Below are 144,179 nucleotides of genomic sequence, written 5' to 3' on the forward strand. Positions count from 1 at the left end.
GTCTCAAAACATGTCTCCTATATTGTCATTGTCAACCTTGTTTCAGCAGCTTCTTTCAGCATAAAGCATTCAGCATTTCCTAGAACAACGTCTGATGTTTACGTTTTACATGGCGTGAGAAAGTTACATAAACCACGCGAAATCCGATCAGGGCTGCGTTTCCCAAAAGCATCGTAGATCATAGAACCATTTCCACCTTTGGTCTCTACGATCAACTTATATCTCACAATGCTTTTGAGAAACGCAGCCCAGAGCAGTCAGACTGAAACAGATTTCCATTTGAATAGGATTTCAAACAACGTTTGAATGTAGCTCAAAATGGATTTGTAAAATAACATGTATTTCATGTGAATTATTATTATTATTATTTTTTTTATTTTTTTTTGCTGTTCACACATGCTAAATCTGATCGGATTTCAATTGGTATAGGCACAAAATTGATTCTGACTGACATGTAGCCTTAGAGTGATCACAAACCAACTTGTTGAATAGCTGTTAACAAGCTCCCACTGGAGGTTAGGAAGTAAAACAGCAACTGAGGACAGAGGTCAAAGTTAAATGGATAGTTCACCCAAAACTGAAAATTTTGTCATTTATTCAACCTCATGTTGTTCCAAACCCATATGAGTTTCTTTCTTCTGTTGAACACAAAAGATGATATTTTAAAGAATGTTGGTAAGCAGAGAGTTGCTGGTAGCCATTGACTTCCATAGTATTTTTTTTCCTACTATGGAAGTCAATGGGTGCTGTCAATATATATTATTGTAAACTATATATATATTAGATTATACTCATCTCACACATCGTTGATCTGCATTCAGAGGTGTTTTTTTTTTGTGTCTGTGTGTGTGTGTGTGTGTGTGTGTGTGTGTGTGTGTGTGTGTGTGTGTGTGTGTGTGTGTGTGTGTGTGTTTGTTTGTTTTGTTTTTTTGCAACAGGACATTTTCTATGGCAAGGCAAGGCAAGTTTATTTATATAGCACATTTCATACACAATGGCAATTCAAAGTGCTTTACATAGAAGAAATTAAAATAATAAAAAGAAATAAGAATAATTAAAACAGTTTAGAAAAATAAAATAAAATACAGTACAAACTATGCTATAATGTATTTCTATAATATTAAAAAACATGATTTGTCGTACCTTTCAAGCAATGTGGAAGCAAAATGACTAAACATAAAAAAATTAAAACAATAAAAAAACGTATACAGCCATGTTATCTTTGCAAGCACAGACTGTTATTTAGTTTAATCAGTCTTAACAATTCAGTTCTTATTTACAGTGATTAAAGATTATTAAACGATTATTGAAACATGATTGCACAACCACCAAATAGGTGGCGATATGCACTATGAAAGTATGTAAATCGCTATTGAACAAAAGAATATATTATAGTATATATATATATATAGTATAGAGTGCTTTTCTTATGTGCGTTTCCATGGTGACTCGTCGACTGTTGAGAATGTCTTGTGTGTTAACCGTTAACATACTCTGAGTTGGATGAACTTACTCCTGGACGCGGTTTTGGAACCAGCACGAGGTGAGTAATCAAGGTTTGGTTTAATCAACCGGGAGTTCAGGGTATGTTTGACGGTAAGATAACCTTGCTTTCTGGAATACAGCTGAACTCTGCAGGAAGGTAATAAATCTCCAAGAACAGGACTGGGCACCACTATATACTAAAAAATAAAGAGAAGCATTAACACTCACCTTTATTGATCTTGTTTAAAATATGTTTATATGTTAAACTAGGTTAACTCTGACTGAGTGCAGTCTTGACTCTATATGAGATTTTTCAGTGTCTGTTTGTGATGGGATGTGCTCGCGGCTCCTGCTGATATGCAGTGTGACCTTCAGGTAAACACCGCGGCTGTCCATGCCAGCACTTCCATAGGAATCTGGCACTCATCCACACTGCTCCTCTGCCTTTCCTTCCCTCTCTCTCTCTCTCTCTAAAACACACATGTAGATCCACATTCAAGCAAAGAGCAGATGTGGCCATATAAATTATATATTCAGTGTGCAATTTGTTGTGTGAACCTTTCCAGATCTGCTTAAATGCACATCCAGAACATAGTTGTTACACCCAGACCAAAGAGAAGATCCGGGCAATTTTTTTAATGCACAACATCAGTTAACTCAACATTATAACGCATTACAAATAATGTAAGATAGATAATCAGATTGCTTTTTTCAAGTAACTAGTAAAGTTGTGCATTACTTTTAGATTTACAACCAAATTATCGGAGTTACTTTTTCAAATAAGTAACGCAAGTTGTTTTCCCATGACTGACAGCTCTCTTGTCCCCATGTTGAGGGAAATCGTGAGTAAGTACAGAGGTGTTGTGTGTAAACATGATGATTAGTTCTGGACTTAATGTGAACGTGCATTTACTCATCTCACTTGCACTAAAACAGATTCAGTACTCCTCAAGATGAATAATGTAAACTGAGAATATTACGCAAACCTCCAATAATTAAATATGTTAAAGAATAAAAAATATACTATTCCCCGGTTTCACAGACAAGGCTTAAGTCTAGTAGAGTCTGTTTTAACTTGCACAGACATATCTTAAAATATGTCACTGCCATTTGTTTTGTTGAACTTTAATCGAACTAAGGCCTAATCCTGGCTTAATCTAAGCCCTGTCTGTGAAACCAGGCCTTTATGTATTTAATCTCACTTTATTACCCAATGTCTTTGCTGCTGACTTTCGATTATCCAGTTCAGCCATATTAATAAGCAAAAAATGTTTTAGATAAACTTCACATTTGTGTTTCAGTTTTTGTTTTTATTGCTTGAAATAAGTGTTGAACTTTCTTCTTCTGTGTCCTATTCTTCTGTGATCCAGAACTGAAAGGTTTGTTTGAGCGGCGCCCTCTACTGTACAGATTTCGTTTTGCATTTCCTTCAGCCTGAGGCTTATTCATTTCACTTTTGGTGTGAAAAAGGCAGCCTTTACATTTGCCAAAAATATAATTTGTATTCTTTTTTGTTAAAAAACAACCAAGCAAGCTCTGCCCAGGTATGAAAAAAGTAACTCAAAAGTAACTTAACATTTTTAGGGAGTAATTCAATATTGTAACGAGTTACTTTTAAAAGTAACTTTCCCCAACACTGGTTTTAAATGACAGTATAATATAATATAGTGCAGTGGTTTGATAGATAAATATATTTTTTTAGTGAATTATATCATATTTTTCATTTATTGTTAAATTATTCCTTTAAAGACATGAAAATGTAATTGCAATCGTCTTTTCTTTTGTGATTATTGTCCCGACCAATTGCTCCAGTGCACACGTCGTCAGAGAAGAGATGTTATTGTGTAGAGGAGTTCATTTATAACAGATAATTCATTTATAATTAACACTGCATTAATCCATTAAAAAATATGAATAGTCCATTTTGATTTCATAGTGACTTTAATCCTGATCAAAATCATCAATTAAGTTGATGAAACTTAAAAACTTAAAACACACGTTGAATGTAAACGAGATTAATTTGATGTAACCAAAATTAAGCTTTAGTTCAGCCATTTATATGAAACTATTTACAAATTGCGCATCAAACAAAAGCTCAAACAGCTCTGGTGCTCGGCTTCCAATCCCTTTGATTTGATGTTTTCTTACACAGATATTGTGAAGTATTACTCCATTAATTCAAGAAAGTGTACACACATACACACACATACGCTCGCTCTCTCAGAGAAAGCAGTGAGTTCTCTCATACGGCTGCCTGTCTCACAGCAATTACATGATGTGTGGTAATTGCCGGTCTTTCATGCATCCTCTTCAGACATACTTCAAAGAGATCTGAACACATCCATAGCCGCAATTAGCGAGCGCAGCGCAAGCCCCAGAGAAGCAGCTCGGTCGCCGCAACCATCCCATTGTTCTCCATCTCCCCTCTTAATACACACTCACGGTCTGCAGGGGGACACCTGCGCTCCTGCAGTGCTGGGGACAAACATCCTGGTCAGGCACAGTTAAAATCATCTCAACTTAATCTTCTCTCAACTAGCATGGGGACGTTACGTGTAACATGGTAGCCTACAAATTGTAACATATTTTAGAACATGTAATGCATGTGTGGTTGAAATTCCCCATACCTGACTTAAGCTAAACGTCGTGGCATCTCCACTTCGACACCCTAGACGTCTCCTCTTTGACAACTACAAATTTATACTCTACGGCGTCTCCACTTCGACACCTGCTTCGAGTCGGACGACGTCTCGCCCCTTATGAACACAATCACTTGGGAATGAGGTCTCTAGTGCTCGACTAAACCTGTTGTGCAGCCGACAGACAGACTCCAGACTATGCCTTTCAATATGTTTTAATCACGGCCGGGAGGATCTCGGCCAAATATAGAGAAAATTTCCCTGACAGTTTTTATAGAATAGGAGCATGGCAAAGGTGACACGATTCATTACATAATTTTTCTCCAATATGATGGTTCTCATTATGTATAATTCTCTGTTACTAGGTAATAGCACATTTTGATTCCTTGATACTTCAGCTTGTTGCTAGGGTCATGAGGTTATATATATATCACAGCTAGACAGCTGCCGGCATGCATGTTCAGTTTACCTAAGAAATGCAGCGTTGTTTTAACCACTGCACATGCAGAACTTCCAAGTTGTTCAATTTCCATTTCGCATAAAGGCTCATCCTGATAAGCGAACAAAATTCACTGAATGAGCGCCAGCGTGCGCATGTGCGTCAAACAGACGGAGTGCAAAAGTATGGTAGCGCTATAATTCTGACTCAAAATGTTTTGCATCCAAAAGTGGAAGCACTTAAAATTTCAGCACCATAAAGAGTGTTACAGCCAGTGTCAGCAGGATTGACAGACATTTGTATTCAAAGACAGAGTCATTGTTTGTTAATTAAGCTACTTTTTAATTCAAAAAGAAACTTGGTTTTGTTTTTCCCTCTGCTGTACACGAAAACACACCATTACTTCAAAACCGAGTTACGTACCAATTCCGAACCGTCATTTTGTGTACCATTACACCCCTAGTAACAAGTAAAGTCACGTTATAAAGTCATGTTAAATTCACACACAATTTTATTTTGTTACTTCAAATATGCGATGCATGTTACTTTTCTATTTAGTTGATTTATTTACTGACAAAACCAACTGAAAGCCCAATGCTATCTCACGACCAATTCGTACAAATTCGTGCGAGTGATTAAATGGTGGCTAATTCGTACGAATTTGTACGAGTGATTAAAAGGTGACTAATTCGTACGAATTCGTACGGCCTCACTCGTACGAATTCGTACGATTTGTCTAAACCCACGTGGTGGTTATAGGGGTGGGGTCAGGGGTCAAATTGGCCAGCTCGTAAAATATGTATGATTTAGCAAAAATCTTACTAATTCGTACGAGTGAGGTCGTATGAATTTGTACGAATTCGTACGAATTAGCCACCTCGTAAAATGCGTACGAATTGCCGTGAGATCAGGTTGGAAAACCTCTCCCTTTACCCTGATGGCAGAAATAGTGTTCGTTGACAGTAAGAAAAAGTATTTTTATGTAATTTTTTTTACAAACATAAAAAAGTAACATAATTAAATAAATGTATAGTGCATAAGGCACTTTCCTAGAAGTAATGTTGTGGAACGTTCCTGGAGTGGAGTTTGCGTGCTAGAGGTTTTGTATACTTTCATGTCTAGGTTGTCCAATTCACAGTTTAGCTTTATTCAAGGAGTGCAACAGTCAACACTATGAGAAGAACGCTTTAAAATAACTTCAAGGTTCTTTATAAAAGCTGAAACATTCAAGAAAACCTTCCTGCCTTTATCCCATTTGTACAGGTTCAAAATGGCACAGCTGAAGGTTAAACAAAGATGGTGTTTGTTGAGCGGTGTTTGTGTATTGCTACAAACACAATGAATCATCACAGACGGAAAGCACAAAAGTCTCCACAGCAACTCATATGAAGCTTTCAGCTGGTATGACTGATAGTTCTGCGTAATAGTTGCACAGCATATCATCTCTGCCCTGATATTCTACACCAAACAAACATACACAGTACATCCACAGATGTCCAAATGACTGACAGCTGATGATGGCCCCAGAAAACGACCCGGCTGTCATGACCACATCTGGCTCGAAGCATCGCCGCACCATCCAGACAGACCACATGGTAACACACGGCTCTGCTGACACCTACAGTAAATGTTAGGGTGAACCTTCAATTCTTCATTCACTGAGATGCCGCAGTCCTGCTTGAAAAATAATGTGTAAGTCTGGACTGGGATATAACTGAGCTGGATAATGTGATTCATTTGGTCTTTTTATTAGTGGCGTTTGCGAAGGAAATCATTAATCTCACTGTTGTTCAAACTGAAAATTAGTGATTTGAACAAACCAATGAGCATTAAACTTTGACGCATCTCAGAGTTCGTACCAAACCGTCATTTTTCGTGTACCGTTACACCCCTAGTAACAAGCAAAGTCAGGTGTTACATGCTAAATTTACATTCTCTTTTTTCATTAAACTTTGATGCATGACTAAATCAGGTTCAGCTCCACTTGACTTTGGCACAACCCAAGGAAAGGGAAAATGCAAATCCACTTCATGGGAATAATGAAATTAATACATTTGAAATTGGTAGAAATAATAACATTAAGATGCTATTCAGTATTATTATTTAAAATATTTTAACAACCACATATCGACACCCTATGATGAGGAAAGTAGCACTTACATAAAAAAATTATACTTCTATAATAACATAGATTTGCATAGAACAAAGTGAAATGTTGCCTGAAATGATGTTTGAGTAACAGAAAAATGAGAACTGAACAGACCGTGAAAGAAATGTGAGCAATTTCAAATGTTTTCACTCTTCATACCCACTAAAAACTCATGCACTCTAATAATAACACATCCAAAGTGTCAAGCGTCTCACTGCAATTTAAAAGAACAACTCTGAACAGAACGTCTATCCTTATTGAGACAGAATCTTGATTTTGTCAGAAAACATCATGAACTACGTGAATCGTTTGTCAGGAAAGAAAGGAATGACTTTGAGGAGAGCAGCAGCGACACAGCAGAGCAGTCAGTGGGTTTGCACTTTAATCTGAAAATCACTATACAGATAAACAGTCGGAGAAATGGACTTTGAGAAGAAGCGCTGCTGTACTCACACCCGATGCAGCCTCTTAACACACACTCAGTACAAAGTACATGCTCAAACGACCACAATCATGATAGCAAATGTAATGAGCGCTGTGGACGGCTTTAAAACACAAGCTGATAGTACAGCAGGTAACGGCACTTAAAAAGCAGCACCGGGCGAGTGTGTTGTGTGCTATTATAAACCTTTCAATGAGAGTGTGTTATATAAGCCGTGAAGCAGCCATGAACAGTAGCCTTCAGAGAACATCAGAAATGGAGTGTGTAGAGAAACAGACAGAAACGCCTGGCCCCTGTCTATCTGACCACAGTCTAAGCCCAGCCTAAACCAGCGGGCTCCAGGGAGAAGTGAGACAGGAAGTGTAAAATAACAAGAGGCTCTTGTAAAGACCCCGGTCCAAAGGGCTGCACCACAGTTTTGGAATATATATAGATGTATTATTTAAATTAAGCCGGTTAGTAGTAAAGTGGGATCATTCTCTTGTAGAAGAGGCAGCTTGGAAACACTTCACTTTAAACTTGCCAGAACAGTATGAGTTGGTTACATATTTTAGATGTACAGATTGAATGTGCACTTGTGTAATACACTGTCCTTGTTACACGTTACATGTAGTTGAACTATACATTTGTATAATTACATGCAACTAACCCTAAATCAAACACCAATCCTAATCTTAATCCTATAGCAAGTACATGTAGTTCATTAGCATTGTATAATAACATTGTACTAAGGATACCTTAAAAAGTGTAACCAATATTTTTAAACAATACTTACAGATAAAATCTAATTAATGAAATAAAAGTCCACTTAAGTGTACTTACAGAGACACTTTGTCTTTGTTACAGTGTAATTTTATAAATGTAAGTACTAAGTAATATTAATTAACGACATGTACTTGTAGGGGGTTAGTTGCATGTAATTATGCATCATTTATAGTTATTACAACAGTAATAGTACAATAGGTCTTTATTTTAAATAATTGTTTTAATAATCTTTTGTTGTGCTTAGAAGTACACTTATTTTGATGTGTTGACTAACGTACTTGATTATAATTTTACCTGTATTTGTGTTATTCAATATTACATTTAGTTAATATAGTATTTTAAATGTACTAAATTGCAACTTCATCATTACAAATGTGTAAATACATGACATGCAAGTTTCAATAGAAATTACATTAAAGTATATTTTAGTTAATCATAAATGCTTGTCAGTACATTTGGCAGTACACTTTAACCAGAAAATATAAGAAATTATAAAAATGACATGTACCTACTTAAGTGGGTCAAAAAAGGACTCTTATGTTCAACTAATTGCATTTAACATAAATTTAAACATTTAATTTATTTGTAAATAACATTCAATTAAGTTTCCGAAAACATGATGTTCGGTTCGCACTTAAGTGTATTCTTTAAAAGTATACTATTTCATAATAAGTAGGCTACTCTTTTTAAAAGTTTGCTGAAGTGTACTTTTTTCACATGGCAGTGGGGCAAGTTGTCACACATTCTGTCCTTCAAAGGTATACAATATTGTCATGTTTTTGTAGAAGCTGTTGGGTAAACAAGTAAACAATAAAATCACTCAAATATTTTGAATAATGGGTAATTAATTATTTAATTATTATGTTATATTATTAAATAGAATTTTTGGGCTTACTCTCACAAAAGGTCAACGTGTTCAATAATCTGTTGCAGTAATGGTAGAAATGTTGAAAAAATTAAATTGTCAAGAATTTAAGTAACATTCCTATACAGAAATAGATTTTTTTAACTATAGGCCTACTCTCAAATTATTTAAAAAAAATGGAGATAGAGTTTGTCGAAACTTTGACTAATGGCTAATTATATGTTTTGTTTATGAGATAATGATACAGACATTTCTAAGAAACCAAATTCCAAATGATTATAATATAACCAGGCATGTTGTACAATTTTTTTTCCAAGAATTCCATGAATTCCCTTCCAAAAATAAGGCCTATGTTTCCAGACGGATCCTGTCTTATGATTATATGATATTCCAATGAGAGTTACTGGTCATGTGTTTATTTGTCTTCTTCTGTCTCTCTCTCTCTCTCTCTCTCTCTCTTTACAATCACACACAATTCATCGACAAAGTAGGGCAGAAGTTTATATGTAACATTTAAAATGATAGATGTACTGTAAAACACACACTGTCTGCTGTCCAAAAGCAATAAATGAGCACTAGAGTCAAAGAAGTCACTCAGAGCGCCATAAATATACTGAGATAATCAACTTGCAGAAAACCAAAATCAATGGATCCAATTCTGGAAATCTTGGCTCAGCGAATCTGACGTTATTAAGTCTGTCTGTCTGAAGAAAAAAAACATGATTTGCAAAAAAGGCTATAGCCTGTAAACTTGTGCAACCGAAAAACAAGTTGTTTTCAAAAGAGACGGCGTTATGTAACACGTTTTAACGCGTCTTTTTATTGTTCTAGACAAGTGTTGTGAAAATGGAGTGTTTACATCCTCGATGGAGTGTGTTCATGTGTGTGCGGGGCAGCAGGCAGATAGTTTAGCTGAGCCAGAGTTTAAGAGGCTGGTAATTATGGTTAACCACACACACCCCTCACACTCATATTTATAGAGCGCCATCAGCACGGCCCTGTTTTTTACCGCAAGGGGAATTTTCACCAGATTCCTTCAGTTTTTCTCCTCAAAGTGAAACCAAAGTTATTTCAAAAGCTATGTTTGGTGGATTCCATCTGTATGTAGGGCAGCACAGTCAAAGAAAAGTGCGTTGGTATGGCTTTGTGTGTGATCCATGATAGCACACATTCAAGATTTGATGCGCTTGTTTACATATGCAAGATGTCATTTTCAAACGTCAGATGTTAGAACGACAGATCATTCCGTGACATTCTATTATTTAGAATGTATGTGAACTGCCTTGTTGGGCTCCGACATATTTCGCAGACATTCTTCAGTTGACTTTAGTTTGAGTCCTGATTTAAGGTTCTCTCTTTCTTTTTTTTCTTTTCTTTTGTGGAATCAAGATTTTTTTTAAAGAAATTAATACTTAATGCCAGTCAAGACATTAACAATGTTACAAGAGATTAGTTTGTTTTTAAATGAATCCTGTCCTTTTGAACTTTCTATTCATCAAAGAATCCTGAAAAGAATGCATCACAGTTTCCATAAAAATATGAAGCAGCACAAAGTTTGATTGATAATAATCAGAAATGCTTCATGAGCAGCAAATCAGCATATTAGAATGATTTCTGAAGGATCATGTGACTCATCAGGACGCATCAGTATTTGAACACATGCGATTCTCACTACTTCTGAAAGTGGCTTGAGTGAACAAATCACAAAACGTTTAGCACACTGTTTCCCCCTTTTTTAGCACTGACCACTTGCATTCATACGTGCAAGTGGGACCTTTAAGATGTTTATCAGATGTTTGTAGACGAATATGAAAAATAGAACATGATGCTTTCCAGATGATGCATTCTTTCACAGATGCCTTGGCAACGAATGTCTGCTTACTGGGAAAGACAAATTAAAGTCAAAGAACAGCAATGAGTGGGTCCAAGTCAAAACTTCACCAAGTGACTCAGGTCATCTTCTGCTCCTTCCCTCATGGCCCCGTTAAAGATTGCGGTTCACATCCTCATTCCTGCCCCCAGTCCGAGAAACCAAGTCAGTTCACAGCGTAAACAGCTGGGTGACTGAAAGCACGTTGAGGACCAGGGACGTGCCTGAGGACAGGATCAATTGTCAAGAAGAGTTGGCTTGAGCTAAACCGTACCGACAGGCCTCATCAAAGAAACATGGCCGTCAGAGTGGCTCTAAATCAAAGTGTGGGCCAAGCTGAAAAGTGCCAAGACTGTCCACCCGATCCCCAACCTGCCCTCGACACATTCAGTGGAGTGAAAAACCCTCAAAGACCCTTTTTTTACTTCTTTCTCATTCGCCATTTCCAGAAAACAGGTGGAACTGTAAAGGAAGAGGACCAACATTTGCTTTTTAATGAGGCACTAGAGCTTGTAAAGGCTTCTTAATGGAAGAAAGCTGAATATCAGAAACTGCAACATGTGCGGCACAAATGAGGGAAGTGTAAAACATAACGGCAGGATATCCGGATTTGATTGTCATGAGGGGGTGTGGTGGAAGGGGTCCACCTTTAGATGTGGTCCTTCACTGAGCCATTCAAGTGACATATGCTGCAACTATTGGCAGCAGATATTATTATCACATATGGCATTAGATATAGTACGGGTCTTTTGTTGGCGAAGTGCCCGTACCACTCCAGGAAATCTGGTGGTCTTGGTACTGAGACCACTAAAAACCACATAAACGTGGCCTTGGCTTTGGTTTGCAAACTTAAAGGGTCTCATCCACTAAAAATTTCATACAAATGTTTCTTACTTATGTGCACAGAAAATAATTCACATTAGCAGTGTATGCACATACATTTGTTATTAATCTCCTTCTAATGTTGATAAATCCAGATTCTAAATGACAGTGTTCACACAGTTTGTAATTACCATAACACACACCCAAGCATGTCCATATAAGGGTTTTCCTTTTCCTCTCTTGAACAGTCATCAGTCTTGAACTCTGTTCAAATGTATGCATTATACCAGGGGTTTTCAATTATAACTCCAAGAGTTCCGGCCTCTGTTTTTCCTTCCCAGCGGAGGTCCGACCAAAACTTTTTTTGGAACAGTTATACATTTCCATCGGGGCAGTATGGAAGCTTTTTTCCGTGAGATGAAAACAATTGTAAACAATCGCAATTGTGAGATAAAAAGTCACAATTACCTTTTTATTGTCTAATGGTGTGTACCGCTACATTGTTTTGACACGCTGCTCACTTAAAACTGTAGAAACAGTAAAATGGCGCAGTTATATGTCCCGCGGTCCAGATGGAACCAAGCCGGGGTTCGGAAACGGAACGAGGTTGTGAACGCAAGTATACTGACCTTCATGCGTATCCATTTTTGTATTTTCCACCTTGGTCTTCTGTTGTCTACACTGAAATTTTACATCTTTTCCTTAGTTCTTAAAATCAGTAACCCAACTGTGCCGTCAATTTCAGGCATTTGCACGTGTAATGTAGGCCAGGTAACCCTCAATCCCCCTGCTACAACACTGTAAAAGATCAATAAGTTATGACAACATATATTTTTCATATATATTTATATGTTCTCATCAAAATGAGTTAAGCAACTTTATACAAGATTCAACTGATTTAAGTCAGTTTAATGTAATTGAAGTTTAAATGACTTAAACATCCAAGTTGATTGTACTTAAAGGAATAGGTTCACTTAAAGATGAAACAATGTGTTCAAACAATAGGTTTGAAACAACTTGAGGGTGAATAAATGATGACAGAATTTAACTTTTTAACTTTTTAAGTTTACTATTCCTTTAAAAACGTAAGGCAGTGACTTTTTTTTTACAGTGAAGAGACACTAGAGACTGACACCAGAGCCTGTGTGCTCCCATGCTGATTGACGCTGGTTTTTAAATCAAAAGCAGTGACCCAACTGTGAGTGTTGCCACTAAGTGGACCAAACAATTAGTGCAGTCAGTTTCTAGCATATGCACGTGTAACGGACGCCAGGTAAATTCCCCCTGCCCCTGCAAGTACAGCCAGTTACATTGGTGCCGTGACCCGGATGAAATGAGGGTTAGGGGGTGAGTGTCAGCTGGTAGGAGCTGTGAAGGTAAACTTCACCCCTGGTATCAAGAGACACACTAGTGACTGGCATTAGAGGTTGCATCCTTGTTAGGGTCCTCAACTCCCTTACTGGTTGACTTGGTCAACTTCAGAGCGTTGTGAGTAGGACCAGTCGGGAGTGAAGTTTAGAGGGTGAGTGTAATAGAGGCCAGCTTGTAACTTCACAAGAGGCACATTAGAGCAGTGTTTCTGAACTCAAGTCTTCGGGACCCACCTCCCAGAATGTTTTAGATGTCTCCCTATTCTAGGAAGCTAATGAGCTGAACCAGATGTTTTAATTATTGAAACACCTAAAACATTATGGAAGGTGGGTCCTCAAGACTGGAGTTAAGAAACACTGACTAGAGCATGTCCGCCTCCCATGCCAGTTGATTCTGGCTTGAATCCCATTCATATACTTTTGGCTTGGTATTTATCTGGATATTGAAAGTCTGGACAACTAGTACTAGTGGCTTTCTTATGCAATAATGCAGAGAACCTACTTTTGAAAAGTGACACAGTTTGATATACACTAGTGCCATGACCTCTTCCTCACCTGCAACTGCCATTAAGTATACCATATATATATAAGATGGACTTTCCCCTCTCTAACCACCAGCACAAACACAAAACCAATTTACAAAAAGCTACTTGCCACTGATGGAAAATTTCCAGCGACAAGCTTGAAAATGTCAACCAGATGTAGTTTCTCTGTCCTGATACACCTCTGGAACTCCCAGAAGATTGATTTCGGGGACTGACCGCCACATAACCACACGACCACCCGTCTCTCATCGACTACACCAGTGCCCGCAGAAAGAGAAAAGTCTCTCGCTCTTCCTGATACGACTGCAGCTGAGAGAGGTTTATAGCACTGTCCAATGAAATACTTGAGGTTAGAAGAGTAAGCACAGATACCACTAACAACAAACAGACAAGAGGCAGTCTGTCTGTGTCAATACAGTGGACACCACACTTCTGAAAGTAAAGGAGAGAGAGTTCAAACCATGAAAACTATGGTTAGATGGGACGAAAGGAAAAACAGAGGGAAAATAGTCCTGAGAAGCACTGATGGAGCGAATTATAAGAATCTGCTGAATCTGCGTGTATTTTTGTTGTTGTTGTATTATATTCGTTTTTTTAATTGGCAAAAAGATAGAAAAGACTCAAATATACAAAGATTTATAAATTCTGTTTAATTTAATTTAATTTACACTAATTTAATGACCTTTTCGGGATATTCATTCACAGAGATAGAAAAAACAGGAAAGAAAGTAAAGAACTAGATTGATCAATGATGATATGAGAAAAACTTGAACGTTACATATGTTGCAAGCAATAACCAGTACGCCACAGGTCCAACAGTGGCGACAGTCATTTAAGGTGTTATATTTACATTTTATATTTAGTTATTTGTTTAAGTGGTCAAATATTTCATGGTATCATCTCCAGAGTGACAAAAATGTCTGGCTTTTCATCAGATCAAACCATCCTAAGTTTGTCCTTCTTGTGTCCATTTCACAACTGAGGCAAATATTGACTGAGCTGTCCTCTTGGCTTGCCATAAGCGATCGTGGGTTTTCAATTCTCCTCTTGTTGTTTATTGCAGAAAGCGTGAGGTGAAATGGAGCCTGCGGCCGGGCCATGGCTCACGTCCATACGGAGGTCCATACGTGTGATGACAGGCCCCGTGGATACAGTCTGTGTGGGGGCCAGAGAGGAGGTTCAGCCTGGGTCCCTTGTGTTTGTTGTTCAGGTCTTGGCTCCACGAAGACTGGCGGTCAGACAGAACTCTGGGTCATACCTGGGCTGTTCTCTGCCAATGACCGGAGCCGTCTGCCCCAGCACAGAAGCCCCCGAGGGGCTCTTCTTAAGACAGACCTGAAACCACACACATGACTAATAGCTTTGAGCTTTAGGAGGCTCTGTGGAACCTTGGTGTGAAGAGCAGTTGACCTCAGGGAGACGGTGAGAGCTGTAGACGCTTTCTCAATCATTTATTTTCAAAAAAATCAGACTGTCCCCAAGCAAGGCTCCAAAATGGGCCTCATACACTCTCATTATCTGACAAACCTGACGCTGAAATCCTTATAGAACGCAGTGGATACCACAAGGACACCGCGAGACTACGGCTTCTTTTTTGTTCAACTCTGTTGGTTTAAAGGGTCTCTGTGTTTGAAAAAAAAGCAAAACATGGAAACAAGACAGTTGAAAAGGTCTGTGTTCCTCTTTTGATCCTCCTGCTCTGCGAGAAGAAAAAGAAAGCGACCACCAGTCAGCCTCGTTTCCAATCCTCACAGATTAGAGTTCCCTGTTTTAAACGTCTTATTATTCCAGTCTCTTTGTCCCAGTCCCCCTTCCCTAATTAGCGCCTGTTCTCTTTCATTCCCAGTCATGTCTTGTTTCCACCTGTGACATAAAGAGAAAGTGTAAAAAAAAGAGGGAAGAATGGTGGAATGAAGATGAGAAAGGCAAAGCGCTTGGCCCCACAACGCTAGAGCGGAGGGGAGGATGAAGGAGCTTGTCATGTCTCATCTGCGCTTGGATCCAGAGACACGCAGCATGGAAACACACACAGACTTGCGCTTCTGTGCAATGCGGATGCCTTTGAAAGAAGAAAGCGATGTGGAGAAATGAAACGGGGAGGGAGAGAGAAGCACAGGTTTCAGTGCAGTGCTGGATATTTCACTGTGACCCATATTTGTCCCTGCGTATAATTCAAACACAGAGGTGTCCTAATGAGTCTCAACTTTCTGTGAGGGCATCTGAAATATTTAAAGCACTGCAGCTTTAAAGTCAACATAAAATCGAAATAATTTACTGTTTACTTCCTTAATAAGTTTCTTTTGTTACTGTGCACAATTCATGATAGCATTTTATTATCTATTATTATATCTACTGTGTATAGCAATTATGCTGTGGGTATTTTCATTGGCTGAGCAAAACTATAGAAAGTATCTGTCAATATTGTGTTGTGTTTTCAATGTGAATTTTTAGTTTATTGAGCTGTTGTATAAAAGCAATCTTACAGTTATGTTTACAGTTTTGGACTGATAAGGTATCCTATTAAATTGTGCAATATAAATTTAGCTTTATTGGGGCAATCCAGAATCATAATCCATAAAACAGGCAATAGATCAAAATCCAGGGCAGATAAACCAAAGAGACCACAGGGCTGAAAAATACATGGAAATGTGGGAAACTGGGCAGAAAGTCAAAACCAAAACACAGGCAACCAGAGGGAGAGCACTCAGAAATGCAGTGCGATACTTATAAGACACAGGGCTTAAATAGGCAGGCATTAACAAGTAATCAAACATAACAAGTCCAGGCAATGGGTTATGGGAAATGCAGTTCATGATAAGATACCCCAGGAGTCGGGAGGATGTGACATTGACATAATGTGTGACCTCCAAGTGGCTGTCCGTAGCTTTTTGAACTTTATAAAAAAGCAGACGGGACAGCCACATTAAAAAATAATCTCACAGTCTGTACCAAGTAACAGGTCTGGAAGCTGCATAATGAATTCACTGCGGTTTCATAAACTGTTATTCCAACTCAAATGTTGCTGACTCACAGCATTTATAAATGTTTGTACTATTCATAAGCATGTTGTATAAGCAGATCACAACCTCCTTGTGTCATGCCTTTAAATAAAGTGATTCTGTTTAACACTGACTGGTTTGTGGGGCCTTGTGGCAGTGGGCCAGTGTAACTGGGTGTAAAAATCCAGAATAAGGGAGTTGGGCCGTGGCACTGACATTCCTGGCTGTTTTTTGCCAGCCGCTGGCCTGGGGCTAGTGCGTGCGGTCAGGCCATGTTTACATCTGTCTGGGCTTCAAGCAGCCACAGGTCTCAGAACAGCGCAGTGGATCGAGACAGGGCAGGGAACGACAGCCAGACAGTAAACATCAACCATACGCTGATGAACGTGTTGAAATCCAGCGGCCATGGACGTTGCTCCTCAACCCTTCTAGTTTATTTTTCCTCTGGTTTATTGATTATTTTTTCTGGTTTGAGCTTGCAAACGGATGCAGAACGAATGTGTAAGATTTGTGTTGATGCATGTCATGCGTTAATACCTGGAATTCAGTTCTCTGTGTGTTCGTTAAACAATGGAAGGGGTGTGACCGGGGAAAAAAAGAGGAAAGAGAGAGACAGAAGGAAGGATAATGTGTTATTTGAGTGTTAAAGCAACAGTTCACCAAAAAAAAAGACAATTCTAAAATTACTTACTCACCCTCATGTGTTTCCAAATCCATATGGAACTCAAAAAGAGGAATTTGAAGAATCTTCCCACAGCTCTTTTATATGTTTTTATGTCTGTCAACATTTTAAAAAGCACCATAAATTAGTCCATATGACTATTATTCACATCAAATATGGTGCCTTTTCACATCAATGACACCAATAATCACCACTGGTTCTTGCATGTTTTGTAACCTTAGCACTAGATTTCGGGGAAAGACTTTCAGATTTTTGTTTCTTCACAGATTTCAGAATACTTGGAATGTAGCACATGAGTCATATGTCATGATTCTTTTTGGAGCTTGACGGATCTGGAAAAAAGCTGCATGAAGATTCTTCCAAAATTCTCTTTTTTTGTTTTACAACAGCATTCGGTTTGCTATGAGACTCTCGGGGTTTAGGATAAAAGGGAAAGGCAGATATAAAATAAAATTAGAATTATTGGAGGTTGAAAATGATTTTAAAAAAAAGAGTTTGTTCATCTTATTTCCATAGAGACCTGAGGGAAAGCGCAAGAGGAAACGGAGGGGGGGGGGGGGGGGGGGGGGGGGGGGGCAGATGACTAAGATGAGGCGAGGCATCATTTCTTTAGTTTTCTGTGATTCATCTGGGGAAATGATACCACAGCGGATCAGAAGCCAGAGAATGATAGAAGAGCGGCATGAAGGAAAAAATAAACGATTAGAACAAAGCCGCAAAAACAAAAGCGAGACTGTCCAAGATTGTGATTCTCTCTCACACCTTTTAACTTTTATTTCTCACTCCATGTTTTTCATTTCTCACTTCTGTATCACTTGGACTTATTTCTTGCACTTTGTTCACTCAGTGTTTTTTGAAACAAGAAAAATATATATATATTAACACTTTGTGCAGAAAATTTGAGTGGTACTTATCCATACAAGAGTTGCCAACATGATGCTTGGCATGATGTGTCACAGTATTTTATATATGTCTATTCTGCTGTTAACAGTAGCAAGTGTGTTAAATCTAAAGAACCTTTTCCCGCTGTAGACCGGCAGAGTATCAAGCGCGCGGCCATCTTTAGAACTTTGTCTTTGAACTTCCGTTTTTGCAGTAGCTCTGGCATCGTTGTCGAAGAGTAATTAGCTGGTGAAGTGGATTTACTTATTGTAGAGTTAACAAAAGTAATCACAAGCATTATAATATTTGAAGAGGATGTCATAAATGTTAGTAGACCATGAAGATTTTAAAATGAGTGGTTTATTCATAAATCTGTAACATCTTACCTTCATGCCGTGGAAATAAAAACCGGAACACAACGAGTGCATCGCTGAAAAGGGGCGGAGCTAAGTTCTATAAACAATGGAAAGGTTCCAGAAATGTTAAAGGTTCTTCGTGGAACCATAGGTGCAAATAAGTAAAGTTAACAACGTAAAAGAGTGAACCCATCTAATCTTTCAATTAACTGCCAGAGCACATAAGCAGCCGCTCGCCTTGCTCTGGCATCAGCTGTTCTGGCATCCCTCCACCTCCCCAACTCCACCAACATAATGTAGGCATCTTGCTACCATACTCATCATCCAAGCATTAGTAGTCCCACTGGGGGGTGTATCTAAGCTCGAGTTGAAGCTGCTTCCTCGAGCTCCTCCATTGCGGACAGCAAGCCAAATACGCTTAACCTTATTAGCTTAAAGATTATATGGGCAAAGGAACTTGTGAAAGAACCTTTATTTTTTAAAGTGTATTTAGAAAAGAAGGAAATCACTTTTTACTTCAAGAATTTGCACAATTTGACGAACAGTATAATTTAACCCTCTGGAGTCTAAGGGGTTTTGGGGGTCCTTGAGATGTTCTGACATGCCCTGACATTTGTGCTTTTTTCAGTTGCTTATAAACATATTAATGGCAAAGGTGTAATTACACTCTATTTAGCACAAACAGGGCTACCATAATATGTGAGCAACATGCATGTACATGTTTGTATTTTTGAGAGAATAATGGTTATGCATGGTTATTGAAAAAACTAAAAACTAAAGTTTCTGAAATAAGGCCACAAAACACATACTAAATATGTGTCAATAAGACTTTTGACTAATGGATGTCGTTGCCTAGGGTTTTTTCTTCAAAATGATGTGAAAATCATCCTGCCTAGTCATTCACATAAAACAATACATTGATTTAAATCTTGTAAAACACTTTTTGTTTGGAAAGGCAATATGAGATTGGGTAATTGAGAATGAATGTGGGAAAGTCACATGAGAGGAGGCAATGCCTCCATCGCGCTATGATTGGAAGTGATTGGTAATGAATGATGATTGGATATATGATTCAATAAATCCTGCCTTTTGTTTTCATGCGTGTTCTGCATTCGCGGATCAGTCTGAATGAACAAAAATAAATGGGTTAAGGGGAAGACTAGACTAAAAACAGCTCAGCCATTAAGATATCACCGCTTTATATCACATCAAAATCAAACTTGATGAAACCTGAAAACATGATGACTGTGGGGTTTTTTAGTGAGTAATTAGCTTGGGGAAATTAAAGATACATCTCTGTGTCTGTGACCAGTGTTTACTGAGCTTGATGACTGAGGATCCGAAAATAAGTTAACTATTAAAAAGAACAGATGAACATCAGTTCACAAATAAATATTGTTTAAATTGTTACTGCCTTTAGTTATTATTTTGGAATAAATGTAAAAATGCTTAAAACACTAACTTGAAGAGTTTTATACTCGTTTTTAATAAATAGAACATTAATAACATTGTTAATGTAAAAATACAAAATAGTAAAATGTATCTGGTTTCTTTTTTGATGTAATGTTTATTTAGGCAGGAAAATGTGACAACTTTAAGTGTAGGCTAACTGAGACATGATCTTACATTTGTTTTGTTTTTTTAAATAAATAAAGAACAAAGGACTTCTCAGTTACATTTGTTTAACGTTAAAATCTTTATTTTTGGCAGATTATTCTTTATACAGTCTGGCAGATCAGCCCAAAACATCTGACATGCATGTAAACTAGCACTAGAGGGCAATATAATACAGTACTGGAGAAAAAGGTACCCTAGCATGCACAACAAAATCAGTGTACAGTATTTTCAACAGCTTTAATTGGTCAACATTAAATAGCATTTTGTAACAATGATTTTGAGGTGAGTTAAAATGTTGATCTTAATGTTTGGGTGCGGATCACAAACAGTGATCAACATTACGGCACAGAGATGATGTCTGTTAAACGTGAAACGTTGAGATATTAGCCTATATATAAGCAATTTCACTTCCAACACCAGAGGGCAGTCTGTGTCATAGTCCACCAATGCCCCAGTAAGAAAATCACAACTGTCACTTCTTCTGAATGTTTGAGAGGTAATGAAGAAAAAGAAAGGCTCTTCAAATAAAAAATAACATTCAACATTCCCCTTCTCTCTGTGACCCATTCTGCATTTCTGCACCATCTGTGGGTGAAGAGCGCCTCCTCTGGTGACTTCACTCCATTGACAGCTGCACACTGTCCGACTGTGACTGCTGCTGCTGATCATATTTACGAGCTGGGAAAACAACATACAACAGGGGTTTGAACATATACCGATTATAACCTTGCAAAACTATGATGATAAACTATTCTCTTCAAGACTGAGTTCATCCTCACATAAGGATGCTGAAGACTAATCTATTAAAAATCTGGATTTTTCAACAGTTTGTTTTGCAGATCGACTTTCTGGCATAGTTCTGCACAATTTTTGATGGAGATTGAGGAACTTTTAAATTGTTCTTAAAACATGGTGGAGTTGGAGATGTGCTCACAGAAGCCTAAGAAAGGCTTGAGAGGTGTTTGTGTTGTTACATGGAAATGTAAATGCACGTCTGCAGTTAAAGGCACAATATGTAAGATTTTTGGACTCAAATATCCAAAAAACACGAAAACAATATTTTGTTGACTTCTGTAGACTACTTACATTAACAATGTTTAAATCCAGAGAAATCAGCTATTCTAACCAGTGTAACGGCCTGTGTCGTTGCGTCGCCTGTCAATGATGTCATATCCGCGTTACCAAAGACGCTTTAATATATTATGCATTTTATTAGACAAATGAGCAACTATTAGGATACTTTTATTGACCGAAAACTAATATTATTATTATTATATAGTTCAACACAGAAGTCTTATGTTTGAATCTCTTGTTTTATTGATTTTTCCGCGAGTAGCATGTTTGTACCAATGCTACTCTGTCAAGTGGCTAACATAACACAATCAGAAAGAGCTTTATTTGTAGTAAAAATAATATAGCATTTTCTCCACCATACAATATATTTTAAAATGAATTGCATTCCATTTAGAAATAGAAGTCATCCAGCTTTTATTAAAGGATTAGTTCACCCCAAAATGAAAATTTCCTAATAATTTACTCACCCCAATGCCATCCAAGATATCCATGTCTTTCTTTCCTCAGTGGGAGAGAAATTATGTTTTTTGAGGAAAACATTTCTGAATTTTTCTTCTAACAATGGACTTCATTGGTTACCATCGTTTTTAAGTCCAAATCAATGCAGTTTCAAAAGTCTTTGAAGTGTTTAAATGGGCTGTACGTGATCACAGCTGAAGAAGAGGTTGTTATCTATCGTAACGATAGGTCATTTAAAAAAAAAAAAATTATAATTTATAGACTTTTTACCTTCAATAGTTCGGATTGAGCTGATCAACAAACGGACAGGGAACTACGTCATCACGTTGAAAGGTCACGCCGGCGCCGGCAATACTATTTGAACTACTATTCATATTCATCAGAATGTTATTCATATACTATTCATATTCATATTCACTGAATATTATTACTATATATATATAATAGCAAACAATACTATTTGAATTATCCTCCTACGTACGGTCGCATTGTAAACAGTGGGGCGGTACTTCTGCCGGCGCCGGCGTGACCTTTCAACGTGATTACGTAGTTCCCGTTTGTTGATCAGCTCAATCCGAACTATTGCAGGTAAAAAGTCTATAAATTATTATTTATTTTTTTAAATGACCTATCGTTTCGCTAGATAACAACCTCTTCTTCAGCTGTGATCGCGTACAGCCCGTTTAAACACTTCAAAGACTTTTGAAACTGCATTGATTTGGACTTAAAAACGATGGTAACCAATGAAGTCCATTGTTAGAAGAAAAATCCAGAAATGTTTTCCTCAAAAAACATAATTTCTCTCCCACTGAGGAAAGAAAGACATGGATATCTTGGATGGCATTGGGGTGAGTAAATTATAAGGAAATTTTCATTTGGGGGTGAGCTAATCCTTTAATATGATATTTTAATATCAATCAGTTTATTGCAGTTTGCAACAAGTGTCTCATACCAGCCACCGAGCGAACGCACAGAGTAACATTATAACATAACTTTCACACACTCAAATGTATTTTAGGAGGAGGTGGATATTAAACTTTAACTTTTATGGTAATTTTAATCATAAAATATGTGAAAACAACAAAGCGAAAGGAGTGGCAGCGGCCGACTGCGGCATATAAGCATAATAAAACAGCAATGTTAATGTCCAAGGCTCTCGACTCCGCCTTGCTTCATAGCACAGTAATGTTAATAAGACTTTAATACATTAGCTCACCAATGAACACGATTTCTGCCTGAGTCCCATCGGACTGCTTTCCATCGGCTGTGGAGGTGACGAAATCCATCAAACTACGCCTTTGTTATTGTTTTGAAAAAGCAACCTCTAGCAGCAAAACTTACATACTGTGCCTTTAAAATGTAATACAAATAATGATAATGAAAAAAAACAACATGTAGCCTACTACATGATGATAAACAAATGAAAAATGTAGTGAGAACACAGTTGGGTAGGGAAGCAATTTAATGCAGCATTAGCTGAACTGTGAGAGTGCTAGACTTTTTTTATTAGTCCTATTAAAGTGATGACTAATGCATAATATCTGTATTTTAAGAAAATATAATAGAATTAAAGCTGCAAGCAGCATTTATCGGGGTTCAAGCAGTTAAGGCCGTTAAGGACTTTAAGCACAAAAGCATCAAAAGTTATAAAGTTTTATTTAGCAAGCATGACATCATAGATGGAAAAGACCATGTTCTAGCATGATTTACCATGATATGCCACATTCTAGCATGATTTACCATAGTTTATCATGATTTACCATGGTTTACCATGATTTACCTTGTTCTAGCATAGTTTACCATGAATTTATCTCAGTTTACCTTGATTTACCATGTTCTAGCATGATTTACCATGATATACCACATTCTAGCAAGATTTACCATAGTTTATCATGATTTACCCTGTTCTAGCATAGTTTACCATGAATTTATCTTAGTTTACCTTAATTTACCATGTTCTAGCATGATTTACCATGATATACCACATTCTAGCATGATTTACCATAGTTTATCATGATTTACCATGGTTTACCATGATTTACCCTGTTCTAGCATGATTTACCATGATATATCACGTTCTAGAATGATTTACCAGGATTCTAGCATGATTTACCTTGATACACCACATTCTAGTATGATTTACTATGATTTACCATGTTTCTAGCGTGATTTACCATGATTTACCACATTACTAGCAATTATGTGAAGTGTCAGTGCAAATGAAGTGATAAACACTGTCAAAATATGATTTTGTTATAATAGTTATTGTTATATAAGTGATTTGCACAAAGCACATGTGAAAAGACTTCATAAGTAGAATGGCCAGCAGAGGGCACTAGAAGACCACTTATTGGCTCAGTTTCACTTTAAATTTCATTATTTTTACCAGTTTTCTGCACTAAATCAAATCAGTTTTTCCATGTTAACTCAATAATGCATGCTTACACACACACACACACACACACACACACACACACACACACACACACACACAAAGACAAATGTTGTTGTTGTTTTTTCAATGCTATTGGGATATGTCATAATGAAAATATATTTGAATGGTCTATAAACATTTCACAAAGTCTTTGTAAGCTATTAATCAGAAGATTCAGAATTTATTCAGAAACCTAAGACTACACAAACACATTATGTTGTAGATACAGACATTTGAACTATATGATGTGATCAAACTGTCAATACTAATACTTTAACGGATGGATTTTGACTAAATGTAATTGTAATTGTAAATGTTAAAATAGTGATTTTATAAATTTTAAACAGCAGGGGGCAGTAAAATACAACTTATTGGCTTAATATGCCATTATATTCATATAATTTTCACCTTTTTAACTGTTATAGAGGCAAATTTTGTCCGATCGGTCTGAAAATTTTCATGCATGTTCAGAGTGATATTTCACTGGCTTTTTAAGAAGGTCTGAGTCATTCATTAAAGAGATATAGGCTTTCGGGGACACTTGGTAAAGGCTACATTTTGAAGTGAACCTATTATAACTATCCAAATGAAGTAGTTCAACTTTTTCTGACAATTATTGACCTAGTGAGTCCAGAGAATTGTATTGCACTAGTTTTGAACATTATGATATGAAAATTATATGATCAGAGATGGAAAAGACCTTTTACAGCCAATACAGGCAGTTTACCATAGGAAATATATGGTTTTAAAACTTTTTAACAGTTATAGCGCCACCTATGGTCCGATCTCCATAAAATTTGGCATGCTTGTTAATGATGTTATGTCACATATGCTCACCGATTTTTGTGAAGTTCTGAGTTTTTATTTAGGATTTATAGGCTTCTGAGTGCATTTTGCCACGCCCATTTTATAAATGACCCAATTATACCCATGCGAAAAATGCAAAATTTCAACTTTTTTTTGATAGTTTTTGATCTAGAGAGTCCAGAGAATTGTCCTAGACTGGTCTGGTTCTGATCGGGCGAAAAACCAGGGACTAGTTCGCAAAAGTAGGTTTTTAACATATTCATGAATATTTAATGAACAGTTTGATTGACAGTGATGGTTCTTGAGGCAAAGTTGTTCAGCATGAGCAGATCTATCAGATGATATGCATTTTGTGATGATAAGTGTAACACCACGTGATTACAGAGCCTTAAAACTCGTTAGCGCCAACTAGTGGCCGATTTCTTTCAAAATTCTTACAGACCTCTAGGGGCTTGAGCCGAACATGCCCATCGAGTTTCGCTCCGATCGGACGTCGTTAACGGTGCTCAAACCTCATTGGCCAATGGCGGCCATGTTTTTTGAGATACGCCAATATCCTTTTAGACATACATGGCCCCTTGGGCCAAGACACTGCATACCAAATTTCAAGTCATTCGGAAAAACGGTCAGTTGTCTATATGTTTTTATTTGTTTTATAGCGCCACCATGTGGCCAATCGACGCAATTTTTTTACTGTGACCTCAGATTGACCTCTTACACATGTGTACCAAGTTTGGTGAAGTTTACTTAATTACTTCTTGAGTTATAGCCATTTTAGTAAAATAGGCTCCTCCCACAACGTTAATTTTGCACCCCCTAGCGACCATTAATCGAAATTTCAACTTTTTTTCGATAATTATTGATCTTCAGACTCCAGAGAACAATTCCGCACTGGTTTGGTTCCGATCGGGCGAAAAACCAGGGACTAGTTCGCAAAAGTAGGTTTTTGACAAAATTCAAAATGGCGAAAAATCTATCATGGCGGAAATGAAATCGGAGATATACGTTTTTTTCTTCAGAAGCTCTGGATTTCAATGATATAAGACACTTGAAGCTACGCCTTACGGTCTGGGAGTTCTGAGCAGTTTTGCGCTTTTGATTGCTATAGCGCCACCTATGGGCCGATTGGGCTGAGTCCGTGTATCTGAGTAGCGAGCAATACTACTACCATTTGACCAAGTATCACGTCTCTAGGCCTTACGGTTTTGGCTGCACGATGCGTTTTATGGCGGAAAAATAATAATAATAAAAATCAGGACGATTACAATAGGGTTTCAGCACTTCGTGCTTGAACCCCTAAAAATCAGAGCAATTACAATAGGGTTTCAGCACTTCGTGCTTGAACCCCTAATCAGTACAATTACAATAGGGTTTCAGCACTTCGTGCTTGAACCCCTAATAACTAGAGTAACTGCATGTTGCCAGAAACTATAGCTATTACCTACCATGGCAACCTTTTGAAAGGACAAGAAACATAATTATACAAAGAAAATGAGCCCAACCCACCCAGTGAATACATTTCCAGTTGTTGTCTCAGCCTGACTTTCTGCAGACTGTCGTAGAAGTTTGGCTCTGGTGAACTGCCGACGACTGCTGGTGGAAGCGTAAATATACGCATGATCTTCCTCTTATTTCTTAAAAAAAAAAAAAAAAAATGAGAGAGATTCTTATTTAAGAGACGTATCATATGCGCTTTGTGTAAAATATTTAATCGAGACAGCTTTTACTTCAAGGTCAATATATTTACATGATCGTGCGATAATGAATATGAAATTAAATGGAGACTTACTTTCTGGCGTACATTAGCAGGGCGAAACTGACCAAAATAACCAGCAGGTAAACATTAGTGGCCTCATTCCAGGCTTCATGTACTGAATAATCCAGAGATTCCTCATCTGCCATCACCCCGTACCCAGCCATAATCACGCGTTTATTAAAATGCAAAATAATATATATATTTATGATGTAAAATGGATTGTATCTTATCAGAAAACAGCGACTCCAACAATAACATTTATTTCCGGATAAGCAGAGAGTGGTGCAGAGTAAAGTTCAAAATAAAAGTCCCTGTGCAACTGTTTGACAGGATTTCGACTGAGGATATCTTTATAAATGATCACAGAACATGTTATCAGGACTTCAGTGGTAGTTGAAGAATTAGTTGCTACTGGCCACATAAATGATAGAGCCTGGATCACACTATCATTCTAATTTAATAATAATAACTCTGTTGCTCTTCACGCGCACACAAATACACTTTTACTTTGACACTGTTTTATGTACTCGGTCATTACTATGCTTTGCTTCATTTGCTTACGTGAAGCAGGAAGTAAAATGTAAGTCCATATAATGTTTTCATTGGTCGTTCGGCAATGAGGCGTGTCAGAACAAGACTCGCTGATTGGCTGCCCATTAGAACACGTGACTGCCCTTCCCCAAAATAAACACAGAGAGCACCATTGCATGATAAAGTTTAACAATGTCGTTACGAGGCGCTTTTAAGCTTATTCACCGCTCTAATTTTGGGATAATGGTAAGGTTTTTATAAATTAATGAGTTTTCTGAACTGTGATATAAGCATATATTGTTTTAAAGCTTCAATAATTGTAAGCAAAACATACCTGCACCTGTATGTCTTTCTGTAATGCTTGTAATCATAAACACATTTATCACTCTGTAATTGCTGAGCTTGAAAAATGACTTTTTCAAGTTGTTTATTAGTATGAATTAATGAATGCAACTATATTAACCAAGCCATGTCCTTTGCAGTGCTCAGTTTCCCCAGCAAGCAGAGTTTGTGTGAAAATAGCAGCTCCTCACACACGACACAGCAGTTCAGAGGACATCAGTCGCTATCCAGTGCCAAACAAGAAGAACCTGCCATTTGATATTGTGGAACTGATGGAGGAGGTTGAACAGAAGGTTTGGCATCACATTCACGTTTAAAGGGAGAGTTCATCATCATTTACTCGCCCTAATGACATTCCAAACCCATATTGCTCCCCATGAAGCACAAAATATGATGAATTTTGTGTTTCTTGTGTTCATCTACAGGGAGGATTTTTGCCCAATGTCTTCAAGGTTCTTGCCCATCGTCCTGATGAATTTCGGGCTTTCTTCTCTTATTATAATGCCCTCATGAACAAGGAAAGTGGTACGACCTGTTATTATTATTAATGCTTCATAGTAGCAAGTAGCTCCTTTTTTATTGAATTAATCCACATCTATACAGCATATACATTTTTTTGTAAATTAGGTTTCAACCTGCGCAAGATTGAGATTTACTTGAATAATTAGTGTTACATATAGGAAATTAATTCTGGAAAGTTGTCATGCATCATCCATCTAAAAAAAAAAGTTTCTAAAAGATTTTGGTAGTACTTTCATCAATATATCTGGAAACCACATGGAATAATTGTATGATAAAACATTTGTCACAGGCACAGTAAAAAATCAGGATGTGTTTTATTGTACTTTTGTAACAGGTGGTCTGTCGAAAGCGGATCGGGAACTGATCGTTGTTGCGACCAGTGCTCACAATCACTGCTTGTATTGTGTGATATCCCACAGTGCATTGCACCGCATCTATTCCAAAAAACCCATGCTGGCTGATCAGGTACCTAAAATTTTAACAAAACCATGTAAAACTGACCAACAGTGTCCGTTTTCCAAGAATCCTATGAGTAATATGAAATGATGATGAAAACTGAAAAGTGAGAATTGATTTTACTGGTACTGTCTTGACCCACAGGTTGCAGTTAATTACAGGGTTGCCGATCTGACCGCCCGTGAGAAAGCCATGCTGGACTTTGCTCTGACCATCTGCAGGAGTGAAACAATAACTGAAGAACATTTCAGCACCCTGGAGGCTCACGGTTTTGACCGAGAGGATATTTGGGACATTTCTGCCATTGCTGCCTTCTTCGCCCTGTCCAACCGCATGGCCCATCTGACTGACATGAGACCTAACACAGAGTTTTACAACATGGGTAGAGTGCCGAGAGACAAAGCAAAAGCCTCTGATGGGCAGGTCAAGGGCGAATAGACTCATATCAGACTTTGAATCAAAGGTATAATATTGTACAACACCCCAAAAAACTGTCAAATAATCATTAAGCTGATTGTTAAAATCAGGAAAGAAAACATGTTCTGCAAAATGTCACCCTAAGTGGCTTCTCTTACACTTTCACTGATGTATGCACATGTAAATTTTGAGTTTTATTAGTTAGCCTACATTTGTTTCAGTGTTAGTCCTCACAATGATATGGAAACTCATTTCCGACACGTAAATAAAAAAGGTAAATGCTCGCAATTCTTGCAATTGCATGTTTATATCTCACAATTCAGACTTTATTTCTCACAATTGATATAAACTCGCAGTTTTGAGGAAAAAAATCTGAAATCTCGCCAAAAAAAAGTCACACGATGGCAGAAACAAGCTTCTATACTGTACAATAAAGAAGTCCTTGTTTATTTAAATTGGTTAGGCTTTGCTTGATAATTTATTAAAATGAGAGAGAAGATCTGAATATCCAGTTCCACAAATGCATTCATAAAACATACAGTTGTGAGGACAACGTTTGGAATGAATTAGTGTGAATGGCTGTCTTATACAGCCAGATGATCATCTAATCTATAATGTGGTTCTGTGACCATTTTTACTGCCTTTATTATCTGGGTTACTCTTTATTTCGATAATCCACTTTAAACATTCTACTAAATAAACTAAAGTTGTATAAGTAACTTTGCAAAGTTACTTATAGTCAGTAGAATGTTTACAGTGGACCATCGAAATAATGTATAATGTGAATATCCAGTGCTGTTTTTTCTCTGAACTTTACACTTTTCTCCTGTAGGCGCCAACAGGAGGAAGCAAATTTAAAAACGCAGGACACGGGAAACAAATTAAAATATAAAATGTGAATCCTGTTAGTCTGTTCTTAAGATAATTCTAGAAGTTAATAAATAATCCATTTATACCTTGATTGTTCCAACCATTTGCTTGAGTAATACAGACTTGAATATTTGTCTTTTCTCTAAAGTACTGAAAACTGTTTGATAGGCTTTTAACTCACAGTCTGTACTCACACACGACTGAGGGTTTGTTGACATTTTAAAAAAGAAAACTGCACATAATTTTTTAATTTGTCTATGTACATATGTTAAAATAAAATAAAAATATCTAAACATAATGAAAGCACAAGACTCGTGCATGTTTCTCATCCATGTGTCATTTATGAGGCGCGTGCGTGTGTGTGTGTGTGTGACATATTTTAGTTTTTGTTTTGTTTTTTATCAATGACTTGGTTTCATTACTGATCATTTTTGTATGACAAAATGCAGTTAAAGCATGCATTCACAGTTTTGTTTTTCATAAATAATTTATTTACATTGTAATATTACAATTATTTACAAATGATTTACAAACTTCGGTTTTCCATTCGCCAAATTTCAATGCCATAAATAGTGTAAACATTAAATTTCCCCATTTGTGTCTGAGTTCATCTTCTGGCCTGTAAATCTTCATACTGTAATTGTAAAACACACTGTATCAAAACCGTGCAGTACAGCAATTACAATAGAGTTGCAAGCAAATATGATTAAAGGTGAAGTTTATTCATATGATTTTAATATGTATAATCCATTATAAATTCATTTTCTGATTATCTACAGTTAAGGCCCATTCAGACCAAGGACGATAACTATAACAATAACAAAGTTATAGTATAAAAGTATTCTAAGTATAAAAGTATATAAGTATTTTTTCCAGCTGTTGAACGATAAAAACATTGACAGCCAATCAGAATCCATCCTGCTTTAAAGAGCTCGGGCATTTGAAGCGGCAGACGACAAACCCGCAGCGTGCTTATTGTGGTGTTGGTGTGGACACTTATATAGTTATCATTCTTGGTGTGAACGGGCCTTTACTCAAAAATGCTCATAATTACCTCGTATGCTGGTGGAGGTGCCCTTGGGACTGGACTGTTGTTTAGTAGAAGTGCAGCTGAGACTTGGTCGTAGGTTGGTGGAGGTGTAGTTGGTACTTGACTGTAGTTTGGTGGAGGTGCATTGGAAAACGGAGCCCACATTGGCAGAAGTGCAGGTGAGACTTGGCCATCTGATGTTGGCATCATGTACAGGACTGAACTAACAGGCTGTCCCATTGCAGAAGAGTCCGGCTGGCCCATTAGCACAATATGGTTGACAGGCAAATCTGTATTCATATAACTGACCGTGACAGATCTTGACTGAGAGAGAACCAACATCACATTTATTATACATCTATTTCATCTTATTCGGTTTTTCTCAAGATTAATGTTTTAAGCTCTTGATGATATTTACCTTTGGTTTGCAACAACAGGGACAGAAGGTTGCGGCAACAGCAAGAGAGAAGATAGAGATCAGAATATCACATGCCATTAGGAGAAAGCAGGACACACCCTGATTGAATAAGAAAGATACAGTGATTATAAACTAAAATATGAATACAGTATGAATCAAAAACCGGTTGTCATATCCAAACAGTACAAAGGGTGGATTAGTTTACTGCTATGTTACACTGTTGTAGACTATATCAGAGTCATAATATATAAGCACTTTCATCTAAGTTTGGAAAAACAAGAATTTACAGTAAATCATTTTAATTTAGACACACATACAGATACTGAATGAAACCACTTACCCAAGTGATATAAAAGTGAGAGTGTAGGGAGAAAGCAGCAACTGCGAAATTCACATAGCTGAGTATTTGGGAGTATTTTACCTACACGACAACAATAAATAAATACAATTCCCCATATGGCAATTTTTTACAAAGTTTTGCTTCTTCTCGAGGCAGTAAAGTTGACACTTACCAGAAGTGGTTTACATGTGTGCGCAGCCGAGACTGTTAGAGCTCCGATTATAATGAACTGCAGAATAGAAATGGAACAAAATTCAGTATTTGTTCATTGCATAATGTTGTACTGATATTGAAATGATTGACTTACAACAATTGGTGGCCAGAGAATAAAAAGTATAGTATTCCAGATTGTCAAACCAAGTCCTAATAAGGCTAGCAAGATTTCCAATATCTGTGATAGAAAAACGTTAGATATAATACCTGTTAATTCATACACACTAAACACAGGCGAGGCAAGGACTTTATTTAACTTTACTTTTACTTTATTTAAGCAAAATAACAAAGATTAACACAGGAGAAGGTAAAATGCAACAGCTTCACTAACAAACATAAATGCAATACTTGACAGAGAACTGAGGGAAATACAAAGCTATACAAATACAAAGAAATACAAAGCTAAAGGAGGACTTAAACAAGATGATGATGACAAGTATGGAAACAAACTAGCAACAGGAACCAGGGCAACAAAGAAAACTCAAACTAAACACAGGAAAATAAGAACATACGAACTAAGAGTAACAGAAACAAAGCAGAATGTGAAAAGTGTGTTTTACCCCCAAAGCCATCGGCTTGATCTTCAGGAACTGGGAGACATCATACTGCTGCTGGTAGACTTCAGTGCTCATCATCACATCAGTGGGTTTTGGCATCTTTCAACACACAGAGAGTATCTTTACATGTCTTCTCTTTCTAATCAGCCAAAGCCTACTGCCTAGAAACCAAACGTCACGGATCACGCTTTCATTCCTGAAGCTTGGAATCAAGATTTACCTGAAGAGTTGCTTCCCAACAATGTGAAAGAGTCACTATGGAGCTAAAGAATGTTGAGGCGAGCAACATAACTCTGTCAATCACACTGACAGCCTTTACTTAACCAGTTTCACATGTTAAAAGAGTGCTGGTCTGAAGATCAGAACCTCTGTGATTTAGCCACAATGTTTTTTTTTCTTTTATACAACAGCTCAACAAGTTTATTAAGTTGAATATAGAGCAACAAGTTTACAAGGTTACTGGCCCACCCAAACAACACTACCAGAATATACCAATGGTCTGGCAAAATAAGCCCTGGCAAAAGAGCCTAGCATATAGTTTATGAAGTTATTCATTATTTCGAAACCTGTAACGAATCTGATTGGCTCTCGAAAGATACGATGACATTCAATGAAGTGTATGGCACCTCCGCTGATCAGCGCGCATAATTCATTCACATTGTGCGGATTTGACTCACTTTTTGAGTGATTATTTCTTTCTGCAAAATAAATGGATGACAGGGAAATGAAACCAAAGACTTCCAGTAACAAGCTACTTTTTCCAATGATTAGCGAGTAGCACAACAATCACAGTTTTAATGTCACATTTGTAGTATTAGTTTACTACCGAGTGTTAAATAACAATTCTCAGCTCTCTCTTCATTCTAGCGTATCGGTTCATCCTAAATTAACTTTTCTCTGTTTTACAAAGCATGGAAAGTCTGATTCATCATAGTGGGTCGGTTCGTCCTAAACAGTCCTCACTCTCAATTGTAACTTTGGAAAATCTTATTAGTTCTGGTAAATCGGTTCGTTCAGACGTGTTGTTCTTGTAAATGAACAGATTTAGATTACTAAAAGATTCACTGTCTCTACATGGCATTTAAGGTTTGTTTATAGCCAACTATCACACAGTTATATTAATCAGGAAAAAAAAAATCAGTAGCAGACTACTTTGCCTTAGCCTGGCAAGCCAGACCTAGATGTTAGGTCTGGCAACTCACCAGACACGGCTCAATCCGAGGGGCGGGATAAACGGCTGTCTTTCAAATTCCCTCTGCACGCAATAGGACAGCGCTTCAACCAACCAGAGCGTTTTCCCAACAGCGGAGCTTAGTTGATAGATTCAACTTTTGCCATATCTGGCCGGCAAAACGACGAACACATCTTCCTTTTTTTAAGAATGACTTAAGTGCCGTTCTTTGCTCTTTTCTCAAAGAAAAACTTAACTCCAAGTCCTCCAAAGCCGATTCGAAAGACCGTTGTTCTCCATCAGCAGCTGCCATTCTTTGTTTTCAAGTGGCAGCCGTCACAACTCTGTCGTCAAATGTTAAGCCCGCCCCCGCCTACTCTATACACGACGTGATTGGCCTGACCCAATTTAGGTTTTTGCAGAAGGTCTATTGAGAGTTGCTGGACCCCCCTGGCTGCGAAATACATTTTGCTGCCGCTAGGGTGCGTCTAGATTTCTAGGCTAACTTTGCCTATATTTTGCTTCGAAAACAGTTCAAAGCTGAATCAAATTGAGAACACCGCCTCTAAGCAACACACAGTAGTGGTGTTTTGTTCCTGAATAGATCAGTATTGTTAAAGTAATCACTTAAGTGAATGATTCAATAAAATATATAGGCTAAACAGTGTTGTACCTCACATGTCTAGTTCCTCTGCCAACCCAACACAGTCTTTACATCTATTGAGAATAGTGCTCAAATATCATTCTAAAGCCCTTAAGCGGTGTGTAAAATAAACATTTCTGAGCAAAATAATACATAAAATTGAGAGATTGCATGCTTTACCTAATGTTGGTGCTGCTCTTGTCTTTGCTATTCCAATGTTCATTTTCATTTTCATTCAGAAGGCTTATATCTGTGTGAAAACAGACTCCTCCCTCTCTCCCTCCAGGCAGTGAGTGTAAGTGAAACTCATGCAGTGAACATGTCAGAAACTCAAAAACATAGCACAGCACAACACAACAAATATATTCAAATGTTTTTCTGCATGCTTTTATTCTCACATCAATTGTAATATATATGTATGCCGTCGGTACACCACACCATTTCATCTAGTCATTATGAAGCATCACAGGATGTTGCAAAAGATCAAAATCTGTAAAAGGAGCATGTTACCAAAATATATCTGCTATCTTTGCAGGTCAGGAAGTGAATTAAGCTCGGTCTACTTTTATCTTCTCACACACTGAACATCACACTCTCATCAACACCTGATGCTCTCTGGCCTTTGCAGCCCAAAAGACAGAACTCTTCAAAAGATAGTCTTCATTACTAATCATGGACAGGATATGAAATGCTTAATACACTGAGAAAACAAGCAAAAAAAATTAACTTTTTGGGGAAAACAGCTTGTCACTTTTGTCCATTAGATCAAAAGATCTGAAAAGGCCCATTCATTTACCCGCCCATAGACCCTCCCTTCGAAGAAATCAGGACAGAAATGGTTGAAAGTGGACAAAAGAGATGGATTAAAACACCAGGAGTAAACGGGAATGTTTCTCCCTCGTCTACTTGTGATCCGATCGACCAAAACGCTTCTTAATACCTTAGTGTAAACAGGGCCTTACATGCTCACAGCATGTCTGTGTATTAGCAGCAAGTCCATACTTGCTCTGCAGCATCAGTGTAGTCCAGTCCAACATTGACACATTTCGAGAGTCATCATGATTGAAATATTATTATTAAAATGCACCTTTTGGGGGTAGATAAGATACAAAGTTTCCCTTTGGTCCCACTTTATATTAAGTGGCTTTAAATACTATGTACTTACATTGAAATTAATAATTTGATACAATGGACTTATTGTGTACATACATGTTTTTACATTGTACTTATATATTTTAAAAATACCAGCATGTAATTACAGCTGTAATTAATTTATGTAATTACATTTGTAATTCCTTATACCATGATCTGGGTGAATACTCGATTCTGATTGGCTGCAGGCAGGGTGTCCATTAAAAAGTGATAGAGGACACCTAGTAAATAAACCGTCAGGCGTAACCAGGGAAACCAAGTTATTGTTTGTAAAAACTTTAGATTTCGATTGTAAAACTAATTAAAATATAAACTAATGTTTTAAAAATGTGTTATTTGGCAAGTGACCATGGTATAAGCGGGTTAATGCCCTTCGAGGTGTCCATTGTCAGGTATTAATGGACTTCGGCGGAGGCAACCATCCGACGCGCGCGTCTCGCCGTCGTCCATTAATACCTGACAATGGACCAACCCGGTATCACGCTAAAGCGTGTAATACACACGCTGGTCCACAAGCGGATGCGTGTCAATGTCACGCTTTGCCTCCTCTAGGCGTGAAAATGACACGCATGAATGAAGGTTGAGTATCGGTTGAGTATCGGTAGGGGGCGATGATTTCCTCAATGCCAACAACTCCCCACGGAGCAAAGAGAGAAGCGATATATTGCATTCTCCAAAATTCCCGCGTCAGGTCGGTCAAAGCCATACATTTTTATTATGGTTCTGTAATTTAAGAAATACTAACGTTGCTGTAGCCTAACGTTATATTTGTGTGTGTGTGTGTGTGTACTGTGGGGCTTTTTAATCTATGGTGCTGTTAACGTTACCGTGGTCAATAACGTTAATGGAAATTGATATTAATTGGCTAACGTTAATTAATTAATCACAGAAAGCTGCAATGACTGCATATTATGTTATATTAACATTATAAAAAGTTGTTATGGTCGATGGGAAGTAACTTGATGATGATGATGATGATAATATGCGCGAATTTCGATCCTGAAATATCGATAGGCCTAAACGTTACTGATGTTGTATCTATTCTAATCTAAAGGATCTATCCACACATACAAAATATCGATCCTAAGGTGTTTTTTTAAAAACCAGTAATTTTATTTATTTAGCACGAATTTATTTTATTTAGAAAGTATGCATTAAATTGATTAAACGTGACAGTAAAGGCTTTTACATTGTTACACAAATATATATATTTCATGTAAATGCTGTCCTAATAATTATGATGCTGAAAATTCAGCTTTGATCACAGGAATAAATTACATTTTAACATATTCAAATGGAAAACAGATCGCCTGTTTTAAATTGCAATAATATTTTACAATATTTGTTTTTACAAATATTTACTGTATTTTTTATCAAATAAATGCAGCCTTTTATTTTGATTGATCGTTAAAGTTCAAATGGATTGTGTTATGTTCTGTAATTGTTGTTAATAAATCTGTCAGAAGAAAATGTGCAAAAGTTTTACCTATTGGGTACAACAGTGGCAGTCCTTTAAAAATTAACAATGGTTTTACTACTTTATACTACTTTATAATATGACAAATCCATGAAGCCTTGCTGCAAGAGAATTAACTATGTTTTTGTTCCCCTTTGTCCAACAGCTCCTGTTTTTACCCACCATCCTTCCCTGTTACCGCCACCTGTATCTCTTTATAAGAAAACCAACGGCTCTTTTAAGAGCCACTCCTATACTCCTCTTACTACCTCTCTCTCTCACACACTCTCTCTATTTCTAATTCACTCACTCACTCTCTCTCTCTCTCTCTCTCTCAATTTCTTTCTTCTAAAGCTTCACTGTCTTGAAGTAAGTATTGTTACTCTATTCTTTATTTTTCTTTCACATTACTCTCTCTCTCACTGTCCAAAACATTTTTAGAAATGTAGTTTTATATAGTCTATACTCTGTCCTCAATTCTTTTTGTCTGACCGTGTTTTTATCTTCCTTTCCAGTATAGTATCTTTGAAATGGCTGCTCAGCAAGACAGAGGGAGAGCAGATGATGCTATTTTCATTGCAGACATGCTTCTTGCTCAAACCAAAGTAAGTTTTTTTTTTGAGACAGTGATCTTCCAGTATTGGTAATAATACTAAAGAGTGGGAATTGGAGTGCAAAATTTGAATGAACTGCTCAAGAGTTGGCTGTATTTCAGTGTTATCATACTATGCTCACTTTCTGTCATGCAAGGCAAAGGAAGCAACGGGCAAAGCAACATCTGCTAAAGGCAGTAAATTTAATGTCCGATGGGTGGAGAGAGATGCTGAAGGACGTCCACTGCTAAAAAGAAGCAGAAGTGGAGAGACACGAAAACGTGCTTCAGCTACAGGTAATCCATGTCTTCCAGGATTTTTTGTGATTACCCACCCAATCTTTCTTAACTAAATATAACTTGTGCCCATTGTATACAGAATTTAGCTTGCTATTTGTTAGGTAACATAAATATGGTTTTGTGTCACTTTTGAAACATAGACCACCAAACTGTGGGGCTTCCAGTGCACAGCTTTTTCCTTTATTTTTTTCCATGGTAAAACTTAGGATTTCTGTTTCCGGTTTTTAATAATTTTCCTTTGAATACTGTATGTTAAACTGTGCCATCAGAAACACAACATGGTGATGGATGTGTTACTTATGTTATTGACTTCACTGTAATGCTAAGCAATTCCAAAGAAATTAAGTGGAAGTGAAGCAATCAGTGTCAGGTTCAAGCTGCTAACAGTTCAAGATTATGTCCAGATAATGAGGGAAAAAAACTTTTAGAGATTAATGGAATTGTCAGACATGTCAATTAGCCTATTATAGCCTTAAGTCACTAATGAACACTGTATTATATGCTTGTAAGACATGAAAATTGTTATCTCGTTCCTTTCTACCAATCTTTTCAGTTGATTCCGTTGTTGGCAGTGAGGGCACTACTCCTTTTGAGTCATCTGAGGAGGTTCCCACAGTTACCCAATCAAACTGCTCTCAACACTCATTTGGTAAGATGACACCTGACCTTACTGTAATTAAGCAAGTTAGCAATAAGCATGAAAGGAATGATTATTTTCTTATTTCTGTCTTTTAGACAGTGAGATGCAGAAACTGCAGGACATTCTGACCTCAGGAGATGTTCAAGGCACCAGCAAGTGTCCTTCAACATCCACATCATGGTGCTTGCGCCAATCTGTAGCCCAAGATGAGTGGCGGAAAGCAAGGTCCCATCACATCAACTGCTTGCTGTCCTGCAATGTGGCTCCAGAAAATAACTGCAGCCACTGCACATCTCCTGCCGTCATTCGCTGCAGAGACTGCATGCCCCAAGAGTGGCTGTGTATGGATTGTGACATATACGTACACAAAAAACTCACCCTCCATAACAGGGAGTCCTGCATTGAGGGAATTTACAAGCCCATTGAGCCAACAGTGTGCTGTGTACAAAAAGATGGCAAATATACACTGGTCAATCAAGGTAGTGTTCTGAACCTTTTTGGTAAAGTGATTAAAGTTTTATTCTATTTAATTTTTTTACTTTTATTATCTTAATTGGACATATTTTTAATGCTTTCTCACTAATTATTTCACTTCTCTTTTCAGTATGTTTATTGCCTACAGTGAGACCTGTCCAGTTATGTACTTGCGACCCTTCAAACGTCACAGAATCAGCTGGCAGAGCAATCATTTTGGTTTGCATAAATGGTATGAATTATGGTTTATATTTTTATTTATTCTTGTCCCTTTGTGTGTTACAATGTTCTACTTTTTGATTTTAGGTCGGTATGATTTGCACTTGCCAAACTTGCTGTGCAGATTATGTCTGGCACATTGGACACCTGACATGAGCGACCTAATAAGCAGTGGGTATTGGCCGGCATCTGTGAATGCTGACACGCTGTTTTCGGTAGATGTCTTCAGTTCATTTGAAGAAATGAAAACTGTTGCACCAGGATTATCGAGACAAGGTTTTTTGCGGATGTTGGAGAGGAGGACCTGTCTCTTTGGAAGGGTAAGATCAGTGTAGATCAAAGTTGCCTCAAGTAGAGATGAGAGAATATTAGTGTAGCTATTTCATTTTACTCTTTACTAATCAAATGTACAGGCTGGGAAAATACATGGAGACGTATTCCAAAGAAGCTTCATGGAATACACATTCTGCCAGTACGAGTGTGAAAAAATGGCCAGTGTAGAGCACTTCACCTGCCCGGCATGTACACCCAACATGCTTGCTCTTTGTGCAGATGGCAACAGAAAAGTGTACCGATTTCGGCAGTCAAAAGGGTTAGTTGTTTTACACTTGTAGTTGTTTTACTTCATGTAAAATTATTAGGGCTGTGAAAAGATTAATCGCGATTAATCTTTTCACAGCCCTAAAAATTATCAGAACATATAATGTCTGACACTGAACATATATTTTTTTCTTATTCTATCAAGGTCAGAGGAACCCTATTTTGATGGCACCTTCATTGCCAAGGACACTGATGTACACCATTTTGTTGACGAGATCAGGAGTAAAATGAAAAGTGTTAGTAAAATATGTAGTTTTTTGCACCTTTGATTTATATCCAAAATTTGCAATGTATGATTGTTGTTTTATTAAATAGATAATGTATCCCTAGTTGGTGTAAGCTTATATAATACACTTAGTTTGTTACTAGCACTTTGAGCATGATGCACTCTTTCAAGCAATCTTGTGTTGAGGTTTAAATTAGATATGGTAGGTGTGGTGGCATCCAAAGTGGCTAGTTTAGTCATTAATTATGTAATAGCAGATCTCTGCAAGAGATAGTGACTATGCATGCAGTTTGTCATGCGACTATCTCTGTCATGCGACTATACTAGTGACTATCTCTGCAGTTTGTAGAGTAGAGAAAGTAGAAGATGCATTTTCTGAAGCTCCTCTTTAGTAGTAGTTTGAAAGTAAACCTTTATTGTCACCGATCATTATAAAGATGCCAGTTGGTGTGATGTAACCTGACTCATCCTGATGGATGAAGTAACTAGTTAGAAAAAATAGCAACTTTCAGTTTTAACCAGAATTATTGTGTCGCAGACTGCCGGCAAAGGGATCTGTGGAGCCAGTCAGTGGTCTGCTGCACGTGAAACGGCCAGAAGAGCAAGTAAACTGGATGAAGAGGGCCTTGAGGTGGTTGTTTGCAGACATGGAGTGCTACTCAAGGCTCTTAACATGTACAGGGGGGAAATATTTGCTTATCCGCTGTACCTGCAGAAGGAGCTCCAAGCAGCCACAAACGGACAGTTCTATTGCACAGATATTGCTTGCAAGTATTGGCCTTACCTTGAGAAGTTGGCAGTCTCCATGTTGGAACTCAGACCTTTACTGCAGATGAGACCATTCCTTTCTGTCATGCATGCCAAGGCTCATTCAACCAAGTGTGAGGTACTGCATATTCTTTATCTTACCATTAAAAAAAAAAAAAAATAATAATTACTTATATAATACACTGTATATGACTATAATTTAAGTGCCATGCTGATTTGTAAGATAATCTGGAGTGGCAAAAATCAGGAAGGTGCTGGCACAACTGCAGGGGAGGAGGTCGAAATGGTCAACAGCTACCTGTCTCGTTGTGCCCTCACAACCAAGTACATGACAAAATCTGGTAATTATTGCTGATTTATATTATTTTAGGAAACCTGTCTTTTTATTCTAACTGTCTAATACTTCGTACTGAGATTACAAATATTATATAACATAGCAAATATACAGCTGTAAATATTCTAATATAGTACATTAATAAAACTGCATTACATCTCTCTTAAATTAAAAATCAATTGTCAATGCGTGGATGAACTGCAATACCATGAGCATTAATGGTTCTTTCCTCCATCACATCATTCTGTTGTTTAAAGCCAGGAATGACATGCTAACTGTCCATGCTATTGGGTGGAACCGACGGAAGTGGGAAGGCCTTCATCTTGCACTATCCAGCAGATACATCAAGGTATTATGTTATGTCTGAGTTATGTATACTAAGCCTTTCATGACTTTCCTCACTTTTTAAGATTGGAAAGTCAAAAATCTTTTTTTTTACACCAGACTTTGAAAAAGGCTGAGGCTGAGTCTCAGAAACTGGAGGATTTGAGCAGTGAACTGGGGTGTCCTGAGAACATCGTGCATCAGTGGGTACATGATGTCAGACAATGGGCTACTGATGGTACAGTATTTTATGGACATTCTTCTAAGTAGTTTACTAATACTGCAATTGTATAAGTGAGAATCTTTGCCATGCATAAGGATTAAGTAAGGGGGCGTTGTCCTGTTTTTGTTTGCTATAAACTTGTGGGCTTGTAAACTCCTTTGACACTGTTAACAGTGATGTGATTTGGGGCTCTAAATGAACTTGAACTTGAACTTGAAAGACATCATAATAAACTTGTATTATTGTTGTTGCTTTAAGATTCTGTAGGTACCAGATGTGATGACCAACATAACCTTCAGAAATCAATTGAACAAATGTTTCTTGGTGTTCATCAAAAAAAAGCCAGCCTTTATAATCACACTGGTATGTTGAAAACTCATCTAATATTTGTGTCTTTTTTATTACTTGCAGATGTCTTATGTGGATTGTTTTTGTATTATAGTGTTTTTAGGTCCTTAATTTTAAAATGTCTTCTTTTTAATTTTACAGATATTAGGCCTATTATTATGCCTTTTAAGTCATTTGATTTTTTTTTTTCATTTTGATGTATTAATTCTTAAGTCAGTTATAAGTATTTCATGTAACTTTCTGATATCTGTATACATATGCTTGTGCATCATGTTTTCTGTGTTTTTAAAAAAATTTAGACAGCAACAAAATTCGACACTTGCGTCGAAGAAAATTGTGGGAAGAGAAGAGAAAACTCCTGCAAACAATCAAGCTCTACAATGAGCAGGTGCCAGATGAGGAACGCATCGTTGAGGAGAAGGTGGAGAGCGGTTTCTCCGTGGGGGGAGACAGTCTAATATGGCCGTGGGAAGTGCACAGCAGTGGTAAGTAGCAATTTCTCTCTAAGTGTGTGTGTGTGTGTGTGTGTGTGTGTCTGTGAGTTTGTTTTCATGACAACTGAGGACATTTTTATGATAACACACTTGCAAATGAGGACACTCGGGAAAATAGGTGATATATGAGGACATTTTGGGTGTCCTCATTTTTCAAATGGCTTTAAAAACATACTAAGCAGTGTTTTTTTTTAATGTAAAAATGCAGAATGTCTCCTGTGATGGGTAGGTTTAGGGATAGGGGCAGTGTAAGGGGATAGAATATACAGTTTGTACAGTATAAAAACCATTACGCCTATGGAATGTCCTCACAAATCACATAAACATGGCTGTGTGTGTGTGTCTGTGTGTGTGTCTGTGTGTGTGTGTGTGTGTGTGTGTGTGTGTGTCTGTCTGTGTGTGTCTGTCTGTGTGATTAAGCAAACTAATGATATGTTGAATATGCTACTGTAAACATATGCCATGTTTTATCTGATTAAATTTCTATTTCATTTTTGCACTCTGCACCAGTATATGGGATGTTCATACACTACTTGGGTTTTGCCTGCTGTTTAGACTGTACAGGTCAAATTTGTATTGAAGGGATGTTATTTGTGTGACTTCAGAATCCAGCAACATCCTCACCAAGAAGAAGATTTTTGATGTGTACATGTCAAAAGTGCGGCTTCAAGAGGAAAAGATCATTGTGATGAGGGAGATGAGACAGCACTGCACCTATCTCAGAGAGCTGGCTAGAAACATTAGGACAATGATATCAGAAATGTCTTCTTGCAGAAACAGTGGTAAGAAGCTAACTTTTATTACATTCTTGCTGTAATGCTTTTGTGGATCCTATAACCTCACTCATTTTGAGATCCTCAAGTGTTACATTATGGATTCCTTGTGGCTGGATCTAAATGGTTTGTAGTTCTTTAGTAAAGTCAGTTAATGAATAGCTCAACAACAATGGAAGTATTGTCATACCTCGCTTTTAATTTTTCCTTCTAGGCAGTTTAAGTGAAGAGGGTCATCGCGGGCTCTTGTGTCTTCTTCAGAAAAGGCTTGCAGATGTAGAGGAGAAGTTCCAAGTCGTATGCTCAAGTTACAGCCTGGCTTTAGGACCAAATGCTGCTTCTCTGCTGGAGGATGGGCCCGAGGAGATACCAGAGGACCATGAAGAAGTTGATTTTGAGAGTTCAGATGACAGTGATTTTGAAGCAGTGTAAATGAGTGCTTCTTAAAGGGATACTCCACTTTTTTTGGAAATAGGCTCATTTTACAAAAATTAATTTTTGTTAAAAATTAATCTATGCTAAGCTAAACATAGATCATTGAATCGGACAAGACCATTAGCATCTCTTAGTACACGATGTAACTACAGAAGGGTCAAGTTTTAAATAGGAAAAATATCGAAACTCTTTGGTCATTTTTTTGAGAGAGATGCTAATGGTCCTGTCTGATTCAATGATCTATGCTAAGCTATGCTAAAAGTGGTACCGCCAGACCCGGAGTTCGGCTGAATGGATTCGAAAACGGTAAAACTCAACTGTTTAACTCTGGGGGAGTTGTAAAATGAGCCTATTTCCAAAAAAAGTGGAGTATCCCTTTAACTGGTCGGATGCATTTAGACTGCATGTCAATTATGACTGGACTGCAGGTGTGTTTCAAGAAAAACAAAAAACTTTTTGAAGTGTAATGAATGTCTAATACAGTGCTTTTATTTTGGGCTATTGTTACCTCAGTTCACAAACAGCAGGTCGGTTTTTAAATTTCACCTCCGATGTTACATGGACTATTTCTACTGTCAACTGTGGTGCTAGAGCTTGCGAATGACTCCAGCCTCTTACAATGGTGACTTCCCCAAGCTTTGCCCATCTCATCTTGTCAACATAATGACCTTTACTGTACAAAAATGTTACACTTAAATTGATGTAATAGTTTGATTGTTTTATTCACAGTGATAAAAAATAAATAATAATAATACTTTTGGAATGAACCATTTACTGTACATGTCACTACATTAAATACTTTCCAGAAATGACTGATCAATACCCATAGTAGTATTTCCTGTTGTTATTGCTGCTGATCTTGCCAACAAAAGAAACTAATTTGCCATGGCATTACTTCAGGTAACTATAAAACGATGTTGTACATGGATGCAAACTAGTTCATGCTGAGCTGTTGTTTTGATTTTTTTAAAATAAGATGTTAAATTACTGATTTTTCATTTTTATCTTAACATTGTATGCCAGTTGTACACAGGGTATATTACACAGGGTGTGTAATCGCACAAAATAAAATTTTCACATGCTAATTGTCAAGTAGGCATACAGTTATGTGTTGTATTAATTAATTAGTAAATTATAGCCATAAATAAGATAAGTTATTCATTATCCTGCTGCATAACTTCACTCTGGATACAAGAATTAACACTAGACAACATGTAAATATCAGCTTACAATTATAGGCTATTTGCTTTAATTCATGTCTACCATTTTTTACTCGCATATATTTATGTATGAATGTCCTTGTGGTCTTTGTATCACATATCACTTTGTTCTTTACATGGGAGAAAAAAAAAAGTGCTATGTAAATAGTGTTATTTTTTATCATTATTTTCTGTATAAAAACATTAGTTTAAAATATTTAACCTTAAGAAAACGAATAGAATAGGTTCATTGGAGACTCTACAATTGCTCTAGGTGTGAATGGGAGTGTGAGTGGTTGTGTGATGGACTGGCGACCAGTCCAGAGTGTAGCCTACCCTGCCTCTCCAAAATGTCAACGAAAACGCCCCTAGCATCTAGTGCCTGGATTTCAACATGAAAACACAAATTTTAATAAAGGATGACATATTTTTAAATTATTTGTTGGCAATATCAGTTCATATTTCTTTCCCTAACACTTTTTTTTTTACTTCCGTTTCTGTGGTCAGGCTACGCGCCTGCGCAATCACGGTTACCTTAGCAACTAGTATGAATCTCCCAAACAAGCAATTTTAGCCAATAATAATAACCTTAAGAAGATGTTTTTTTGTCTGAATTAATACAACACGTATTATGCTTTTGCAGTAGCATGTCTGTTAGGAATTTACTTTATACTATAGTTCTTTTTGAAACCCTACTTACTTACAACCCTAGTTTGCCAACCAGAAGAACTACATATTTAACGGGTGGTCTATCACGTTGTAATCTGCTGCAACAGGGAATTGTAGTTCTGTTTTGTAAATTACTAAAACATGTAAATGGATGTCTGGAGTATAAAACTGAGAGTGCACTCATGGGTATGGGTTGATGTGAAACACAGTAGTTTGGTCAAAATTTTAAATTATAAATAATAACTAGGTGAGATTCAATTTTTACAATTTTTGGTGATGTCCCCTATTGGTGATCGCACCAAACGGTAGCCCTCATGATGGAAGAGTTCAAGAGCTTTATATAACAGTTGGTTTCATCATTGTAGCCCATTCAGTTGCTGAATTATAAGACTCACAACATGCATCAATGGCAAAGTTCAGAGGTCAATATTTCAAAGCAGGAGCCAGCTACAGCCTTCAGATTGCAATGCTGTTACTCGGCTGATCAAGACCTTTCCAGTGATGTGTTTGGTTTAATCATATGACAAAATAAAAAATTTCACTCTGCCCACTCAGCCCTTGTGTCATGCATGCATTTCAAAGGCACATGAAGTGGTCTAATGTATAAATGTTAATTAAAATATATTTGTTGGACACAGTAGGCAAATTCATTAATGAAATGTTTATTTTGACTTATTTGAATCACAGATGTCACTGTGGGCCTCTTGGAACGTTTCTTTTTCACAAACCCTAACCTGATAAAAAAGTGTTTCAGAGTGATCTGATTCAATATGAATTAAAATACAGAGGTGAGTTACATTAAAAATCATTATAGATATCCAGTGTCCATCCTCCCATTCCATACTTTTATAGTTCATAATTAAGTGTTTTTATGCTGTGGTCATATGGCTAAGTGGCTACATAGACAATCGTCATCTAATTTACCGTACATATGTCATTATTACACTTCCCATATCTCCAAGAGCAATACAGTAATTAGATTTACTAATTACTTTTGTGTTACTTTGAAATCTCACTCCAGCCTATACCACAAGCAGAGCAAGATACCAAATCATGAGGTCTGATTCAGGGTCAGTTTTACAAAAAAAAAAAAAAAAAAAAATTAAACCTGGTCCTTGACCAAAAGACACCTCAGCTCTCATGATATCTTTCAAAAGTCCAGTGCTCAAGTAACTGAAGTAAAGATAATTTGATTACAATAGTAATTGTAATGTAATTGCTAAGAAGATTATAAATATATTCCTGTACATTACCTTGTTAATGAAAGACATCTGTTTGCAGTAATCTATACACTGTTGGTAATAACAGTGCCATCTGAAGAGGAAGGGGAATCCAGGGACAGCTCCATCCAGGACAAAGTAAAATCACAAACTGTATGTCATAATGACACAACACATATGTACAATGCTTTATGAGGTCACCGGCACACTTTTAAAACCATTTTTATTGAACAAAACTTCACAATGTGTTTGGTAGGACAACAGTTCACATTATTTTTAATTATGGTACGATTAATCAACACATTATGTAATGTAGTTTTACATATATTTAAAACATTTTTTTGTTATTTCCCAAATTTGTCAATCTTTATGCAAAAAAGCTTTGTATAGTTGTATAACAGGTTGCCATTTAGAATCATGGTGCTGTATGCAAAGGCATTTCCATTGTTTGACAGATGAAATGTGTAGGCAAAATATGTGATCAAATAATTAGTGTGGATGATTGATATGTTTCAATAGCCCAACACTGACAGGACATCATGTATTATTCATAGGAGAGACAGTATGGTTTCTATATAGAGAAAAGTTAAGGACCAAAAGCTACGAATGTTTATTTTTTTTATTTTTTTTTTATAAAACTATTCTCTGAATAAATTCCCATATATATTTTATGTTGTCTTGGATGCTCATATAATGAAGTGTACAATTCAATAAATAGTGTATCTGAAAATAAAGAACCAATTAATTCCTCAATGTTTTATTGATGAAAGCACAGTAAACAACGACAAATCATAACTAAAGCCACTCAAAACTGAAAATAATTGGAGTGCAAAACATGAAAGTATTAATACCCAATACAAAGTGCAAAATGAAATACACCTGAAAGAGGCAATGAAAGGGTCCAGTCGCAAGAAGCGTTTATATTCACAACAGTAAAAAAGAAAGAAAGAAAGAAAGAAAGAAAGAAAGAAAGAAAGAAAGAAAGAAAGAAAGAAAGAAAGAAAGAAAGAAAGACAAACTATTGCAAAAAACAAAACAAACAAAAAAAACCTAACAGTGCTCCAGCACCTTCTTGGGCACCTGATGGGAGCACTAACAAGTGTCCATATCCGCCACCCACTCCAATGGCCACTTCTTTCCACTGTAACACAATAAGGAAATATGCAATTAGATGTTTTGGTTCTGCAGATGAACTGTAGACACAAAGACACACATTAAGACCCCTGTAGCCGTTTTCCAATAGCTGTGTTTTAGTGGGGTTACCTAACATATGTCAATAGTTTGTGCATGTTAAAATTAATTGGCTATGTGTTACCCATGAGAAGTCGTACTTACCAGAGTTTGCATGGCTCCCACTCCACTTGCTTCCATTTTTGGCCCTAAAAATAGTGAGACTTTTTCAGTTTCAAATATTTGCTATGTTTAGCAGTTATACCAATCACCAATAATTTTTCAAGACCATTACACCAATAAAAGAACATTATGTAACCTGTATAGTGTTTTAGTGGTATTTAACCTTGATAACTCTGTATCTGGCAACCCTCTTCACAGGGTAATAATCCTGGCTCCCTGTCACTGTATGTGGGCATTCTGAAAGGAAAAAAAATATTTTTGCAAGGATTTGAATCTAACAAAGAGCTGTAGAATATGATGTGAAGGCCAGGACATCTCTGCAGCAGCACAATATTTAATTCAAAACGGTATTTTAACACAAATTTTGCCTTTAACAAATATTGCACCTCCTATGATTTGAAAATTGCAGTAGGCCATATTGCGATTTCAGTAAGATTTTGATTAGTTGTTCAAGCCCTACTGTTAAATAAACAAATGAACATATGCATTTGGACATTGGCCAAACCTAATAGGCCACAGCCACTTACAAATGCAAATACAGCCTTCATGAAGACTCACAACAATTAATATCAATCCCAATGTATGGATTTACACACAGTACTGTACATCAACACACCTTTCCTTTTATTTGGCCGCACAGTAGCGGGAGCAGGGCAGCCTCCTTCCACACCTTCATCTGTTAAATACAGAGAAACATTTAAAATATGTAAAAAAAATAAAAATATTTTTTTTTAAATGTGCAAAATGTTGCATCCATGTCAACCAGTTTATAATGAAGACTGGGCTTTATTTGTCAAAATGTTTTTCTAAGGTGAGAGAGAGACCTTTAGAAAGTGCTTTAAAAAGTGCTCTTTAGACAGACCCATTTCGAATAATACAACCAGGTTTCCTACACATTTCAAAATTCCAGACTTTATTGTAGGTTTTTCAGAACATATTAGAGATCTGAGTACAAATATCTAGATGTTTATTATGTACATGAATGGTTTTAAAATCCAAATATTAACATGTATTTTACTTTCTGACTATGTATGCTATTATGTTGCCAGATAATTGCAATAAGACTGTAGCTAGATACTGCAGCTCATACTCATCAATTTTGTGGCATTCAGTCCACACTCCTATACAGAAAGCTGGACAAGCAGTACATCAACACACCTTTCCTTTTATTTGGCCGCACAGTAGTGGGAGCAGGGCAGCCTCCTTCCACAACTTCATCTGTTAAACACAGGGAAACATTTAAAATATGTAAAAAAAATATTTAAGCACAGTTTATAATGAAGACTTGGCTTTATTTGTCAAAATGTCTTTCCATGAACAACTAAAACTTTGTTTCAGGAATTGAAGGCAGCACACAGTGAGCACTTGATACATAAATTATGCATTATGGGTGAATTATTCCTTTAAGGATAACCAGGTTCTGCCATTAGCAGGCTAAAGCCGCTGAAGGACTTGTACAATCAGTTTGGAATAATGTCATCACAGTGAAGTAATCACAGCTGAAAATAGCCTATCATTCCACAACTTTATAACCTTGAATAGACAAGTTGATCTTGCAAATCAATTTCCATCAAAGTGTCTATGGGAATTAGGGTTGCACGAAATTGACAAAATGTGATATTGGAATATTGATCATGAATATTGTGATAACGATATTAATTTAGACATTCTTCAACATATGTAAAAACACAAAAGTTGATTGGCCCCATTGCTGATATTTTTCGCCTCCAATTTCCATTTTTTCATTGTCTCCCAGAGCCACACTCATCATGTGGTGTTCTATAGGGTATCCCAGCTAGCAGGGAACGTTCTCAGAAGAGTTTATCTGATCCACACTCAAAGGGTTAAAGTGTTAAAATATGAGTGTTAAATGAACACTGAAGAGTGTTAAAATTAATGAGATAATTAAGTTATTAATTGTGTGATGATTAGCCTAAGTATTATTGAAGACACCTGATGTTAACAAGCAGAATCACCAAAGGAGAAAATCTAATTTTAAGTCACCATTATGGTGGTCCGTGTTAGCTTTAGTTGGGCTCTTGACCCTTAAACTATTGACTTTAAATTTTGTCTGGCTGTTGTAACCAAGCTATATCAGTCAGATGAACAAAGAGAAAAGGTGATCAGGTGGTGTTGGTTATGTTTTGACATAATCATCAATTGACCTGAATCACTAAACTCATTTACATTTCATTTCATTTACATTTCATTTACATTCTTGGTGCCACCAATCAAAACCCATTCATGGCTCCCATCATGCATTGCAGTATGAATAAATTATGATCTGGATTGTCTTATTTATTTTGTTTGCCACCATTGTTGAGATTCATACACTCAATCTTGATGTATGTTTGTGCCTAAAAAAATATATATATTTTTTTAAATCAAAACAACTTTTAAGAAATACTTCGGATTATATTGAACATTCAGTCTTCAGTGTCACATGATCCTTCAGAAATCATTCTAATATGATGATTTGATGCTCAATAAACACTCATATATATATATATTTTTATATTTTTTCCGATTTATCCAAAGCAACTTACAGTGCACTTACAGGGACAATCCCTCTGGAGCCCCTGGAGTAAAGTGCCTTCACTGCCTTGCTCACGGACACACTGTGTAATTTATTATTATTATCAATGTTGAAAACAGTTGTGTAATTTTTTTTTAGGATTATAATAATAATAAATGTTTCTGGACTCTGAATTTGTTTAGTTTCACATTACACAAAGTAAGAGAATGGTTTTGTGGGGCTTACAACTTATTTTCAATACAATTTCAATTTTGCTTACCTTTTTCAAGAGAAACTGGGGAGGCTTCTGAAGGTTCTTCTGGGGAGTGGGGTCTTTTCCCCAGGTTCTGGGATAGCTGTGGTTGTACTGAGGGTGCTAAAAGGGACACTGACTGTCCAATTGGGGACTTCGGTGGTTCAATAAGTGCTGCTGGGGGTCCCATTAGAGCTGTTGGGGGATTAAGCAGGGCCACTGTTTCCTGTTGATCTGGTGTGACCATTGGTGGTCCTGCTGGGGGTTCAACTGGGGCTGCTGATGAAGGTTCATTAAGTTGTTCTGCAGCAACTTGTGTGGTCCAGCCTACATTGTAGAAGTACAGAATTATTAAACATTGATCAACCTTTTTCACAAATTTACGTCATTTTATAGAACAAACATCTAATCGATTAATTTAAGGGAAAAAAAACGACAGTAGAAATAATCGTTGGTTGCAGCCGTAGTAGCAAAAAGAGATGTGTATAGACCTAACAAGTGCTGTTCTACCAAACTACTTCTACCAAGCAGTATTGATTTAATAGGTGAATGTTCTTAAGACATGTGATGGATGTTTGAGTTAGTCTGGTGGTTGACCAATTGTGCCATTTTTTTCTACTGGAATTTTGTAATTAAAATTATAGCATGGCTAATTACCTTGTCTTCCAATTCAATGTCATAGTTCTTTATAAACAAACAAATAATAAAATATAGGCTATCGTGAAGTTACTCTGCTAGGACCAGTTTTAATTGTAAGCGAAAACCATCAATGATAATCTGAATGATCTATTAGTCAAGAGAAGGCAACCACAGCCTTACCTGTGACAGCATCAAATACAGGACATTTAAAAAAATAAAATAACAGAATATTCTTACCTTGAATAACAATATCATACAGGCCCTTAATTCTTTCGAGGCATGTATGTGATGTCACATTCAGCTGACAGCGGGGTGCCAAAACCTCAGACACCCAAGCATTCGGCTTTTTTCCAGGCTTAGACAAAAGTAAAACCCCCCTTAAACCCAGTGCCTGCAATTTTTCAAGCTAAAAATACAAAGACACATACATACAAAGTAACATGTATTATTTGAAAATATATATAGCAACATTTGGAAAATAACCTGCGTAACCTGTATAAAAACAATGAAAGCAATCGCATACCAACAACACAGCTTCATCCTGGATATGAGAGGTGGTCCGATTTTTTTTCTGCATATCCACCCAGCTCTCCCTCTTCTGATCAAATTTTTTTAGTTTTTTTTTTAGCCTCAGCTTATGTGGCTGTTCTTCCTTGCATGTGTTGCAAGTTTTGCAGGCCACATTCATTTCTGTATGGCAAACCATACAATTTCTCCTTGTTGACCCTTGGCCTGGCATTTCTATCATAGATAAAGAGAGAGAGTGACAAAGACACAAAAAGATTTTGAGAAGTACTTCTTTCAAACAAACAAAGCAGGACGAGATTTAAATAATAAAAAAATCAATACTTACTTGAAGACACCAGGCTTCTGGAAGAGAGGAAGACAATGTGACAATGTTATTAATGACAGCTTGTTATAGGACTGCATAAAATATGAGAAAGAGATAGTGAGATTGCACACCACAGAACAGAAAGTACACTGGATACTGCAAAATTTGGTATTGATCCGATACCAAGTAAATAAAGGGTTCAATAACGCTGATACCAATACTTTTTACTTTTAAAAGCATGCACTTTGGGTTGATATATGAGGTGAATACATTTTCATGACCTCTAAAATAATTTGTGATTTGAGCACTCACTGCACCTGTAATTAGTCGTGTGTATGGTTACCGTAGTAAAACCATTGTTAATTTTTTTAAAGGGCTGCCAGTGTTGTTGTACCCCAATAGGTAAAACTTTTGCAAATTAAAAACTACATTTTTAAAAATGTTTTGGAAAGTGAGAGAGAGAGTAATGTGAAAGAAAAATAAAGAATAGGGTAACAATACTTACTTGAAGACAGTGAAGCTTTAGGAGAAAGAAATTGAGAGAGAGAGAGAGAGAGAGAGAGAGAGAGAGAGAGAGAGAGAGAGAGTGAGTGAGTGAGTGAGTGAATTAGAAATAGAGAGAGTGTGTGAGAGAGAGAGGTAGTAAGAGGAGTATTAGGAGTGGCTCTTAAAAGAGCCGTTGGTTTTCTTATAAAGAGATACAGGTGGCGGTAACAGGGAAGGATGGTGGGTAAAAACAGGAGCTGTTGGACAAAGGGGAACAAAAACATAGTTAATTCTCTTGCAGCAAGGCTTCATGGATTTGTCATATTATAGACGCAGAACTGTAACAAAATAAAGAAGATAACTGTGATTCTGTTATTGCACAATGCATATTTAGCATGTAAACTGCATTCATGAACAGAAGCAGTGTGTCGTGATATATGAGATGGTGAATGCATCATTAATATGCTAATTATGAATACATTTTCACGACCTCTAAAATAATTTGTGATTTGTGCTCTTGATGCACCTGTAATTAGTCGTGTGTGTATGGTTACCGTAGTAAAACCATTGTTAATTTTTAAAGGACTGCCACTGTTGTACCCAATAGGTAAAATTTTGCACATTTTCTTCTGACAGATTTATTAACAACAATTACAGAACATAACACAATCCATTTGAACTTTAACGATCAATCAAAATAAATTTAATTGCACAAACTAGCATAATTATAGAAAATGTTACATGTTACTTTTCAAAAGTTTGGGGTCGGTAAGATGTTTAATGTTGAAAGAAGTCTAATCTGCTTACCAAGGCTGCATTTATTTGATAAAAAATACAGTAAATATTTGTAAAAACAAATATTGTAAAATATTATTGCAATTTAAAACAGGCGATCTGTTTTCCATTTGAATATGTTAAAATGTAATTTATTCCTGTGATCAAAGCTGAATTTTCAGCATCATAATTATTAGGACAGCATTTACATGAAATATATATATTTGTGTAACAATGTAAAAGCCTTTACTGTCACGTTTAATCAATTTAATGCATACTTTCTAAATAAAATAAATTCGTGCTAAATAAATAAAATTACTGGTTTTTAAAAAAACACCTTAGGATCGATATTTTGTATGTGTGGATAGATCCTTTAGATTAGAATAGATACAACATCAGTAACGTTTAGGCCTATCGATATTTCAGGATCGAAATTCGCGCATATTATCATCATCATCATCATCAAGTTACTTCCCATCGACCATAACAACTTTTTATAATGTTAATATAACATAATATGCAGTCATTGCAGCTTTCTGTGATTAATTAATTAACGTTAATATCAATTTCCATTAACGTTATTGACCACGGTAACGTTAACAGCACCATAGATTAAAAAGCCCCACAGTACACACACACACACACACAAATATAACGTTAGGCTACAGCAACGTTAGTATTTCTTAAATTACAGAACCATAATAAAAATGTATGGCTTTGACCGACCTGACGCGGGAATTTTGGAGAATGCAATATATCGCTTCTCTCTTTGCTCCGTGGGGAGTTGTTGGCATTGTGGAAATCATCGCCCCCTACCGATACTCAACCGATACTCAACCTTCATTCATGCGTGTCATTTTCACGCCTAGAGGAGGCAAAGCGTGACATTGACACGCATCCGCTTGTGGACCAGCGTGTGTATTACACGCTTTAGCGTGATACCGGGTTGAATGGACACCTCGTCGGGCATTAACCCTTACACAGTTGACCCTTCCCTTACACCATAACCCAGCCTTATACCCACCCATCCCACCACACCTGTCCCTAACCTTACTCGTATCCCACCTCAATAGCAGCAAAAGTGTTTTACAATACAACATGAACACAATAAGTACATAGTACTTAAAGCCACTTAATATAAAGTGGGACCTTTCCGGTCAAGAGTACAGCCCCAGTGACAAGCTGTTGTACCCCTAAAGGTACAATTTGCACTTTTCTCTGACTGTGCATCATTTAAGGTTTCTCACATCTTTATGTAACCATTGCAATGCCTCATGTTTCCTGCCAGACTCGCGCTGTGCTCACAGACAGATGCGGTTACCAGGCAACCGATCTTGTAGCTGTATCAGTGTGATGCTGTAGTGGGGGGATGCTGCTCTCTGTGATGCTGATCTGCTCTCCCATTGGCTACAACTCCCGGGCCAGTGGCCTGATTGGACGAGTGTGTGTCACTCAGCATCTTTGTGTCTCCCTCTCAGTGGTGTGCTTCGTCGGAGGAGTCTATGCAGCAGAATAGGCAGAATGTTTACCCCTCCCTCATTCTTCTGCACAAACATCAGTATGCCTACGCACAAATCCAGCTGTCATATGTTTACTTCTGATTTCAGGAAAACCCAACAGGAATGAATTGACCAGAAGGGTCCTCTGGGTGTAGATGCATCCCAACTGAGCCAAGAGATTCTTGTTGTGGTTTTTCTTCAGCATTTTTTGTGGAGTTCATATCCTGTAGAGAGTCATCAGTCTCTTCGCACGGACTTACCCCTCATTTACCCCATGACGCTTTGCAGCAGACCTCGATGCTGATGGATGAAAAATGGATGGTGTGTTGCTCATTCCTCAAACACACACACACCTTCACAGACATCTTTTGTACACACCAACTCAGCAATGGAACTGAATGAATATATCAGTATCTGAACGCGACTGCTAGCACAGCGATGTGACAGAAGGTAAGAGTGTTTTTCTATGAACGTCTTGTTTTTCCATTTAAATTTTCATGCTTGCTTTGCTGTCCGAATGTTTACAAGCAAAAGTGAGCCATGTGATCCTCTTTAAACACCCTAAACTACATCTCAGAGGCCATTTAAAGCTTTTAGACCAGATGGAGATGTTTATGTGTGGCAGATCTGGGATTCCCTCCGCCCCCCCCCTCCCCTCTGATAATCTGTTGTTTATGTTGATGCAAAACAAGATTACATCAACTAATCTCAAATCTAGGCCCATTTCAGCACATCAAAACCATCGTGTAGATCTGCATTGAATATCAGCCTCTGGAACATCTCTCTCTGGCAGACATTAAAACACCGGTAGCTTGTTCTAACCCTTCCACTCACGCTTTTTTAACGCTCATCATGAAACTCCTCCTCTTTGCAGGATTGGTAGAGCTGCAGCCCCGCCCTTGGTTCCGTCCCAGAATGCTGAGCCCAGTTCTCTGTTCAGACCTCGCAGCCTTGGAGCCAGAGTACACTGAGGGTACACACACACACACACCATCATACCCCACAAACTCTCGTGGATCTACAATACCAGTCAAAAGTTTGGACACACTGATGTTTCTTGTAAAGGCTTTGATGAAATACTTGAATTAGTTTTGTAGACATAGATAAATGTCTTTATATGACACAGTCAACACGTAGGATCAACTTTATTACTGTTTAAAAGCATCCCAGGATGCACCTTGTGAAGTTTTTGAGAGAACGAGTATGCATCAGTGTTATTTTAGTATGATTGAGATACTATTAAAGTTTTAGTAATTTTGTTATTTTTCATTTTATTATATATATATATATATATATATATAGTATATATAGTCTTTATAGATTTTATTAATTTTTATTTCAATTTTAGTTTTTTTTAGAAATAATTCGGCAACTAGTTGAAATAAAATAATTGTAAGGTTTTTTTTACATAACATTCATTTCACGTTTATTTCACATAACATTCATTTTTTATAATAGCCCTGCTGTGCAGAGCTGGGATCTCGACAAAGAAGCTAAAATATAAGATCATTTTGGTTACTACATAATTTCCATATTTCCAATTGTTGTTTCATAGTTTTGATGTCTTCCCCATTATTTTAAAATGTGGAAATTAGTCATAACAAAAACTGTGTCCAAACTTTTGATGAGTACTTTAACTAGACAGAGACACTTTTCGACCTTTGTATTGGTGTTTACATAGTGAATGTGCACACCTTGGCATTAAAACTGTTTTTGGATCTGTATTCAAATACAAATATTTCATTAGTTTACTTTGGCAAAGAAATGTTTGACTCAGGCACATCTAATATTGACTGAGCAGATCTGCAGTTTTATTGACAGCACATTACAATAAATAGAGGCCTGTGGATTATATATATATATATATATATATATATATATATATATATATATATATATATATATGTGTGTGTGTGTGTGTGTGATTCCTTTCTCAGATCAACCAAAAGAGTATTTTTATTCACATGCAACTTATTTCTTTTTCAATCGTGTCTGTGTTTCAGCGGATGTCATCTCTACGGTGGAGTTCAACCAGACTGGAGAGTTCTTGGCCACGGGTGATAAGGGTGGGAGGGTTGTCATCTTTCAGAGAGAACCACAGGTGAGAGATATCTCTGACAAACACACTTTTCCATTTTTGACAAACTTCCTATTGAAACTGGAAGTTGGGATGGGAGATTTTGAAGCACAAGTTGCATTTTTAAAGTCAATAGGTTTTAGTTTACATCACAGTAACACAGTGATTTCCTTGCAATTGTGAGTTGAAGGCAGGTGGTATTTATAATGTAGTGGGAGGAGACATTCTTGGCCAACTATGGCACATATGGCTCAGTTCTGGCAGTCGGTGCCACAGTTGGCCCAGATGAGGCCCAGATATGTATGCTATTGCCAGCCACACACAGGGTGAGTATGTGGGCCAGAAGAATGTGGGAGATGTGGGCCACAACTGGGCCAGATGTCATTTGCTATCTGGGGTATATTAGCAGATTTGACAGTTTACGTAAGAATGCTTTTATGAATGATTTAAGTCAAAATTCATTCCCCTCATGTTTTAAGAATGAGGCCCAATACATTTTAAATATCTTGTTTACTTTTTTTTGGTTAACTTTTCACATACAGATGCTCTAAAAGCTAACAGACGAAACCACAAAGCTTTAAATTAGATTTCATGGGGACTTTTATTATAATTAAATGACATTTTTGTATGGAAATTATAATTATTATAATAAATTATATTTTGAATATTATAATATTTACCTAGTTAAACATTTTATTATAACGTTTGCTCAGATATCTTAACACAGGAAGTAAGCAGCAAAATTGACAGCAAAACAATTAATTCATAATTCCTTTATGCTAATAACGGCTTGTTATCTTGTCCCGCTACCTCTCTCTTTTAGGGCGAATATAATGTTTATAGTACATTTCAGAGTCATGAGCCTGAGTTTGATTACCTGAAAAGCTTGGAGATTGAGGAGAAAATCAATAAGATTCGATGGCTGCCTCCACATAACCCCGCCCACTTCCTCCTCTCCACCAATGGTAGCCGCTAAAACGCTTGATAACATTATATCATACAATGCCAAAACTCAGTGATGAATCATTAAGAATAACATACCTTTTATGATTCTTGTCAGATAAGACCGTAAAGCTGTGGAAGGTGAGTGAGAGAGACAAGCGAGCAGAAGGCTATAATCTCAGAGACGAGGAAGGCAGACTGAAGGACCTCTCAACAGTCACCACTCTACAGGTGTGTGGTATTTCTCCTTTCTTCTGTTCTGTTTCTTCTCATTGCCTGATGTGAGTTTCTGCTGGTGTAGGTCCCTGTCCTGCGGCCGATGGATCTGCTGGTGGAGGCGACCCCACGCCGTGTTTTTGCTAACGCACATGCATATCACATCAACTCCATCAGTGTTAACAGCGACTGTGAGACGTACCTGTCTGCTGATGACCTGAGAATTAACCTGTGGCATCTCAGCATCACGGACCGCAGCTTCAGTATCCTCATCATTTTACTGTGAGAGAGAGCTGCACAGATAGGGATAAAACTAGATTTGAAAGGTGCTAAGGTGCTTTGAGTGGCTTTTAGCATGTTGCTGAGCACCAAACAACATGGTGATCAATCTTTTTAGCAGGAGCCAGTTGCATCAGCTGTGCGTGAGTTGCAAATTAAAGGGGTCCTATTATGCCCTTTTACGAAGTCTTGATTTCGTTTTTGGGGTGTACTAAAATATGCTTTCATGCATGATTGTTAAAAAAAAAAAAACATTATTTTTCACATATTTTACATTATTACAGGTCCTCTCTTCCCAATCTGGCTCGAATGCGTCGTTTAGTTTCTGTTTAGATGAAACCCCTCCTTTTGAAATGTGCTGTGATTGGTTAGCTGGCCCAGTGTGTTGTGATTGGCACCGCTTAGCGGAGAAGCGAGTGTTAGGGAAATGTCACGTCCCTTACCATAACCGCGAGTTTCATCTGTTCAGGTGTAAATATAAAGGATGGCGGCAATTTCAAACCTGATTCAGACCCTGACAATGTTAATAAACAAGAGGAGCATCCAGAATGGATTTCATGCACGGACTTTGCAACCACAGATTCCACAGGACGTTTCAGAGTGGTATGCAAGCTTTTGTGCGTTTAGCCTGCACTGTGGCTCTGGAAGCTGTTCTCCGTAAAACGTGTAGCACACAGATAAACGTTGGGATTATAATATTCAGGAACAGTGATTAAAATAAATTTAAACCACTCAGTTCGTCAGCCTTGGGAAGTTCGAACAAATGAGTTTTGGAAAAGGGGGGGGGAATTTTATATTTAGTGTAAATGTATCTGTTCAGTCTCTTAACTAGATATTTGCTGATTACTTTGCCTGTAGTTTTGCCTATAGTTTTGCTTCACTTAAATCAAAAAGATTCCCAACAAATCTGAATCAAAGACTGTATCACAGAATCGACCTTTGCATCTCTAAACAGCACACAGCAGTGATATTACGTTCCTGAATAAATCAATATTGTTAAACTAATCACTTGAGTGAATGATTCAATAACTCATTTAGAGAGACAGAGTCACTTGACACTCTAGGCTAAACAGTTTTGTACCTCACATCTCTAGTTCCTCTGCCAACCATCCACCAACCCACAGAACAAATGGTGCAAGTGAATAAATTACAGAGTTAGTTACAAACTAGCCAGTAGTTATGTGTCATAGCCTCTTTGCGTTCTAGTTTAAGCAAGAACCTGCAAACGGCTGGTGCAACCCTACAGAAATCCAGAAGAAAGCTTTTTGTTTTGGACTTTTTCTTAATAGTTACTGTTAGAAATGTTGTTATGAATTAGTGTTGATATAAACCTCAGTTTGTCAGGGATCCTCAATGAGTTTCTGTCAGATATTGTAGATTTAAAGCCGGAAAACATGGAGGACCTCAGTGAGGTGATCACAGTGGCAGAGTTTCACCCTCACCACTGCCACCTGCTGGCCTTCAGCAGCAGCACAGGAACCACACGCCTCTGTGACATGAGAGCTCGCGCGCTCTGCGACCAGCATGCCAAATGTAAGCCACGCACATGCATATAATGCAAAATCACACTGCAAAGTACGACATTTTCCTGAATGTACTGATTTTGTTGGACTTGAAACAACATTCCTTTCAACCATAACCTGTAACTACCCCTGAAATGATCAATTCCTTCAGTCCTAAGCCTAAACCTAAAATCTCAGTGGTTGGCAGTAATGTTGTTCCAAGACTTATACACTAATGCGGAACATATCCACTAATAGTAGCCTATTAAAAGTGTTTTTTTAACTTAAGATATCCTGAAGCACTTAAACTTTCAGATTTGAAACTCAATTTGCCATCGTCCATATTTAATGTAAGGTGAGGTGATGCTTGTTAACATTAATATGGTTGTTAATGTCATAATGCTGTGTATTAAATGAAGTGTTTTTATATCACTCCATTACAGTGTATGAAGAGGCAGTGGATCCAGCCCGCCGCTCGTTCTTCTCAGAGATTGTTTCCTCTGTGTCAGATGTGAAGTTCAGTCACAGCGGCCGCTACCTGCTGACTAGAGATTACCTCACTGCTAAAGTCTGGGACGTCAACATGGAAAATAAACCTGTGGAAACATACCAGGTCTCTCACCTACTCACTCACTCAAACATATAGCCTACACAAACTCACACAGTGTTTTAGCTAGAAGGGATCCAAGCCTCTCAGTACAAGAAAAATGAAAAGTACTGAAAATCGCCCTCTATTCCCTCATTCACTATTCCCTACATTACTCCACTAATATAGTTCACTTGAAGGAGTGAATGAAAACTAGTGAGTGAATTCGGACACTGAGTGCACCTAGAGGGCTGCCGCCTTTGCATAGTTTGTGTTTGCTGTTTATAATCATTTGAAACTTAGCAAACTGGCAGCTCCAGTAGTAATGAAAAGATTTATGTCATGGAAACTACGTAAAACCTTAATGAAACAATTTAATCAATTAAAAATGAATTTATACCTGTTTGATATTATGCTGTAGCCACCTTGGACCAGCGGTTTGGAAAATGGATGAATCAGCTGCGGGCGCCATCTTCTGGTCTCACAGTGCATTATAGGTATTCTCTAGCCGTTGAGCCTACAACGGTTGTACAGTCGTTATTGCGGTGCATTGTGGGATTGAATGAGTGAACTTGATAATGTCCACTATGGTTTTGGACACCACTACAAATGGCTGTACCCTCCTATTTGAGGGTATATGGTGCGATTTCGGACACAGCTCAGGTTCTATCATGAAACTAGATGCCGCAAGCTGATGGGTCCTTATTGCAACCTGCTGACAATTGTATCGTTAACTACACGGCACAAGCTGATTGGTTCCTGTCGCATCTGTAGCCGATGAGCTTGCTGATCAACACTGAAATAGTTGGTCAGTGTTTGCTGTGGCAGTTTGCAGCGCACTTTCAGAGTACTTCTGAAACCCTCCACCTTCCCCAGCTCCACCTGTATAGATCTGCAACAGTATGTCTTACATGCTACTGCTAATAGATACACAGACACGCTGCTGTGAGCAAGTCTCTGTACTTGCTCTGCAGATGCAGCGTAGCAGATCTATTCCGACAAGACCAAATACATTAACTTCGTCATATCCATTACCATGCTAAAGAGTTGACATGATAGAAATAGATCTAAATAAATCTTCAGGAAAGGGAGAGGGCAGCTCCATCAAACATCTTGATGTAGTTGGACAAAAAGCACCGCAAAGGTGAGACCTATAAAAATCCTTTTAATTCTCTATTGAAGAAAAGCCAAAACCAGAATGGTTTTATTTAATTACAGATTATGTTTTTAACCTACAGTATAAACCAACATTCCAGTTATATATCACTTCACTGCATTTATCATGAGCGTTTAACTTTTTTTTGCTTGTCTTTTTAGGTCCACGACTACTTGCGAACCAAACTGTTCTCTTTGTATGAAAGCGATTGTATTTTTGACAAGTTTGAATGTGCTTGGAATGGAACGGACAGGTGAGGCCCTAACCATAACCTTTACAACATTCACCTTTGACCTCTGAAATATAACTCGAGCGGATCCACCCGCTGTGCACCTGTTCCCTCTCAATCCCTCTCTTCCTCCGCAGCGTGATAATGACGGGGGCTTACAACAACTACTTCCGAATGTTTGACCGGGCGAGCCGGCGTGACGTGACTCTGGAGGCCAGTCGTGAGATGTGCAAGCGGCGTGCCGTCCTGCAGCCGAGACGCGTGTGCGTGGGGAAGAAACGGAAAGAGACGGACGTTAGCGTGGACAGTCTGGACTTCAGGAAGAAAATCCTCCATACCGCCTGGCATCCCAAAGAAAACATCATCGCCATCGCTGCCAGCAACAATCTCTACATTTTTCAGGACAGACTGACGGCCAACGGACATCACAACACACCGGAAATACAAAGTGCGCAGACGCACCCAAATCTGACTTTGTAATGTTACACAGTCTTGTGGCACAAAACACGTGCAAGATCCAGTCCATTTGATTACCCTTTATTATCACATTTCCCATCTGCATTCAGTGTCACCAGTATCAGAACAATCTGAAAAACTATTACAAACATGTATAACCCCAACAATTGAATGATAGACACTGTAACTGTGGTTTTGAATGAAAATGTATCGCTCAGATTCAGTGCTATAGCATGGCATGCAGTATGATCACTCGGGTTAGATAATGTTCAGCTACCCTGAAACGTACAGATCGCACATGCATGTTTACAAAGCTGTTTGCTCATCATGAACAGGGCTTATTTAACAATGATGATTGTAAGCGAATCAGAGCCTTTACAATGCTTTACAACGCTCTGCACTGCTTGTATAGAATTACGTGTCTGTTCTTTCTTCTCAGGCTTGAGGTTTCTTCAGTTTTCTTTGGTTTGACTAAACTGCTCAGGGACTCTCTAAGGCCTCTTCCTATGATCAATGGCAAAACTCACCAAAACGAAATCCAGAGCAAGCAGAGGACAGGATGCAGGAATTATGGAGGTCTGCTGAGAGACATTGCTGGAAGGAAAACAGCATGTGCAGGGATCAGTTTCAATGCTGAGTCATCACCACCCCCACCTCAATGTGTAAAGAGCATTCCCAAGTCAACGATTTTGAACACATACTAACAGGCATTTGCTAGCTAGTGCACTGGTTGGATGATTTTATTTAATATGTGTTGAAGAAACAGCTCAGCCAAAAATGAAAAAGAAATTCTCACCACCATGTCATTCCAAATCTGTTTGATTTTCTTCCTGAAGAGAAATTCAGCGGGATGTTCATGCTGCTCTTTTCCACACAATATGAAAAAAACAACTCGATCTCGCGGCAATTCGTATGAATTTTACGAGGTGGCTAATTCGTACGAATTCATACGAACTCACTCGTATGAATTCGTAAGATTTTTGCTAAATCGTACATATTTTACGAGTTGCCCAATTCATATGAATTTGAACGAATGAACTACCCCTGACCCCGCCCCTAAACCTACCCATCATCACTGGGGTTTAGACAAAACGTACGAATTCGTACGTTGTACATATTTGTACGAATTAGCCACCTTTTACTCACTCGTAGTTCTTCAGTATCTTGCAATGTCATTGCGATTCTGCGTTTTCAAAACTGGCACAGTTAAGAGACATGCAAGGACCATTGTAGTTTGCCGCTGTTGACGTCAAACATAGCAAGCTTAAATATGCGTTCACGTTTTTTAATGGTGCAGTGGAGGGGACCATTTTCAGCGAACTTAAGCCCTATTTGGACGGGATTAGTTTAAAGGGTAACTAAACCCCTGGTCAGAGCCTGACTCCACCCACTGGCAATATTTGAAAAATGCTGGAAAAGTGGGCAGAGCCCAGCGGAGGGGCGTGCATCTGAGACGTGTCTCTCTGTAGGCAAGGGCGTGGTTAGCTGTTTCTCTAGAGGGTACCACAACTTCCAATAGGAAAATTCAACTGCAGTAGCCACCGTTCAACCTGAAGAGGGCAGCACTTACACCATATTATTGTAGAATTAAAACACTTTAAACCCAAATGTCAAAAAAATTACTTGAATCAATGAACAGCATTAATAAAGCCCCAGTCTTACAGATCATTAACTAAAAAAAAGTTGTTTTAGGGTTTAGTTACCCTTTAACATGGAGAGGTGGGGTAAAGTAATTATCACCAGAGCTTCTCAGTGATTTTAGTCCCCTCCGAATGTGCATCTCAGTAATCATTACGGACAATGTCAGTAAAGATTAGACTGACTTTTACCTTATGGAAATTTACCTCAGGTAATACTAATCCCGTGCGAATAGACCCGCTGTACATATGTACGTAAATATTCCGTCATTTCCTGTTTAAAAATAGTTTTCCACGGTTTTTCAACTATGGAGGCGCTTGAAAATCCATTCAGTTGTGTTTTAGACGCTGGGACGAGTCTGTGGCAAAGCTCAAGTGTTTTCCACACACCATTCAGATCAAAAGAAGGTTGAAAGCACTTGTTAGAGGCACAAAACATCTTTTAGCGTTAGGTAAGTGCATATTATCAACATCCAATCTGAATTTAATACATCATTCGACTGGATTTAACTGTTATATATATATATATATATATATATATATATAGGTTATATGTGTTTGTGCACATGATATCAGGAAGCAAAGTAATACGCACATGATGACAGAAAGGTGACGGCGGTGTGTAAATCGAGTTACCCCTCACACTTCTGCTATCTCTTATACCATGTGAATTGGCCATTAATATAACAGACGTCATGTGGTAAAATGATATTACTCCATCTACCTTTGTAAACCTAATCCCGTCCGAATAGGGCTATAAACAACTTAAAGGGGTAAATAACCACTGACAAAAAGTCTGTTCTTATTGAATAGGCTTGACCAGAGTCAAATACTGCTTTGCTTGAGTAGGAAATACTTCTTAGCAACCTTGTCGACTTGTATTGTTCCTGGGTGCAAGAATTCAAAGAGTTTATCGGGAGTGAGTTATTTTCTGTTTCCAGTGAAGGATCCAAAGCGTTGTAGTTAATTTGACTTGTCTTTGGGCTGGAATACAAAAATGCAGAAGTACAATCTGTAGTTTTCACGAAAGCCCTGAAGCTGTGAGTCAGACTTTTGCTGACAAATAAACGTGAATTTCTCTGTCCAGGTAACACAGAGAAACAGTAAGCATTGTTCATTTACATATACTACGACATTGTAACAATACAAAGCGAGTTGAAAATCGGCAAACTTACACTTTGGTATAGAGGCAGATCTGAATGCGAGTTTATGGTCGATTGTTAGAAAGGGGTGGGGTTTAAGCATAGACTGTAAAAAAAGATGGACGACGCCCCTTCGCTCTCTTCCATTGGTGAGAACCATAGACAGTATATAAACGGTGAGAACTGAAGCCGCCAGTGTCCCGATCATGGGTTTAAGCGACTAAATGATTGAAAAAATCCTGCGTTTGTCACATCAGATAGAAGTCTATCGTTTCACAGGAAGATGGAATTAATTACAAATTGTGGAAAATTAAACATGCGCATTGATGAATTGTTCACAGTAAGATCAATAACATGCATTTAGAAAATATATTCTAAAATATTTTCAACCTTCATTCTGACTCTCTGTCTGAAATTATCCTCTTTTTTTTTAAGGGCGACTCCTTTAAGGCTTGTGAGTAAACGGCAGCTGTGTGTTAAAAACATTATCAAAAAAACCCCGTCATTTACATACAGACAAAGCATTATGAAATAATGCTAAAGTTTCTTTGCGAACTCTCCATTACACTGCCTCGTTTACAAAACAATATGCAGTCAAAGTCTCTGAACAAACATATAATCCTGCGACAAGATTCCATTAAAAATAAACCATCCGCTTGTTTCAGTCGCTGGGATCCTTCTGAATCTATAAAGAAATGAGCAAATGAGCTGTTTAAACTGGACGCATCAAAGCGAACGATCCTTTACGCTTCTATTTAATCTTCCTTTAGTCCTCTTGTCAGTAAACTAAAGAGTGTGGAGTGAAGTCAGCGAGCTTATGTATGTTGTATCCAGTGTAGAAAGCGTCAGTGATTATAATGGGTTCTATTTGCTTCTAGACACATTGCTAGCATTCAGTCGGCGAAAGCAAGTGGGCGGGCCCTATGGTGCAATGATGTATTACTATTCGTCGATGTCTTTCACTCATACAGTCATATGCAAATGCATTTGCCTGTGTGACGTCACAAGTCCTCCAAATATCAAAAAGCGCCGTTTTTGGAGCTTGACTAAATATTTGCTTTGTTTATAATGAGGACATTTTAAGCTCTGAAACTTGCCCGATGTTTTAATGGTACACTGACCTCTCATATGTCAAAAGATCAAGGCAAATTTAATTTCTCATGTCATGACCCCTTTAAATTTTGGTTTGTTCCTTACACTACACAATTGGTAACATAAAATGTTTTTTTTGTTAATTATTATTCAATGAAGCCTTTCTGGAGCTTGGGATCCCCAGGTGAACATTCTTCAAAACTGGTTTGGAAAGATACGAGAGTGAATAAAGAATAACAGAACATTTAGGGAAAAAAGGAATCCTTTAATACCAATTGTTCAGAGCCAGCTAATTCACAGCTTTGAGGTAAGATCCCAATTCCCCTGTATGCAAACTATTTGCAGCATGATGCCTGGTTGGTACCTTTTGATCTGCATTATTTATATGATATGATGACCAATGTCCACAAGAGGGCGTTCACAGTGATTGTGTTGTTTATATTCGGAAATGGGTTCAAATACAAAGGAAACCTGAACTGAACCTCCACTATTTCTGTTGTCCTGGCATCTCTTTATTCATGGAAGTGCGATAAACTCACAGAAATGTTGTCGTGTCGCTTAACTCTGACTTTTATTTCATTTAAAATAATTCATACAAATGCATACAGTCACAAACATTTCTTTTTGGACTCTGTTTAACAAAAAATATTAATATCTCATAGTATATATAGTATGTATATTGCTAGCCTACCACTTTACCAGGAAGGAAACTATGTAGGCGATGGAGAGCTGCAACTATCCCGGCATCCTCAAAAAAAAAAAAAACACACACGGTACAATCAAGTCACACACAAACAGGCAAGCATTACGCCAGCTTTGCACAAGACAAATTTGTTTTTGTTTTGTTTTGTTTTTTACTTTTTGTTCAAAATCTGAACATTTTTCTCTTTTCTTTTTTAACCTTTAACACATAAGGTAATACATGCTCCAAAAATAAAAACATAGTGTAGTTCTTTAATGTACTGTACTTAATTTTGACTACAAAAAGACAAATGGGTACAAAAACAATGCACTATGTGGTTTAATTTAAAAGGAAGGAAAGAAGGAAGGAAGGGGGGAAATAAATTTTCCTGAGAGGGTGTGCAAATCCCGCCTCTTTCGGGGCTTTTAAAATCAAACGAGTGAAACTAATATGCTTTTTATCGCGTCTATGATCAGGTGGTGAGATGCCTCCTGTAAAACGGTATCAGTTTTTTTTTTTTTTCGTCTACAAACCATTAATCATGTCCTAAAAACTGTACACAAACAGGTTACATTCATGTAATAGCTACTGTTGTTTTAACAATGAAACCCATTAGACAGACAAAAAAAAAATAACAGATAAAAGATCGCCCACTGCACTTGGACAGACTACAATCTAAAACAGCAGGATTTTGCATCAGGGAGAAGTTAACTTTGTTTGAAATCCACACGGTTTTCTCTTTTTTTGATGTTGTTTTCCCCCCCCCACTAGTACTTCAAAGAGCGCAGTCCACCAGCTTCAGTCAAAGAGTTGGCTACTTTGGAGTGGTGGTTGTTTTTAGTGGCTGGTTCTGAGCCCGGGAGCTTGTTTCCGCTGCTCTTCTTTGGGGTAAAGAAGGACCAGAAGAGTTCTATAGTGGTACGGAGAGCCTTTGAAGAGGGGGGCTACAACTGTTCGTTGGGGTGCTGCTCTCTATCGGGTTCGGGTTTGCCGGTTTGGCCGGGTGAGGGGGCGTGTGGAGGGTGGGCTACGGTGGGCAGGCTGTGGGTTATGGGCACGGCACTTGGCATGATGCCCTCCACTGGCGGTGGTAGACCCCCTGAAGCGAGGCTCACTATGCCCGGGGGGTACCTGCGGAAGGGGAATAATGTTAAAACCCATTAAACACCTGCAATAGAGCAACTGTCCCTGCAGTGAAGCCCTCCATGTCTCTATGAAACTACTATGTGTGCATAATGGTTCGTAAAAAAAATGGATAGTTACTTCCAGCTTTACAATCTGATTGAATGGCCCAAGTTTAAATATACATACATCACATGCTACACTCACATGAGATCTCTTTTCTTTTTTTTTGGAACAGGGATGCATTAACCTGCTCAAAAGTCACAGTAAAGACAGTAATAATGTTACAAAAGATTTCTGTAAAAAAAAAATGGAATTCATCAAAGAATCCTGGAAATATTCAGCTTTACCGTCACAGTAATAAATGACATTTGAAAATATATTAAAATAGAAAACAGTTATTTTAAATTGTAAGAATATTTCACAATATTAATGTTTTTACTGAATTTACAAAAATATACAGACTTTTGCATGCACACGAGAAACTTTTCACATGAGCATGGTCATAATTTCCAGTTTATGTATACTACAACTTATTTCCTTTGTGCCATCTTACTCTGAAGTAAACGAGAGCATGGAGGCGGCTAATATGTGCATCGTCCTATATGCTAAGTTTAATGGTTCACAATAAAAGATTGGTACGGTGAAAAATGGCTCAAAATTTTGATTTCATTAGGGCAATATATTTATATTGTCCCATAAAAACTTTAACGGCCAATTAAAAAATGATTAATCAGCAATAGTTACTGGAACTATTTTGCACACGCAAAAGTCTGTATATTTTTTATTTTTGCAAAGGTCCCTTTAGGGGCTCTGTACATTGCTATTTTACAATAAGATTGAATTATTATTTGTAATAATGTATTTTTTTTATTGGAAATTTGTCATATAATTTCGCTGTTCTATAAAAGCATTAAGCAGCTCGAGGCTGTGTGTTATAGTGGTAATGGCACGGAAAAACTAAAACTGTGTTTTTCAAGGATCGTTTTTCTTAAAAGCCACGTAAAATATAACTAGTGAATATATATTCTAGTTATACTTTAGTAATCAGGGCTTGACATTAACTTTTTTGCTCACCAGTCACTGAGGCTAGTGGTTTTACAAAGTTACTAGCTATTTTTGACATTAATACCATGGGGGAAAAATGCCAAATAGAAATTTTTAATATTATCTCATAATTTGGCAGCAGGGATATTAGGCTGCTGTCACTTTAAGACCTGACGCACTGATCATTTATACTGTTACACATGCGTTTTCTTTCTCAACTGTTTGCGTCCACTTAAAACAACTGACTGTGTTTACTTGAATACTCGCCAAGACCGGCATTTTGGCATTATTTTGTGTGTATTTGACTGTTTAAGCACAATAAGCAGCGAAAAATAACTCAATTTAGTACAGAGAGGCGGCTTTATGTGCGCACACTTTGAGTGTGAGAACACAATATGCGGGAATGAGTACAATGCACCAACAATATTGATCCGGAGCAAATGAAATGAGTGAATGATGGGAGGCGGGTTTGTGTGTAACTCACTGTTGTAAAGATGAGAGAGAGAGAAAGCTCAGCTGATAGGGTGTATCTATTCTGCGGAAAATGAGTATTGGAAGTGTTATTCATATTCATATTTCAGCATCGATATGTATCGAAAAAATTTTGACATCACTACATTGCACTTATTTTATTATTTCAGATGCCTTTTTGAAAGGCTACAATTGAAAAATGTACATATTATATATAAAATTCAACCTGCCAAAGTAACTAGGGGGAGTGACTGCATTACACGCCACCGCTGAAATCGACCCGCATTTGGCGGGTTAGTGGGTGTTAATGTCAAGCCCTGCTAGTAATGTTTGATTCATGAGCAAATCATTCGTTTGAATCGGTTCTTTTCAATGAATAAGTCATACAGATTCACATATTGGTCTGAATGATTCATTGGCAAATCAGTCTTAATCAAAATGATTTCAACAATCCTTATCAAGTACTCACAAATGACTGGAAAGGTCACAGAAATTCACCGCCAAAAAACTGTGGGAACTCTTTACGTACCCTGTCCGTCAGTTTCAAAATGTAATAACTTTGCCAGTAGATATTAAACAATCCTTTTTTTAATGTTTTTTTTCTGTAAAATATGTGCATTTTATATAAGCAATACCGTGTCTCATCTCATTTGCTGCCATTAAATAGATATATATATCAATCATAATTAATACTGGCTCTCTAGATCCTAATGGAAAATAAACCCACTTCAGTCAACCACTAATTATTTTCCCCACACACTTGGCTCGGCGTTTTCAATATGACATCTCGATGAAATATTGTGAAGACTTTTCTAATACCATGCACTTATGTGCAATAAGACCAGGAACACATATTAAGAAGTCCAAAATGGTCTATTTTGACATCATGCTGATTTTAGCCACAGTAAAAGCAATCTTGCATTGCCAGTTGTGGATTCTTGTTTTACAGCACCATCTATATTCTACATTCAGTTCAGAGGAAAGCATTTCTCAATGGTTTGTTGTACCTATAGGTGCCATTGAGTTCTGGATGAACAACAGCCGGGTCCATGCCGGCCCAGTGCGTGGTCTGTGTGAGGAACTCTTTGTTCACGCAGTTCTTCAGGCTGTCTGGAATGCGACCTGGAGGAGGAAAACAGCTTTGTTACAGGGAAACCCCGAGACATTGATCACAGTACATCAAGCCTGCAGAGTTGCAATTAAAGAGCGGTTTTCACCGGACTGATGAAAGAGATCAGACACCCAGGGCTCTCAAATCATTTGACAAATGTCTGAGGTATTAAAAAATGGTATTGATGGCTTCATGTGCCGATGTACCGGTAATAGCTCGCCGGATCTCCCGCGCCGCCTCCTCCCGCATCTCAATGGAGGCCTGCTCGCTGTACCAGGCCGCGTGAGGGGTGCAGATCAGGTTGGGGGCGTCTTTAAGAGGACCTTGGCTGAAACTGTCACACACACACATGCAGCTGTGTAAGAGTCTGAGTGAAAATGACTTCAGCATAATAAGGTCTTTTCACAATGAGACCAAGGAATTTTCCAGCTCTTTGTGATTAATGGATAAGGAAAAAATCATTTTATATAGGTTGCATCGACAAAGAGCAAAATTTAGCCAATGAAATATTTCAGAACTGAAAACGTAATTTTCATGCCTTTTTGGATTTTATATTACAATGACTTTTCTAGAGCTGGGAATCCTGGAAACAGCCTGAGGTTTGATTCAGGGTTTATTATCATTCCCTGAAACACTTCTGTCAATTGACATAAATCTAAAATATTTAAAAACACAACACACACACACCAGCACCAAAATGACTAACTGGAAGTGCTATAACTAAATGCTATAACTAAAACTGAAATAAAAATAAATGAAACCTAAATAGTAATATATGAATGAATAAAAATAACAAAAAGCATATAAAACTGAAAATATAAAAGTAAAAGCTAATATAAAATATTAATAATAACTATAATAGCATATTTATATATATAATACTAAAATAACATTAGACTTCACAACTGTTATGAAAGCAATTTGGCCTCATTCACAATAGTGTTCCATATCTGGTTTTATAATAAACATGGCATTGTATACTACGAATATTGTCTGCTCTTTGACAAATTGTGTTTGTTTTTTAGATTTGCTCTTTTGGATAAAAGTGTTTCCTAAATGTAAATGTAAGTGTAAATTTAAAAAGTGAATCACTAGAGATGACGTATAAATCCCAGCATTTCGCATTGCTACTAGTCTCCTTAGAAACTGCCTTCAGGAAGCAGTTCACATTCTTTATATCCCTTGTTTTGGATTTGCCGCATGATGCATGTTTTATCAGTGCGCTTTGGAGCCAAATAATACAATGCCAAAAAAAAAAAAAGCCCTGCAGAGTCTGGGGGTGGAATAGGAACGGGGTTTGGAGCAAGCATTTGAACCGAATGTCAAAACAACACAATACTTCAAAATGTTGTTACATCAAATGTTGTTGTTCACCTGAAGGGCTCTGTCTCATGGACGTCCAGCGCTGCTCCCCGTATTCTGCCCTCTTTCAGAGCCTGGGCCAGCGCTTTCTCATCCACCAGACCACCACGCGCAGTGTTCACTAGGAAGGCGCCTTGACGCATCTACAGTCAACACAAAATAGTGATGGATCGTCCACAAACGTGACAGCAGTGCATGTGCGCTCTGGTGTTTGTGAGTAGCACCTGTTTGATGGTGAAGTCGTTGATGAGATGGTGGTTGTGCTCGTTGAGACTGCAGTGTAAGGTGACGCAGTCGCTGTGGAAGAGCAGGTCCTGTAGGGTGTTGACTCTCTGCAGCCCCAGGGCTCGCTCCATCCCGTCAGACAGGTACGGGTCGTAGAACATCACGTTGAAACCGAATGCTTTGGCCCTCAGCGCCACCGCCTGTCCAACACGACCTGAGAGCAAACATTTCACTTCAGCCACGAATGAAGAGCCATATAATAATTATTATTAAAATGGTGTGTTTGCTTCCTACAGGCCACAGTATGCCAAAAGAAAGTGTTTAAAAGGTACCAGGCTGATATTATGAGCTAAAGTAAAGTAATGTTTTGAATGCCATCTTAATTTCCAGCAAAAGTGTGTATAATTCATTTCGTTAATGGAGTTATATTATAGCTCAATTATTTCCAGCTTCTTTGAAAAGATAAAATACATAAATAAATACACAGCAATACACTGAAGTAATATACAGTGAAATATTATATATGTGAAATATTATTATGATTTAAAATATGTTTTCTATTTGAATATATTTTAAAATGTATTTATTCCTGTGATGCAAAGCTGAATTCAGTGTCACATGATCCTTCAGAAATCATTCTAATATGATGCAGGTGCGTTTACGACCAAACATATAACGGTGATTGAGTGTGACATGGACGCATCAGTGAATGGTGAGATATTTTGCTAAATAAAATTATCCTGCCAGAAGAATTGTGCGATAATATTATTATTAATTTTCCATCTGTATCCGTTTTTTTTTTGAGACTCCAGAGACACCGGCGATTTCAAAAACATGTTTGCTGCTCAACAGTGGCTTTTTTACAGCTGTTTCATGAGGTCATCTGTCCATTCAGTCTTAATATTTGGCTTGCTGTCCTTAAAGGAGGCTCGAACCCGAGGCTAGACCCCCTATATTAGTACTGCGCAGAGGAAGAAGAAGAGAAATAGAGGAGGACATGGGGAGGAGGAGGGATGCCGGAAGAATTGTCGCTGGGATAGTGCAGTGACTGATGCTTATATACACTCGTAATGATGATTGACAGGAGTCACAGGACTGAATGTTTAGGCTCCTCCCGAACCGATGTTTGGAACCTCATTTAATACAACTAACTTGTTTGACAGAAACTTCCCTTAATAAGCCTTTATCTGACCGGGTTCTTCTGTGCCCTAAATCACCCACAAATCTTCGAAAATCTCAGTTTTTGCTAAATATTAGTTGTTTTTATGCCTTTTGCAAGACATCGCACCTTTTCATGCTTTTCATCTCCAGGAAGATCTTTCTTCCTCCTCATATTGCATGAGAAATGTGACTTGCTTAATAATGTGGAACAACCTCTTTAAGGAGGTTTTCCATTTAGCTTAGAAGACCTGGCAAACTACTTAACAAATCTACACACACACACACACACACACGCATGTTTTGCTGCAGGATAGAAATTGTGATTAAATTTTCTGTCATCTCTGCAGGACTGTGATATGAAGAGTGTGCAAAGTAACAATTTAGCAACAGTGTGAAAGTGAATAGCACATAACAGGCACAATACCGGTATAAACATGAATATCTATCGGTGCAATATGCGTCACATGACTAAACTAACGTCATCGTTTTTAAATACCTCAGTTTTGACAGGCCACACTACAGCGCAAAAACGGTGTTTTCAAATTTATCCACTTTGGAGAGCGTTTTCAAAAAGCTTAGTTTTCATTAATAAAAATGTGTGTGGACGGAAGGCCAAAGAGAGGCGTTTTCAAACGAAAATGTATTAGTGTGGACATGCAGATTCCTGCAGAGTTCAGCTCTAACCCTAATCAAACAGGGTTGCTAGAAAGCTACAGACAGGTGAACTTTTATCAGGGTTGGAGCTGAACTCGGCAGGACCGACGTTCTCCACCTCTGGTCTAGATGGATGGAGTTCTGGATGGTTGGTGAATGGCCACCCAGACTGCGATGTTAGCAAGGAGCTGGCGGGAGATGATTTGTGCTGGAATATTGGGAAGTGAGATGGAAGGTCCCTTTAGGGTCCCTGTGGGTGTCAAAATGACTTCTGCAAGATATGTGGAGTTCATAACTGACCATTTTCTGCTATGGTATAAAAAGAAGGATAGTGCCTTCTGAAATAAAAGGATTTTCATGCAGGGAAATGCTACAACAACAAAAAAACACCACAGCAATAAAATATTTTTAAAATGTCTTTCTACACCCACTGTAAACGGTTCTTAACAAACCTGTCTGAGATTGATATCAGTTATCTAAAAAGATATGGAGGAATAAAAAAACTATAAAAAAACAACAACACTTTCTTTAAAAAACTAAAATCTGAATGTCTATTGTGCTAAAATGACTGATTTGTCAATTGCATAATAATTTGGAACACAGTGTGTATATATGTATATATGTGTGTGTGTGTGTGTGCTTCTATCCCAGTGGGGACTTAAACCTGAATGCACACATCATGGGGACTCGTGTCACAGTGGGGACCTAAATTGAGGTCCCCATGGGAACACATGCTTATAAATCATACAAAATGAGTTTTTTTTGAAAATGTAAAAATGCAGAAAGTTTTCTGTAATGGGTAAGTTTAAGGTTCGGGATATAATATACAGTATAAAAACAATTACATCTATGGAAAGTCCTCACAAAGATAGTAAACCAGACGTGTGTGTGTGTGTGTGTGTGTGTGTGTGTGTGTGTGTGCAATTTTCAACAACAAAAAAAATGAAAAATTCTATATTGTTAAAAATGAAACTTCTTAAAAAAATCCTTATTGTTGAGCCTTGAAATGAGCACAACTGTATCTTTAACTCTCTTTAATAATCAATGCTCATTACTTCTGGATGATCGCATAGTCTCCACACATTACCGTTCGTTTCCTGTTATCTTTATAGCCACTGATGGCGCCTTCATCAGAATTTTTAATGTTTACTTAGCCTGCACCAGTCTATTAATATTTACCCACCCCTACACTGCATATAAAACCAAAACAAACCACCGCTGTTACTTTATATCTCTTTCGGTCTCAGTGGGCTTTTCCTGGCCAGAATACATAGCAAAGTGGATCAGACTTCATGTCGAGAGTCAAAAGTCTGGCTATGTGAGACAACACACCTAGACCAATGATCCCCAGCGTCTCTCCTCTGATGCGGGCCGCCCCAGACGCGACCTCTCGGATCTGTTCCACGCTCTGGACCCGCGTGCCCTCCCGGAGAGCCTGGTGCAGCCAGGTGGTGCGTCGGTACAGGTTCAGGATGTGACACATGGTGGAGTCTGACGTCTCCTCTACTGAAGCCGCTGGCATGTTGCAGACTGCTATACCTGCAGATGTGGAAGGGTTACGGTCAGGCTCTTCATACAGCAAACACACACACATACATTGTTGTTTAATGGAAAACCTTCTTAACCATTACCTAAGTCTCCAGCAGACTTTATGTCGATATTATCAAAGCCGCTCCCAATGCGGACAATTATACGAAGTGCTTTGAACTTTTCCAGGTCCTCCCTCATCAGCGTGATTGTGTGGTACATGAGGGCACCCACTGCTTCATTTAACACCTGAGACAATATACAGAAACTACAGTCAGTCTGTGCAAAGAAGATACACACAAGTACAACAGCTCCAAAACTGAGGGGCAAAAAGTCGAAAAGATTTTTCCTAACTAAGAGAAAGTGCATTGATTGATTGACACATTTTTGCGATTTGACTGACACATTTTCACAGTTGACGATTTGAAGAGACAAACATTACTTGATCAATCACAAACGTACTTATTTGATTAGTAACATAGAAATAGTGCAGAACCTTGAGGCCTGGTTTCACAGACAAGGCTTAGATTAAGCCAGGATTAGGCCTTAATTCAATTAGGACATTTAACTTTTTCCGCCATTGACGGAAATTTCCGGCTTTCTGTGTTTTCACTTTTATACAGTAGGGGGCGCTATTACACATCTTCTGAAAGAGCACTGAATCTCCTGATCAAAACACAGAAGAAGAAGCAGAAACAAGCGATAGAGACAGAGCGCATTTAGGCCACGCCCACACCGGGGGGGAAAACAATCCAACCGTCTCCATTGACTTTGCATTGCGAGAGGCTGCCTCCTTGTGATTTCTTGCTTCTAACAAAAGACAGAAAAATGCCTAAAAGCTGCTGTGTGACAAGGTGTACAGCAAACAAGCTAAAAAACCCAGAAATAAGTTTTTATTAGCTCTCGACCCCAAAAAACGAGTGTTTAGGACATAAAAGTGGATACAGGCAGTTGAGACAGAGCGTCACGTGTCTCATTACTCTGAGAACTAACGTACGCCCGCTGGACGAGACCATAATCGGCAACACAGTATAGTTTATCTTACAGAAATATAATATATAAAACTGACATTTGGATATTTGACTCACCAGTGACTCAATGTTTAACTTACTGCACACGTAGTGTATTTTTAGTGCATACTGAGTGTCAGGATCCCACAATTTACCTATTCTTTCCAGCCTGTATCCACTTTTATGTCCTCAAACGCTCGTTTTTTGGGGTCGACAGCTTATGAAAACTTATTTCTGGGTTTCTTAGCTTGTTTGCTGTACACCTTGTCACATAGCAACTTTTAGGCATTATTCTGTCTTTTGTTAGAAGCAAGAAATGACAAGGAGGCAGCCTCTCGCAATGCAAAGTCAATGGAGACGGTTGGATTGTTTTCCCCCTTGGTGGGCGTGGTCTTCAGATTATGACGCGTTGCGCTCTGTCTCTATAGCTAATGTGATCATCAACATTAAACAGAATAAATCAAAACTGCCTAATGTTATTGAATGAAATGTCGACACAGGACAAGTTTTGATCATTCTGAATCTGATTCAGACGTAGACTTTGACAAAAATGTGATTTTCTCAGCGTTTTGATCAAAATGTTGCTTTTTTTATATAACATACCCATATTCAATTGTTGATCAAAAAGAATGCATTAAGCTAGAATAAAACTTTTTTTGTTTAAAAGCAAAGAGTCATATATTGCATGTTCACATATTCATACAACAAAGTATTCTGGGGACCATGAAACTTTGGTGAAAATGAGCAAAAATGCTGGCGGGGAAAGAGTTACCGTAAGTAGCTTTTATAAACATTCCTTAGAAAAAAACACATAAATTGAGACTCTGACTCTGCACTATTTTTTATTTCTCAAGAACAATATTTCATTTTTTTTATATTTTCAAATGCGCACAATGCAAGTTATTTGAAAGTTGAATGAAATTGGCTCAAGCCTGCAATGCTGTGCATATTAATACTTATTATTAACATGGACAGCGTTGCAGACTTGAGCCAATTTCATCCTGGCCAAGAAGATTAAGCTATGAAATGAAATTAATTTCAAACTCCAGGTTCTACACCTTCATATGGGTAAACATTAGACCAGATGAACTGAAGTCATTACAAAAGATTTCAAAAGAAATTTTTTTTTTAAAGAAAAATGCAATGAATGTAATTGCACAATGTGTGATCAGATCTTTATATGGCTGCATTGATGCATGACAGATTATTCAACTGCCATTTAAAAATCTGATCACACATTGTGCAATTACATCCATTACATTATGTTTGACGCATTTTTATTTGAACAATTCAGAAACAACAACATATTATTTGAATTGTAGAATACTTTACATCATGGTGGTATTAAATGTACAGAATTTAACTCATGCTGATTTTAATCAATATCAATTCAGCTGTGTACCATTGCAAAAAATACTACCAAGATGTAAAAATACTTTACAATGAATAAATAAAATGGAAGATGAATAAAACGTGGTTATGAGGTTAAAGTAATGATAGTAATGTTTTTCATATATATGGTAATGAGAATGTGGGGATGCGTTTCATTGTCATGAGATAATGCGCTTCAGTGATCATGTTTTTATGTGAATCTGATAAGGAAAACCTGAACCTGATGAACCCTATTTGAGGACAGTATACACACACACTCTACGCCTGCAACAAGCTTCACCGTTTATATTACTCATGAGTTTCGTTTCTGCTGATGACCAAAAACAAGAGCTACACTGTACAACTTCACTAACGAAGGGTTCATGTCATGATGATTAATCAGTTTACTTGAAAACACTCGACTATGAAGGTAATATGATATCATAAAGAATCGCATGTGCAGGGTAAGATTTGTGAAAGGCAATTTACACCTTTACAAATCTTCTCTTGCGCATGCAAATTTAATTTATCCTTGCAATCTTATGTGCACTTCTTACCCTGCGCATGCGATTCTTTCCGACATCATATTACCATCATACTTGACAATCTAATAAACCATCAAGTTCTGGAGTAACACACCATAAGCATAACACAACATGGGCCCTATTTTAACAAACGCATGGTCTAAAGCGCGCGGCTCAAGCACACTTAGTCCGAATCTTGCCCTGTGTGTGTAATAAGCAGAGTGTATGCGCGTTATGGACCCGTCTATAGGCTCATATTACTAACGCGCTCTTTAAATAACAAAAAAATATTGCGCCATTGACTTTAGACCAGGTTTTTGTTGGTCAATGGCGCAGTCTATTTCAGAACACACCTCGTTTTCAGACCAGCACGCCCATGGGTGACAGATGGGCGCAAATGCATTTGCTATTTAAACAACGTGGCGCAGGACGTGAAAATGATAACTGCGTCAAGCAATCAGTGTTGTTTATGAGCATTGAGCAACAACAGAATGAGATTTTTACAGCCATTTTATACATTTTAGTGCACGATTTTCATGTCACTTTATCACCCGCTAATTGATTTAGCATCTTATCAGAAGTTCTTTCTCCATATGAAGGGACTGTACCGTTTCTGTCCATTCAGCAGTGGGCGATTAAATAAGTCAAATAAGGAGGCTGTTTGCAGGTTTGTGGGAAGGGGCAGAAAGCGAGTGCCATCTGTCTGTGCAGGCCTGGGGAGTGTTCTTAGAGAATCAACCTGGCAGCCGCCCAGAACCACACAAAACATGCCAGAATCAGCACTTCAGCAGAAAACAAATGCGGGCTCTGGCTACATTACATGTCTGAATGAGCATTAAGGCATTCAGAGGGAGCAAATATTTATATGACATGGAATTAAGGGAATTGTGTTGAGAGGGAATGGTTTATGGATGGTCTTTCGTGTGTAGCCAGTCGAATGAACGGAGCAAATGAATTTCATTTAGGTTCACGGGTGGTGTGAAAGAGAAAACCATCACTGACAGCAGCAAATCAGGTTTCCTCTGTGTACGAACAGATTATCAAACGGTGCACTTGCTCTTGTTCCAGCCAGTTGTATTTGATATTTTTCAGCATTTATTAATCTAGGTTAATGTTGATTTCTACATGATCTAATAGATTTTCAAGTAGTATATTTTAACGTTAAGTGATGTCTTATGAACAAACATGAATTAACAATGAATAATAGTATATTTAAACGTACAATATATTCTAAATATAAACAAAAATGTACTAGTATACATTACCATTCAAAAGCTTGGGGTGGGTAAGGGTTTTAACATTAAGGCTGCCAATAATTTTATTAAAAATACAGTAAAATATTTTACCATTTAAAATAACTGTTTTCTATTTAAATATATTTTAAAATGTATTTATTCCTTTGATGCAAAGCTGAATTTTCAGCATCATTACTCCAGTCTTCAGTGTCACATGATCCTTCAGAAATATATGCTGATTTGCTGTTCAGACAGTTGTGCTGCTTCATATTTCTGTCGAAACTGTGAAACTTGTTTTTCAAGATTCTTTGATGAATAGAAAGCTAAAAAAAACTGAATTTACTTCAAATAGAAATCTTTTATTACATTTATTCCATTTTGATCAGTTTAATGCATCCTTTAATGCAGACTATAAGTATTAACTTAAAAACAAAGAAACAAAAACTTTTAAACGGTAGTACATTCACTAGATAAATAAATGCTGTAAAAATTGTTGTTCATTGTTAGTTCATGATACATAATTGAACCTTATTTGAATATATTACCAAATTTAATTTAAAGGTGCACATTTCTTTCCGAGACACGACACTGGAGTCATTGACACTGGAGTTCATTGCTGAGAAACATGTCAAACACCATTCATATTGATTGACAAAGAGCAACGTGTTCTTGTTCTTTCACAATGAAACAACACAACATGACAGATCTAGCTTTAACAAATGCTAAAGAAAATGAATGATCAATGGCTGCCAAAGCAAGAGACTGAGAATGAAATAAATAAATCACACGAAGTACAGCTGGTAGGATGGCTGTGCGATTTCATCACGCTACCCAGTGAATTCATCTACAGCAATGAATCATTCGACTCATTTCTGGCAGAAAAGCTCACAGACTCATAAATATTACCCCATTGTGCAATATACTTCTTTAGCCTGTGAGATGAAGTGCTTTTTCCATGTAACAAAGCCAAAGAGGCTCCATCATATCGAGCCAGTGGGATCTATGATAAATTGCAAAACCATTCTCAAACATATATTACATGATATATTAATCTGTATGAACCAGTGACGAAAAAACCCCACTCCATACAGTAATAAATACACATGAACAGCATTCACAATGCATTTGACTTCTGTGACGCGACATATTCCTTAGTGAAATAGTGGGAATTAATGGCAAGCGTTTTCCCATCTTCCGAATTCTTTAATTTGTGGCCAGGATTTAATGAAGGAGAGAAATAAACAAAAGTTTAGTCTGGTTGTACTTTAGAGCTGTGTGATTAATGTAATTTTATAAAATTTTATTTCGATTTTGGCTTCCAATGATTGCACAAAAAAACTTAAAACTATTTTAAAACTATACCTTCCTTTCATTTCCTTCACAGTGGTGTGCCTTCATTCCTCCCTAAAAGCCCAAACTTGACGTCGGGAATCAGCAAAATTGGTGATTTTTGTAAAATGCAGTCTAATGTTGCCAAATTGCGGGACTATTTTGATAATAAAAGAGTTATTAAAAGCACAATAATCAGCGCAAGAGACGCTTTCCCAAGGAGGCTTTCTGTGTGTGCGCTCCAAAACGGGCCGCGATTTACAAGCAAACTTTGGGCTTCAGGTTCACAACGATCAAATACACATAAAAACGTGTCAACATGACCGGCTTTGGTGTATTCAGTTAAACACAGTCGTTTATGTCTTAAGGGGAGTTAAACAGTAGAGAGAGAAAATATGACGTGTATAAAATATATCCGTGCATTTGGTCTTAAAGTTACAGCAGTTTAACACATAGTCTAATAAACCTTGTTGGCCATTAATGTTAATTAAACAACAAAAGAGAGAGAAAATCACTCACTGCTCTTGAATGAATAACTTTAGCCTTAAGCGCACTGCTTATTTTTATTAGTATATTTGTTATACTGTGTTTATTTGTCCGTTTGACTGTACTTTGTTTATTTGTTCTTGTTCTTATTGCATGTTATCTGCATATAAAACACAAGAAATGCCTGCAGACTGGTGCATTTACCAACTGATGTTTTATATTCATTTGTTTTGTTCAAACATTGCCGTTTCGTTTGCTATAGATATTTATGATAACACTTTACATTAAGGTTTCATTAGTTATCATTATTTAAATGAATTAAGAATGAACTGCACTTCTACCTCAGCATTTATTAATTTTAGTTAATGTTAATTTCAACATTTACTCACACATTATTCATAATAAATTGTTAACATTAGTTAATGCACTGGGAACTAACATTTTTATTGACTAACATTAACAAAGATTAATAAATACTGTAACAAATGTATTGCTCATTGTTAGTTCATGTTAGTTAATACATTAACTAATGTTAACAAATGAGACCTTATTGTAAAGTGTTACCATATTTATTTTACACTTCAGTTCATAAAACAACGTTAATTCTTTAAAAAAATATAACAAAAAGAACCGATAAATTACCGTTAAAGTTCCGGATTGATAAGCAGTATCGGTATGAGTGGTAATACCGGTGATAAAACCTTAACAATACCCATCCCTACTAATAATACAGCAGGAACCAATCAGCTGTGCCCTATGGAGAATGATGTGATTACAAGCAGCCATCTAGAGTTTCATGACAGAACTTTGTATTAATTAATCCAAGAGCAAAAATTAACAGTGCCATTAAGTGCTACTGTAGTTACCTTCTCGTGGATCTCCTGTGTGGACTGGGCATCACAGAAGGCCACGGTGGCCACGTCCTTCAGGATGGGCATCTCCACAGTACAGTCCCGCCCATCCAGCAGTGCCACCAGAGGACGAGGGTGCATGGGCCCATTCATTATGGGAGGCCTGATGCCTGTAGAGAGTAATAAGTCACATATGTTACATGTCCTGAGCTTGTGTTCAGGTGTGTTCACTTGGTCTGCATAAGCAAAGTGAATTCACCGGTCTAATATCAGTGTTTCCAAATGATTTGGCTCAAAGATAAACACAAATATTGAATGCCAAGTTTCAGATTCTAAAAATAAAGTGACTCACAAACACAGAAAAAGACAACACTGTGTATTAGCAGCTGATTCCTGTTTTTATTGCTCAATATTAAAAATGTTTTTCACGTTTTGCAGCTGCTGTTCAGTCACACAGAGAGCTGCTGTGGGTTTTAAATCCACATTAAAAGGACTAATGCTGCTATTTTACTGAGAACAAGACCTTTCTTACATTTGAATGTGCATTGCTTATTCATTCAGTTAAATATATGTATCTTTCCGTTCCACTGCGCAGATGACCAGTTGCACTGAAGAGGAACATTTGTCCAAAAAAATGGCTATATGATAACAGAATTAACTAGGCTGTGATACATATATACTCAACCAGACACTTGATATCAAACACTTAATAAGATAACTGACTGATGATGAAATACACAAGTGCTCATGTGAAATCAGCTTTAAAGGAAAAACAATGAATGAATGATCTTAATGTAACAGATGATGATGAGTAATAAAGACATGAACACCTGCGTGTCTGATTTTCTGTCATATCCCAGTACCTCAAACTGTTCTGTTTTTAAGCTCCTCAACATTTTCAGTCCTACGTTATCATTTTACTGTGATAAGCCAATATATGCTAGTTGATTTTTGAGCCAATTTCCCATTACAGACCCACATACGTTGCTTCTACCATATAAAAACCACTCCAAACGTGCTTATCAGCGGTCAGTCGCCCACTCGCCATTGATGAAATCGAGTCAGATTTAAACCCTTTGGAATAAACTTCAAATATATTGAATTGTACATTATCAATGACAATTAAATCTATTGTTTTATACTAAACCACTGTTTTTTTTTCTTCTATTACAGCATTCTCAATGCTACATGGGAATGCAGTTCATTCACACATAAAAAAGTACACAATCTTGTCTTTGTATCTGATTTTCACATATTTTTGCTTTCAGTAAATATTTGTAATGTTGATTCATCTCAGAGCTGGTTGGTTGGGTCAAATCCCTAAAAACATTATAAATGGGAAAAACACTTCCAGGACCAAGGCTGCTGAAAAAGTGGGCCGTCACTGCTGCGCTGTATTGACATTGGCGACAAGTCTGCTGCTTGGCTTCATTCTGCCTAGTGTCAGTGAAAAAACATCTACCGACAGACAGATAATCAATTTATATATGCACACTACCGTTCAAAAGTTCGGGGTCGGTAAGATTTTTGAAAGAAGTCTCTCTTACGCTCACCAAGGCTGTATTTTTCATAAAAAAATACGGTAATATTGTGAAATAACTGTTTTCTATTGTAATATATTTAAAAAAATAAAATAATAATAATTTATTCCTGTGATCAAAGCTGAATTTTCAGCATCATTACTCCAGTCTTCAGTGTCACATGATCCTTCAGAAATCATTCTCATATGATGATTTGCTGCTCAGGAAACATTTCTTACTACGTTGAAAACAGTTGTGCTGCTTCATATTTTTGTGGAAACAGTGATTATTTTTTCAGGATTCTCTGATGAATAGAAAGTTCAAAAGAACACAATTATTATTATTATTTGAAATAAAAATTATAGGTAACATTAATGTCCTTTCTGTCAATTTCGATCGATCCTTGCTGAATAAAAGGCCTAATTTCTTTCCAAAATCTCAATGAGCCCAATCTTTTTTTAATGATACAGTGACAAAAGTATAATATGTACACCTGTGACCTCTCCCAGTCTGACAAGTGCAGACATGGTGTAATCATGTCCAAAAGACACAGACACACCCACACACAATACACACGTTTATGCACAAACAAGACCTAGTTTACCTCTGTGAAAAGATCCCTTGCGTTTACACATCCGTTTCCACACAGAACCAGCTGTTTTCTCCATTTGTAATGAAGGTGAACTTTTACAACCGTAAATTATGCGTTAGTGACATCTAAACTATCCCAGCAGGATCCGGTTATCTTGTAACACAGCCACTGTTATCTCCCTTTTCTGATTAGGACAAACAACTGCCAACAACATGCAATAGATGCTTCCAAGCACACATAAAAAGCCCACAGCTCTGGGATCAAATGCTACAGTGAAGAAAAGCATGACATATTTTGCTCATAAGAACAATCTTTGACTTTCTCCGTCTTTGAATGTAGCTAGGTGAATCAAGAAAACAAAAACAACACATGGTAGTTTCTCGCACCATTTTATCTGTCAAAATCCCTAGGCGCTCTGTTCATATTGCCCTGCCCCGAGGGCGAGCTGGATCCGTTTGAATTAGCTAGTTCATAGCAACAAAAACCAACAGGGTCAGTCACACATAGCGTCTAAAGACCTCAACTGCCCACGGGCGATAACTCAAGCTGACATCCCCCCCCTTTGTTGTCTTCTGGTGAAAATTAAAGCCAATTTCAAATCCCAACCTCATGTTCACGGTGTGAAAAGAACAAAACCTGTTTTTAATGAAACAGTTTTGCTCGTCACATGAGCGAGCTGGGGTGAATCTTGTTTTTTTTTGTAATTTGTGGAAAGCCAATGCATTGTTCTCATCCAAGATTTCCTGGAAATGTGCACTTGGGAATTTTCTTCAAAAAGATAGAAAGGGAGTCACTTGAAAATTGTAATTTTTTTTATCTGTATTTAACTTTTATTCATCCTAATCAATCAACCTAAAAATATGACCAAAAAAAAAAGTATTTTCTTGATATTATTCGTGATAGTATTTTCCAGATCAGGAATATCGCCCAAACAAATATGTTTGAATTGTTTATTTTAAGCAACGGCATAACTATTTCAATGAAATCCTGAAAAAAACTATTCTTCCTAAGGCTAAGATTGACGTTTTTGGACTCTTCTAAAATGAGAATCTCTTTCGAAGAGAGCAAAATTAGGAAGTAAGTCAAGGCCGGAACTGGAAGCCACATTTCCACTGCACAATGTGCGGGAGGGCCATAGGAGAGAGAGAGTCATGTCCTTGCCAACCCCTCAAATTTTCCAAAGGGGATAGTGTGTGTTTTTTTTTTTTTTGTAATCTTTCGAGCTCGGGAAGATTTATGCAGTTAATAAAGCGAGCCATCAGAGGTCCGTAGCCCCGGCTCTCGGATGAATATTGTCTTTTGCAACAGAAAGCAGAAAGCAAGCAATTGTACTCGGATGAATGGCTGAGATGAAAGATAATAGGAAAGAGGGAAAAGCGGAGCAGAGAGGAGGGGAGGAGGAAAGGAAGAGGGGGAGGGGAAGCCAGAATACTGTACGACAGCCGAACGAACGCTCAAATATTGGCACAGATATCCGTACAACACTTTCACGTGTGGCCCCATGCAGAAAGGAAAGGTAAACGTTTACCTAAAGGCAAGCCTTTGTTCAGCAAATGTGAGCTTCCCATCTCTTAGGATCCGCCGGAAAAACGAGCGTGTCTCCTCAGCAAGGCATTCACCAAAATCCTCAGCATATGGCGGCTACTTCAATTTTCTTATTCCTTCTTTTCTGTGAGTAGCTAGCTTAAACACACACACACGAACACGCTCCCACCCCTCCTTGTCTTTCTCTTTCTCTCCAACTCCCTCTCTCCCCCCCCTGCTCCCTCACTTTCTATTTCGACTCTCTCTCTCGGACAAACACGCATGCACACACAGAATGCAAGTGTCACTGCATTTATGGGAGTGGGAGAGTGAGAGAGAGAGAGAGGAACGAGTGTGAGGTGGCTAAAAGAAAGACTGAAGAGGAATGGGGTGGAGCCTGGGCTCGCACAAAATTGATCTTTTGTTTCCTGAGAGGGGGCAAAAAAAAAAAAAAAATTGTGCAAGAAACAACATGAAGGAATGGAAATTTGGGTGTGTACTATTACCTATTGTTAAACATGTTATTGTTTATGATTGTCTTAGAATGAATTTTTTTTTTTGCATTTTTGGTCACATCCAACTGTAGATGAATACTCGTACTGTCACATTTTGCCTTTGTTTCACTTTCATTTTCATTATGGACATTTAGGGGCTGTTTACACGACACCGTTTTCAACTAAAAATGTAACACTTTTTATGCGTTTTGGCCGTTAATTTACACGACAAAGTTTCAAAGTGCACTGTGCAAGTTTTAGAAAACGGTCTCCGGGTAAACAACAAAAACGCGAATCTCTGAAGAAAATGACGGCATGCACATGCGCATTACGTGTTCAGTCTATAGTGTTTCATCGCCATCTACTGGAATACAGCGTTTTAGTCGTTTTCGCAGATCCGTGTGAATGGGGATTGTTTTGACAATGGTGTCGTCTGTACGCGGAAAACTCAAAGGAAAAACATATCCGTTTTAAGCATATCGTTGTCGTGTAAACGTCCCCTGCCCACGCGCAGGTGTCACTCATTATCAATCACGCCACCGGCCTCGCGCCGTTCTCTCAAGACCCTCGGCCTCGTCCTGCTCGCCACAGCAACCAAATACAGAAACACACTACAAATACTCACAGTCACAACTCAACCAAATACAGAAACATGCTGCAAATACTCACAACGCATGAACGCAACCAAATACAGAAACACGCTGCAAATACTCACAACGCAACCAAATACAGAAACACGCTGCAAATACTCACAGTCACAACTCAACCAAATACAGAAACATGCTGCAAATACTCACAACGCATGAACACAACCAAATACAGAAACACGCAGCAAATACTCACAACTCAACTAAATACAGAAACATGCTGCAAATACTCACAACGCATGAACACAACCAAATACAGAAACACGCAGCAAATACTCAACTCAACCAAATACAGAAACACACTGCAAATACTCACAACTCAACCAAATACAGAAACATGCTGCAAATACTCACAACGCATGAACACAACCAAATACAGAAACACGCAGCAAATACTAACAACTCAACCAAATACAGAAACATGCAGCAAATACTCACAACTCAACCAAATACAGAAACACGCTGCAAATACTCACAACTCAAGCAATTACTGAAACATGCAAATACAGAAACACACTGCAAACACTCACAACACAACCAAATACAGAAACGCGCAGCAAATTACTTCACAACACAACCAAATACAGAAACGCGCTGCAAATACTCACAACTCAACCAAATACAGAAACATACAGAAACACACAGCAAATACTCAACTCAACCAAATACAGAAACGCGCTGCAAATACTCACAACGCAACCAAATACAGAAACGCGCTGCAAATACTCACAACTCAACCAAATACAGAAACATGCAAATACAGAAACACACAGCAAATACTCACAATGCAACCAAATACAGAAACATGTAGCAAATACTCACAACTCAAGCAATTACAGAAACATGCAAATACTGAAACACACTTCAAATACTCACAACACAACCAAATACAGAACCACGCTGCAAATATTCACAACTCAAGCAAATACAGAAACACACAGCAAATACTCACAACTCAACCAAATACAGAAAAGCGCTGCAAATACTCACAACTCAAGCAATTACAGAAACACACTGCAAATACTCACAACTCAACCAAATACAGAAACACGCTGCAAATACTCACAACTCAAGTAATTACAGAAACACACTGCAAATACTCACAACTCAACCAAATGCAGAAACACGCTGCAAAATACTCACAAGGCGCATACGACATAAACCAAAAACTCACCTATCAGGTCATCGACAACACCACTGATGAATAGACATTGAACAATAAGCATGTCCCAGCCAGGTTTGTCACCTGTTGGGGTCCCCTGGAAACATTTCTGTTGTGGTTTGTGCTATTTGCAGCATGTTTCTGTATATGGTTGAGTTTTGAGTACTTGCAGTGCGTTTCTGTATTTGGTTGTGTTATGAGTACCTGCAACACGTGTTGTCAAACTGCTGAAGATGTTTTCTTAATTTGCTGGTGTTTTTTCTATTTGCATGTGTTTTCTTCAGTTGCAGCGCGAGGAGCTCTCTCGTCCACCGTACTTTTTACTACTTTTACCATGTTTTTAAAAGTCATTCTAACTTTTACTTAATGAGTCATTTGCTCAATGGTAGAACAGAAACTGTTAAGTGTCTCCTTCAGCTGCAACATGCATAATTTGTCAGCTGATTCATTTAGATAAACTCACAATCCTCATCAAAGCTATGATCAGTTGACACTGGCCACATAACCCATGATTCATTACTATGCAAATTTGTCAAAGGGTGTTTGCATGTATCATATACATGCTGCTGATTACCACATACCTCAGTTTGTAAAAATGAACAAAAGATTTTCATTTACAGTATGTGAACTTACAATGGAAGTCTATTCTGGAGGCTTAAAAGGAGTAATGTGATGCTTTTTTGTTAAAGCACTTACACTACTGTTCAAAAGTTTGGGTCATCACAGTTTTTATTTATTTTTTGACACATTAAATAGATCAAAAGTGACAGTAAAGACATTTAAAATGTTACAAAATTTCTATTCCAAATAAATGTTGCTCTTTTGAACTTCATTTATCAAAGTATCCTGAATTTTTTTTTTATCATGGTTTCCACAAAAAAAATATAAAGCAGCACAACTGTTTTCAACATTGATAATAATAAGAAATGTTTCTTGAGCAGCAACTCATATTAAAACAATTTCTGAAGGATCATGCAACACTGACTGGAGTAATGATGCTGAAAACACAATATTGCTGTTTTTCCTGTATTTTTTAGCAAATAAATGCAGTCTTGGTGAGCATAAGAGACTTCTTTTGGTAGTTCCGTACACGGAAAAATTGTATTGTTAATAAAGATGCTTCTGCTTTAAGTGGAGGCCACTTCCTTTCTAGTATTCTTCTGTTATCATGCAAAAGATAGTGTTCATTTAGTGGCTCATGACATGAGATAAAGGATGTGATATAGCAAACAATGTTAGTAAGCAATTTTACCACAATAGTCAAATTTTTAAAAGTAACACATATAATGCTCAAGAATCTCAAAAGTTATTTGCTGAAATCCGATCCCAAAACATTTTACATGATAAATAACTATTTAGTTAAAACTATGTTAAGAATATTCATACATTAGATACTATGTAGATATAACTAAGTTCATACTTTAGATACTATGTAGTTATAATGTTAAGAATATTGACTTTAGATACTATTCATAACTAATGAATGATAATCCTGGCATCAGCGCAAAAACAGCTTTACATTATGAAACACTTTAGTCATTACATCGTTATTACTCTGGAAATGTGTGGTTAAACTCCTCAAAACTACACCGCTCCAATTAAAATCAACAAAGCTGCGTACACTGGAAGCAGTCGCTTGCTTTTGCAGAGTAGATTACAGTTTTCTGCTCAGTCTGGGAATTTATTAATTACACCAGGCATAAACCAGTTGTATAAATGGCATAGCTGAATCTCTCTCTCTCTCTCTCTCTCTCTCTCAAAAAAAAAAAAACACCACATGATCCAGCCCTATAGTGGCTACTGGCTATACTTTCAAACAATGTTTATTTGAACGTTATCCCAGATCAATATCTTGCCTCAAAGACTTCCACTGCAGGTGCATTACTGCACAAATTATTTAATTATTACAAGCTGTATAAGCTCTATATGTATATCATCTGATAATTCCAGAATGGTCCTTAACTATTTGTACTGAGCCCCAAACATTAATGCAGGTTCAGTTTCTTAACTGATTCACATAAAGGTTTTCCTTAACATGAACTGTTAAAACATACTATCCTCTTCTCATGTAGCCTATTTAATGAATCGCTGAGTTTTCGCAAACATTTATCAGTTAACTCACACTCCGCCTTAAGGCTGTGTACTGTAGGCTATGTTGTGTGGCGTACTGTACTGTATTTCTGCTAGGCCTCTGCTACAGTATGTTAATAAAAAGGCAGTCTGGGAACACAGGCATACTGTATCTTGCATGTGTGCGCTCCAGTGGAGAAGTCAGACAGATTGGCACTCATGCAGAAGAGCCCCATTCTTTGTGAATTCATTAGCTCTGGTCAGGACCTCAGGGGACCGTTGGTTTTGGCAAGTGAAGCACAAAGTATGCGTCACGTATGCGATCCAAGCACTTTGGCCACATTGAACAAGCTGGCTAATCATGCCTGTTCCATAAAACGGCACTCATGCATTGATCCAGTAGGAAAAGTTATGGAAAAAGTTCACGAAAAGTCAGGTTTAACTCGCTTCCAATTAACCATTAAAGTGGTGGTTGATTATGATTTCACTTTTCTAACTTTAGTTAGTGTGTAATATTGCTGTTTGAGCATAAACAACATCTGCAAAGTTACAACGCTCAAAGTTCAAAGCAAAGGGAGATATTTTCTTTTAAAGAAATTGCTTTTTAAGGACTACAACAAACGGCTGGTAGGGACTACAGGACATTCCTCCGGGTTAGTGACATCACAAACCCTAAAATTTACATAAACCCCGCCCCCTGAACACGATTTATAGATTATCAAGACAGAATATGCTAATCAGTGGCTAGAAGACGATAACTACACATAAGCTACATAAATTCATCAACTAACCATTCAGAAATGTCCTGTTGCATTCTATATGTTGTCACTTCTTCTTGAGTCTCTCCATCATTGTTTGACTCCGGTTTGAACATAAAAGGCTAAAAGTTTTTGAAATTTTCAGTGCATGTCTGTGTGAGGTAAAAGGAGACAAGCTGTTGAAGATCCGCCCCCTGTGCAGGAGCAGCAGCTCATTTGCATTTAAAGGAACAGACACAAAACGGTTAATTTTTGCTCACCCTCAAAAAGTGACAACTTAACATGCTATATAAAAATATCTGTGGGGTATTTTGAGCTAAAAATTCACATACACACTCTGGGGACATCAGAGACTTATTTTACATCTTGTGAAAAGGGCATTATACCACCCCTTTAAACTAAAGTAACTAGTTTTATTACTTTAAAATATAACATTCCAGACACCAGGCGACAGATAAATGCTATCTAACGAGTTATGACACAACCTAAAATCTGTAATAACAATTATCGTCACACCTTACAAATTCATGGTACAACTTGTTCTCTAAACAACCCTTGGTAACACTTTACAATAAGGTTTCATTTGCTAACATTAGTTAATATATTATCTAACATAGACTAACCATGAGCAATACATTTAACTGTATTTGTTCTTTGTACACGTTAGGTAATAAAAATACAGCTGTTCATTGTTTGTTCATTTTACTTCATAGTGTATTAACTAATGTTAACAAATACAACTTTTGATTTTAAAATTGTATTAGTAGGCCTAAATGTTGAGATTATCATTAACAAAGATTAATAAATGCTGTAGAAGTGAGGTTCAATATTAGTTCATGTTAACTAATTATTGTAACCTTATTGTAAAGTGTTACCCTATACTTTAAAGTCAAAATCTTCTTAATAAATAGCTGGTCAATTTTGCCACTACAATATATTTTCTCTAAAACCAACTGGGTATATTTTCTCCTTGTAAAAGAGCGCAAGGACAGAACAAGGTGAAAACCATTTGAACACCAAACCGCACATCCACCACAGTCAAATCAATTCTGAGCCACGGTAAGAGGACAGCTGGGAAAAGAACCTGTCAGAGGACACAATCAATGATGAATGAGGAATATTGCAACTGGCACCAGTGAAAACCTCAAAAACGTATTGAAAAAGACAATAAAGGAGGGAAAAATAGAGGTGGGGAGAGGCAAAGAGCATAAGAAAGATGCCCCTGAGAAAGATTACGCTGCTTTAGACACACTGCTGATGCCGCCTCCCTGCCAGCACACACACACACACACACACACACACTGCAGCGTGGCGAATGGGTAAACTCCCTCACATAGCCTATCTTGAAGGGAAGAGTGTGCACGGATAACATTTCCCTAAATAAATTCAGTGTGACTGAACGCATCCTATTAAACTTGGCTGCAATCGGGGAGTGCAGGAGCAAGAGAATTTTATTAAAACACCCGCTGAGACCTAACAGTCCATTATTAGATCAAAGACCATTAACAGATTGTATCTATGCAATATCTACATGGTGAACGCCAGAAAACAGGCATCGATTCGATCAAGATTACTCTCTCTTGGAGTCTTGGTGCAGCTGGTGCTGTGATTCAGTCAAACAACAACAGACAAAATTCTACAGGATCCTATGAAAGCACTCGATGTTCCTCTCTGCTCTGCAGCTACAGACAAAACAGACACTAAACATATGACCAAAGTAGCCTGCACACATCATAACCACTTAATAAATAAAAATGATACATTAAAATATGACATTAAATACTAGACTACTGACTACTGGCACTGACTGAAGGGTAAGTGACATTAAAGCAACACTAAAGATTATTTTTTACCTTAAAATAATGTTTCCAAAATTGTTTCAGTGGTTCATCAAGTCATAACAGTGTGAAAGGCACTTCTGCATTCGCTTTGTGGCCCTATATCTGCTATAACCGCACTATGCAAGTTTGCCAGATCAGGTCGCATTTCTGTAGTTCGAATGAGACATAAGAAACTCCAAATTTGACTTGCTTTACAGCAAGCGTTACAATAGTCATTATTTTGTTTTTCATGTCGAAATACATCATACTTTGATTACTTTCATAAAATCATGCAACATACTCTACCTTGTCTGTGGACATCGTTCATTCCAAAGCCGATGCTGGATAAACAGCAAGCGTGCGTGCGACGGTAGGCTAAATTATTTACGACAGCGGTAATGGACAATTCCGCTTCCAACCTGTAGGGAGACCGAAGAGGAAAAGTTCTTTAGTGTTGCTTTAAGGGCCGGATTTACTAAACAGGGCAAATTAGCATGCGAGCGTAATTCCAAAAAAGCACCAATAGGAGTGGAAAGTTCTGTGCGTGATCTACTAACGCCGTGCAAATTAATGAACACAGACGCAGCCGGATCATTTCCATAATGACCAACACAATCTACCAAGAGCAGCGAAAAATTAGCGTCCGGTTTAAGACGTGCTTATTTGGGGCTTTAAATAATGACGCAAATGCCAGTAAATTGACGAACGCAAACCTTAGTAAATCACCTTGCGTGATTAATTTAAATATTCTCCTCCCATAAATTTTGCGTCTGAAAGGGAAACTCCTTCAAATGCATGGTCAGCCTGCAAAAAACAGCCTGCCCATGTCTTTTCAGTGCTAATTTTTCACTGTGTGTCTTTAGTAAATCCGGACAGTAGCAAAAAGAGGGTTTGCAACCAAAGTAAATACTTTAAGGAGGTTGATATGTGGTGTAACAAGCTAAATTACCTCTAAATCCATTGTAAAAAGATTTTTGTAATTCTTGTATAATTATTATTCATGCCATTTCTATGACCTCATATTAATTGAGACTATATGAAGCACTTGTAATTTTAAAAACTCATTTGTCACACCACAGGGTGGTAAAAAATAGAATGATTAAAAGTTGTGAACAACATTACAGCGTCAAAATTACTGGCTTTCTCTTATGCATTGTATTATGGAGCCCCTAAGGGGACATGGTGGTGGAAAAAAATATGAGATGGGATGAAAAATAATAAGTCAATGTTTTTTTATATATAAATACATAAGGTGGAACTAACTATTACTAATAGGTAATGAAAATGAATGAGCTACAGTTTAGACATTCAGGGATGTAAATGTCAAGCACTTTCACAGCCCAATTCAATTTTTATATAGGCTATTCATTTAAGTTTAGCATGTGCAGGATGATGAGTTATTCTAGGAAATAAATAGAAAAATTTGCTAATTTAGTTGTAATAGAACAATATGTAAAAAATATTAAAAGAGGCCATCTTACCCCACTACTGGCCCCCTATCTGGAGTCCTAAACTGTTACAGAATAGCCTATATACATTACTTTTGATATAATTCTGATTCATGCTTATATATATTTTTTTTTTAAAGTCTCATTAATGTAAAGTACTACATCAACTATTCTATTTAATATTGAATTTTGACAATTTATTTGAATAATTGAGTAACCAATGGCAGACCAAGCAGAATCCCAGTAAAAGAGATTCATCTTAAAGGTAAAATTATTCTGTGACTTATGTACAGGCATATGAATTCTTACATATTTAATTGCCCATATTTTAATTGAAGTTAAGTCATATTAGCAACACTATGAATGCAAATTCAGTGATTTCACTCAGCTACCCTATTAGTTTTAATGAAGGCGAAGGTGTCTGAAATATACAACTAATTCATGGAAATACTGATTAATAACCCTAGTAACAACATGCCGCCTTCTGTGCCCATTCTGCAGGGTCATCTTATTTTACTTAAGAATAAAAACTATAATATTTGCTCCACAAATCTAAAAACATGAATGTGTTCACAAATCCCTCATTAGCAAATAGACAGAAAAATGTTATATTCAACATAATACAATGTCATAGATCACTATTTTCCAGAGACACAAAATTAGATCAATTAAACTCCAATATGTTTTTCACTGACTAAATCTCACAAATGTTGATATTAAGACAATGACAATTCACGTATGCATGACTGGATTCTTTTTACATCTCCAACACTAAATCGCTTATAAAAACCCTTAAAGTTTCATAGATATTGTTGGGTTTTTATTTACCACGTCCTAATTCCAGCTTCATTATCTCACTTGTTGCCGCTGTTTAAAGGGAATAATGATTAATTTAAAATATCAAGTGACTGTGAACACACTTACTCTCAAAGTAACCCGGGGTCTGTACCATGAAGCCGGATTAGGTGGCTAGCCAGCTATGTTTCAGCTTAGTTTCCGCCAACCCTGGGTTTTAGGTACTATGAAAGTAGCTCGGCTTTAATCGGTGTTCGTTGCCATGGTATCTTACGCTGCACGGCTAACCTGCTCCGGGGCAGGTTATGTTCTGGATTCGAGATCTCAGACTGAAGTTTGACCAATAAGCTGAGAGCAAAGAAACATATAGGTGACGTAACTTATTCCAAGTGTCTGTTGCAATGACTTCACCTTTTCTTCCAAACCCGGTGGACATCTCAGCGCAAATTGTTAGACGAGCACTTCGTAGAGAAAGAGTTTTTAGCCAGACAAAATCCCCTTGCCTTAACTGATAGTTACTTGTATGAAAGATACAGATTTTCAGCGGAAGGAATGTCTTATCTTTGCGAACTTCTTGAGCCGCACATAAAGAATTTAGCACGTCGAATTCATGCACTTACTGTACCGCAAATTGTATTGCGTTGCGTTTTTTTTTTGCAAGTGGTACATACTTGCACGGTGGGTGACGCACAGAAGCTAGGGGAAAACATATGTTTGTTGAACCATTCGCAAGGTGGTCCTCGCTCTGCAGGAGTACATGAAAAGTTTCATTAATAGTGTTCCCCGGACATTTATCGACCATGTCCATAAAAGAGGGCTTTTATAAAATTGCCAGTAAGATATATAGGGTGACATCACATGAACACTTTTTTTTTTCAAAAAGCAAATTTCACAAATGTACTATACAATATAATACATGTTAAGAATTATTTTGAATCTTTTTTATTATTCTTCTGTTAATCTTATGGATTCCCAAGTCATTGCAACATGTATGCAGTCTATTGCTCCAATCTCCACTGCTCTAGGGAACATGAGGCAGATTATGTTAATAGGAAGTCCTATCACAGCCATAATGTTCAGGTAGAGATGATGTGAATATGTGAGATGATTATTTTCTGTTAGATGAATCTTTAAATTAATAGTAACTTTAACAGATATAACAATGATCTACTAAACATTTCATCTGCAGACGAAAAATGGCCTGGCTCCAGTGCTTGTCTTACAAATTTTCCATGAGTCTGTGTTGTGTCAGCACTTTGAGGAAAGCAAGTTAAATTTGGTACAGTACAAAACACTGTTAATTTGAACTGAGCTAGAAAAACCTACACAATAACCCCCTATCATGACCCTCAGACAGGGCCACAGCACTGCTTCAATGTGGCCCTCAGTAAAACCAGAGTGAAGATAGAGATGACCTTTGGCATCCTAAAGGCACGTTTCAACTGTGTTCGGCGCTTCAGAGTCACCAGAGCGGGCATCACAGATAGTGGCTGCATGGGCCATTCTGCACAATATAGCCACCAGTAGAAAGAAGCGAGAAACACCACAAAACCAGCTTCTCCCCTATGAAACTGACCCGATCACACTTGACCACCCAGCTGGTGCAGATGTAGATGCAATCACCATACAATAATACAATATTACACTTAATAAAAGCACATTGAAACTGCAGATAGGTCTCAAACTGTTTTATTGGTTTTATGGGATGGGAGGGAGAAAGAGAGCAAGACAAAGTTGCATTAATAAATATTCATACTAAAGTGTTACTTGGTTAAATAAGTTATACTAATAAATATATATATTTATTGAGATCAGTTTTATCCAGCTGTTTGATTCTGTTTGGAGCCTCCTCAGCTCACAGTCAGCTCCTTTAGTGAACAGTCTAGTTCAAGTCTCCTTTAGTGTGCAGTCTAGACTCCTTTTGTACAGGGCCCTGACTGAGTCTGTTTCCACCTGAAACATAATTCCACCACAGACATGATCATTACAAGTTTTCTGGAGGCTCATCAAAATCACAAAAAGTTCCTTGACTTCCTACAAACACAGGACTGACTGTAATTTATGTCAAGGGTTTTAAATCCTTACACATTTCTTCTGAAGCCCATTGAGGTAGAGGCCTCCGTTTCTGGGGCAGGTTGTGAAAAATCCTACAATAAAAGAGATGTGTAAGGGCCAGTCCCTTTTTTATGCCACACATTCAAATGTTTGCCATAATAAAAAGCCCAGTGCATTCACATCAGCAACTGTCTGAGAACACACAGACAGAGTGTCTTCATTTCCTCCACCCTAATAAATAAAATTGGCCAATGTAAAGCATAACTGTTGTAAAGCAGGTTAGTTTGGTGTTCTGTCTGCTGCATACTGACCTCTGTGTGGGAGACTGTGTGTATGTGTGCTGGCTTCAACAGAGACATTGTATTTCCCTCTACTGCAGAACATAGTCAGCTATATTTAAAACTTAAAAGTAGTAATGGATTGCACACGTACCCAGTGTTACTTGCTTAGAGGAGCCAGCACCAGGGTCAGACTGTACAGCACCTGTAATCCCATCCAATCGGCCGTCCCTTATTGCCTACTCAGAGCCAACTCCTCCGCCACAGTGTATTCTGGTTTTCTGAATTTAATTCTTTATTTCTGTTTGCTGCAAACAAGTGTTTGTGATAAAATGTTCACAAATGTAATAAAAGGTTGTGGTAAATACTCACCACTTTGAATTATATTTTTATATTTTGTCTTTATCTGCTGCCAAGAACATTTGGAGTTGGGGTTGCATCTAAAAATCTAAAAATCAATGAATATTAATCTTTCTTAGTACATACATGCACATTTTTTATACATTATAAAAATAGGCTATAGGCTATATTACACATAGGCTACACATACATATATATATAATTTTACATAAATATAGAACGTATTTGTTTAACTTACGCATTAACAATCAGCAATCTTTCTCCAACAGTCTTCTCTTGCTTTGGCAGCAGAGAACGTATTGTTTCAAGCTTGAAATACATATAAATTCATCGTAATTCTGAATAATTATCTCTTGCTTCTCCGCGGAAAAATATAACGCTCTCGCTACCCGCGATTGGCTGTTCAGTGTCGACGTCACTCTTTTATGTGCACGCGCATTAAATAATCATAGCTTAAGGATCAAAGCCTGAGTTGACAGAGAAAGTTGATGAGCTGCATCATGGTACCAATAAAGCCTGATTGCATCGGTTTGGTTTTGTCAATTCAAAACTAATCCTGTAACCCCGAGTTTGTTCAGCTACCTTCATGGTACAGGCCCCCGAACTCTGCCACAGTGTTGACAACTAAGTGCCCTTAAATGCAAGTCAAGTGTGTTAGCTAAGAAAGCCACTCCAACGCCAGTCCACAGCCGCGTTCATCTGCCTGACAGAAATGAAAAGCGCAAATGAAAACAGGGCTCTATCAGCGCGGTTTGACAAGCACACGCACCCAGGCCAGCTCAAAGAGAAAAGCAAAACAATCACAAACCTTGCATCACCCGCTTTGAAGGCTAAAGTCCCTGAATGTGCCCGGGATTCGGGTAAAACATGCTACGAAAATGTGACCAATCAGGGCCGTCTTACCGGTGAGGCAGCCAATCAGAGCAGGATGCGCTTGGACGAGAACCAATCATATCGAGACTCATTGCTCCTGCGGACACCGATGGGTGGGGGAGGGTTCAGTCGCATGCTCGTGCAGGAAAGAGAAATGTGAGCGCGATGTGGGGTGAAAGTGAGAGTGGAGGAGGTGAAGGGTGAGGAAAGGGAAAAACTTTTCTTTTTTTTTCTAAAATAGCGGATCGAACTGAAATACATGATTAATGAGACAATAAGCAAAATACAACCCACAACTTTTCCTACCATTAGTTTATAAAATAGCAACATTTCCATTTTGAAATAATGAAGTATGAAGGGGTACACACTTAATGTAATATAGCTTGAATAGATGTACACTGTTAGCAATTGATGTAATTTTTACAATAAAATTTACAACAACATATTGTATTCATGTTTTTATTGTAAATACAAATGCATGATGGGAAATTTATGGACAGTCCTGTAATTTTGTTGTAACTACACTGTAGAAGCATTATTTTACAGCCACCGCATAGCATTGTGGGATTGCTGCGATTTGAATTTTGAAATTGCGCGGTACCGCGGCGGCCAACGGCACCAGAATCAAACACTTTTGGAAGAAGCAGCTTTTGGAAGGAACACATCTCAGGTATGAAACGTTAACATGCCATCTATTTTTATAAGTCTATGGATATATTAATACCGGTCATATGAGTGGTGATTGTTTCGTTTGGTATATTTCAGTGACATTAGCTTCTGTGACGTTCGCCCCGACTCGACTCGCTCACTCCCGGTAAAACAACACCATGAACTGACCGCGGTGAAGTGGCGTCTTCTTACACAACCCATACGGAAAAAAGTTACCACATGCAGCTACAAGGTACGAGATATTCACAATTTTTCGCTTGGTATATTTCAGTAACATTAGCTAGAGTAATGTTAGATATAACGTTAGCTCAACTCGCCCCGCTCACTCCCGGGTAACGACGTTATAAACCTGAACTGACTGCGGTGAAGCGGCGTCTTCTTTAAGTTACTCAATCCATAAAGAAAATAGTAACGTTACCACATGCAGATACACGGCACTATTTTCAATGGAAAAACAAACATGGTGAGTAGAATCGAGTAGAGCTGAGCTTGTAACGTAGCCTAACGTTAATGGAAAACCACCACAATAACGATAGCTCAAATAACGTTAGCCCAGACTGTTAATAATAAGCATTAACGTTAGCCCGATCAGTTAGCTCAGGTTATTATTGCATTGATTACACGTGCTACTGTATAGGCTGTCGTAACATTATTAGGGCTTTGCTGTCTTGTAATCGGGGGTCTTGAAGCCGTGGTTTGCACACTAGCATAAACGAAGTTTGTAACGTTAGATTTTACGGCCACTGAATAAACACAAGCACATTTTAGTTGAAATATGGGCTTTAATTAAACGACAATGCTGGTATCTTTAATTATGTGAGTCAGCTATAACTGTGAGATAAGCTGAATATAGCATCTGGTATGCTCATATGTTATAACATTACTTTGTGCTTGGCAAACCAGGTTGGAAGAGCAGTCATGTAACTGTCTGTATCTAAAATAAACTGCGCGTGCGCAACTAAATCCAACCAGCATCGTCATAAAATTTTTTTTTTTCCGGAGCCTGGGTTCTGTTGAAAAGCTTTCAATGCTCTCTTTGTCTTCAGAAAAGGCAGCAAATTATCAGTAGTATTAAAATTAAGTTAACCATTTTGTTTGTCTCAAATTACATGTGGCTGCCTGGCAGACTATATGGACTAAAATAATAATAGATTTTTAATTTGGCATTTGTGTAATTGGTAATACATTTGGTAATGTTTACGTTTTTTATTCCCTAGCCTAGCCCTCTGCCACAGCTGCTGATATCCAGAGAGAGAGAGAGAGAGACCTATCCAGCACACCTTGCTTAAAGGTGCCATAGAATGTGAAATTGAATTTATCTTGGCATAGTTAAATAACAAGAGTTCAGTACATGGACATGACATACAGTGAGTCTCAAACACCATAGTTTTCTCTTTCTTATTTAAATCTCGTTTTTGAAAAACACCCCTGAAAAACGGGCGAATCTCCACATAACACCAACTGTGACGAAACCGATGGGATCATTAATATGTACGCCTCTAAAAATTTGCATATGCCAGCCCATGCTCAGTGCCAGGCGAAACTGCACAGCCGATTCATCAGAAGTTCTGCAGGTGAAGAAACAAGCAGGAGGAGGATCATAGGGAAAATGGCAGATCTATCTATAATCTATCTATCTATAATCGGATACCGCTACAGTTTAATTCGAAGTTGTTTAGTTGCTCTGCCCATTTCACCACGGACTGTTACAACAATATCAAGCAGCCAGGCTTCTCTCGGCGTCTCAAACGGACGAAGGGGGCAATTTCAACTAACGTTATATTCCCGCAAGCGGCAAGTAGGGATTTTATTAACGATAATTTACATTGTGTTATCTAGATCCAGCGCGATATTGTTTTTTCCTCGAGAGACATCATGGCTTGCAAACGAGCGAACGAAGCATGGCAGTTGCTCAGTGTTTGGTTGTACAAATGAACACAAAAATATTTTTTTGCTCCTTCATCCGAGCCTCTGGAGAACCAGTGGGTTATGTGAATTTCTGATGTGTAATTGTTCAAATTCAGACAGATAATCTTTCTTTCAAAGTCGTTCAACACTGTTTATGCATCAGTATATCGCGTTGCAGTGATAAGATCTTCATTCACGCGATCAACAGGCTGTCATCTGCTCAGTGCTCATCACTGAAACCTTTTATGTGATGGGAATAGATCTAAATACTTTAAAAAAAACTTATCATGATTCGTTAATCCCGATAGCTGTAATAGTAAAAACATATAAAAGCTGTAATAGTAAAAGTTTTCCAGATAGCTCTACATGTAATGCCAGATATTTCATATGCAAGCATGTCAGCCAATCACAGCAGTGGGCAACAACACTGAAGTTTCACAGCAGACACGCCCCTTCAAACAGAGTGTTCAAATCAATGGATGAAATCAGGCTAGGAAATATGCCTTTTATTTCTAAATTATAACAAATTTTGATCTAAAAAACATACTAACATTATAAGGGCACCCCAGGAAACATTATAAAATAATAAAATAATCCATTCTATGGCACCTTTAATTGTGCAAGGTAAATTCTTCCCTTATTTTATAGAGTAGTTCACTTTTAAATGAAAATTACCCCATGATTTACTCACCTTTTATTATCATATTGTGTTAATGCATTTCAGGAGAGACACTAATCGCAACAAGTGTTCATAGAAGGAACAGTTGTGATGGGGCCCAAAACAGTCTTTTGAATGGAGTGGCTGAAACCTTCGCTGCTTACTATGTGTTCAACATGCAGTATCCTAAAGACGCCTCAGGCACTTTATACAAAGGTATGTTTAAACTGTTTACACACTAATAAAGAAAATGAGGTAACACTTTACAGTATGGGTAAATTAATTATCATGAATTCATGTATAAATTCATGCATGAATTACGCATTCATTCATGCATTAATATCTCATGAATCATCAGGAAATAACACAAGTTCAACGTTTTTCATTCATGACTTCATGAGTGAACAACACCTTAATAAAAAAATTAACTAAGATGAGTACATCATCATGAATTATGATTTATTACGCATGATCGTGATGCTTTTCTTTGTTCACATATGCGACCATTAGCACATTGTTCATCAGTGTTTCTAAGGACCAGTCACCACTTTAGTTGAGGGGCCACACACATGAAGTCATTGATAGATGATGCTTAGTTAATGATGACTACTGTATTTGAATGTCAACAGAATCTGTGTGCTCTGAGCTGTGATTGGTCTATTTTGGGGTCTGTCCAACTACCACAAGCGTTTGCTTCGTCCACCTCCTTTTCAAACCATGCACTTGTATAATTTGTCTGCTATGTTGCCTGTTATGTTGATTGTGAGAAAATTAGAATGCAGGTTTGAAATAAACATCATCATCATCATCATCACCTGCAGGCTTTGAAGAAGACATGAACTGTTGACATTCAAATACAGTAGTCATCATTAACTAAGCATTATCTATCAATGACTTCATGTGTGTGGCCCCTCAACTAAAGTGGTGACTGGTCCTTAGAAACACTGATGAACAGTGGTATAACTGTGAACAAAGAAAACATCATGATCATGCGTAATAAATCATAATTCATGATGATTTACCCATCTTAGTTAATGTTTTAATTAAGGTGTTGTTCACTCATGAAGTCATGAATGAAAAACGTTGAACTCGTGTTAGTTCCTGATGATTCATGAGATATGAATGCATAATTCATGCATGAATTTATACATGAATTCATGATAATTCTTACTGTAAAGTGAATCCATCATTCTCATATGTAACGTCCCATGAATTATTACCTTATTACCAGTATTGTTAGGTTCTATGATATATTCTATGCAATGATGTCAATAGATAGGTTTCCATCCAATTAAAACATAACTTTTAAACGCATTCGTAAAAATTTGGCAAAAAAACCCTCTAATTGGAGAGCATTTCAATCAACTCTGTTATGCGAATTATAAATGGTCACGCACCTAGGAGTCGTGAACAGCTGTGGGATCAAAACGTAAGGTTGACAGGGCAACTTGAAACACCTGATATAATTGCAAAAAATGCAAATTTGTCAATCCACATAGAAGTTTTTGTTCACATTAGAATATTTTATGTGAATTTTAACCGTTTCCAGTCAGGATTTCTTTTTCAAATGGTTAAAATGTGCATTAAAAAGTTGGATGGAGACCCAGCTATTGCTGTTAAGTGTCTGTTCTATAGTAGAGTTGGTTTTCCCCTGCAGGACATAATTTGTGTAAACAGAAGAGACTGACGGACAACAATTTAACATTACAACTTTCATTAATTCATTAAATTAAATTGTATGGTTAAAGTTGTTAATGTTAAATAAATACATCAAAGTAATTTTATTTTATGAGCAAGTAGGTTACTTATGTTTTTTATACAGTATTTGTCATTATTTAACAGATATGAAAACTTTAACTTTTTTCCTCTCTCTCGGTTTTCAGAGCTTTTTGTGGAATCCACTCCCAGACGGGCAGTAAAGCCGAGAAGAGACACAGGCTCAACGCACCTGTTTGCACCCTCCTAAGAAAACTGGACTTTGAGTTGATGGGATAGTAACATGAACAACTTCCCCTATGCAGTTCAAGTCTGGCTGGACACCTTTGTTCCATATCATCATGTTCCCCCTGATGATTGGCTGCCTGGATGTCTGGAAGTGAGCTTCTTCATTAAAGGGATACTCCACTTTTTTTGGAAATAGGCTCATTTTACAACTCCCCCAGAGTTAAACAGTTGAGTTTTACCGTTTTCGAATCCATTCAGCCGATCTCCGGGTCTTTAGAAGAATGTCAGTAACCAGACAGTTTTTGGTCCCATTGACTTCCATAGTAGGAAAAAATATATACTATGGAAGTCAATGGGACCAAAAACTCGGACATTCTTCTAAAGACCCGGAGATCGGCTGAATGGATTCGAAAACGGTAAAACTCAACTGTTTAACTCTGGGGGAGTTGTAAAATGAGCCTATTTTCAAAAAAAGTGGAGTATCTCTTTAAAAGTAAAATTTTGTTTTATGTGTGATAAAGTGGATACTTTTGTAATATGTATTTTTGCACAGTTTGTTAATTAAAAAAAAAGAAAATATACCATTGTTGTGTTTTTAATTGGCCAATACGAAAAATGACAGCTTTTTACTTGTAATATTTATACTTGTAATGTTTTACAGTATATTGATTTGTCCTGTGAAATTACAGGAAATTCCTGGCTACTGAGTTGCCGTAAATATAACATTTTGCTGTAATATTTACAGTATTCTATCCTGTGAAATTACAGGAAATTCCTGGCAAATACCAGTAAATTTACATGATTATTGTAATTAATTACAGTAGGGATGTTGTATTAAGTATTACAATAACAGTCCTGTATACTGTTTACAGTAAATTTACGGCAACTATTAGCCAGGAATTTCCTGTAAAATTACAAGAACTGTCTAACAGTGTACCCCTTAAACCCAGCTGTCCTCAGACCATAACTCAATACTTCATATATAAAAAAATAAATATTACAGGCTGACGTTTTAAATTTTTTATAAGATTTTACAGTGTGCATACATTTTGTCAACATTGTCAGCTATTTAAAAAATAAAATGAAACTATATATAAAAAATATCCGCATAATCAAAGCTATGTTTTATCTTGAAGGTCTTGACAACTCATTTACAATGAGGTTAGTATTGGTGCTTGTGAGTTTTATAGTTTTTCATGCTTATATTTTCTTTGTCATAAAACTTTTTAATTTCTTATGTGACGCGTTTTGTCCTCGGTTTTGTACATAAGGTTGACATGAAATGGAAGTTTCAATAGTCTTTTCTTCCTTATTGTGATGTATATCCGAGTGAAACAGCCTTTCAAACAAGAACAAATGTAGGGCGGGGCTTGATTTTGTCCATGGGGAATTGATTGGATGGTTGTGGTTTGCTACTGTGATGTCATGTGAGTGACAGGTTGTCCCGCCCTCACGGCAGTAAACACAGTTTCAAGAGAGAGGGAAAGTTATTTTGATTAAAGTGTACACAAATAAAAAAAAAAAAAATGTGCACGGATAAATCATTTAAAATAAATAATAAATATTAGTCAATTTTGATTTTATGGTGACTTTATCAGGTGTTTCAGCTTGATGTTTGTTCCCACACCAATATTTAAAACGATCAAATGTATTTTTATTTGAATATTAAAAAGATTTAAACTACAATGTTATTCTGTTCTGTACATCTTCGAAACATGAACGAAGATATTTTTAAGCACGTTTGAGCTTCCGTTTTATTAATATATTATACACTATTGTGCGATTAATTCTCTAAATAATTAATATATCATACACTTCAGTTGCGTTCAGTTGAGAGTGATCTGCTGTGACGTCAATCAAGTTGAATTGTGGGATATAGAGAGCCTAAGTCCCTCCCCTTCCGATTGACCACCATGGGACCTTACTTCGGAAAAATATTGTATGGTAGTCAATGGCGCGAGACAACAAATATTTTGATCTCGTTTGAATTGTGCCCTGAATTACACATATGATGTTTGTCAATTTAAAAGATACATTTTAAAGTCAAGAAAGTCGCAGTTTGATGTAAAACTGTTGAGGTATAAGACTGTGAAAATACGTAATTACAGAGACTACAAACCCAAAAGGCGCACGTGTGACATCATACCTTTTCTCTCAATGAATGAAGCTAACTTTACTGAAGCTAACGTCTGTCTGTTTCTATAGTCTTACGTTATAATCGTAACGTTACGCCGTCATGCCTGAGTGTTTTGTACCAGACTGCACACATACGAGCAACGGATCTTGTGACGTGCATAGTGCGAGACGAGAGATGTAGTTCATTGAGCGATTTTCACATACAACTAAATGTTACTCTTCTGTTTTATGACAAACTGCGACTTTCTTGACTTTCATAATTATCTTTTAAATTGACAAACATCATATGTGTAATTCAGGGCACAGTTCAGACGGAATAAAAAGATAAGTTGTCTCTCGCCATTGACTACCATACATATTTTTTCCGAAGTAAGGTCCCATGAGCCGGGGGCTTAGGCTCTCTATAGAGCTGCTTGAATTGTACATCGCAGTCGACTCACTTCCTCTGTCAAAATCGAGGGGACGAGGGTCTGTCCATATAAACTTCCCTCGTCCACTCCACGAAGTGGCATGTACTTCAAAGTGGATTGGAACAATGCCATTGGGTGTTTCTCAAACGGAAGGCTGCATCCTACATCGCTGAAGGCTATTTCAGTTTGAAGGATCTTAGGAAGGCAACCTTCATTTTGCGTCCTTCATTCGGCCTGTTTTGAAGGATGCATCGGATGTATCCTTCACGGCCTTAAATTACCCACAATCCTTTGCACACATTCCAATTCACGAAAATAAACTGACGGAAAATGAGTTGGTACTGAGCTCGTCTGAGTTTAATATGAAATGTAAGACAAAAATAATGTTTTCGGACATGAAAGCATAGATGTTATTTTATGTTTTGCTGTAAATTAATCACTAACACTAAACTGACAATAATGTAGGCTAAGCCACTGGGAGACTGCAGATGGCTGTCATTCACTGAATTGCATTAATAGAAAGCCAGTTAATATAAAGATTTGTAATACAAAGTATTTTTCCAAAATTAAGTATTAATAGTATTTTCGTGCCATGACCGTGGGGGCGGGTCTGCGGGAACACCTGTAAAAAAAGAGAGGCTCTTCTTTTACTAGACCTTCTCATTCTAGCGTTTAATCGCTGAGGAGGACACTAACGTTGGCTGACTGGACTAGGAAGGGCGCAGTCTCGGTAGGATGCAGCCTGAGCGCAACCATCACAAACACGTCCGTCTAGCTCGTGTTTACATAGAAAAATAATGGAAAAGTAGCGCAGTGGAATGGGAAAACCGCGTTCTGTGTGAACGGCCCCTTATAACGACACGATGGTGAGGAAATAATGACAGAATTTTAATTTTTTGGGTTAACTTACTAACCCTTTCAGGACTTATCTATGCACCGCCACACTAGGAGGCAGTAATGTCCAGTCTAGCTTCGTTGCCGCAGTGAAGACCAACGCCGAGAAGAAGACGAACAAACGCTCCACAGTTTCCCCAAAGCAAGATGGCGGTGCAGGAGACAGCAGCTCAACTATCTATGGCCCTAAAGGTGCAAGAATATCCGACTTTAAAGGTCTGTCAAGCCTTTCCTCTCAATACTCTAATCGTGCAACTGAACAGATTCTCTATAGCGCTATATGACATTCATAACCGATCATCAGAACGGGAATGATCGATCAGATGAAAGTATGTGGCTGCATTTATACAGTTAACTGGTTAGCTCTAGGGCTAGGCAACTTAGCAAAACAAGTCTCACACAAACACATCTCACCGGAGTGATCGCAAACAGTCGGGCTGTGACATCGGCTGTGTACAGTTATAAACCGATGGATCTATAAAGCAGAGCAATAATAAGTCGAATAATGTCATCGCTGATCCGCGACACTCTTGCGTTCCGACAGTGTTGTTTTATTAGGCAGGCGCAGTAATATCCCATCACAGGTTTGTCCACTAGCTAGTGCAACCAATGCAGATTGACGAGAACCATTAGCGAGGCGGATAGTGACACGAATCGTAATCGGTTGTTTAGCTATTGTATAATCGGGTACTTATGAGATCATTTCGTTTTGAACGCTGTCGTCTGAAAATATGATCTATACACATCATGATATTCGTGTCTCTAAATGAATGCTGGAGGAATAGACACATGCCAATGGTGACCAGAGCTCGGTATGCAAGCGATTTATGCTCTATATTAGGATCATATCGCATCGTGTTGCGTTGATCAGTGGCAGATCTTAGCAGGTTATAGCTCAGGTGTTGATTCTCGATGAGGGGCTTATTATTTAATGGTTGGCACACAGCACCTTTGTTCTCTGCGTCACAGGGTTTTCCCGATTGATAGCGTCGATTTGTCTGAATCCTTGCGTTAATCGATTCCTTTCATTGTTTAATGATGAGTTGAATGCTTTGTAACGTGATTTAGTTCATTGATCTCCTGTAAAATGACGCCTTTTTATGTACACGCACACTGAATGTCAATAATATATGGTCTTCACTGCTGTGTCAAGGGCATGTTGCATCTGAGCTTGTCTTGCAGCATTGGGAATGATTTCCAGTACCTTCTTAATCATTGCATCATGATCTTACCATGTAAACTAGTCACCATTTTTTTTTCGTGTGCAAAATCTTAAGACACATTGGTTGAAGAATGAATGAACTAGCTCTTTTTGTAAGGCACTGATTCTTGTAATATTTTAGAGGGTCAAAGATCATTAAAATGTACACCTATTCAGACAAGCAAATTGTGTAACAGAACAGAGCTCTAAATGGATACATGTATCTTTTTTGACAGTTGTAATGTAAGGTTTTAATTATGAGTTTAAGTTATAGGCATAATGGAACAGTAGTTTATCTTCTATTGTTTGATAAAGAAATCAATATCTTAAAATTGTTGATTGAAATGTATTGATGATTTATGAATCAATCATTCAAGCGAAACTGAAATTAAACCCAGCCTCCCTCTCTCATTCAACACGAATTCAACAATATTTGAATGCTAAACTATTATTTTATTATGTAAACTAGGCTTTTTACTTTACTCGTGTTTGTGACAGTTGTAATGTAAGGTTTTAAAGTCCCCATGAAATCAAAATGGAAGTTTTTTGGCTTTTAGTATAAATATGTAAGACTTGCTGTTTTGATGACATCACTCTGCACTTCAGCTTCTCATCAGATTTTCTGTCCAATCAAATGCTCTCTAGAAACTGAAGCTCCGCCCCCTACATTATAAATAGATGCTGAAGCTGCGGCTAAAATCGGTCACTTGTTCACACATTTACCACACATTTACTATTTTGTACATGATGAGTGACACATAGTGCACTATATAGGGGATAGGGAACGATTCAGAAAGTGTAAATGCTTTCTATTGGTGTGAATGAAGACTAATTTCACGTTAGTGTCACTGAACCGCCGTAGCTCGCACACAGTCTGCTCCGGTGTTGTGCCAAATTTTGACCCCCGCCAAATTATTACCCCCCTAGTATTGGTAGGTTTAGGATTAGGCTAGTTGTTGGGGAGGGGTTAGGATTTGGGGTGGGGTTAGGATTAGGCAATCAGGTACTGACTTCAACGAGGGGGGTAATAATTTGGCAGGGGGTCGAAATTCGGCACAACACCGGTCCAGAGATACGAGAGCTCTGAGCGGATCATATACGCCAGTCAGCGCAGACCACAAAACATATCGGACCCATTTGAATTCTGCACTGAATGCTGTAGTTTAAAGCGATATGGAGGAGGTTAGGAGGAGAAACAGTTCCAGATTAGGAGGAAACTCTGGCTTTAGCGAACTGAACTCAACGTCCCCATGACGTTGGCCTATAGTTGTGATATAGGCCTGAACGACACGCTATTGGCTATTTCAAAAGGGGGAGGAGCTGCTCTATGTCCCGCCCTGTCTTCCTGTTTCAGTGGAAATTACGTCAACACATTGAATAATGCTGCGCGATTCAAGGCACTTCAGTGGGCCTTTAATTAGGGGTTTAAGTTATAGGCATGCATGATATGTTGATTGTTTGATAATGAAATAAATCCATATCTTAAAATTGTTTATTGAAATGAAAAATTTGATTCTGTATAATTTAGTTTTTGGCTTAGTTGTGAGCTGATTTATGCATCAGTGCTTTTTTGCAAGAATTCTGGCCTGCATTGAGGACCTTTCACTTCTCACTGCCAACAATTAGGTTGCACCTTGTAATCCAACAAAGGTTTATAGCTTCAGTAATAGCATTGACTGATGTAGGGAGTTTTTCTGCTCTAAAACATCTTGATACTTACTTATCTGTCCTGGTTGTAAGGTGACAGATGGCCTGATCAAAATAAACTGGCGGATCCTGAGAGATAAGGTTGAAGTTTTATGCATCTCTGCCTCTTCCAGAGCTGTTCATTCTGGCCTAGTGATCATGTCCATCTTTATGACCTTTCTCTCAGATGGAACTACTTATTTAGCTAATACTGAATCTTACAAGTCAAGAATATTTGCTTACTATGGATCCACTGGACATTTCAATGCTTAAATCACAGGATTTTAATGATGACTGGAATACTAGAATGTAATTTATCGGGTGAACTAAACCTTTAGTGATTCGAGAGAGAGAGAAATGGAATGATGTATGAGGTGCTTTTTGAATTATTGTCGTGAAGATTAATATTGCCAAGACGTTGTTATTTTCGCTAGCTGAAATTGTGCCTACTAATGAAATTCTGTTGTTTATTTACCTCAATAGGTTCCTTATGAAACCTTGAACAAGCGCTTCCGAGCAGCTCAAAAGAATATAGACCGGGAGACCAGTCACGTGACGATGGTGGTGGCAGAGCTGGAGAAGACGCTCAGTAACTTTCCAGTGGTGGATACCGTAGTCTCTCTCCTGGATGGGGTGGTTGAGAAGCTCAGCGCCCTCAAGAGAAAGGTATGCTGAGGCATCATGTTGAATTAGTTCGGTTTTACTGATTCACACTAAAGAGTGAAAGGGTTTCTTATCTGATAGGCAGCTGAGTCTATCCAAGCAGAAGATGAGAGCGCTAAGCTATGCAAGCGACGCATAGAGCACCTGAAGGAACATAGCAGCGACCAGCCGGCCAGCGCCAACGTTTGGAAGAAGAAGCGCATGGACCGCATGATGGTGGAACACTTACTGCGATGTGGCTATTACAACACCGCAGTCAAGCTAGCCAGACAAAGTGGGATTGAGGTGCGTCTCCACTTCTCCTGTGCATCGTGTAAGAGTTTTGAGCTGGTTCTCATATTGGCTTTGTCTTTGTAGGATTTGGTGAACATAGAAATGTTTCTTACTGCAAAAGAGGTTGAAGAATCCCTTGAACGTCAGGAAACGGCTACCTGTCTGGCTTGGTGCCACGATAACAAGTCTCGCTTACGGAAAATGAAAGTAAGATGCTGGGTTTGTTTTTCTCCCAGTTTTTACCGTCATTATGGAGCCACAGTATATTTTGTGGATATATTTGTGTTTTCATTTCAGAGATGTTTTGTCACGTCGCTTGAAGGCGATGCAATTTGAAAGGTAAAGTTTATTCAGTTTTATTGAAATATGTTCTTGTTCCCAGAGCTGTTTGGAGTTCAGTTTAAGGATCCAGGAATTTATTGAACTCATTCGACAAAACAAACGAATGGACGCAGTAAGGTATGAGACAGATACTAGGACTTCATGGCCATTTTAACTGAATTACTGTAATTTATTGTTAAACATGAATGTAGATCATAAGTATTTGTTGATGTTATTAAATAAAAATGAATCTCATTTTAGACATGCACGCAAACACTTCAGCCAAGCAGAAGGAGGGCAGTTGGATGAGGTACGGCAAGTGATGGGCATGCTGGCGTTTCCCTCAGATACGCATATCTCACCATATAAGGTAAATATATATTTCTGCACCTATATTCAGAGATGGGAAGTAACGAAGTACAAATACTTTGTTTCTGTACTCAAGTAGATTTTTCAGATACTTTACTATTTATTTTACTTTACTTTACTATTTATTTTTGTGCCGACTTTTTACTTTTACTCCTTACATTTTAACATGAATATCGGTACTTTCTACTCCTTACATTTTAAAAAATTGGCTCGTTACTTTAGCTTCAAATAATTTCAGTGGAGTCGTTATTATTTTTGCGTCATCAACCCTTCGAAAGAAGTTTGATTGACAGGCGATCTTACCAATCATAATCCGCCATTTTGTCCGACAATGCAGTCAGGAGAGTTAGTAGATTAACATTGGAGGATTTAAACTTGAAAAACGAAGTGTACCGACGTATTCTCGCGTAAAAACATCATTCCCTCTTATGTTCATTCATGTTTATTTGATGCTATAAATGAACTAGAAGGAAGAGATGATCGGTTCACGAGCAGCTTTAACTGAGGCTCTACACAGCGATCTGTCACGACACATTAAAGAGCCACAAAACGGTATTTAATGTTTAAATTTCTTTAAAAAATGACCAAATTTGAAAGGTGAGACTTTGTTTCATATCAAAAGTAACCTGGTCTGTCCTGTCTGTCAGCGCGTTGTCAGTGTCCTCTTTGCTCCGCGATGTATTTTTCACTGCGTGAGAACATGGTGTGGCGTGAGAGCAGCGTACGCTTGTCGGACATAGCAACAGTAACTGTAATGGTTCATTCATTCGCGGTCTGTGAATTCTCACAGAATCACAATTGAATTCACAATTACATTAACCTGGAGTCCCAGTCTCTGTCACAATAATCATATAGGCTATGTGATGTTTTAGGCCTATTGGCAGACATCCATTTAAAATGTAGTCAATGGCATAAAGAACCTTTTTTTCCATATCCACTTAGGTTTCTCAGCTTGCACTCTAGTAACATTTGTGTGGTCCAGGTAGCTTTGCATAAAAAAAATGGTTATCATTCGCAAGGCTACTTTTACTTTTATACTTTAAGTAAATTTCCAAGCCTGTACTTTGTTACTTTTACTTGAGTAAAGAAGTTAAATCAGTACTTCTACTTTTACCAGAGTATTTTTTAACACAAGTATCTATACTTCTACTTGAGTACGAGAAGTGAGTACTTTTGCCATCTCTGCCTATATTATATGAAACTGTTCTGATATTGATGATTTAATGTTTCTGAATATGCAGTTCAGTGGTCTGCAACTTTTTTTTATTGTCTTTCCTCCCAGGATCTTTTGGATCCAGCTCGCTGGAAAATGCTGATCCAGCAATTCAGATATGACAACTACAGATTACACCAGCTGGGGAACAACTCTGTGTTTACCATTACCCTGCAGGCAGGGCTGTCCGCCATCAAAACCCCGTATCCTTTCTGCAGTAACGTTCATCATCCTTAGGGTTTTCAGGTTGCATGTCCGGCAGGTCATTTATTCAACCGATTCTGAGTAATGCAGCGATTTTAACAGTATTTTTGGCTAGATGACAATAGAAAGGTCATTGTTTTTAAGTGACTGTAAACGGGACTCTGTTGGTTTAACTGAATAGCTGTTGACCTTAATTCCAAGTTTACAGGCAGTGTTATAAAGAGGATGGCACTTCCAAAAACCCAGACTGCCCTGTCTGCAGTAAGTCGCTGAACAAATTGGCTCAACCTCTTCCCATGGCCCACTGTGCAAACTCAAGGCTGGTGTGCAAAATCTCTGGCGAGGTCATGAATGAGAACAACCCACCCATGATGCTGCCTAATGGCTATGTTTATGGATACAATGTGAGTTTTGAAGCTAGTTTTGTGTCATTTTCCTATTCAGTGTATATATGCTATAATTGTTCTATGCCAGGGCTGCACAATGAATCCAAATAAAACCGATATTCAAAACGCAATTGTCAAATTTCAAAGGCTGCGATTTAATTAAATATCTGCGCTGCGTGTTTCAGAGTAAAGCGAGGCACTGAGCAGCTCCTTTTCCGCCGGTGATTGCAGCATCTCGGGGCGGATTGGTTCACAGTGAACGCTGCTCCACACGAAATTCGTCTTTTTGGGTTACTTAAAACATTTAAGCATTGACATTTATGCATTTGGGAATACAACATGTGCCAGTCATCTTCCTATACTTGAAATGAGAAACGTTTATCAGCAGAAGAGAAGCTTTAACACCGTGTCCTAACTACACGCGACGCGATGCCGCGACATGCGATAAAAGGCATCTTTTCCATGTTAATCAGAGTTTTTGTCCTAACCAGCCGCGACGATTCTATTTTAGAAACGGTTTCTATTTTTCTGCGACGTCGCGCTGGAACAACAAACACAAAGTGTGCCAGTGATAATCTCAGGTACTGTTTATGTGCTTTATTTAATGTTAAAAGTGTGAAATGTGACTTTGAATATCATTTAGTGCTCTCAGCTTTGTAGCTGTAAACGTAACAATGGATATATTTCACCTCGGATCTTGAAATTAAACAAATGGAAACAAGAACGTTAAAACTGAACAAACAAGTGTATTATTTGACAAAGATTGTTTTAGTAACTCAGTTTTTAAATGGTGTAATATTTGTGAATTTGATTATGTAGCTACTTATCCATTTTCTTGTGAGTGCCGTCAAGATTACTCTCTAGTGCTGTGCGCTTGCCGCGAGACTCCGCCCACACGCTGTTCTGATTGGCTGTGATTTTTGATTGACGTTGTGGCGTCTCACAGTCGCGTCGCGTCTAGTGTGGACAGACACACGCCTGTCGCTGGAATCTTATCGCATCGCGTTTAGTTAGGACATGGTGTTAGGCCTTCCTGCAGTTTTCCGTCAAATAAGAAGTTTGGTGGTTTAACATTTAAAAATGAAGAAATTAAGGCAGCCTTAAATATTAGTTTTGTAATTTTACAATTGTAATGTGAAATAAAATGATTATATTATTTTTTATTTATATATATATTTTTATTTTACAGTGAAATACTACTATTAATAATTTTATTTAGTTTTTTTGTAGAAGTAATAATATATGAATATAATCACCATTTTTTTGGCCCTACAAACAATTGTGTACACCTGCAAACAAGCACCTGAATTATTATATTTTAATAATTGTGCAGCCAAATTGTGCAGCCCAATATTATGCTGTTAGCAATGCTGTGTATATATAGTGATTTACATTTCCTTGCCTCTGGTTTTCAGTCTCTCTTGTCCATTCGTCAAGATGACAAGGTGGTATGCCCCAGGACCAAAGAGGTTTTCAACTTTTCCCAGGCCGAGAAGGTTTATATTATGTGATGCGAGCTCCACTAAACCTCTGGAACGTTACTTCTCGGAGCCATCATAGGCTGGGTGAATCTCATGTTGACATAATTTGTCCAAGGGTGTCAATCCTGCGGCCCTTGTTCCATGCAAGTGAAATTCATTGACAATATGCCCTTGTCCTCAACCGGCCTACAAGACCTTTTCTGAACCGATTGTTCAGAATCACAATGGAGTTGTTCTGCGCGAAACAGACTAATGTGACGAGGGAGTTTTCTTTTTTGTGTGTGGTGTTTTTAAAATGGTTGATAGTCTGGCATTTATTTAACTTTTCAATAGTGTAAAACAAACCAACGCGACTCCATATCAATTTATCTCAAAGGAGCTTCTGCCTTGTTGTGTGTTAACAAAATGAATAATTCATTTTTGTTTTTTGAACAAGGGCACCCATTTAGGTCATTATTTTTAGATAGATTGTGAGTAGGTAGTTGTAGAGAACACTCTGATGCCTTGCTTTTGCACCTGTGAAATCTGTGACATGCATTTATGTTAATATGATATTTTGACTGACATCCTCAGTTAATGAGGTAACATGTTAAAAAAGCTGTAGCATTTATAGCAATACTGCTCTGCTCTGATGTACAGACTAGAAAGACACGACAGTGTTCTTTGGTGTCAGGCTTTTGTTAAAGAATCACATTAGTTCACACAGTACATACTATATGGACTTCTTATATCATCATCATTCATCAAATAAAACATTCTGTGTATGACCAAAGTCCTTTAAGGACAAGTATGCAAGATTGAATTCTGATGGATATGCTTACATTTGGAGGAGTGTTTTTTTTTTTTAATTATTATTAACTAATGATATGTTGTGTTATACAAAACAATATCATATGTTGTTGTTAACTTCATGCTGCATTTAGTGCCGTTTTTTTGACCGGGAGGATCAATTGTAAAATAGTAACGCAGTTTTTTTGGATTTCAGGGTAGATTCAAATCTTGCACAGTTTATTACATAGACTGAAGTTTATTGGGGGGTTTTTCCCATCAAAATGTGCAGTCTATCCATCCCTGATACCCTCATTTTGTGATGTAAATGTCTTATGTGAGGTTTCTTCTGCTGCAAAACTAATTAATATGGATCTTTTCAAATATATAGGCTAGTTTTACATTTGTCGTACATTAGAATTTCCAAATTCATTGTAAGTGACGTATGTATATACAGTCGTTTTGAGCACAATTTGCAAAGCAGGATATTGGTAAATGAAAGTTTTGATAATGTTCCCCATGCACACAACCCCCAGAAAGTCTCAGGTTTCACAGGATCAACAGCAGGTAACCAATGGAGGGGGGGCTGTCAATGAAAGGCCCTCTGATATTTTAGTTTCACTTTAATGTGCACCAACATCCCTTCCTGTTGGAAATAATTCTCCAAGTATGTGTTTAACTGTAATTGTGAAAAGACTTGCTTAGAAACTGCGCATGCATGTGTATTTTGGTAGGGTAGATGGGTTGTTCGTGTCGAATTGCCAATAAAGATTGATTTGATTATATATTGTCATTGTCTGCCTGAAAACGAGGTTGAACTCAAAATGGGGAAAATTAAAATTTCTTACAAGTTCGCAATAAGGTCAAAGAGTAGCACAGCTATTATTTGTCACATATGAGGCAATTGTAGCCTACTATAAATACAGTAAAAAAAAACTTCTAAATTGGGAGCAGGTATGTTGTCATAATTAGTCTGATCTTTTTTTGAAGAAAAAAATGCAACTTTTTTTCACTGTCACTTGTTTCGTGACAACACACCAGATGGCTGTACATAAATACCCTTAATTACATAAATTACATACATAAATACACTTAAATATACAAATCCACTGAGTGATTCAAATCATAATCACAGATGACAAAAGTAGGCCAGTCATGATAACAGTAGCAGACAACCAATCAATTGGATAACCATAAAGTTTGTTCAATGTTCTGTATCCTCTTTATGTCAGATTCACTCCAAATTATCGGCTTCTGTATAGTTTGTTGTTTAACTTAACCCTTCATCTGTAATGATAAAACACTCGTTCCAGATGTTAGTGACACAACAATATACACACAAAGAGGACAGCGTAGTAGGCCTACCCCAAACAACAAATATGAAATAAAGTGCAGTCAGCATCACACATGCATTAGACACATGAATATGAAACAGTTCATATTCAAGGTTTTCTTTTGATGCTAAATAAAAAATAAACACACTTTGCATTTTTCTGTGGGTTTTACCTGGTCTTTTCGTCTGCAATCTCGTTACTTGTAATGCATTGCACGGGTTGATATTGTGAAGCAATAATTAGTTTTCTGAAATTTCAGAAACTAGTGCAAAGTGCCCGTGCAAAATCAGTTTTTGTGTGTGTTTTTAGTAATTGTTGGTTTGGTGTGTTTGAGTGCTCATTGTTACAATCACACAGCAAAAGTTCAGTGACATTTTTATTTGTGCATGGTAGAAAGCAAATACTGATAGTGACATAATGACATACAATAAATGTGGAAAATTAAACTCTTTCTTTTTTTTTTTTTTGCTTTTCTGGTCCTGGGCTGTGCTCACTCAGTGTGTGTGTGTGAGAGGGGGAGTGGCCAGCGGCTAGAGTGGCAAAAGCCAGTGTGTGCTTCTTTTATCGATATATATTTAACAATATCTTTTGCATTTCTAATCCAAACAATGTCAAATTTGGCACTGCACTTACTCGTGCCCATAGTAAGACACCTGTCAAGTTTGAAATCCATTGGACGAGAGATATGCGAATAACACACACACACAGACAGATAGACGTTCCCGTAATTTATAGATAGATATAATATAGCCTACAGAAGTAAACGGCGTAGGTGACTTACAGATTCAGTTAACTTCCACAAATGAATAAGCGCGATGATTCAGGGAGCAGGCTACACAGTGAACTCCGAAAAAATGCTACGCTTGAGCAAACAGTTTGTGAACAGGTTACTACAAATGATGGCTGTGAATAAAATATAATATTCAGAAGTAAACAGTGTAGCTGACAGAGTATGCCAGAATGTTTATTTTTAAACCACAACCTTCTTGGGGCTTCTTTAACCAATAAAAACTAACGGTTTGAGAGATATGCGAATAACACACACACACAGACAGAAAGTTCCCGTATTATAGATAGATATAATATAGCCTACAGAAGTAAACAGCATAGGTGTTATGTTTAGGTAGTATGTCAGAATGTTTATTTTTAAATCACAACCTTCTAAGTGCTTCTTTTACCAATATATTTAACGATATCTTTAGCATTTCTAATCCAAACAATGTCAAATTTGCACTTACCCGTGCCCGTAGCGAGACGCCTGTCAAGTTTGAAAGACATACAGACACACACACAGACAGACAGACGTTTCTGTAATTTATAGATAGATTAAAAAAAGTATGTTCATTTTTTCCTTTTAATAAGGGAAAGCATTTTAAAATGTTCATAAAATATATTTTATATATATTTATAAAATTCAGAAAATTCAATAAATCATAACATAGCATAACACTGCCAGTTTATGATTTCAACTCATTAAGCACACAATTTTCAATAAAATTGGCAATATAAATGTTGTCATATAACCACAATAAAAATATAACCAAATGCAATATATTTAGTTTTCTTTACTATATATATATATATATATATATATATATATATATATATATATAATAAAAAAAAAAAATGAAAATAACACCCCCAGTGTATGACTTTAAGTAATTCATTAAGCACATTTTCAATAGAATGGCCAATATTATGATATATAGTTCATACTTTGGAAGCACACTTTGTCCCATCGATATAAATGATCAGAAATTGATCATCAGATTGGAGAATTTTTTTTAAAAATGGGTTGTTTTAAAGAAAAAAGGATTCTGGAATCGGATTAGATCACAAGATCCAATCTTGGTTTTGATCTGGATCAAATCGTCAGTTTGTGTTGTTTCAAAATGTTTTTTTTTTTTTTTTGTAAGATTGGGATTCCCTTGTTCCAAAAAATCTGATTATCCTGATCCCAGCAGAAAGGTGGATTTCAGAAACAAAAATGTAATAAAACTTTAAAACTGATCAAAAATTACAACATTGTTATCATGTAATATATACATTTATTTATTTTTTATTTTGCTAGAAGTAGACATTAGACTAAGCCTTTCAGTAAAGTAAAAAAAAAAAAAAAAGCATAATAAAATAATCCTACAACAGCTGTATTTTTAAGGGCCAGATTTACTAACCGCTTGCACCAGCACATTGTGCATATGTACGGTAATTTATTTACATTAATTATGCTGTTATATATTTTTCTTTAAAGGGATCTATTATGCAAAATTCACTCTTATACTGTTTTTGACAATAAGATGAAGATTTGAAGATATGTGTCCGCATTGTGTGAACACAACCACACTATATGGTAAAAAAAATCCATGCACTCTCTTATTTTCCCCATAATTCATAAATGGTGTCTCAAAATTAGCAGTTCAGGAATGCATCTGTTGTGATGTCACAGTAGAACAGGCCCCGCCCACAACTGTGACAATCTGCCCTATTATATTAGCTCCTCCCCTCAATCAGCTGTACGCAGCCCACCATGTGTAGCTTTTTACTTCTAGTGATTGTATTTAGGCTTCAAAAATCCTAAATCTTGTGTTAATTTGTGAAGATTATCATGATGAATGAAATGTGTAAGCATCATAAACCATTGTCAGCCACATAGCTTATTTTTTGCAATAATCCAAAAGCAAATGGAACATTTTTATTAGGTTTTTGTTGAGGGAACCAGGATAATGTGAACTTCTGGGTTGGTTTACAAAAAAACATCATCCCTGCATCACTCTATAGAGTGCAACAGTGCATGTCCACTTTTGTTAGTTTGAATATACATTGAACCAAACAATATCATAACATCTTTGTTGATAATTCAATAAACTCAATTTTTGACAAAACATCCCATGTTTCGTTCGTGACAGAAATGTGTTGGTAATGACCATATTTAGTTTGCCACGGCTGAATCAGACTGTCAACATTTTATAATACAGTTTTTCTGAATTGCTAAAACACTAAACCCCATTCTCTGAACCAAATTCTCAATAGCCTAAACAAATTTGTAGAATAAATCACTCTTTCTGTAAAGCATTAGTATTTTAACATTTTTGGCTTTTGCAGTTATAGGTCCCTCTATTTTCACAGTATGTAAGTGCTGAATATACAGACATTCAATACTATACAATATTCAGTACACTATATTTGCAGTGCATACAGAATATATTCACCTTACTAGTGCAAGTTGTCATTACTATACTTTTTTTAACGTAATTGCACAATTTGTTTACTTTGTTACAATATATGTTTTTTTTCTGTAACTGCATGCTTTGGATATTGTGTTCTCCATTTTTTTGATGTAGAGTCTAATGAATGATCTGTAGTGTTTATAATATTGACTCGTGTGTGTATGATCTGAAAGCATTGTTTGATTTTGAGCACAGACAAAATGGTTTTGATTCAAATGTTTGATTTTGACAGAAGAGTCAGATGTTCTCTGAATGTAGTTTGAAAATTTGGTTTTGTGTTTAAGGTTTTGAGAAAGTGAGTGACGGTTTCAAGAAATGTGTTTTAGCAATTCAGAAAAACTGTAATACAAATAACAATGTTGCACAAGGAACACATTTAACCTCCTAACTGTCCATTTCTGTCACCAACAGTTTGCTTTTGAGTTATTAAGACAAATCTTCATAATATGGCGTTATTTTCCTGTCAAATGTCGAGAGCGCATTATTGTAGCGCAAAAGTACATTAATATAATGCGCAAGCGCGAATCTCTCTGCTCGCGCGCGAGAATTGAGCGCGCGCTCTCAGATACACCCTGCTCTTGTAAGAATTTTCTCTGGGCTCGCTCAGAGAATATGCCTGCACTTAAAACGTGTTCAGTGCAATCACGAATCTCTCCTCTTCGCTTAAAATAAGCGTGTATGTGCTTGGACTGTGTCCCGTGCGTTCGCGCATGCCTAAGTACTTTTCTTCAATTTCTTTTTCTTTTTTTTATTAATGCCAAGGTATCAAAAATATAACTTACATAGCAAAAATGTACAAATTACATACAATGGAATAAAGAAAGCAAAGCAGCATATATATATATATATATATATATATATATATATATATATATATATATATATATATATACATATATATACATATAGCCTGTACATATGCTCATAAAAAATAAAATAAAAAAACAGAACAGAAAGCTGTAATGAAATAAATTAAAAAGTTGAAACAAGTTTATTGTCTTAAGAGCTTTAAGATTCTTAGATAACAAAATGCTTTGGATGTATTGTTGGACCTCTCTTCTAAAAACAATGAATAAGGGATTCTGCTGAGTGAATTTACTACGGTGAATGTGAAATTTTGCCAGGAACAATAATAGATTAATAATAGAATACTCATTAAATTTAGCTTTTTGTATATTAAAGAAACCAAACAGTACATCCTTAAAAAGCAAAGAGAAATCCGGAAGCACAAAATTCAACCCAAAATAACTGTGTGTGAGGACAATCCCAGAAGATATGAAGAACAGTTTCATCAGGGGCACCACAAAAAGAACAACTTGTGTTTATGATTTAAACCTTTTCAAAAGCTACAAATACAAGAGTATTTTATTATTAATCTATTATTGTTCCTTGCAAAATGTCACATTCACCGTAGTAAATTCACTCCCTTATTCATTGTTTTTCGAAGAGAGGTCCAACAATACATCCAAAGCATTTCGTTATCTAAGAATCTTAAAGCTCTTAAGACAATAAACTTGTTTCAACTTTTTAATTTATTTCATTAAAACTTTCTGTTCTGTTTTTTTATTTTATTTTTTATGAGCATATGTACAGGCTATATGTATATATATATATATATATATATATATATATATATATATATATATGTGTGTGTATGTATGTATGTATGTATGTATATATATATATATATATATATATATATATATATATATATATATATATATATGTGTGTGTGCTGCTTTGCTTTCTTTATTCCGTTGTATGTCATTTGTACATTTTTGCTATGTAAGTTATATTTTTGATACCTTGGCATTAATAAAAAAAAGAAATAAAAAAAAAAGAAATTGAAGAGAAGTACTTGCGAACGCACGGGACACAGTCCAAGCACATACACGCTTACTTTAAGCGAAGAGGAGAGATTCGCGATTGCACTGAACACGTTTTAAGTGCAGGCATATTCTCTGAGTGAGCCCAGAGAAAATACTTACAAGAGCAGGGTGTATCTGAGAGCGCGCGCGAGCAGAGAGATTCGCACTCGGCACATTATATTCCGCGCGCGAGCAGAGAGATTCGCACTCGCGCATTATATTAATGTACTTTCGCGCTACAATAATGCGCTCTCGACATTTGACAGGAAAATAACGCCATATAACCACTGAACTGTGTGTGTGTGTGAGAGAGAGAGAGAGAGAGAGAGAGAGAGAGAGAGAGAGAGAGAGAGAGAGAGAGAGAGAGAGAGAGAGAGAGAGTGATCCCCCTCAATGGAAGGTGGTGTAGAAGCCCTTCAAAATATCTCCACCTCTTTTTGTTTTTTCACTGTCATCCTGTGTTTTTGCTGTCTTTTCCTCCATGCTTTTCTGACATGCCTTTGCTCTCTGTCTGTCAGATAATTCACTGATACTCTTCAACTTTCCTTCTTCCCTTCATTTCTTATTTCTTTCTCTTTCTTTTCTTAAATAGTCAAACTCATCGCATAGCATAGGCCTACCCAACTGGGAATTTTGCCTGAAAACCACTTATTTAAAATCTTACTTTGGATTTCAAATCAAACTGTAATAGATGCAATCTGGAAAGAGTATGTTTATTCACTCTAAAAGCAAGTGACAATTTAGCTTTATTAATATCAAGTCCTTTTTAAATAAATCAGGACTACGACACACACTTAACTAGACATAGTATTTTAATAGCTTTTTTTTTTTTTTAGCGTATTGTATAGTCCACATAGTATTGCAGATCTGCACAGATGCACTTTCACACACTTAAAAAAAAATCCATGTTAAAGCTTCTTTGATATAATGTTAAAAGAAGCTCATTCCATGACAACATACATTAGCTTGAACTACTAACGTTACCCATCCTGGGTTTTCACAACACTGTTTATCATGATCAGTGATAAAGTCACATCACATTTACTTATAGTCTCCAAATTCTGTGATACTCACGGTGTCACTTTAACGTTGATGAATGCGATAAAACGCGTTTAGTTCTTGTAAATTAAACATACAATCTCCGTCGTCCGAACGGACTGGATCTAGGCCTAATCTGTTTTCAGACAAATAAAAAAAAAAACAGATCATGTTTTGCGGCAGTGTTGTCTCGTAATGATGACGTCCCAGCTCGTTCTCATTAGGCTTGTTCGACTTCATGCAGCTCTGCGCAGACCGATCGGCGGCTGACTTAAAGCAGTGCATGCCGGTTAGAAATTTTGTCCGACTTGATACAGCGCCGACGCCACGTGACTGTGACGTATGCCATCAAAGTACCGCGAGTGCAATTCGAGAGTAGCCGGAGAACTCAGCCAGCGCAGCTTCTCAGGAGCGGCTGCACTGGGCTGCAGGAGCTCTGATGACGACACTGCTGTTCCACGATTGGCCGGATTCACTGCATGACAACGATCACGTGTGTTTCGTGTTTATTCGAAAACCTTTAGTTCCTCTAAAGCTCTCAAATCAGTTTATTATAACAGTGAACACTCTTTTCATGTCGTTGTCATGTTATATTGTGTCATGTTTATCAAATTAAAACTGCTTAAGAAAACGTAGACTCCACTTCATTGATAGTAGCTTATGTTGAACTTTATTCTTGTTCAAACAGACACTGGATGAAGCAGTAGGCTACATAAAGTATTGAATCAAAATGTCTCTGAAACATCTGTGCATTATTTGGCAAATATTGCATTTATTTCACTGCAGCTGTGGTAAAGTATGCAAACACCACGTGAGCGGTCACTACGGGAACCAGAAAGTGTCCGACTTCACGTCTCCGTTTGCAGCTCCTCCCCGCCTGCACGCGGCTACTCTCGCCGATCGGTTGCATCCAGCCGCAGCCGATGTCGAACACACCTATAAAAACACATGCGGTTTAAACATAGATGATTGGCCACTCTTTTATTTGTTTAGCAATATTATTATTATATTTTAACTGCCCACTATTCATGAGACAATCACGTTCATAAAAAAATACAAAATATGCAATAGATGAACAAACAATAATCACGTTTTCTTTGCGCAGTGTAGTTGTTTTGATTCAACTTTAATGAATGGGTTATTTGTGCACGTGACCAGCAGCAGCGGCGGGTTCCTTCTGTGTGACGTCACAGTCCGCCTGACGTCACCGTCCGCCTGACGTCACCGCGTGGAACTCGGCAGCGGGATTTATAAAGCCGTGCAAAAAAACAAAAAACAAAACAAAACAAAAAAATTTATAATTGAATTCCTCTGCTGTGGTTTCTTGCAAAATGCGACGAAAAAAAGCTGGCCAAAGGTGGACGACTGATGAAGTACTACTGCCGGAAAGAATATGGAAAGCATTTGTGCGTTTTACCAAGCCTGCCAGAAGGTTTGCGCGAAGACTAATGTACAGATTGGAAGATTGGTATATCGAACTGAATACAATAAAGATAGACCCATTGCATCCCTGGGACTGGAGGGACGACTTTATTTTAGAAGAAAAGGAGTCCTGGTTTTTTAAGAGGAAGAAGTGGGTGCTTCCCCCTCAAATACCTCCAAAAGCACATCGGCTGTTTCACATTGACACATCGACTTTGTCAAAAAAAACGTATTACAAGGAGGACACGCCAGATTGGGATTCTGCTGCTGAACGTGATGTTCGAGAACATTTAAAATATATAACTTACGTAGACCCATTTACAAATACTAAACACCACAAATTCAATTTGTACATAAAATCACGGACACGGCTTACTAAAAAATTCGATTGAATGGGCGTTATCATCCATCCACATGGTTAATCACCGATACAAATACAAGAGAAGACTCCAGATCCAATCCCAGAGGAATCCAGTGGTAATCGGAATTCTACTGGAGGACGCGGAAACGTTGCGATATTTCCGGCTTGATATTTTCAGGTAAGACCATTTAAATTATAAAACCGAGCATTAATTAGTCAATAAGGAAAAACAATACATAACGTGTTTTAATGTTGCGTGACATTAGTGTTGACATAACCGTATCGCAATTGTGTTTGTAAACGTTATGCTATTATTAGCCTGTTGTTCCATTACATGCTTTATGTGAGCATTAACGTTGCAGATAAGCATGATTAAGCATATCATCGCTCTACTGCAGAATTTCAACGGCATCAACATTGATTCTGTGTGATAATATTAGATCTAGGGTATGATTATGACAATGAGTAGGTCCTGACACATGTTGTCTAACTCCAATAGACTTAAGAATGTCTTTAAATGCCAATCCCAATGCATCTTTTTCGTTATCTACATGTATATTAAAATCACCAACAATTATGACTTTATCTGCAACCAGTACTAACTCTGATAGAAAGTCAGCAAATTATTTGATAAAGTCTGTATGGTGCCCTGGTTGCCTGTATACTGTAGCCAGCACAAATCTCAAACGTGATTTATCATTTACACTATATATTGCTGTATTAAGCACCGACACTTCAAAAGAATTATATTTGAAACTAGACTTTTTAGTAATTCTAAAAATATTACTATAAATTACAGCAACACCTCCCCCTTTGCCTTTCAGAAGAGGTTCATGTTTCTAACAGTAATCTTGCAGGGTGGTCTCATTTAAAGTAATATAATCGTTTGGTTTTAGCCAGGTTTCTGTCAAACACAGCACATCTAGATTATAGTCTGTAATCATATCATTAACAATAAGTGCTTTTGAAGTAAGGGTCTGTTTTTTTTCAGAATTAAGTAACGTTAGGCTAGTTGGAAATTACTAGTCATCCAATCTTTTATATCACCTATACATTCCGTTAATCTTGTGAATTTGTAAGTTTCGTCAGGGCGTGAAGAAATCTAGAGCTGAGTATCATCGGCATAACAGTGAAAACGAATTCCATGCTTCCTAATGATATCTCCCCAGGGTAGCATGTACAGAGTGAACAGCAGCGGTCCTAGTACTGAGCCATGTGGTACGCCATACTGAACTTGTGATTGATGAGACATCTCTTCATTTACTGCTACAAACTGATAACGGTCAGATAAGTATGATTTAAACCATGTTAATGCAGTTCCACTAATGCCAACATAATTTTCGAGTCTATTTAAAAGAATGTTGTAGTCAATAGTATCAAATGCAGCACTAAGATCGAGTAACACTAATAGCGAGATACAACCACGATCGGATGATAAGAGCAAATCATTTGTGACTCTAATGAGAGCTGTCTCGGTACTATGGTACGGTCTAAATCCTGACTGGAAATCCTCACAGATATCATTTCTTTCTAAAAAGGAACATAGTTGTGAGGATACCGCCTTTTCTAATATCTTTGACAGAAAAGGTAGATTCGAGATCGGCCTGTAATTGACTAATTCTGTACGATCAAGTTGCGTTTTTTTTAACAAGCGGTTTAATCATAGCCAGCTTAAAAGTTTTTGGTACGTATCCTAATGACAAAGATGAATTAATGATATTAAGAAGAGGATCTATGACCTCTGGAAGCATCTCTTTCAGTAGCTTAGTCAGTGTAGGGTCTAACATGCATGTTGTCGATTTAGATGATTTAACGAGTTTAACGAATTCTTCCTCTTCTGTAGCAATGAATGAATCAAATTTTTCCTTAGGGACACTACAGTGCACTGCCTGATGCGATACTGTAGTAGACGGTTGCATAGTTATAATTTTCTCCCTGATATTATCAATCTTGTTAGTGAAGAAGTTCATAAAGTCATTACTGCTGTGCTGCTTGGAAACTTCTGAGCTTGAAGCTTTATTTTTCGTTAGTTTAGCCACTGTTTCAAATAAATACCTCGGGTTTTGTTTATTTTCTTCTAATAGGGTTGAAAAATAAGCAGATCTAGCAGCTTTTAAGGCCTCTCTGTATGCAATCGAGCTCTCTTTCCATGAAATGCGAAATACCTCTAATTTTGTTTTCTTCCAGTTGCGCTCCATTTTTCTGGCTGCTCTCTTAAGGGCCCGAGTGTGCTCGTTGTACCACGGCGTTGGACTGTTTTCTTTAATCTTCTTTAAGCGCAACGGAGCAACTGTGTCTAAAGTGCTGGAAAAGAGAGAGTTAAAAGTTTCTGTCGCAATATCGAGTTCTTCTAAGCTATCTGGGATGCCTAAATGATGAAACTGATCAGGAAGATTATTAATAAAGCAGTCTTTAGTGGCAGAAGTGATAGATCTAACATTTGTAACACGGAGTCGGCTTTGCAGCCTTGGCTAAATGAAGTTTACACAAGACGAGATAATGATCTGAGATGTCATCGCTCTGCTGCAGAATTTCAACGGCATCAACATTGATTCCGTGTGATAATATTAGATCTAGGGTATGATTATGACAATGAGTAGGTCCTGACACATGTTGTCTAACTCCAATAGACTTAAGAATGTCTTTAAATGCCAATCCCAATGCATCTTTTTCGTTATCTACATGTATATTAAAATCACCAACAATTATGACTTTATCTGCAACCAGTACTTACTCTGATAGAAAGTCAGCAAATTCTTTGATAAAGTCTGTATGGTGCCCTGGTGGCCTGTATACTGTAGCCAGCACAAATCTCAAACGTGATTTATCATTTACACTATATATTGCTGTATTAAGCACCGACACTTCAAAAGAATTATATTTGAAACTAGACTTTTTAGTAATTCTAAAAATATTACTATAAATTACAGCAACACCTCCCCCTTTGCCTTTCAGAAGAGGTTCATGTTTCTAACAGTAATCTTGCAGGGTGGTCTCATTTAAAGTAATATAATCGTTTGGTTTTAGCCAGGTTTCTGTCAAACACAGCACATCTAGATTATAGTCTGTAATCATATCATTAACAATAAGTGCTTTTGAAGTAAGGGTCTGTTTTTTTTCAGAATTAAGTAACGTTAGGCTAGTAGGAAATTACTAGTCATCCAATCTTTTATATCACCTATACATTCCGTTAATCTTGTGAATTTGTAAGTTTCGTCAGGGCGTGAAGAAATCTAGAGCTGAGTATCATCGGCATAACAGTGAAAACGAATTCCATGCTTCCTAATGATATCTCCCCAGGGTAGCATGTACAGAGTGAACAGCAGCGGTCCTAGTACTGAGCCATGTGGTACGCCATACTGAACTTGTGATCGATGAGACATCTCTTCATTTACTGCTACAAACTGATAACGGTCAGATAAGTATGATTTAAACCATGTTAATGCAGTTCCACTAATGCCAACATAATTTTCGAGTCTATTTAAAAGAATGTTGTAGTCAATAGTATCAAATGCAGCACTAAGATCGAGTAACACTAATAGCGAGATACAACCACGATCGGATGATAAGAGCAAATCATTTGTGACTCTAATGAGAGCTGTCTCGGTACCATGGTACGGTCTAAATCCTGACTGGAAATCCTCACAGATATCATTTCTTTCTAAAAAGGAACATAGTTGTGAGGATACCGCCTTTTCTAATATCTTTGACAGAAAAGGTAGATTCGAGATCGGCCTGTAATTGACTAATTCTGTACGATCAAGTTGCGTTTTTTTTAACAAGCGGTTTAATCATAGCCAGCTTAAAAGTTTTTGGTACGTATCCTAATGACAAAGATGAATTAATGATATTAAGAAGAGGATCTATGACCTCTGGAAGCATCTCTTTCAGTAGCTTAGTCAGTGTAGGGTCTAACATGCATGTTGTCGATTTAGATGATTTAACGAGTTTAACGAATTCTTCCTCTTCTGTAGCAATGAATGAATCAAATTTTTCCTTAGGGACACTACAGTGCACTGCCTGATGCGATACTGTAGTAGACGGTTGCATAGTTATAATTTTCTCCCTGATATTATCAATCTTGTTAGTGAAGAAGTTCATAAAGTCATTACTGCTGTGCTGCTTGGAAACTTCTGAGCTTGAAGCTTTATTTTTCGTTAGTTTAGCCACTGTTTCAAATAAATACCTCGGGTTTTGTTTATTTTCTTCTAATAGGGTTGAAAAATAAGCAGATCTAGCAGCTTTTAAGGCCTCTCTGTATGCAATCGAGCTCTCTTTCCATGAAATGCGAAATACCTCTAATTTTGTTTTCTTCCAGTTGCGCTCCATTTTTCTGGCTGCTCTCTTAAGGGCCCGAGTGTGCTCGTTGTACCACGGCGTTGGACTGTTTTCTTTAATCTTCTTTAAGCGCAACGGAGCAACTGTGTCTAAAGTGCTGGAAAAGAGAGAGTTAAAAGTTTCTGTCGCAATATCGAGTTCTTCTAAGCTATCTGGGATGCCTAAATGATGAAACTGATCAGGAAGATTATTAATAAAGCAGTCTTTAGTGGCAGAAGTGATAGATCTAACATTTGTAACACGGAGTCGGCTTTGCAGCCTTGGCTAAATGAAGTTTACACAAGACGAGATAATGATCTGAGATGTCATCGCTCTGCTGCAGAATTTCAACGGCATCAACATTGATTCCGTGTGATAATATTAGATCTAGGGTATGATTATGACAATGAGTAGGTCCTGACACATGTTGTCTAACTCCAATAGACTTAAGAATGTCTTTAAATGCCAATCCCAATGCATCTTTTTCGTTATCTACATGTATATTAAAATCACCAACAATTATGACTTTATCTGCAACCAGTACTTACTCTGATAGAAAGTCAGCAAATTCTTTGATAAAGTCTGTATGGTGCCCTGGTGGCCTGTATACTGTAGCCAGCACAAATCTCAAACGTGATTTATCATTTACACTATATATTGCTGTATTAAGCACCGACACTTCAAAAGAATTATATTTGAAACTAGACTTTTTAGTAATTCTAAAAATATTACTATAAATTACAGCAACACCTCCCCCTTTGCCTTTCAGAAGAGGTTCATGTTTCTAACAGTAATCTTGCAGGGTGGTCTCATTTAAAGTAATATAATCGTTTGGTTTTAGCCAGGTTTCTGTCAAACACAGCACATCTAGATTATAGTCTGTAATCATATCATTAACAATAAGTGCTTTTGAAGTAAGGGTCTGTTTTTTTTCAGAATTAAGTAACGTTAGGCTAGTAGGAAATTACTAGTCATCCAATCTTTTATATCACCTATACATTCCGTTAATCTTGTGAATTTGTAAGTTTCGTCAGGGCGTGAAGAAATCTAGAGCTGAGTATCATCGGCATAACAGTGAAAACGAATTCCATGCTTCCTAATGATATCTCCCCAGGGTAGCATGTACAGAGTGAACAGCAGCGGTCCTAGTACTGAGCCATGTGGTACGCCATACTGAACTTGTGATCGATGAGACATCTCTTCATTTACTGCTACAAACTGATAACGGTCAGATAAGTATGATTTAAACCATGTTAATGCAGTTCCACTAATGCCAACATAATTTTCGAGTCTATTTAAAAGAATGTTGTAGTCAATAGTATCAAATGCAGCACTAAGATCGAGTAACACTAATAGCGAGATACAACCACGATCGGATGATAAGAGCAAATCATTTGTGACTCTAATGAGAGCTGTCTCGGTACCATGGTACGGTCTAAATCCTGACTGGAAATCCTCACAGATATCATTTCTTTCTAAAAAGGAACATAGTTGTGAGGATACCGCCTTTTCTAATATCTTTGACAGAAAAGGTAGATTCGAGATCGGCCTGTAATTGACTAATTCTGTACGATCAAGTTGCGTTTTTTTTAACAAGCGGTTTAATCATAGCCAGCTTAAAAGTTTTTGGTACGTATCCTAATGACAAAGATGAATTAATGATATTAAGAAGAGGATCTATGACCTCTGGAAGCATCTCTTTCAGTAGCTTAGTCAGTGTAGGGTCTAACATGCATGTTGTCGATTTAGATGATTTAACGAGTTTAACGAATTCTTCCTCTTCTGTAGCAATGAATGAATCAAATTTTTCCTTAGGGACACTACAGTGCACTGCCTGATGCGATACTGTAGTAGACGGTTGCATAGTTATAATTTTCTCCCTGATATTATCAATCTTGTTAGTGAAGAAGTTCATAAAGTCATTACTGCTGTGCTGCTTGGAAACTTCTGAGCTTGAAGCTTTATTTTTCGTTAGTTTAGCCACTGTTTCAAATAAATACCTCGGGTTTTGTTTATTTTCTTCTAATAGGGTTGAAAAATAAGCAGATCTAGCAGCTTTTAAGGCCTCTCTGTATGCAATCGAGCTCTCTTTCCATGAAATGCGAAATACCTCTAATTTTGTTTTCTTCCAGTTGCGCTCCATTTTTCTGGCTGCTCTCTTAAGGGCCCGAGTGTGCTCGTTGTACCACGGCGTTGGACTGTTTTCTTTAATCTTCTTTAAGCGCAACGGAGCAACTGTGTCTAAAGTGCTGGAAAAGAGAGAGTTAAAAGTTTCTGTCGCAATATCGAGTTCTTCTAAGCTATCTGGGATGCCTAAATGATGAAACTGATCAGGAAGATTATTAATAAAGCAGTCTTTAGTGGCAGAAGTGATAGATCTAACATTTGTAACACGGAGTCGGCTTTGCAGCCTTGGCTAAATGAAGTTTACACAAGACGAGATAATGATCTGAGATGTCATCGCTCTGCTGCAGAATTTCAACGGCATCAACATTGATTCCGTGTGATAATATTAGATCTAGGGTATGATTATGACAATGAGTAGGTCCTGACACATGTTGTCTAACTCCAATAGACTTAAGAATGTCTTTAAATGCCAATCCCAATGCATCTTTTTCGTTATCTACATGTATATTAAAATCACCAACAATTATGACTTTATCTGCAACCAGTACTAACTCTGATAGAAAGTCAGCAAATTATTTGATAAAGTCTGTATGGTGCCCTGGTGGCCTGTATACTGTAGCCAGCACAAATCTCAAACGTGATTTATCATTTACACTATATATTGCTGTATTAAGCACCGACACTTCAAAAGAATTATATTTGAAACTAGACTTTTTAGTAATTCTAAAAATATTACTATAAATTACAGCAACACCTCCCCCTTTGCCTTTCAGAAGAGGTTCATGTTTCTAACAGTAATCTTGCAGGGTGGTCTCATTTAAAGTAATATAATCGTTTGGTTTTAGCCAGGTTTCTGTCAAACACAGCACATCTAGATTATAGTCTGTAATCATATCATTAACAATAAGTGCTTTTGAAGTAAGGGTCTGTTTTTTTTCAGAATTAAGTAACGTTAGGCTAGTAGGAAATTACTAGTCATCCAATCTTTTATATCACCTATACATTCCGTTAATCTTGTGAATTTGTAAGTTTCGTCAGGGCGTGAAGAAATCTAGAGCTGAGTATCATCGGCATAACAGTGAAAACGAATTCCATGCTTCCTAATGATATCTCCCCAGGGTAGCATGTACAGAGTGAACAGCAGCGGTCCTAGTACTGAGCCATGTGGTACGCCATACTGAACTTGTGATCGATGAGACATCTCTTCATTTACTGCTACAAACTGATAACGGTCAGATAAGTATGATTTAAACCATGTTAATGCAGTTCCACTAATGCCAACATAATTTTCGAGTCTATTTAAAAGAATGTTGTAGTCAATAGTATCAAATGCAGCACTAAGATCGAGTAACACTAATAGCGAGATACAACCACGATCGGATGATAAGAGCAAATCATTTGTGACTCTAATGAGAGCTGTCTCGGTACCATGGTACGGTCTAAATCCTGACTGGAAATCCTCACAGATATCATTTCTTTCTAAAAAGGAACATAGTTGTGAGGATACCGCCTTTTCTAATATCTTTGACAGAAAAGGTAGATTCGAGATCGGCCTGTAATTGACTAATTCTGTACGATCAAGTTGCGTTTTTTTTAACAAGCGGTTTAATCATAGCCAGCTTAAAAGTTTTTGGTACGTATCCTAATGACAAAGATGAATTAATGATATTAAGAAGAGGATCTATGACCTCTGGAAGCATCTCTTTCAGTAGCTTAGTCAGTGTAGGGTCTAACATGCATGTTGTCGATTTAGATGATTTAACGAGTTTAACGAATTCTTCCTCTTCTGTAGCAATGAATGAATCAAATTTTTCCTTAGGGACACTACAGTGCACTGCCTGATGCGATACTGTAGTAGACGGTTGCATAGTTATAATTTTCTCCCTGATATTATCAATCTTGTTAGTGAAGAAGTTCATAAAGTCATTACTGCTGTGCTGCTTGGAAACTTCTGAGCTTGAAGCTTTATTTTTCGTTAGTTTAGCCACTGTTTCAAATAAATACCTCGGGTTTTGTTTATTTTCTTCTAATAGGGTTGAAAAATAAGCAGATCTAGCAGCTTTTAAGGCCTCTCTGTATGCAATCGAGCTCTCTTTCCATGAAATGCGAAATACCTCTAATTTTGTTTTCTTCCAGTTGCGCTCCATTTTTCTGGCTGCTCTCTTAAGGGCCCGAGTGTGCTCGTTGTACCACGGCGTTGGACTGTTTTCTTTAATCTTCTTTAAGCGCAACGGAGCAACTGTGTCTAAAGTGCTGGAAAAGAGAGAGTTAAAAGTTTCTGTCGCAATATCGAGTTCTTCTAAGCTATCTGGGATGCCTAAATGATGAAACTGATCAGGAAGATTATTAATAAAGCAGTCTTTAGTGGCAGAAGTGATAGATCTAACATTTGTAACACGGAGTCGGCTTTGCAGCCTTGGCTAAATGAAGTTTACACAAGACGAGATAATGATCTGAGATGTCATCGCTCTGCTGCAGAATTTCAACGGCATCAACATTGATTCCGTGTGATAATATTAGATCTAGGGTATGATTATGACAATGAGTAGGTCCTGACACATGTTGTCTAACTCCAATAGACTTAAGAATGTCTTTAAATGCCAATCCCAATGCATCTTTTTCGTTATCTACATGTATATTAAAATCACCAACAATTATGGCTTTATCTGCAACCAGTACTTACTCTGATAGAAAGTCAGCAAATTCTTTGATAAAGTCTGTATGGTGCCCTGGTGGCCTGTATACTGTAGCCAGCACAAATCTCAAACGTGATTTATCATTTACACTATATATTGCTGTATTAAGCACCGACACTTCAAAAGAATTATATTTGAAACTAGACTTTTTAGTAATTCTAAAAATATTACTATAAATTACAGCAACACCTCCCCCTTTGCCTTTCAGAAGAGGTTCATGTTTCTAACAGTAATCTTGCAGGGTGGTCTCATTTAAAGTAATATAATCGTTTGGTTTTAGCCAGGTTTCTGTCAAACACAGCACATCTAGATTATAGTCTGTAATCATATCATTAACAATAAGTGCTTTTGAAGTAAGGGTCTGTTTTTTTTCAGAATTAAGTAACGTTAGGCTAGTAGGAAATTACTAGTCATCCAATCTTTTATATCACCTATACATTCCGTTAATCTTGTGAATTTGTAAGTTTCGTCAGGGCGTGAAGAAATCTAGAGCTGAGTATCATCGGCATAACAGTGAAAACGAATTCCATGCTTCCTAATGATATCTCCCCAGGGTAGCATGTACAGAGTGAACAGCAGCGGTCCTAGTACTGAGCCATGTGGTACGCCATACTGAACTTGTGATCGATGAGACATCTCTTCATTTACTGCTACAAACTGATAACGGTCAGATAAGTATGATTTAAACCATGTTAATGCAGTTCCACTAATGCCAACATAATTTTCGAGTCTATTTAAAAGAATGTTGTAGTCAATAGTATCAAATGCAGCACTAAGATCGAGTAACACTAATAGCGAGATACAACCACGATCGGATGATAAGAGCAAATCATTTGTGACTCTAATGAGAGCTGTCTCGGTACCATGGTACGGTCTAAATCCTGACTGGAAATCCTCACAGATATCATTTCTTTCTAAAAAGGAACATAGTTGTGAGGATACCGCCTTTTCTAATATCTTTGACAGAAAAGGTAGATTCGAGATCGGCCTGTAATTGACTAATTCTGTACGATCAAGTTGCGTTTTTTTTAACAAGCGGTTTAATCATAGCCAGCTTAAAAGTTTTTGGTACGTATCCTAATGACAAAGATGAATTAATGATATTAAGAAGAGGATCTATGACCTCTGGAAGCATCTCTTTCAGTAGCTTAGTCAGTGTAGGGTCTAACATGCATGTTGTCGATTTAGATGATTTAACGAGTTTAACGAATTCTTCCTCTTCTGTAGCAATGAATGAATCAAATTTTTCCTTAGGGACACTACAGTGCACTGCCTGATGCGATACTGTAGTAGACGGTTGCATAGTTATAATTTTCTCCCTGATATTATCAATCTTGTTAGTGAAGAAGTTCATAAAGTCATTACTGCTGTGCTGCTTGGAAACTTCTGAGCTTGAAGCTTTATTTTTCGTTAGTTTAGCCACTGTTTCAAATAAATACCTCGGGTTTTGTTTATTTTCTTCTAATAGGGTTGAAAAATAAGCAGATCTAGCAGCTTTTAAGGCCTCTCTGTATGCAATCGAGCTCTCTTTCCATGAAATGCGAAATACCTCTAATTTTGTTTTCTTCCAGTTGCGCTCCATTTTTCTGGCTGCTCTCTTAAGGGCCCGAGTGTGCTCGTTGTACCACGGCGTTGGACTGTTTTCTTTAATCTTCTTTAAGCGCAACGGAGCAACTGTGTCTAAAGTGCTGGAAAAGAGAGAGTTAAAAGTTTCTGTCGCAATATCGAGTTCTTCTAAGCTATCTGGGATGCCTAAATGATGAAACTGATCAGGAAGATTATTAATAAAGCAGTCTTTAGTGGCAGAAGTGATAGATCTAACATTTGTAACACGGAGTCGGCTTTGCAGCCTTGGCTAAATGAAGTTTACACAAGACGAGATAATGATCTGAGATGTCATCGCTCTGCTGCAGAATTTCAACGGCATCAACATTGATTCCGTGTGATAATATTAGATCTAGGGTATGATTATGACAATGAGTAGGTCCTGACACATGTTGTCTAACTCCAATAGACTTAAGAATGTCTTTAAATGCCAATCCCAATGCATCTTTTTCGTTATCTACATGTATATTAAAATCACCAACAATTATGACTTTATCTGCAACCAGTACTTACTCTGATAGAAAGTCAGCAAATTCTTTGATAAAGTCTGTATGGTGCCCTGGTGGCCTGTATACTGTAGCCAGCACAAATCTCAAACGTGATTTATCATTTACACTATATATTGCTGTATTAAGCACCGACACTTCAAAAGAATTATATTTGAAACTAGACTTTTTAGTAATTCTAAAAATATTACTATAAATTACAGCAACACCTCCCCCTTTGCCTTTCAGAAGAGGTTCATGTTTCTAACAGTAATCTTGCAGGGTGGTCTCATTTAAAGTAATATAATCGTTTGGTTTTAGCCAGGTTTCTGTCAAACACAGCACATCTAGATTATAGTCTGTAATCATATCATTAACAATAAGTGCTTTTGAAGTAAGGGTCTGTTTTTTTTCAGAATTAAGTAACGTTAGGCTAGTAGGAAATTACTAGTCATCCAATCTTTTATATCACCTATACATTCCGTTAATCTTGTGAATTTGTAAGTTTCGTCAGGGCGTGAAGAAATCTAGAGCTGAGTATCATCGGCATAACAGTGAAAACGAATTCCATGCTTCCTAATGATATCTCCCCAGGGTAGCATGTACAGAGTGAACAGCAGCGGTCCTAGTACTGAGCCATGTGGTACGCCATACTGAACTTGTGATCGATGAGACATCTCTTCATTTACTGCTACAAACTGATAACGGTCAGATAAGTATGATTTAAACCATGTTAATGCAGTTCCACTAATGCCAACATAATTTTCGAGTCTATTTAAAAGAATGTTGTAGTCAATAGTATCAAATGCAGCACTAAGATCGAGTAACACTAATAGCGAGATACAACCACGATCGGATGATAAGAGCAAATCATTTGTGACTCTAATGAGAGCTGTCTCGGTACCATGGTACGGTCTAAATCCTGACTGGAAATCCTCACAGATATCATTTCTTTCTAAAAAGGAACATAGTTGTGAGGATACCGCCTTTTCTAATATCTTTGACAGAAAAGGTAGATTCGAGATCGGCCTGTAATTGACTAATTCTGTACGATCAAGTTGCGTTTTTTTTAACAAGCGGTTTAATCATAGCCAGCTTAAAAGTTTTTGGTACGTATCCTAATGACAAAGATGAATTAATGATATTAAGAAGAGGATCTATGACCTCTGGAAGCATCTCTTTCAGTAGCTTAGTCAGTGTAGGGTCTAACATGCATGTTGTCGATTTAGATGATTTAACGAGTTTAACGAATTCTTCCTCTTCTGTAGCAATGAATGAATCAAATTTTTCCTTAGGGACACTACAGTGCACTGCCTGATGCGATACTGTAGTAGACGGTTGCATAGTTATAATTTTCTCCCTGATATTATCAATCTTGTTAGTGAAGAAGTTCATAAAGTCATTACTGCTGTGCTGCTTGGAAACTTCTGAGCTTGAAGCTTTATTTTTCGTTAGTTTAGCCACTGTTTCAAATAAATACCTCGGGTTTTGTTTATTTTCTTCTAATAGGGTTGAAAAATAAGCAGATCTAGCAGCTTTTAAGGCCTCTCTGTATGCAATCGAGCTCTCTTTCCATGAAATGCGAAATACCTCTAATTTTGTTTTCTTCCAGTTGCGCTCCATTTTTCTGGCTGCTCTCTTAAGGGCCCGAGTGTGCTCGTTGTACCACGGCGTTGGACTGTTTTCTTTAATCTTCTTTAAGCGCAACGGAGCAACTGTGTCTAAAGTGCTGGAAAAGAGAGAGTTAAAAGTTTCTGTCGCAATATCGAGTTCTTCTAAGCTATCTGGGATGCCTAAATGATGAAACTGATCAGGAAGATTATTAATAAAGCAGTCTTTAGTGGCAGAAGTGATAGATCTAACATTTGTAACACGGAGTCGGCTTTGCAGCCTTGGCTAAATGAAGTTTACACAAGACGAGATAATGATCTGAGATGTCATCGCTCTGCTGCAGAATTTCAACGGCATCAACATTGATTCCGTGTGATAATATTAGATCTAGGGTATGATTATGACAATGAGTAGGTCCTGACACATGTTGTCTAACTCCAATAGACTTAAGAATGTCTTTAAATGCCAATCCCAATGCATCTTTTTCGTTATCTACATGTATATTAAAATCACCAACAATTATGACTTTATCTGCAACCAGTACTTACTCTGATAGAAAGTCAGCAAATTCTTTGATAAAGTCTGTATGGTGCCCTGGTGGCCTGTATACTGTAGCCAGCACAAATCTCAAACGTGATTTATCATTTACACTATATATTGCTGTATTAAGCACCGACACTTCAAAAGAATTATATTTGAAACTAGACTTTTTAGTAATTCTAAAAATATTACTATAAATTACAGCAACACCTCCCCCTTTGCCTTTCAGAAGAGGTTCATGTTTCTAACAGTAATCTTGCAGGGTGGTCTCATTTAAAGTAATATAATCGTTTGGTTTTAGCCAGGTTTCTGTCAAACACAGCACATCTAGATTATAGTCTGTAATCATATCATTAACAATAAGTGCTTTTGAAGTAAGGGTCTGTTTTTTTTCAGAATTAAGTAACGTTAGGCTAGTAGGAAATTACTAGTCATCCAATCTTTTATATCACCTATACATTCCGTTAATCTTGTGAATTTGTAAGTTTCGTCAGGGCGTGAAGAAATCTAGAGCTGAGTATCATCGGCATAACAGTGAAAACGAATTCCATGCTTCCTAATGATATCTCCCCAGGGTAGCATGTACAGAGTGAACAGCAGCGGTCCTAGTACTGAGCCATGTGGTACGCCATACTGAACTTGTGATCGATGAGACATCTCTTCATTTACTGCTACAAACTGATAACGGTCAGATAAGTATGATTTAAACCATGTTAATGCAGTTCCACTAATGCCAACATAATTTTCGAGTCTATTTAAAAGAATGTTGTAGTCAATAGTATCAAATGCAGCACTAAGATCGAGTAACACTAATAGCGAGATACAACCACGATCGGATGATAAGAGCAAATCATTTGTGACTCTAATGAGAGCTGTCTCGGTACCATGGTACGGTCTAAATCCTGACTGGAAATCCTCACAGATATCATTTCTTTCTAAAAAGGAACATAGTTGTGAGGATACCGCCTTTTCTAATATCTTTGACAGAAAAGGTAGATTCGAGATCGGCCTGTAATTGACTAATTCTGTACGATCAAGTTGCGTTTTTTTTAACAAGCGGTTTAATCATAGCCAGCTTAAAAGTTTTTGGTACGTATCCTAATGACAAAGATGAATTAATGATATTAAGAAGAGGATCTATGACCTCTGGAAGCATCTCTTTCAGTAGCTTAGTCAGTGTAGGGTCTAACATGCATGTTGTCGATTTAGATGATTTAACGAGTTTAACGAATTCTTCCTCTTCTGTAGCAATGAATGAATCAAATTTTTCCTTAGGGACACTACAGTGCACTGCCTGATGCGATACTGTAGTAGACGGTTGCATAGTTATAATTTTCTCCCTGATATTATCAATCTTGTTAGTGAAGAAGTTCATAAAGTCATTACTGCTGTGCTGCTTGGAAACTTCTGAGCTTGAAGCTTTATTTTTCGTTAGTTTAGCCACTGTTTCAAATAAATACCTCGGGTTTTGTTTATTTTCTTCTAATAGGGTTGAAAAATAAGCAGATCTAGCAGCTTTTAAGGCCTCTCTGTATGCAATCGAGCTCTCTTTCCATGAAATGCGAAATACCTCTAATTTTGTTTTCTTCCAGTTGCGCTCCATTTTTCTGGCTGCTCTCTTAAGGGCCCGAGTGTGCTCGTTGTACCACGGCGTTGGACTGTTTTCTTTAATCTTCTTTAAGCGCAACGGAGCAACTGTGTCTAAAGTGCTGGAAAAGAGAGAGTTAAAAGTTTCTGTCGCAATATCGAGTTCTTCTAAGCTATCTGGGATGCCTAAATGATGAAACTGATCAGGAAGATTATTAATAAAGCAGTCTTTAGTGGCAGAAGTGATAGATCTAACATTTGTAACACGGAGTCGGCTTTGCAGCCTTGGCTAAATGAAGTTTACACAAGACGAGATAATGATCTGAGATGTCATCGCTCTGCTGCAGAATTTCAACGGCATCAACATTGATTCCGTGTGATAATATTAGATCTAGGGTATGATTATGACAATGAGTAGGTCCTGACACATGTTGTCTAACTCCAATAGACTTAAGAATGTCTTTAAATGCCAATCCCAATGCATCTTTTTCGTTATCTACATGTATATTAAAATCACCAACAATTATGACTTTATCTGCAACCAGTACTTACTCTGATAGAAAGTCAGCAAATTCTTTGATAAAGTCTGTATGGTGCCCTGGTGGCCTGTATACTGTAGCCAGCACAAATCTCAAACGTGATTTATCATTTACACTATATATTGCTGTATTAAGCACCGACACTTCAAAAGAATTATATTTGAAACTAGACTTTTTAGTAATTCTAAAAATATTACTATAAATTACAGCAACACCTCCCCCTTTGCCTTTCAGAAGAGGTTCATGTTTCTAACAGTAATCTTGCAGGGTGGTCTCATTTAAAGTAATATAATCGTTTGGTTTTAGCCAGGTTTCTGTCAAACACAGCACATCTAGATTATAGTCTGTTATCATATCATTAACAATAAGTGCTTTGAAGTAAGGGATCTTATTCAGCAACCCAAGCTTTATCATTTGCTCATTTGTGTTATATCTGTTTTTTATTTGTTGAACATCAATTAAATTTTTACCCTTAGATGGGTTTGGAAGTTTTTTGTATGTCCTAATTCGGGGAACAGACACAGTCTCTATATGATGATATCTAGGTGAAAGAGGCTCTATGTGATGGGATTTATCTGACCTTGGTGAGGTGAGACAGCTAGCAGACGATCGGTTTAGCCAGTCTGTCTACTTCCTGACCTGAGCCCCAGATTGTCATGTTTGAGCTCTAAGACTATGTGCCATATTTCTAGAGAGAAGAGCAGCACCATCCCAGGATGGATGAATACCATCTCTTTTCAACAGGTCAGGTCTGCCCAAAAAACTTTTCCAATGGTCTATGAATTCTATATTCTATGACGCTCTGCCTCATTCAGACAGTCAGAACAGCTTTTCGTATGCTTTGGCGGCCACACCAAGGGGCTCGCCGTCTCAAAGCCGAGATTATCATGCTGGATAGTTGATGCTATCATGCTGGCTTATGAGTCTAAGGGCCTTCATTGCCCCTCAGAGCTCATTCCACGAGAGGCATGGCTCGTGTCCGTCCGCTCTGACATCCTTTATGAATGGCGCTTCTTTTTGCGCGGCTCGAGCAAAGGGAAAGATAGAGCGGGAAGCATGGGGTCGACGTCTGCAAAAACGGCCAGTCGAGCCCGCGGGGTGGAGAGATCCATCATGTCGCACTCAGAGCAGCCGCCCCTTGGCGAGTGCAGCTTCCGTGTGGTCACGACCCAGACAGGAAGCACAAAGGATGTGACGGTCTCCACCGACGAGAGGGCCTTGCACGAGGCACACGTAGTGCAAGGTATTTGAAACAACGCCTGGAAATTTTAGAAAAGAGTGACGCAGTGGCGAACACACTTGCGTTAAAAGGATATGGCGCGCCGGCTGGCACAGCAGAACAGCGGGCTGAAGGCAGCGACAGGAAGCTGGCGTCCTCAGATCTGCGAAGCAGCTGCTTATTCCGCTGAAGACCCATTTCTTGTTTTTCCCTATATGAAGCCCATCACTGACCGGCTTATTGGGTTCATACTTTACAGCCTCAGGCATCTTGCCTTGGGATACTGTATGGAGTAAAGTTAAACACGCACAGCGTTTTGAAGGGGGTTCCTAAAGCGTAAGATAGCCTTACGCAATACTCGTTCCCTCATCTCAGGGAACCGAGGTTATGTTAGTAACCGAGACGTTCTGTGGGTTTGATCCCACACGAGGGAGCTTACAATTACATTCATGCAAAAGAAAAACACTGGCAGTCTATAGACCCCTTTTCAGTTAGTAAACATGGTTACGTTTTTTGTGGGCGGAGCTTAATGTGTAAGGTCACCTCTTTTTTTTTTTACAGTCTATGAAGGTCACTCACTGTCCAGGATGTCCGCGATTGTTATTTGCAAAAGTTAATTTTAACGGACGGAACCAGATTGGCCGACCCATACACGCTCACTCAATGGATGGACGATCTGACAGGATTAACGTTAACACTACCTCGGTTGAGTGGCCTGACATCTACACTTACCTGATAGAGAAACCAAGCATAAAGAGAAACTGAGGGCATATAAATCTGTAGATGCCTATAACTATGTGCTGAATGGTCACGTACAAGACTTGTGTTGTGTGGTACGATCCACAGACTGTATGCTTAGCTGTCTGTTTATCTATCTATCTTCCTGCCTGTTGTAACATTAATATCTCTTTACCTAACTTTTTTGTCTCCCTTTACAGCATCAATTTCCAGTGGGTTGCAAGGACTTCTGTGGTAAGTTTGTTTTATTACTTCCATGCTCTATGTCTTTGTTGAACAATCCAAATTTTGGTTTTGGGCTGTTTAGGGCCCGTTCAAAAATCTGTTTTGTGCAAGTTTCTCTCTCTGTTTAATGTTTTGGGTTGAAGATGGCCTAGAGAAGTAAGCCTTACAGTTACTAATCTAGAGGCATTAGGCAAGTGTGTCTGAGAACGATGGTATGATCTGCAGCAACACTGTCTTTTTTTTATCACTGATTTATTACTGACTAGCTTTTTCTTTCTTTGTTGTTATTCAACAAGAGAGAACTCCCATTAATGACAATCAAAAGGAAACCCTGAAATCCTTTAAGGATGGAATGACACAAGTTGGTTCAGAATTAATATATACTCATTGTCTTACCAAGAGCTGCATCGGCTACTGGTTTGGACACCAGTGTCATAGAAGTAAGGTTTACTTTAGTGCCACACTAACAAAGAACATGTCAAATAAATATATCATTCTGCTGCACTGCTTGTATAAATGAAGTGTTTTGTTAACATTCAGTTTAATTGGTGTAATACTCTTTCGTTATTTTTTTGTTTTTCTTTTTCAGAACTGGATCAGTAATTACAAAAGATCAGTAATTACAAAAGCTTCGTCTGAGCCCCTCTTTAAAAAAGAGATGCTGACTCTAAAGTGTTGTTGTAAAGTTTTCTTTGTTCGAAGCAGAGACCAGTGAGACAGTCGGGATCGCGTTCAACAGAAGTTATTCTTTATTGAGAACTCCTCTGTACGCGGCTGTAGAAACTTCCAACATGATCTAATCTAATACAGTATGCATTGTAGTTATATACATTCCAAGGGGGAGGGATTACATAGAGGTGGAGACTCTGAACAAAGCATGCAAATGAAGTAGGAACACACCCTACTCTGAGTCCAATTGAATCAGCATAACTACTCAAATGATCCAATCAGCCTGACGGTATCACCCATATCTTCACATGATCACAGAGACAAAAGCACAGCTGTACATTGAGCTTACTGGGCAGGAAATGCATAAGGGCAAAGGGTGAGGGTGAGAGTCTCAGGAATTGACTCATTTAGAGAACAAAGGAAAACCAGGTCGGGCAGGAATATCTTGCTGTAAACTCAATAATCACTTTCTCAGTTTATATACTAACTAAATTAAACATTTAATAAAAATGTAATCCAACACTTCCCCCTTTGAGAGTTCTAATAACTCTCACAAAAATACAAATTTATACACTATAAAGTTCATTCTTGTAACTGGTGTAAGTTACAGGCACATATAACTTGCTCTGTGTTGTTCATCTGTAATTGCATGCTGACACAGAAACAAAACATGCAATTTAGGGTCCGTGAATTTCTCTGCGTTGTGTATTTTTCATTTTCTTTTGTGATAGTTCGTTCAGCAGTG

The 144,179-nt window shown here is 37.5% G+C and overlaps 8 protein-coding genes across 31 annotated transcripts; 4 read left to right on the forward strand and 4 right to left on the reverse strand.

Annotated features, from left to right (window-relative positions):
- Window positions 1-19,987: 19,987 nt before the first annotated feature.
- On the reverse strand, window positions 19,988-26,749 carry smim19 (small integral membrane protein 19). Of its 2 annotated transcripts, XM_084133837.1 has the most exons (4): window positions 26,491-26,749; window positions 26,208-26,335; window positions 22,677-22,724; window positions 19,988-20,605 (listed from the first exon to the last, which is right to left on the reverse strand). In XM_084133837.1, the coding sequence occupies exons 1-4, from the start codon at window positions 26,619-26,621 to the stop codon at window positions 20,544-20,546; spliced, it is 369 nt and encodes a 122-aa protein (XP_083989963.1). In that variant the 5' UTR covers window positions 26,622-26,749; the 3' UTR covers window positions 19,988-20,543. The 2 variants fall into 2 exon arrangements, with proteins under 2 accessions (XP_083989963.1, XP_083989964.1); XM_084133838.1 differs by lacking the exon at window positions 22,677-22,724 and having other exon boundaries at window positions 26,491-26,737.
- A 335-nt stretch (window positions 26,750-27,084) lies between these two features.
- Window positions 27,085-29,865, forward strand: LOC311095346 (uncharacterized protein). Of its 2 annotated transcripts, XM_084133836.1 has the most exons (6): window positions 27,085-27,234; window positions 27,471-27,623; window positions 27,756-27,855; window positions 28,187-28,317; window positions 28,453-28,771; window positions 29,558-29,865. In XM_084133836.1, exons 1-5 carry the CDS (start codon window positions 27,181-27,183, stop codon window positions 28,744-28,746), a joined length of 732 nt encoding a protein of 243 aa, XP_083989962.1. In that variant the 5' UTR covers window positions 27,085-27,180; the 3' UTR covers window positions 28,747-28,771; window positions 29,558-29,865. The 2 variants fall into 2 exon arrangements, with proteins under 2 accessions (XP_083989962.1, XP_083989961.1); XM_084133835.1 differs by lacking the exon at window positions 29,558-29,865 and having other exon boundaries at window positions 28,453-29,013.
- A 208-nt stretch (window positions 29,866-30,073) lies between these two features.
- LOC311095580 (uncharacterized protein) lies at window positions 30,074-57,906 on the reverse strand. 3 transcript variants are annotated; one of them, XM_084134137.1, is made up of 10 exons: window positions 57,719-57,906; window positions 56,729-56,846; window positions 55,599-55,731; window positions 32,157-32,252; window positions 31,691-31,774; window positions 31,556-31,612; window positions 31,384-31,464; window positions 31,044-31,142; window positions 30,650-30,949; window positions 30,074-30,229 (listed from the first exon to the last, which is right to left on the reverse strand). In XM_084134137.1, the coding sequence occupies exons 4-10, from the start codon at window positions 32,250-32,252 to the stop codon at window positions 30,203-30,205; spliced, it is 744 nt and encodes a 247-aa protein (XP_083990263.1). In that variant the 5' UTR covers window positions 55,599-55,731; window positions 56,729-56,846; window positions 57,719-57,906; the 3' UTR covers window positions 30,074-30,202. The 3 variants fall into 3 exon arrangements, with proteins under 3 accessions (XP_083990263.1, XP_083990264.1, XP_083990265.1); XM_084134138.1 differs by lacking the exons at window positions 55,599-55,731; window positions 56,729-56,846; window positions 57,719-57,906 and adding an exon at window positions 34,148-34,238; XM_084134139.1 differs by lacking the exons at window positions 55,599-55,731; window positions 56,729-56,846; window positions 57,719-57,906 and adding an exon at window positions 32,720-32,851.
- LOC311094946 (uncharacterized protein) lies at window positions 35,593-44,220 on the forward strand. Of its 3 annotated transcripts, XM_084133185.1 has the most exons (18): window positions 35,593-35,810; window positions 36,742-36,944; window positions 37,091-37,180; window positions 37,326-37,464; window positions 38,021-38,116; window positions 38,203-38,586; window positions 38,712-38,813; window positions 38,888-39,120; window positions 39,214-39,392; window positions 39,546-39,636; window positions 40,165-40,512; window positions 40,618-40,735; window positions 40,986-41,077; window positions 41,173-41,290; window positions 41,534-41,638; window positions 41,923-42,108; window positions 42,723-42,899; window positions 43,105-44,220. In XM_084133185.1, exons 3-18 carry the CDS (start codon window positions 37,106-37,108, stop codon window positions 43,320-43,322), a joined length of 2,661 nt encoding a protein of 886 aa, XP_083989311.1. In that variant the 5' UTR covers window positions 35,593-35,810; window positions 36,742-36,944; window positions 37,091-37,105; the 3' UTR covers window positions 43,323-44,220. The 3 variants fall into 3 exon arrangements, with proteins under 3 accessions (XP_083989311.1, XP_083989310.1, XP_083989312.1); XM_084133184.1 differs by having other exon boundaries at window positions 35,593-36,944; XM_084133186.1 differs by lacking the exons at window positions 35,593-35,810; window positions 36,742-36,944 and having other exon boundaries at window positions 37,027-37,180.
- On the reverse strand, window positions 45,616-53,753 carry LOC311095579 (uncharacterized protein). Of its 6 annotated transcripts, XM_084134133.1 has the most exons (10): window positions 52,511-53,753; window positions 52,027-52,043; window positions 51,697-51,914; window positions 51,411-51,579; window positions 50,562-50,861; window positions 48,925-48,984; window positions 48,383-48,442; window positions 47,930-48,003; window positions 47,749-47,792; window positions 45,616-47,562 (listed from the first exon to the last, which is right to left on the reverse strand). In XM_084134133.1, exons 3-10 carry the CDS (start codon window positions 51,910-51,912, stop codon window positions 47,163-47,165), a joined length of 1,323 nt encoding a protein of 440 aa, XP_083990259.1. In that variant the 5' UTR covers window positions 51,913-51,914; window positions 52,027-52,043; window positions 52,511-53,753; the 3' UTR covers window positions 45,616-47,162. The 6 variants fall into 6 exon arrangements, 5 of the variants coding, with proteins under 5 accessions (XP_083990259.1, XP_083990262.1, XP_083990258.1 ...); XM_084134136.1 differs by lacking the exon at window positions 52,511-53,753 and having other exon boundaries at window positions 45,616-47,554; window positions 52,027-52,461; XR_014608864.1 differs by lacking the exons at window positions 52,027-52,043; window positions 52,511-53,753 and having other exon boundaries at window positions 45,616-47,554; window positions 47,903-48,003; window positions 51,697-51,997.
- Window positions 54,743-63,005, forward strand: ppp2r2cb (protein phosphatase 2, regulatory subunit B, gamma b). Its single transcript, XM_084134131.1, has 11 exons — window positions 54,743-55,214; window positions 55,639-55,737; window positions 56,768-56,865; window positions 57,665-57,806; window positions 57,902-58,014; window positions 58,085-58,262; window positions 59,647-59,811; window positions 60,224-60,393; window positions 61,684-61,775; window positions 61,889-62,199; window positions 62,647-63,005. The coding sequence occupies exons 2-11, from the start codon at window positions 55,680-55,682 to the stop codon at window positions 62,676-62,678; spliced, it is 1,359 nt and encodes a 452-aa protein (XP_083990257.1). The 5' UTR covers window positions 54,743-55,214; window positions 55,639-55,679; the 3' UTR covers window positions 62,679-63,005.
- Window positions 63,006-66,630: 3,625 nt separating this feature from the next.
- Window positions 66,631-98,631, reverse strand: ctbp1 (C-terminal binding protein 1). 12 transcript variants are annotated; one of them, XM_084133208.1, is made up of 12 exons: window positions 98,578-98,631; window positions 98,352-98,468; window positions 93,140-93,252; window positions 82,262-82,416; window positions 75,545-75,689; window positions 75,246-75,452; window positions 72,098-72,312; window positions 71,886-72,016; window positions 70,718-70,845; window positions 70,408-70,522; window positions 69,414-69,464; window positions 66,631-67,891 (listed from the first exon to the last, which is right to left on the reverse strand). In XM_084133208.1, exons 3-12 carry the CDS (start codon window positions 93,159-93,161, stop codon window positions 67,705-67,707), a joined length of 1,356 nt encoding a protein of 451 aa, XP_083989334.1. In that variant the 5' UTR covers window positions 93,162-93,252; window positions 98,352-98,468; window positions 98,578-98,631; the 3' UTR covers window positions 66,631-67,704. The 12 variants fall into 12 exon arrangements, with proteins under 12 accessions (XP_083989334.1, XP_083989333.1, XP_083989331.1 ...); XM_084133207.1 differs by having other exon boundaries at window positions 98,352-98,472; window positions 98,578-98,596; XM_084133205.1 differs by lacking the exon at window positions 98,578-98,631 and adding an exon at window positions 95,206-95,216 and having other exon boundaries at window positions 98,368-98,489.
- Window positions 98,632-107,346: 8,715 nt separating this feature from the next.
- maea (macrophage erythroblast attacher, E3 ubiquitin ligase) lies at window positions 107,347-116,609 on the forward strand. Of its 2 annotated transcripts, none has more exons than XM_084133212.1 (9): window positions 107,347-107,477; window positions 110,632-110,814; window positions 110,893-111,096; window positions 111,169-111,291; window positions 111,467-111,543; window positions 111,667-111,775; window positions 113,057-113,190; window positions 113,400-113,595; window positions 114,993-116,609. In XM_084133212.1, the coding sequence occupies exons 1-9, from the start codon at window positions 107,409-107,411 to the stop codon at window positions 115,086-115,088; spliced, it is 1,191 nt and encodes a 396-aa protein (XP_083989338.1). In that variant the 5' UTR covers window positions 107,347-107,408; the 3' UTR covers window positions 115,089-116,609. The 2 variants fall into 2 exon arrangements, with proteins under 2 accessions (XP_083989338.1, XP_083989339.1); XM_084133213.1 differs by lacking the exon at window positions 107,347-107,477 and adding an exon at window positions 107,861-108,073.
- Window positions 116,610-144,179: the final 27,570 nt, after the last annotated feature.

The sequence above is a fragment of the Abramis brama genome (genome assembly GCF_963993115.1).
Source record: "Abramis brama genome assembly, chromosome: 13".
Classification (NCBI taxonomy): domain Eukaryota; kingdom Metazoa; phylum Chordata; class Actinopteri; order Cypriniformes; family Leuciscidae; genus Abramis; species Abramis brama.

Bases quoted from the DNA above. Each gene is read 5' to 3' on its own strand.
- smim19 (XM_084133837.1), bottom strand. From the start codon at position 26,621: ATGGCTGGGTACGGGGTGATGGCAGATGAGGAATCTCTGGATTATTCA. The intron at 26,336-26,490 runs GTAAGTCTCCAT...TTTTTTTTTAAG, and splicing joins CTGCTAATGTACGCCAGAAA to AAATAAGAGGAAGATCATGC. The intron at 22,725-26,207 runs GTGGGTTGGGCT...TCACCTCCACAG, and splicing joins ACTGGAAATGTATTCACTGG to CCGATGGAAAGCAGTCCGAT.
- LOC311095346 (XM_084133836.1), top strand. From the start codon at position 27,181: ATGTCGTTACGAGGCGCTTTTAAGCTTATTCACCGCTCTAATTTTGGG. The intron at 27,235-27,470 runs GTAAGGTTTTTA...TGTCCTTTGCAG, and splicing joins GCTCTAATTTTGGGATAATG to TGCTCAGTTTCCCCAGCAAG. The intron at 28,318-28,452 runs GTACCTAAAATT...CTTGACCCACAG, and splicing joins AACCCATGCTGGCTGATCAG to GTTGCAGTTAATTACAGGGT.
- LOC311095580 (XM_084134137.1), bottom strand. From the start codon at position 32,252: ATGCCAAAACCCACTGATGTGATGATGAGCACTGAAGTCTACCAGCAG. The intron at 31,465-31,555 runs GTAAGTGTCAAC...GTTGTCGTGTAG, and splicing joins ACACATGTAAACCACTTCTG to GTAAAATACTCCCAAATACT. The intron at 30,230-30,649 runs GTAATTATGAGC...TTACAATTACAG, and splicing joins CACCTCCACCAGCATACGAG to TATGAAGATTTACAGGCCAG.
- LOC311094946 (XM_084133184.1), top strand. From the start codon at position 36,687: ATGAAGCCTTGCTGCAAGAGAATTAACTATGTTTTTGTTCCCCTTTGT. The intron at 38,814-38,887 runs GTATGAATTATG...TTTTGATTTTAG, and splicing joins CATTTTGGTTTGCATAAATG to GTCGGTATGATTTGCACTTG. The intron at 39,393-39,545 runs GTTAGTTGTTTT...TATTCTATCAAG, and splicing joins CGATTTCGGCAGTCAAAAGG to GTCAGAGGAACCCTATTTTG.
- LOC311095579 (XM_084134132.1), bottom strand. From the start codon at position 51,921: ATGATAGAAATGCCAGGCCAAGGGTCAACAAGGAGAAATTGTATGGTT. The intron at 51,580-51,696 runs GTATGCGATTGC...TTGTATTTTTAG, and splicing joins AGGATGAAGCTGTGTTGTTG to CTTGAAAAATTGCAGGCACT. The intron at 47,563-47,748 runs GTAAGTACGACT...ATTTCCTTATTG, and splicing joins TGGGAGCCATGCAAACTCTG to TGTTACAGTGGAAAGAAGTG.
- ppp2r2cb (XM_084134131.1), top strand. From the start codon at position 55,680: ATGCTGAGCCCAGTTCTCTGTTCAGACCTCGCAGCCTTGGAGCCAGAG. The intron at 57,807-57,901 runs GTAGCCGCTAAA...GATTCTTGTCAG, and splicing joins CTTCCTCCTCTCCACCAATG to ATAAGACCGTAAAGCTGTGG. The intron at 59,812-60,223 runs GTAAGCCACGCA...ACTCCATTACAG, and splicing joins CTGCGACCAGCATGCCAAAT to TGTATGAAGAGGCAGTGGAT.
- ctbp1 (XM_084133200.1), bottom strand. From the start codon at position 84,434: ATGGAGAAAACAGCTGGTTCTGTGTGGAAACGGATGTGTAAACGCAAG. The intron at 82,417-84,370 runs GTAAACTAGGTC...TACTCTCTACAG, and splicing joins CAAGGGATCTTTTCACAGAG to GCATCAGGCCTCCCATAATG. The intron at 72,313-75,245 runs GTGTGTTGTCTC...GTTTGCTCTCAG, and splicing joins GCTGGGGATCATTGGTCTAG to GTCGTGTTGGACAGGCGGTG.
- maea (XM_084133212.1), top strand. From the start codon at position 107,409: ATGGCGGTGCAGGAGACAGCAGCTCAACTATCTATGGCCCTAAAGGTG. The intron at 111,776-113,056 runs GTAAATATATAT...CTTTCCTCCCAG, and splicing joins CGCATATCTCACCATATAAG to GATCTTTTGGATCCAGCTCG. The intron at 113,596-114,992 runs GTGAGTTTTGAA...TCTGGTTTTCAG, and splicing joins GCTATGTTTATGGATACAAT to TCTCTCTTGTCCATTCGTCA.